This window comes from Erythrolamprus reginae, chromosome 1 (assembly GCF_031021105.1).
Source record: "Erythrolamprus reginae isolate rEryReg1 chromosome 1, rEryReg1.hap1, whole genome shotgun sequence".
NCBI classification, from domain to species: Eukaryota; Metazoa; Chordata; class Lepidosauria; order Squamata; family Dipsadidae; genus Erythrolamprus; species Erythrolamprus reginae.
Genome location: NC_091950.1, coordinates 106,928,351 through 107,072,529, shown reverse-complemented (window position 1 = coordinate 107,072,529; position 144,179 = coordinate 106,928,351). Strand labels below are relative to the sequence as shown.

The 144,179-nt window shown below is 39.9% G+C and overlaps 4 protein-coding genes across 4 annotated transcripts in view; 1 reads left to right on the top strand and 3 right to left on the bottom strand.

Moving 5' to 3' along the window:
* The first annotated feature begins 34,986 nt into the window (after window positions 1-34,986).
* On the top strand, window positions 34,987-60,407 carry CCND1 (cyclin D1). The gene is made up of 5 exons (XM_070761616.1): window positions 34,987-35,465; window positions 37,112-37,327; window positions 38,164-38,323; window positions 45,447-45,595; window positions 57,029-60,407. Exons 1-5 carry the CDS (start codon window positions 35,268-35,270, stop codon window positions 57,182-57,184), a joined length of 879 nt encoding a protein of 292 aa, XP_070617717.1. The 5' UTR covers window positions 34,987-35,267; the 3' UTR covers window positions 57,185-60,407.
* An 8,334-nt stretch (window positions 60,408-68,741) lies between these two features.
* Window positions 68,742-77,459, bottom strand: LTO1 (LTO1 maturation factor of ABCE1). Its single transcript, XM_070761609.1, has 5 exons — window positions 77,293-77,459; window positions 76,511-76,616; window positions 75,359-75,429; window positions 71,306-71,423; window positions 68,742-71,146 (listed from the first exon to the last, which is right to left on the bottom strand). The coding sequence occupies exons 1-5, from the start codon at window positions 77,394-77,396 to the stop codon at window positions 71,078-71,080; spliced, it is 468 nt and encodes a 155-aa protein (XP_070617710.1). The 5' UTR covers window positions 77,397-77,459; the 3' UTR covers window positions 68,742-71,077.
* Window positions 77,460-89,225: 11,766 nt separating this feature from the next.
* Window positions 89,226-97,603, bottom strand: FGF19 (fibroblast growth factor 19). Its single transcript, XM_070735136.1, has 3 exons — window positions 97,366-97,603; window positions 96,686-96,789; window positions 89,226-89,855 (listed from the first exon to the last, which is right to left on the bottom strand). Exons 1-3 carry the CDS (start codon window positions 97,601-97,603, stop codon window positions 89,526-89,528), a joined length of 672 nt encoding a protein of 223 aa, XP_070591237.1. The 3' UTR covers window positions 89,226-89,525.
* Window positions 97,604-142,549: 44,946 nt separating this feature from the next.
* The window catches only part of FGF4 (fibroblast growth factor 4), a 16,198-nt gene continuing 14,568 nt past the window's right edge, over window positions 142,550-144,179 (bottom strand). The window contains exon 3 of the mRNA XM_070735122.1: window positions 142,550-142,726. Within this exon, the coding sequence (XP_070591223.1) occupies window positions 142,550-142,726 (177 nt within the window). The remainder of the gene's footprint in view (window positions 142,727-144,179) is intronic.

Genomic DNA, 144,179 nt, shown 5'->3' with positions numbered 1-144,179 from the left:
TCTTTACAGATATGTCAATAAGAGAAACCTTGAACAGGTAGTCCTCAACCTCTGTCTATAATTGAGACCAAAATTTATGTTGCTAAGTGAGAATTGTGTTGGCATTTTATTAGTTTTCTTGCCAAATTTGTTAAAGAGAATCACTGCAGTTGTTAGTAACCCGGTTGTTAAGTGAATCTGGCTTCCTGATTGACTTTGCTTGTCAGAAGATCACAAAAGGTGATCACATGACCCCAAGACATAAATGTGAGTCAGTTGCAATGCATTCAAATGTGACCATGGAGATGCTGCAACAATCAAAGGTGTGAAAACAGCACTTTTTTCAGTGCTGTTATAACTTCAAACAGTCACTACTTGAAGACTACCTATATAATATTTCTTTACAAGATATTACCAAAAAAAAATAAATTTTATTTTTACATTTTAGCTTCTGCTCTCTGTTAATGGTGCCCTCAGCAGCAGACATACTGCTGTTTCCTAAACATATTCAGTATTCATGGAATTTTATGAAGTGTGAGATAATAACCTTCTTAAACTTCAAGGATGTTTCCAGATCAAAACCCTCTAGTTTAAAAAATTTTGTGCCCACTCTTAACAAATCTTTTGTTAGGATAACAACAAAAGATGGGGAAATTAACAGGGACTACAGAACAATTATATATAAAAAGCAGCTTCATCTGAACCAATCTTGGCTGATAAGAGCAATTATGTAATAAAACCTCATCTGGAAGCACCTATAAGAATATACTGCCAATGTGGGTACAGGTAAACCTTGATTAACAACAGCTATTTTATTCACTGTAATATCCTGGAAAGGTGGGTTGGGCTGAAAGTGTCCAGTAGGGAAGACCAGGACTACATGTGAAGTTCCAATTAAAGGGATTTATTATCACACTCATGCCTATGCACAGAAATCTACTCAGATAACAGTAGCATTAATTTGGCACCATTAATAAAGATTAATGGAATTCAAGAGGGGTTGGATTAGTCCATTTGTGGCTACATAGAGACTATAAGTATAGGCTGATTCCCCTTTGGACTACGCACCCAAGTTCTGCCACTCTTTCTACTACAGGAAGAATGGGCCAAAGTCACCCAGCTTTATCAGGGGCCCATCAATGGCATTGATATAGGCACTGGTGGTATACATATACACATACATAGAATAGACACAGACAGACAGACAGACAGAGAAAGACAGACAGAGACAGACAGACAGACAGACAGACAGACAGACAGACAGACAGACATGAAGCAGTATGCTTCCTCCTATATTTGGGTATACCAGGATGATTTGAGAGAAAAAAACATATATAACTCTTCCCTGGTACAAGCTGATACAGGAGGAGAGTCTGGCTTAGAGGTTAAAGCTACAGCCTTATAGGCAGGCCACCCAGTTCAAATCCCGGTAAGGGTATGGCTAGCTGATGAGAGCTAAATAGTTTTAAATACTGTAGATCTATACTAGTCTCCTTTCATTATCAGCAAAAATATGTTTTATTTATATAATCTCAATCTACCCAAGATAAGAACAGAGGTAGATTTCAGCAAATTCTGACCAGTTCTGGAATAGGATAGGAGAGGAGAGGAGAAGAGAAGAGAAGAGAAGAGAAGAGAAGAGAAATTTTATTGGCCAAGTATGACTGAACACACAGGAATTTGGGTGCATATGCTCTCAGAATACAAAAAGAACACTAGAGAACTGATACTGGAAATTTTGAGTAGTTCAGAGAACTGGTACTGGAAATTTTGAGTAGTTTGGAGAACCAGTAAACACCACCTCTGACTGGCCTGGAAGAAATTGAGATTTTACAGTATCCTTCCCCTGCCACGCGCACCAAGCTATGCCCCAAGAACCAATAGCAAAAATGATTTGAATCCCACCACTGAGTAAGAAGGTTATCTTGTTTGTTTGTTTATTTGTTTGTTTGTTTGTTTGTTGGTTGGTTGGTTGGTTGGTTGGTTGGTTGGTTGGCTGGCTGGTTGGTTGGTTGACTTCCATCTTCCTCAAATGACAGCTTTAGGAGACCTAAAATTTGCATACAATATATATGTTAAAAGTGAGTACACAAGCACAATTAAAGAAGCCCAAATCAAAATCATAAGGATGAAATAAGTCCCTGGAAGGTGCTACTGTTGACAGGCATACCAGCAGCAGCGTGATTATTTTAAATAAGCAAATTGTGAAGAATTCAAGCTTCGATAGTATGGGAAGAACACAGTATGTACAAAAAAACCCCAAAACCCAACAACAACCTAATGTTCACCTGTCAGAAAAAGAGATGAGTTACAGTACTGTCAATACAAATTGATTTATGAGCAGAATACTGAAGAAACAATTACCGTAGCTAATTGCTATGTTCTCTATCAGTCACTGCTCAACTCACTTTGTTGCTTTGGGTTCTCTGACAGGTTAACCATCCATCAAAGTGTATGATAATCTATGTTTCATGGTTTTTGTCCAAACTTGTGCCCTCACCCACAAAACATATACCCTTTAGAAAATGTCCAGAGATACTTTATTAGAACAGGTGAAGACTATATATCCAACTATTATAGTAAACAAGCTCATTCCAAATGAAAATTACTCAACAAAACCAATTCAATTAAGCTAAGCAGGAGGCCATTATCATACTTTACATTCCCCGCTGTCATGGCCAAATCACCAGCAAAACTCCCCAGATTGGGAAACCAAACATATCCAAGGACTACATTGCTTGCACAACAAAAGGAGATGAAACATATAGCAACACAAAATGCACTCTGTGTGACGTGATGCATTTCTGCAGAAATTCTGGTAGCTGTAGATTGATTTCAAGAAGAACAGTATGGAAATAGATTGTACGGACCGGACTTTCTGCTTTTTTGTGATGAATGCTAAGTTCTTTCAAATTACTTGTTCATTTATATGCCAGAGTTTCTTTTTTCTTTTTTTTTAAGGAACAATGACATCGTTTCCAGGCACTAAACTGAACCAGGTTTGATGCATCCTGTACTTTCAGGCACTGAATAGGCAACCTTCTAGAAGATATTTGGGACATCTCCATAATTCCTACTTTATAACTGGCCATGTTGATTGAGATTTTATGAGATTTGTGGCTTTATTGCTTTTTATTGTTTGGGTTTATTGGGTTTTATTTTATTTATTGGGTTTTTAAAAAACCTTTGTAAGCTGTCCAGAGTCACTGAGTGACCTGGGTGGCCAAATAAATGTTCTTAAATGAATAAATAAATATTTCCTGTGCTTTTCAGAGGCTTGGGACTTTACAGTAACTTCTTCATGGCCAACATATCTGAATTTTATCAATGGGAAAGCCTGACTTACCCATTTTTTATCCACCCTTTCACGCTTCCATCCATAGATCTAACCATGGTTATTGACAGAATAGATCTTCAATGCCCAGCAAACCATTTTTAAAAGGCTTTCTTTTGCAAAAACATTTTTTTTCCATGCACTACTATTGATACCAAAGTATCAAAACTTTCCAACTGAACAACTGAAAACTCTTCTTTAATGACTTGGTTCTCTTTGTAGACTTTGGTTCAGCATTCAATTGCAGAAGTGCAAACTATTGTACCCTGACATTACAGTTCTCTTCAGCGCTAAACATTATAATCATACAATATTGAGGAAGATAGTAAATTATGATTCAGAAAGGTGGGAATACCACCAAATTCTCACTCTTGGAATAAACGAAGTCTATGTTGGCAGATAGAACAAGGCAAACTGTCAGATTTTTCACAGATCCTGTGCACATCATCTCTGACAACAATGCCTGAAATCTGAACAATTATGATCAATAGAAGCTAAGAGAAATGACTGGAACAAAGATAACAGCTTTTTGTTTTATCAGAGCAAGACCTTTTCCTCTAAAGTGTTTTCAGCTATTAAAACATTTTATAGACTAAAAATAACTATCCTGAAAAGTATAAGCAGCTATGTCATTTAACCCCAATACATTTTGTAAGCAACATTTCCAACTAAATAAACTTAACAGGTCTTGATTGCATACAAGTAAATTTTATAATGCCCTCTTGGACCCCAATTCAGTTACTTCAAGAGCTGTATCATCAGTCGAGGCTGCTATTGATTATTAGTATATTAGATGTTTATCAGACACTTTTCAAAAGATATCTAAATAGACTTTATGAATTTTTAAGCAAAGTTAATCCTTATAATGATGATGATGATGATGATGATGATGATGATAATAATAATAACAACAATAATAACAATGATAATAATAATAATAATTTATAATAATAATAATAATAATAATAATAATAATAATAATAATAATTTATTAGACTTATATGCCACCCCTCTCCAAAGACTCGGGGCAGCTTACAACAACAATAAACGATGCAATACAAATCTAATGATTTAAAGCTATAGCTAAAAACCCACTATCATTAAAACAATCAAAATTATACAATCATCATCATTCATAAATCTTACTAGTTAGAGAGGGGATATATTAATTATCCCCTAGGATAATTAAGACATAAATAGGTCTTCAGAGTCTTGCGGAAGGCGAGGAGGGTGGGGGCGGTTCGAATCTCTGGAGGGAGTTGATTCCAGAGGGCCGGGGCTGCCACAGAGAAGGCTCTTCCCCTGGGTCCCACCATGGGGAAGAGCTTATAGGTCCATTTTAAGAGCAAGTTAGGGAATGACTCAGGGTAATAGAGAAGATCTCGTTGCTGAGTGGAAATAGAACTTATATACAGATTATTAGAGTTGGAAGGTATCTTGTAAGTCATTTAGTCCAGCCCCCCATTCAACCAGGAGTTCCTATACCAGTGTGCGCGCGCTATTATGCATGTGTGATCCCACACCCATAATTCGGTGCCTGGGGAGGGTGAAAACAGCTTCCCCCGCCCCCCGGAAGCCCTCTGGAGGGCAGAAATGGCCTGCTTACCAACTTCTGATGGGCCCAGTAGGCTCGTGTTTCACCTTCCCCAGACTCCAAAGGCTTCCCTGGAGCCAGGGAAGGGTAAAAACACCCTCCCTCATCCCTCTGGAGGCTCTCTGGAAACCAAAAACGCCCTTCCAGAGCCTCTGTGCAAGCAAAAAATCAGCTGGAGGGCACACATATGCACGTTGGAGCTGAGTTAAGGCAACGGCTCACGTGCCAGCAGATATGTCTCCGTGTGCCACTTGTGGCACCTAGGCCATAGGTTCACCATCACTGCCCTACACCATTTCGGACAAATAGCAGTCCAGGTTTCAAGTTCTCACAACCTCCGTAGGCAAACAGTTCTGCTGGCTGATCACTCTCACCATCGGAAAGTTTCTCCTTATTTCCAGGTTGGATAATTATTATTCCTCTTCCCTATGGCAGCCCCTCAAATATTGGAACACTGCTATAATGTCTCCATTGGTCTTTCTCTTTGCAAGCCATGCCCAGTTCCTGCAATCTCCCTTCGTATGTTTTACACTTTCTCTAGAGCAGTGTTTTTCAACCAGTGTGCCGCGGCACACTAGTGTGCCATGAGACATAGTCAGGTGTGCCGTGGGGAAATTAAACATGGGTCCCCAAACTACCATTCTTGCCAGGATACCCATTTTGTGTTCATTGAAACAGGCCCAGGTTTCACACTGAGTATAAATACATTTAGAAACTATATTAATAACTATATGTATAATATGTATATGTATAATGAAAAAAAGGCTGCCTATAGGAGATATAAAGAGTCTGGAAGTATAGCTGATAGAGAGGTGTATAAAATGAGACAGAAGGAGGCGAAACAGATAATACATGCTGCTAAAGCCTCAAAAGAGGAAGAAATTGCAAAATCTGTAAAGAAGGGGGATAAAACCTTCTTCAGATATATTAGTGATAGGAAGAAGAAAAACTGCAGCATCACAAAGCTTAGTACCAGGAATAATACATGCATTGATGGGAATAAGGAGATCGCTGACCATTTCAATAGCTACTTCTGTTCAGTTTTCTCAAAAGACACCTTACAAAATAATACTATAGGGGGATATAGCATTGCTTCCAGCTGTACGGATTCAGCTCCAGTGATCTTAGTAGCCGATGTCTTAGAAGAACTTGAACGATTAAAGATAAATAAGGCAATGGGTCCAGATGGCATCCACCCCAGAGTTCTTAAAGAACTCAGATCTGTCATTGCTACCCCCCCCCTGACTGATTTGTTTAACCAATCCCTGATAACAGGAGATGTTCCTGAGGATTGGAGAATGGCCAGTGTTGTGCCTATCCACAAGAAGGGCAGTAGAGAAGAAGCTGGTAACTACAGGCCAGTTAGCTTGACATCAGTTGTAGTTAAAATGATGGAGACTCTACTCAAAAAGAGGATAAATCAGCACCTAAAAAACTATAACTTATTGGACCCAAATCAGCATGGCTTTACTGAAGGCAAATCATGTCAGACTAATCTCATTGATTTCTTTGACTATGTCACAAAGGTGTTGGATCAAGGTGGTGCCGTGGATATTGCCTATCTGGACTTCAGCAAAGCCTTTATTTATTTATTTATTTATTTATTTATTTATTTATTTATTATTTAGATTTGTATGCCGCCCCTCTCCGCGAACTCGGGGCGGCTCACAACAAAAAATATAAACAATCGTACAAATCCAAATAAATTCAATAAATTTAAGTATTTAAAATAGTTTTAAAAAGAACCCCACTATATTAACAAGCACACACACAAACATACCATACATAAATTGTACGTGGCCGGGGGAGGTGTTTCAGTTCCCCCATGCCTGACGACAAAGGTGGGTTTTAAGAGCTTTACGGAAGGCAGGGAGAGTAGGGGCAGTTCTAATCTCTGGGGGGAGTTGGTTCCAGAGGGCCGGGGCCGCCACAGAGAAGGCTCTTCCCCTGGGGCCCGCCAACCGACATTGTTTAGTTGACGGGACCCGGAGAAGGCCCACTCTGTGGGACCTAATCGGTCGCTGGGATTCGTGCGGCAGAAGGCGGTCTCGGAGATATTCTGGTCCGATGCCATGAAGGGCTTTAAAGGTCATAATACGGTTCCACATAAAGAGCTGATAGATAAATTAGTGAAGATTGGACTTAATCCCTGGATAGTTCAGTGGATTTCAAGCTGGCTGAAGCATAGACATCAGAGAGTTATTGTTAATGGCGAGTATTCTGGGCAGAGACAGGTTACAAGCGGTGTGCCACAAAGGTCTGTTCTGGGTCCTATTCTTTTTAATATGTTTGTGAGTGACATAGGGGAAGGTCTGGTAGGGAAGGTTTGCCTATTTGCCGATGACTCTAAAGTGTGCAATAGGGTTGATATTCCTGGAGGGGTCTGTAATATGGTAAATGATTTAGCTTTACTAGATAAATGGTCAAAGCAATGGAAACTGCAGTTTAATGTTTCCAAATGTAAAATAATGCACTTGGGGAAAAGGAATCCTCAATCTGAGTATTGCATTGGCAGTTCTGTGTTAGCAAAAACTTCAGAAGAGAAGGATTTAGGGGTAGTGATTTCTGACAGTCTCACAATGGGTGAGCAGTGTGGTCAGGCGGTAGAAAAGGCAAGTAGGATGCTTGGCTGCATAGCTAGAGGTATAACAAGCAGGAAGAGGGAGATTGTGATCCCCTTATATAGAGTGCTGGTGAGACCACATTTGGAGTACTGTGTTCAGTTCTGGAGACCTCACCTACAAAAAGATATTGACAAAATTGAATGGGTCCAAAGACGGGCTACAAGAATGGTGGAAGGTCTTAAGTATAAAACGTATCAGGAAAGACTTAATGAACTCAATCTGTATAGTCTGGAAGACAGAAGGAAAAGGGGGGACATGATCGAAACATTTAAATATGTTAAAGGGTTAAATAGGGTTCAGGAGGGAAGTGTTTTTAATAGGAAAGTGAACACAAGAACAAGGGGACACAATCTGAAGTTAGTTGGGGGAAAGATCAAAGGCAACATGAGAAAATATTATTTTACTGAAAGAGTAGTAGATCCTTGGAACAAACTTCCAGCAGACGTGGTTGGTAAATCCACAGTAACTGAATTTAAACATGCCTGGGATAAACATATATCCATTGTAAGATAAAATACAGGAAATAGTATAAGGGCAGACTAGATGGACCATGAGGTCGTTTTCTGCCGTCAGTCTTCTATGTTTCTATGTTTCTATATGTACTGCATTAGAGTGTCATTTTGTGTCATTTTGGTTGGTGGTGTGCCCCAGGATTTTGTAAATGTAAAAAATGTGCCGTGGCTCAAAAAAGGGTGAAAATCACTGCTCTAGAGTTTTAATGTCTTTTTTGTAGTATGGTGACCAAAACTGGATGCAGCACTCCAAGTGTGGTTTAAGTACAGTAAGTCTTTATATAGTATTCTAGATGTGTTTTAACTAAATCCTTATATATTAGGGAGGTGTTAGTATCTCCCTAGTCCCATATTGTATCCCTTTATTAATGCAATTTAGGATTGCATTGGCTTTTTTGGCTGCCGCTGCATATTGCTGGCTCATATTTAGTTGGCTCTCTACCAAGACTCCAAGATCTCTCTCTCAGTTACTTCTATTGAGTGTGGTTTCACCCAGTTTATATGTATATCTTTGGTGTTTCTTACCTAGGCTTAGGATTTTACTTTTCTCTGCATTGAATTTAATTTTATTTAATTTTATTTATTTATTTATTTTTATTAGATTGGGCCCTTGACCTAGTCAAGCACTTTAAGCAATTTTCAAACCTAGAGGCTAGATTCAGATAAAACAGGATGCCAGACCTAGAAAACCACATTGTGATTTTAGAACATGTGTGAACCAGATCAAAGAGACGCAGGAAAAAAATTATCTGTATTAAGTAGCACATTTCAAACTCTGATTGGATTAAGGAAGGGTGTTGTTCCTGTTATCTATGACATTCCATCATATTCACATGTTAATATTCATTTCATTCTTTAGGGCAAAAAATGATTCCTCCTATCACTTGTAAGCAGCTTATAGTCTAAATAAGACCTTTATCAATGCAGATGAAGACAAAACTTTGTTTTGTTCATTCAAATAAATGTGAGCTTGAAGTATTCTTCAGAAGATAACAAAACCCAAGGCATTTTTCCACTGTGAGGGAGTCCCTTTAACTATTAACATCCTGGCCCACATTTGTTGTTATTTACATTTGGGAGTCACAATGCAATTAATGACTCTGCAATGATGTCCAAATGCCTCCTCCTATAAAAGGCATGTCTGTCTTTTGATGCATTCATATGCTAAAGGGCTTAGCAGAAAGTGACTATTGTTCTTTTTTTGGCCTGCCTTCATCTACACTCACTCTAGTCTATTTAAATGACAACATTCAAAAGGTTAACCAAACCACACAAGTGCCTTTCAAAAAAAAAGAGAGAGGAGGAGGCGAAAAGGAAAAAAAGAAGAGGAAATACAAGTCTAGTAAAAGTAATTTTTTTAAAAAAGCAAAGTAAATTGTAGCTGGATAAATGCCAGATGAAAATTAAAAGAGAAAGTTAAAGAATTATGTGCAGCAAACTATTGGTTTTTTATTTATTACTCACAAAACAAACGGATATAACTAAAGTTTGAAGAGATGTTTGGGCTTAGATCTAGAACTGTTCAAAATCTTTTTCCAGAAAATAATACATTTCTATCAGTTCTTTACAAATAAATAAATATAGAACATCATGCATCATGCTTGTTGTGCTATTACTGGGAAGGATTAAAAATATATATTCTGGGGACAAACACAAAGCTAAGCCCCAGGCTTATTATAATTTATGTTTGGTATGTATGTGCTGTTTGGTTTTTAATTATGATAGGGTTTTTAGGGTTTTTTTTTAATATTAGATTTGTGCCAGTATAATATTGTTTTTATCGTTGTTGTGAGCCGCCCCGAGTCTTCAGAAAGGGGCGGCATACAAATCTAATAAATTATTATTATTATTATTATTATTATTATTATTATTATTATTATTATGCCATTAAAAAATTGAATGGAATTTGGAAAAAGAAGCAGAATTTACAGAGATAATTAAATTAAAATGCAGCCCATTATAATTTGCAGCATTCTGCTACATTTGCTACAATAACCCATTTTTAAGGGAAAACTCACAAAGAATCAAATTATGTTCTATGTTATATGTCCTCAAGTTGAAAGAATTCAATCCTACATACTTGTTTTGATATTAGGAATTTTTAAAAAAACATTATTTACTACACCTACACACAAAAAAACCCCTACATCAAGCACATGGAAAAATATATTTTGTTACAATTCGGGGTTTTTTCTTTAATTAAAAGGATGCTATTTATTATTTTTTAGCTTATCCAAAAGAGCCCAGGGTCAGAATTAAATTAAGCAACTTCATATGTATTGAAATCTGACTTCTCAAAAGTTTTTCCTTCTGTGAAATGCCCAGCCGGCAGTTTGTAAAGCTGCCGGCTGAAATTCCCTACAGGGTGGGGGGCGACGCTGAGCTAGCTCTTTTCAGAGCTCAGCACTTCCGGGTTCATTCGGAACCCAGAAGTTCGGCTTCTGGCAGCGCGCCAATGAGAGCGTGCTGCCGGCTTGCCCTGCCGGGTCCCAGATGGCCCTATTTAAAGGGCGATCTGGAAGGGACCCCCCATTGCCTTGCCAGCGAACAGAGGAGCGACCAGACGTTGGCTGCTCGCTCGTCAGGATCACGTGGCGGGGCCTAACGAGGCCTCATCTCAGGCTTGTCGGGTCAGGGGCTTACGGGCCTCTGACTCTTTAATTTTCTTTCATTCATTTAGTTTAGGAGTGAGAGGGTTGGGTGGCCTACTCTCGGGACGGGTGTGGGGGTGTAGAGGATAGCGAGGCCTAAGGGGCCTCACCCGGTAGGCAATTTTTCTTTAATTTACTATCTTAGTTAAATTAATTTCATTTTGTAAAAAATAGAGAAAATAAAAATAAATTCATTTTGGAATTAATTGATTAATTATTGAATTAATATTGAATTAATAATTAATATTAATATTAATTTGGGACATTTGGTGGAGTTAATTCTCGATTAATTAATTATTTAATTAATATTTAATTAATAATCAATATTTAATTGGGTCTTTAATTGTTTAGCTCAGCTAAATTAATTTAATTTTGTAAAAATAGAAAATAAAAATAAATGTCATTTTAGGAACGGGATTTTGTTTGCGTTGGGGGTTAGCGGGCAGGCCTCTCTCCCCCCCTTAAGGGGAGTTTAACCCCCCCTCACACGCACACACATACCACTCCCCCCCCGCTGCCGCCTCCCCAATTCTCCACGGGGGGGGTGTTTTACTAAGGTGGGCTGGTAAGGGCTAAAGGAAGATAAGCCTCTTGTTTTGGGACAAGGGGATTTGGGCACTTCAAGGCAAGGGTGGCCTTAGTGCAGGGTAGTGGGATCAAGTACTGCACCTAGTGGTGCGATCTGGTCCCAGCCCCCCCCCCTTCGGGTGTCTTGGCCTGGGTTGTGGGGGCATCCAGGTTTTTTCCCTGTTAACAGTGTCCCAGGGTTTCCTGAACCCCAAGACCTCCCTTCCGGGTGGCTGGGGGTGAGCAGGCCTGGTTTGGGCCTACGATCTTAACTTTACCCCTGGGATTTTAGAGGGATTATCTACATGGCTCCCAAGAGGCGTGCCCCTATCCAGGGCCCCCTGGGTCCTCGCCCTCAGAGGGTGAGGGTCCCTTCATTACAGGCTAGGGAGGCGGGGGAGATAGTTCCAACCCTTGTGCGCAACCCTCTCCTGTCAGCCAAGCCATCCCAGGCCCCGAACCCATTATCTCGGCTCAATCTTTTTCCGCTTTACTAGATCGCCTGGACAGGATGGACGCCCGCTGGGAAGCCGCCTTCGGGGCACACAGCGGATCCAGGCCCTCGGCAGCATTGGGAGCCCCTCCTGTCAGCAGGGATGCGCAAGATCCAGCTCCGGACCAGAGCGACCCGAGGGTACAGGATGCCAGTTCGGCGGCCGGGGCCCTCGGGGCCCCATTGGATGGCAGGGGTGAGTCAGTATCCATTGCACCCACACCGGTTGTACGCGGGTTATCCATTGTAACCCCCCCGGCAGGGCCGGGCCGCATGGCTCCCCCTTTGGGGTCCAGCACGCCTACGGTATGCTCCCAAGTTTGGGGTGCGACCGTGCAACCGGCTTTGGTCCCGGCCGGGGCGCCAATGGTGAACACGGGGTCCACCGCGGGGGGGAGCCAGGGTAGTATTTCTAATACACAGTGGCTCCAACCATTGCCCAGATCTTCGGGGCTAACCGGGTCATCGCTCAACATGACTGGCAGTGGAGGGCCCCAGCTAGCTCCGGTTGGGGTAGCTGGGTCGGTGACAGTGCCGGGTTTTTCTTCCCTTGCGGCGGCCTTTTCTGTGGCAGGGATGGCCAGTAACAGTGTGGCCACCTCGACCGACCCCATGGCTGCTGCCATGGGGGCGGTGCCTGTAGGCCTTCCATCAACCCCCTTGGGATATCATTTGCACCCCTCGATTAGGGATAAGATTTGGAGGGGAGAATATATCAACCTCTATACCCTGTTAAATAGGGAGGTTCCCAAGAAGGAGAGGGATGAGGAAGCTCGGACCGATCGGGCCAAAAAGGTCAAGGTCCCCAGAAGTTTCAGGTCTTGGCTGTACGCCTTTTTGACCTATGCCACCGTTATAATACAAAAGGAACCGGGTAGGGCTACGGCGCTACTTAAATACATCGACCTCATTGCCATGGCATACTTCGAGGTCAAGGGGGATGCCTGGCAGAACTATGATGAGGCATTCCGGATGAGGGTGGCTTTTGACCCTTCTCTCCCCTGGGATCGGGAAGTGCCTGACCTATGGTTTCAGGCGACCCATAAGAGCGGGTCAGGTCAGCGGACCGATAGCGGTCATCTAATGGAGGAGGAGCCGGCTGCACCCCGCGCTGCTGTGGGGCAGGGTGTTCGAACCACCCAGCTTTGTTTTGAGTACAGTGCCAAGGGCTCTTGTGCACGCTCCTCTTGTAAGTTCCGGCATGCTTGCGGTAAGTGTGGGGGTTCCCATGCCACCCACATGTGCACACGTCCCGGTGGAAACAGGGACAAAAGTAAGCCAGCCGTTCCTGCGACGCAAGGGCCCCAGTCCGGTCAAGCTTGAGCGCTTGGCCAAACTCCTGCAAGGGTACCACCCGCCAGAGAGGGCGGCTGCTATTCTTTGGGGCTTTTGTGAAGGCTTTAGTATCCCTTATCGGGGTCCACGTAAGGCCTTATGTCAAAGAATTTGAAGTCAGTTTTGGGTAATGACGATTTAGTTAGAGCTAAGATTAAGAAAGAGGTAGACGAAGGGAGGGTCCTGGGCCCCTTCCCCCCCGTGCCTAATAGGAGGGTCCCCCCCGGGTGGTGCCCAAGAAAGCCCTAGGGGAATATCGGCCTATTCACCCCGTAAAAAGGTAACCCTCAAACAGCTTCAGGAGCTCACAGGGCTGCTTAACTTCGCATGCTGGGTAATTGCTCCCGGTAGGGCGTTTTTACGCAGACTGTATTCCTCCATGCAGGGATTAAGCTCACCCCATCATCGTGTGCAGCTCAATGCAGGGGCCAGAGAAGACTTGCGGGTATGGCAGACATTCCTGTCCCCGATTTAACGGGATTTCCTTCTGGCAGCAAGATTTGCTTCTCCAAGCAGACTTGCCATTGCACTCCGATGCCTCGGGTTTCCTTGTCTTTGGAGTGATGCTAGGAGGAAGGTGGCGCCATTCACCGTGGCCAGCCGAATGGGAGGCAGCAGGAATTTGTAGGGATCTTAGGGGGCCTGGCGGGGCTACAGAACCAGGGAGGCAGGATGCAGATCGGGCCATTGGGCTGTCAATAGCTCCAAGCACCGGGGCTGCATACCGCAGGACAGGTAAGGAATTTTGGAGTTCAGGGCTAGCAAGGGTTACAGGCAGGCTTGGCCATACCAGTCGTAGGCTTCCCCGATAGGGACCCGGGTATTGGCCGTTTTAATTGTTTGGTTTGTTGTTTCAGCCGTTGCTGTTTTCCGGCCCGTGGTTTAGCTTTTGGGCCGGCTGTTTTGCTGCGAGGTCTCCTGTCGGATCGCAGCTTTCCCTGGGCGCCAGGAGGGACGTCGTCTGGATGGGCCACAGGGGAATGCGCTGGGAGGGGCTCTGCCCCCTGTTTTTTGAGCAGTGTCGGTCCGGGAGAGCCCCCGAGTTGCTGGTGATCCACCTCGGGCGCAATGACCTCGGTGTTTTGAGTGGCTTGGCGGTGAGCATCCAGGCTCGTGAAGATCTGCAGGCCATCACCACTGCATATCCAGGCACACGCATAGTGTGGTCGGAGATTCTCCCCAGACTGGTCTGGCGGAATGCTATCTCACCTAAAGCTGTGTACAAGGCCAGGTTAAGGGTCAACCAGGCCATTGGAAGGGTGGTGGGGGAGTTGGGGGGGTGTAGTGAAGCATCCCCTGATAAAATTTGGAACCCCCTGGCTCTACCGGGCCGACGGCGTTCACATCTCAGATGAGGGGAAAGCCATTTTCCTGTCGGACCTGCAGAGGCGCCTCCAGGAACTAGTTTAGGAGGCTGGGTGGGGGTCGGGGGGGGGGCAAAATTGAGATCTGACCCCCCCCCTCCGTGGCAGGTTGGGGGCGGAAATGGGCAATTAGAAGCAACTGCGCATGCTCCTTTCGGGCATTTTTTAAGGGTGATGGACCGCCTCTCTCCAGGAACTAGAGGTTTGAGCAACGTCGGGGATTGGAGAGAGGATGCCCATTGGAATCATCGGATCCAATCTCCCCCGGGGATTGGAGGGTGAATTCCTCCCACACGACGAAGGGGCGTGGTTTGATCCAGGTGAAGGTGGTACCTCCACCTGGTTCAGCAAGGAGTTCTTGCCCAATGTTGCCAAGGAATGTTATGGTAGGAATTTCCGCCCCGTTAGTTTGGCTCTGCAGGTCCTTAGTCTGTTTTGAATTAAATATTCAAAGTTACGTATTTAAATTTATTTAAAGTCATTTAAATTTATGATAATTAATAAATGACCCTTAATCCACAATATATGTCTCAGCGTCTTTACTCCGCCTCTGGGGGGCAAACAGGCTTTCTGTTTGAGATTTTATTTTGAATTGATAAGGATGGTGGTGGTAGATGGTGGTGGTGGTGATTGTGTCTTTGAGCCAACGTTCCGGTCTGGACTAATTTATGCAGTTTTCTTGGTGAGATTTTTTTTGGAAGTACAGTGGAACCTCTACTTATAAACTTAATTCATTGCGTGACCAGGTTCTTAAGTAGAAAAGTTTGTAAGAAGAAGCAATTTTTCCCGTAGGAATCAGTGTAAAAGGAAATAATGTGTGTGATTGGGGAAACCACAGAGAGGGTGGAGGCCCTGTTTCCTCCCAGGAGATTCCTAGAGAGGCCCCACGGAGGCTTCTCCCCACCTTTTCTGTCCCTGTTGCCTCCCAGGAGATTCCTAGAGAGGCCCCACGGAGGCTTCTCCCCACCTTTTCCGACCCTTTTTCCTCCCAGGAAATTCCAAGAGAGGCCCCAGGGAGGCTTCTCTCCGCCTTTTCCGGCCCTGTTTCCTCCCAGGAGATTCCTAGAGAGAACCCACGGAAGGTTTCCCCTGCCTTTTCTGGTTACAGTTCTGGAGGCTTGGGTTTGTAAGTGGAAAATGGTTCTTGAGAAGAGGCAAAAAAATCTTGAACACCCAGTTCTTATCTAGAAAAGTTCATAAGTAGAGGCATTTGCAGGTAGAGGTACCACTGTAGTTTGAGAACTTACAGTCTAGTACTAGCCTGATGTCTTAACCACTACACCACACTGCTCTCAATGAAGTCTTTGATCTAACTTAAATATTAAGTATTTATTGGAAGTAGCAGGACCATTTGAAAATGTTTCCAAACTGAACAAGATTAACTAAAGGCATTTTTACTCATATTCTCTTCCATTGCAATTTGAGGGAAGCATGAGAAGCCAGTGAAGTTTCTTACCTTTGGAAAAGTGACTACACAATGAAAGTCTGCACATTAACACACACCCCTTGGGCACATCTCCCGTAAGACAAGCCATAAGTGCACCAGCATGCCTCCTGTCCCTGTCCTAATGTTTCCCTCTTATTAGTACCCCTATCATGTATACAGCATTATATCTATGCATACTACCAATACTTATTTGACAAAATAAAACTTCCTATTGACCATGTGCAGAACTTCCCCAGCGATTGAGCTCTTTCGCAATTAGTCTTGATTTCAGTTGCACTGAGGCAGATTGTATGTCTTTTAGGACAGGGGCCTCCAACCTTTTGGACTCCAGGGACCACCAAATTTCATAATTTTAAATCCCATAGAACACTGGTGGGGAGCCTCAGCTGCCCTTCAGACCTACCTGTCTGTTTCTGCAAGGCCTCCAGATGGGAGGCCTGAGAGAAAGTGCTTGGTCCAGGCACACAGCCTAGAAACCTCTTGAGTGTTCCTTCTCTCAGGAAGCTTGGTCAATCTGGGTGAAAGAAAATGAAGATGGGAGGACGGGAAGACTAATGGGGGCTTGCTGATGTTGATGGGAAAGTCAGTCCCATATTCTGGAGCTGTAACTGTAGTCCCCCCTCCTCCCTTTCCTTTCTTTCTCCCATTCCTTCTTTCCTTTTCTCCCCTTCCTTTACCTTCTTTTTTTCCCAATAAATTTTATTAATTTTCATAAAATAGACAAAACTGACAAACATACATTTAACATAGAAATGGGGTTGTATCTTCCCCGCTTATTCTAGAAGTAAAATTTCAATACAGAAAAAAGAATACATTAAAAACACTTTAAATCAACTCATTACTTTAAATGAAAAGAAGAAATTTGTTTTACTTTATATAGTAAATCTTCATATATAAACTACTTCTAACATAACTTTTAAGTCATATCCCTACTTATACAATTCTCTTATTCTTTTTACTTTTAGTTTTTCTTCTTATTTATCCATATATACACTTTGTTCCATATCTCATAAAATTCTGTTTCCTCTTGGTCTTTTAACTGTCTTGTCATCATATCCATTTCAGCGCAATCTAATATTTTCTTAATAACCTCCTCTTCTTTGGGAACGTTTTCCCCTTTCAAATTTTGCGCATACACTATCCTGGCCGCTGTCAAAATATGAATGACTAGATGTAGAATTTCTTTCTTATATTTCTGATTAGTTATGCCCAGTAAATAAAATTCCGGGTTTTTTTCTATCTCCTGTCTTACTATTTATTTTATTATTCTTTCTATCATTTTCCAATAAAGCTTAACTTTACTACACTTCCACCACTGATCCCCTCTGCTTCCCTTCCCACCTTTCCTTCTTTCCTTTTCTTTTCCTTTCCCCCCATCCTTCCCTTTCCTTCCCTCCCTTCTCCCTTTCCTTTCCTTTCCCACCCCATTCCTTTCCTCCTTTCTTTTCTTTTCCTTTCCTCCTTCCCCTTTCCTTTCCTTTCCTTCTTTCCTATCCTGCACCTGGGTGCAGGAGGTGTTCTTTGTCTCCTTCCACTTAGGGCTCAGAATGGTAAACAGCATCCAGGAAGCACTACAGCACAAAGGAGCAGCCAACTAGCTTTGCTGTTCTTTCCGGATGCTAGTTTGGCCCCCTGCAAACTCTCGTCTCTCGAGGAGCCCAGCCAAAGCTTCTCACACCGCTTCAGTGAGCGTTCCTTGAGAGATGAGTTTTCAGGGGGCTGAACATGGGTGGGCTGCTGCCCGGATGGGGGGGACGCAGTGGGGCAGCGAAAATGGAGCTCCACCCCAGAGCAACCGATTTGCACTGAAAGATGTTGAAAGAAAATGCAGGGCGTCCTGCATAAGCCATGCCCACAGTGTGGGAGTAAAATTTTTGCTAGCCCTGCCCTGGGGCCGATCTAGTGTCCACAATGGACAGCAAAGCTAAGGTTCACCATGGGTGCTTCTCTCTAGCCAAGCTAACTGCCTGAAGGGCCCCAGTCTGTCACTGGGAGTCAAAGTGCTGAAGTACAAGGGGCATGGAAAACTTCAGCTGCAAAAAAAAAAAAAAATGCGTAGATTTCTCTGTGGACCCCCAAAATTTTATTGCAGACCACCAGTTGGTGACCACTGGTAGTTTTCGCAGACACTATTAACACAGCCCAAGTGGTTTTAGGACAGCAGTAATAATCTGGTCTTCTTCTCTCCAATTCCAAACAATGAAGGCTGAAGGCTGAAACCTGCCTGGTATGCTATAGTTCATGTTTTGCTACTGAATAAATGGCAATTAGCTGGTATTATGCAGCCTGTGAAACTAACTTTGGCTCAAAAGGGACACTGGTTTTGGTTCATATAACATGAAAAGCCAAACTCAAATCAAAGTATATTATAGTTTAGCATAATGCATGATCCAGGACAATTGCTGCTAAATAAATAATCAAACAAGAGCATCTGCAGCAAATATACTCTAAGACAATTCAATTACATATATGCATGTACACACTTAATCTAGAAACTATAAATCTAAATCAGATGCCTTTAAAAATACTGATGTTATCTTCTGGAACAGCTGAGTCACAGCACAATGCTTGGCTGATTGACTTTTCCTAGCTATCCAAACTATTTACAATACGTCATCAAGTTGGTTTTGTTCCTTTTTCTACTAAGTAGGTTCCACTTATTCTTCAACTGATGTGTTTTTACTTCTAGTTTCACTGATGTCTAATTTTTCCATCTTGTGAGTCCAATTTCACTCAGTATTATAATGATACTTTCTGAATATGTTGAGGGATGGAATGGAAAGAAAAGAAGGGAAAAATTGTTGAATATGTGTAAGTTAAACCCAAACTTTAGCTAATCTCCAAAAAATGAAGTTGTATCAGAAGTTAGTACATTAAAGCCTAAGGAAATTCCTGAGCCATAACCAACACAAGAAAATAAGAAAAAATATTCCAGAGGAACATAGTAATAAATAATTTCTGCATAGTTGTTAAGAGTGGGGAGGATTCAAACTCAACTTGAGGAAATATTTATTTTATAGCTAAGAGAATTCTGAAGCTGAAATGTTACGTTCATTTCCTAGAAAGTAAACCCACAGAACATATTGCACTATTAACTTGATGAACCAACTTTAGACAAGAGAATTAATTGGCACATCGTCTTGGAATATCTAAGAAAGGAACATTTTTAAACCAGTGTTTTTCAACCAGTGTGCCGTGGCACACTAGTGTGCCGCGAGACATGGTCAGGTGTGCCGCGAAGCTCAGCAGGAGAAAGAGGGAGAGCGAAAGAAAGCAAGAGAGAGAGAGAAAGAAAGCAAGAGAGAGAGAGAGAAAGAAAAAGAAAGAGAGAGAGAAAGAGGGAGGGAGGGAAGGAGGGAGAGAGAAAGAAAGCAAAAAAGAGAGGAAGGAAGGAAGGAAGAGAAAGGGATGGAGAGAGAGAGGAAGGAAGAGAGAGAAATAGCAATAGAGAGAAAAAGCAATAGAGAGAGAGAAAGAAAGAGAGGAGAGAGAAAGAAAGTAGAGAGAGAAAGAGAGCAAAAAAGAGGAAGGAAGGAAGGAAGAGAGAAAGGGATGGAGAGAGAGGAAGGAAGGAAGAGAGAAAGAGGGATAGAAATAGAGTGAAAGGGAGGAAGAGAGAGAGAGAGAGATAATTTTTTTGTCCAAACTTTTTTTAGTCCCCCCATTTCCCCCCTCGCTCAATGTACCCCATGATTTTGTATATGTAAAAAAGGTGCCGCAGCTCAAAAAAGGTTGAAAATCACTGTTTTAAACCAATGTGCAATTTTTAAAACTACCAATTTGAAAAATGATCTTGTGGGACTATGTAAGTTGTAAGTCAGTGAACCATCAGAACAACAATAACAAAGAAGAAATTATAACCCCCCCAACACAGCTCTACTGGAAATTAGGAATATAAAAATAGAACGTATTGCGTATATACCTTCAATCATAAAGTCGGGGAAATGTCACCCATCCATCCCCATAACTACTTTGCCCTCTTCCAATTAGTTGGCTAACAAGAGTCAATTTACTTCACAACATTTGTTCTCATAGAACTGTGATGGGGAACCTATGGCATGCATGCCACAGGTGGCATGCTAAGCCACATCGGAGGGCATGCCAGGCTTTGCTAGGTTTCAGCTCCAGGGTGCATGTGCACTGACCAGCTGATCTTCAGCCTTGGAAATGGCCATTTTGCCTCCTGGACACTTCAGAGAAGCTTCCCTGTAGCTTCGGAGGCAAAAAAAAAAAATGCCAAATGGATATTGTGCTGTTCTTTGCATTCTGGACATTTCAGGGAAGCTTTCCTGAAGCTCCAGAGGCAAAGAAAATTGCAGAATGGACATTGTCTGCATAGCTAGAGGTATAACAAGCAGGAAAAGGGAGATTGTGATCCCGCTATATAGAGCGCTGGTAAGATTACACTTGGAATACTGTGTTCAGTTCTGGAGACCTCACCTACAAAAAGATATTGACAAAATTGAACGGGTCGAAAGACGGGCTACAAGAATGGTGGAAGGTCTTAAGCATAAAACATATCAGGAAAGACTTAATGAACTCAATCTATATAGTCAATTCCTCCTATGAGGTTCCTGGTCATTGTTTCTTTGACTGGGAGGGAGACCGGACACTTTTAATTGTGCAACCCATTTTTTCCTAATATTGGGGAGGATAGTGAAGAAGGCAATATTGATCTCACGGTATAATAAAATTAAGGTTTTAGAGGACTCATGCGGTAGCTGTCTTCTCAATTATAAGTGCTTATTTTCAATTAAGGCATTTCTATTCTTCAAAAGAATGGAAATCATATACAGGCAGTCTTCATCTAGCGACTGCCTTATTTAGTCACCATTTGGCATTACAACAACAATGAAACTGCAATTCTTGCATTTATGACCTTTGCAGGTCTATAAAGCAAAGAAATGCTGAAATAAGATCATAGGCACAGCCATGGTTTCACTTATAAAGTCACCTGCTTTGTTTAATGACCAAAATGTTGGTTCCAATTGGGGTCACTAAACAAAGACTATCTATATTGGGTTCCCTCCCTCCTTAACTTCCCTCCTACGTCCACTGAGAAATATTCCAATGGCTATAGCTTTTTTGAAATCCAGCCCTAGATAATATGAAGTGGCTATTTCAATAGCAGCAGTTTTCTGCTTGATGATTGGCTTATGGAAGGCAACTCTCCCCCAAACAAAGCTGCTTTTTCCCCACTCAGCCTTTGAAGAGGAGACATGTGGAGAGGCAGGTCATTTCTCCCAATGTGCAACATTCTGTTCAAGAGTCTGAAGGCAAAGAAGGAAAAAATTAAAACCAAATGCTGAATTTACAAGTGGCAGAACAAAAACCAAGAGAGTTTTTAAAAGTAGAGAGAGTGAAAGCTAGACACAGTTTTCCTTTGAACAAATCCTTGGGTAGTTCCTATTAGTCACGATTTCACTTAGAATTCCTCCAGTCTGAACAGTTCCAATGATTCCACCTGGAATCGATGTCTTTGAATTAATACAGCCTACAATCGTATACTCAGGATACCTCCCTTTAGATCTCTTAATAATGAAATTAATCTTCATAACCCTCCCTGAAATGAAATTAATTGTACTATATGCATCACCACTGTTTTCTGGAATGGTATACAAGGGTTATCCGGAAAGTCAGGTTACAAGGCACGTAGCTCTCGCGGGGAATGTTTGAATGCTGGCTGGGGAATTCTGGGAGTTGAAGTCCAGATATCTTCAAGTTGCCAAGGTTGGGAAACGCTGACCTAGATCATCAACTGGCTTTGAGGTGAAGGTTAGAGATGAGGATCCTCATTCCTTTCAATGTCGTTTGGCGGGCCCCAGGGGAAGAGCCTTCTCTGTGGCGGCCCCGGCCCTCTGGAACCAACTCCCCCCAGAAATTAGAATTGCCCCCACCCTCCCTGTCTTTCGTAAACTACTCAAGACTCATTTATACTGCCAGGCATGGGGGAGTTGAGATATTCCTTCCCCCTAGGCCATTACAAGTTATGCATGGTATGTCTGTGTGTATGTTTGGTTTTATAATAAGGGTTTTTAGTTGTTTTATTATTGGATTGTCACATCCTGTTTTTATCATTGTTGTTAGCCGCCCCGAGTCTACGGAGAGGGGAGTCATACAAATCCAATAAATAATAATAATAATAATTATTATTATTATTATTATTTATTATTATTATTATTATTATTATTATTATTCCTTCCAAGTGCGAAGTGAGTGTTCTAATACGCTACCTGAATGCTAAGGTATGAATGCTGCTACGATGGGTACCCGAGATTTGTGTGCGATGGGTGCCCAAGATTTTTCTCCGATTGCTGAGTTTTAAATTTTTTGACTGAAGGAAAATAGGTATGGCGCCACTGTATTGATTGACATTTGTTCTCTGGAATATGGTGATAAGCCCAAATTTCATCTGCTGTCACTATACAGCAACAACAATCAGCTTTATTTGATTAGTCAATCGATCATATCAAAGCAAAAAAAGGGACCACATCGGTCGTCATAAAACTGAGACTAGTTAAAATACAATAAAATTGGATAAAATAAAGGGAATTTTGATAAATAAGTTAAAATGCAGTATAATATGCTAAAATTGAGTAGTAAAACACGAGAATATAACTCATGCAAAGGATTATATTAAACAAATGTAAGGTTCTGATATAAAATATTCTTAAGTGAATTCATCTCCTTTGCATGCCACCCCAATATGTTCTATCTGTCACTATACAGTTGAGAAAAGCCTCGCCTTTAATCTCGAAATGGTCAAGAAATTCTCTGATGGCACTGACTCTGTCGATTTTGTGAGCTTCAATAAGCATCCCGGGCACCCATCTCAGCAGCGTTCATGCCCTTAGCATTCAGGTAGTGTATTATGGCATGCACTCTGCACTTGGGAGGGAAACGGAATGAGGATGCTCATCTCTAACTTTCACTACAATGCCAGTCAATGATCTATTATTATTATTATTATTATTATTTATTAGATTTGTATGCCGCCCCTCTCCGAGGATTCTACTGACCACTGGCACTGCTTGTTCTCTTCTGTTGGCTTCCCGCTACACGATAATACTACCAACTTCCCCCGCAAACATTCCCCACGAGAGCTATGTGCCTTGTAACCTTACTTTCCATATAACCCTTGTAGATACACTACCACAAACACATAAATATATATTCTTTGCCCAGGCCCTAGATTCAATCCTAAAGCAAGCCATCAAGATCTTCCAAATGAAACCCACAGCATAGCTTGAGGCTTTCTTTTATGTTTCTTTTTAAATGAAAATAAAGTTGGAGCCTACAAAGGAGAAAGCCATTTGAAAGCCAAAGGGTTACTCCTAAGAAAGCCTTTGGAAATAATTTGACCAACGTCAGATTTAAATAAATTGCATACATCTCCTTAAGGTGAGTCCTGGTGGTGCAATGGTTAGAAAGCATTACTGTAGGCTACTTCTGTGGACTGCAGCTGTCTGCAATTTGGAAGTCCGAATCTCCCCAGTTTGACTCAGCCTTCCATTCTTTCCTAGGTCAGTAAAATGAGGACCCAGATAGTTGGGGGCAAGATGCCAACCCTGTAAACCACTTAGAGAGGGCTGTAAAGCACTGTGAAGTGGTATATAAGTCTTATTGCTATTGCTATACTGAGTAGGCATGCAGGGACTAAAGTCACTTTTCCTGGTAGTAACCCTAGTATTAGCTTGTGGGTTTAAGCATAGAGCTCCAAAGGACAGCAATCACTGTGCTCCACAATGTGGCTTTGAAACATTTCTGGCTGATAGGACTCGTGATTTCAACTTTTATGGCAGCCATGTTCTCTAACCTCACAACATAGCCCTTTCTCCCTGAACCCCATGCATGATCCCCTCTTTCTGTTGCTGGCTTTCTTGCTCTAAGAAGCTCACCATGAACAATATCTACATCTCTATCTCTATATATCTATATCTATATATCTACATCTACATCTACATAACTATATCTATATCTACATATCTATATTTATATCTATATCTATCTTTATCTCTATATATCTATATCTCTATATCTCCTCTATATCTGTATATCTATATCTACATGTCTATATCTCTAATCTATATCTCTATATCTACATCTATATCTATGTAGATTGCTCTGAGTTCGGGTTTTACTCCGTATAATATTTTGAGTGTCTATGCGGTGTTTGGTGAAATCACATTCACCATCATCAGGCTGAAGTTGTTAGCTTTGTGCTGCTTTGAATATAGTTATAATCTATAATTATAGTTATAATATATAATATATATCTATATATCTACATCTATATCTATATCTACATCTACATAGCTATATCTATATCTATCTTTATATATATCTACAGTATATCTATATCTCTATATCTCTATCTTTATATATATCTCTCTCTATCTCTCTCTATCTCTACATCTACATCTACATCTATATATCTATATCTACATCTATACAGTGGTACCTCGAGATACGAGTTTAATTCGTTCCGGACCTGGGCTCTTAAGTCGAGCAGCTCTTATCTCGAACGACTTTTCCCCATAGGAATTAATGTAAATAATTTTAATTGGTTCCAGCCCTCAAAAAACTCACAAAGTTAGTCTAAATTATGCAGAAAGACATGTTTTTAATGAAGAAATGTACATGTACATATAAATGAATAATGAAGTTTCTTTCACTTAACTTGTAAACTTTCTTAAACTTTTAAATTTACATATGTTCAACTTCTCTGCCACCCAATCCTGTAGGACAGAGGTCCCCAACCCTTTTTGCACCAGGGACCGGCTTTAAGCGATCAAGAGAGGAATGGGTGAATGAATGGACGGAGGGTGGGAAGGAAGGAAAGAGGGAAGGGACAGGAACAGAGGAAGGAAGCAAGGAAACTTATGAAAGGGGAGAGTAAGAGAGGAATGAGTGAAGGGAGGGAGGGAAGAAGGTGGGAAGGAGAAAGAAAAGAAGAAATAGAGGAAGGGAAGGTAAAAGAGAGAAAGAAAAAGAGCAAGAAAGAAAGAAAGAAAGAAAGAAAGAAAGAAAGAAAGAAAGGGGGAAGGGACAGGAACAGAGGAAGGAAGCAAGGAAACTTATGAAAGGGGAGAGTAAGAGAGGAATGAGTGAAGGGAGGGAGGGAGGGAAGAAGGTGGGAAGGAGAAAGAAAAGAAGAAATAGAGGAAGGGAAGGTAAAAGAGAGAAAGAAAAAGAGCAAGAAAGAAAGCTGCAAGCACCCCCCCGAGCCCCCCAGGCCGGCTGCAACCTTTTAAAACACACGCGCCGCTTCGCAGCTGTCTCCTGAAGCCGAACGCGGAAGTTAGCGTTTGGCTTCAGGAGACAGCTCCTTGGCGCTTGTATCTCGAATTTGGGCTTGTAAGTAGAACAAAAATATCTCTCCCCTCCCAGCTCTTATCTCGAGTTGCTCTTAAGTAGAGCAGCTCTTATGTCGGGGTTCCACTGTATATATATATGAGTGATATTTTTTTGTTGAGTCACCCTGGTATATGGAAGGAGCATCACAACTTCCTTTTGCTTCTCGACCTCACCAAGGGTCATATTCCAAGGCAAATAAATATTTTTTAATAGCCAACAACTGTAATCTATAGATGTAACATGCAGGATCAAATCTCAGTAAGGGTATAGCTAATTGATGGGGCCACAACAAGGCCGAAATAGATCTATACTAGTCTCCCCTCATTTTCAAATTTAGCAGAAATTTGTTACATATAAAGAATATACAGTACTTTGCCGTCTATGGGGAAAAAAATTAACCGCCTTGAATATGGCCCTGAGTTGGGCCGAGAGGCAAAAGGAAGCATTAAGCTCATCCCATATTTGGGTATATCGGGGTGGTTCAACAGAAAAAAAACATATTATCATTATCAACAAAACAGATTATTCATTATCAGCAAAAATACACACACATACATACTGCTCAAAATAATAAAGGGAACACTCAAATAACACATCCTAGATCTGAATGAATGAAATATTCTCATGGAATACTTTGTTCTGTACAAAGTTGAATGTGCACAATAGCATGTGAAATTGATTGTCAATCAGTGTTGCTTCCTAAGTAGACAGTTTGATTTCACAGAAGTTTGATTTACTATGTTATTTAAGTGTTCCCTTTATTTTGTTTGAGCAGTGTATATTCATTCATTCACTCTCTCCAAAAAGGACTCAGAGTGGCTAACAACAGTTATCAATACAACAGCAATAAAATACAGCGGTAAAATCAACAGTGCAATAAAATCTATAATGTCCTAAAAACCATACGTACTTACAATCAATTCTAATTCCAGGCCTGCTGGAAAAGCCAGGTCTTAACGGCTTTCCAGAAGACCGGTAGGGTAGAGATAGTACATATCTCTGGAGGCAATTGATTCCAAAGGCTTGGAGCCGCCACAGAGAAGGCTATTCCCTGAGGCCCTGCCAGCCAACATAGTTTGGTGGCTGGACCTGGAGACCCTGTGAGCCCTTACTTGCCACAGTGAGGTAGGAGGCAATCCCATATAGGAGCTGGTGAAAGAAATACAGGTCGTCCTCAATTTACAACAGTTCATTTGGTGACCATTCAAACTTATGACGGCACCAAAAAAAGTGACTTATGCCCATTTTTTCATACTTACGACCATTGCAGCATACCCATGGTCACGTGATCAAAATTCAGATATTTGGCAACTGATCCGTATTTGTGATAGTTGCAGTGTCTTAGAGTCATGTGATCCCCTTTTGCCACTGACAAGCAAAGTTAATAGGAAAACCAGATCCCCTTAATTGTGTTTTATTTATATTTATTTTATTTATTTTTTATTTCATTTCATTTCAATTTATTTTATTTATTTTATTTTATTTTATTTTATTTATTTTAGTTAGTTAGTCCAATACACAATAATACACAATGAAGGTAATAGAGGACACCTTCGAGGAAATAGAATTAGAGAAAGAATAGAAGAGAGAGTATAGGATAAAATAATCAATGAGAGAATAGAAGAAAGATATAGGGATAGAAGAGAAGATATATGGGATATAGGAGAAACAACAGGACAGGGGTCGGAAGGCACTCTAGTGCACTTATGCACTAATGTTACTTAATCCAGGGCTTCTCAATTATTTTCTGTTACGCCTCCCAGGAAGAAGTAAACATTTTGCGTCCCTTCAACTCTCCACTGCAACTGTAAATAGTATCGCGGCCCGCCCTACTCAATCTGTCACCCCCAAATTGCACCCCACTGTGAGACAAGCATCCTATCTGACACTTGTACCCAGACCTCAGTTGCGTTCCTCAGCATTGTGTCCAGGGCAGCCCATCCTAACAGAAAACATCTCGCGAGTTTGAGCAGTTGGCTTGAACTTGAGACTTTTTTCTTTAGAATGGGCTGCCTTGGACACAATGCCGAGGAATGCGATGGAGATACCAGTACAAATGTCAGGTAGGAGATGTGTCCTATTCCCTGCGGCAACTCCCCCACCATTCCCCGGTCACATGCCCACCCCTGCATCGCTCTGCACCCACCCCCCAGGTGGGGCGTGCCCCACTATTTGAGAAACACTGTATTAACCTGACAACTGCAAGTGATTCACTTAACAACCGTGGCAAGAAAGATAGTACAATGGAAAAAAATAACAAATACCTTGCTTAACAACAGAAATTTGTGTTCGTAAGTCGAGACTACCTGTAATGACACCTCAAGCCAACAATACATTCACAGTTAGCTGTTGGTCTACAGAGATTCTCAATCATCCAGGTCATGGTTGTTCCAAAGGTGGCTTTTCCAAACTGGACTTTTTAGCTAAAATGTTTTCAAAGAAAAAAAACCCCCAAGAAAGTCCAGCTGCCTTTTGAAAAAGAACCCTTTGGGACAGTTAGCTATTCAGTTTTCTCACCAGTAGGAAAAAGGGCAGTTCATAATTCACCAGTGTCAATCCTGAAAGCAAATCTTGGTATGTTCTGTGAGGGCAGCGCCATCTCTGCCCATGTATGCATGTATGTATGTATGTATGTATGTGTGTATGTATGCATGTATATATGTGTGTATGCATGTATTTATTTATTCATTCATTTATTTATTTAATTAATAAATAATTGGATTTATACGCTGTCCAACTCCAATATGACTTTTTGCTGGCTGTGGGTGCTGTTTACAAACACAGGAGATGCTGACTCGAAAGAGGATGGACAAGACGTTAATGTGGCTGTAGAGAAAGAGCCCTTAGAAATGAACAAATTGAAACTGGACACCATTTGGTTCAGAGAAGCAGTGCTATCGAGAATGCTTCAGCGGCAAGCCAAGAACTATGATACGAGATTTCTAAACTGTTTGACATTTGCCCTAATTCCTATTTGCATTGTGACCATAATAATAATTCACCCGCTTCCTATTCTGCCACCATTAAACAACTTTGTTACAGAGCAAAGAAGAACAAGCATGAGCATATTTACCGTACTCTAAAGCCAGGCCTGTGTTCAAACAATTCCAGTCCTATTTATATTAAGTAATAGATTGTTTTAAAATAGGGATGACACAAAGCCCAGATACTTAAAAAAAAAAATCAGAACACAAGGGTGTATTTTCTCTTCCATGTCTCTGCATCTGTGATTTCTGTTCCCAGTCCAGTTCCTAAAACAGTATTTTTAAAAATGAAATTTTATTTATTAATAAATATTTTGGGGTTTTTTGTTTTGTCCAATACACAATACAGTAATACAAATGAAGGTTATAGAGCAGAGGTCATCAAACTTGTCAACTTTAAGATTTGTGGACTTCAGCTCCCAGAATTCTCCATCTAGCTCTTGCCAAGTTTGGGCCCCCCTGTTATGGAAGATATATTCAAATAGAATATATTAAAGAAAGAAGAGAAAATATAGGAGTAAAATATAACTGGAGAGAATAGCAGAAAAGATAAAAGAGATAGAAGGGATAGAAAAGATATAAGAGAAGATATAGGAGATATAGGAGAGATTATAGCAGTGTTTCCCAACCTTGGCAACTTGAAGAGATCTGGACTTCAACTCCCAGAATTCTGGGAGTTGAAGTCCAGATCTCTTCAAGTTGCCAAGGTTGGGAAACACTGGACTATAGGACAGGGGACTGAAGGCACTCTGGTGCACTTATGACGCCCCTTACAGACCTCTTAGGAACCTGGTGAGATCAATCATAGATACTAAGGGTAAAGTGTTGGGGGTTAGGGGGTGATACTACAGAGTCTAATAGTGCGTTCCATGACCCTGCCTTTTGTTTTGCCTGGGAAGGGAGCTAGGAAGCAGGAAGTTTCACAAAAAAAAAAAATCCAGATTCAATGATGAAAACAGTAACCACCCGAGGTCCGTCTTTCTCTCTTCTTGTGGGCTCACCTCTTAGAATCATTACAGTTAGGGATGGTGATAAGAGAAACCATGTGGGGCTTGTTAACTTAGGCGCAGGCAAGAATGATAGGAATTCACCGGCACTTGCATTGAACGATCAGGAAGACAATAAGCTTCGATTAAAACGACATCACACTCGATTTCCCCCCCCCCCCCAGTCTCGATTTTAATAGGATCCCTGCTCACCTAGAAGGATTGGCATTTACTTTTAAAGGGCTTAGGATCTCCCCCTCCCCCAGGAATTTGGCGTGGGAAAATAAGGAGAGCAGGAGAATTAAACGAACAGCGCCTTTTCTCATTAAAATACAGATGCCATTCAACCCCCCTTTTTTAAAACACACACACACAAAAGAGGCCAACAAAAGGCTATCATCTCTTAAAAATCTCAAAACGCCTTTAAGAAGTAGGTTAACATTACCCCCCCCTCGCCCTTATCCCCTTTCTAGCGTTTCAAGAGTCTGGGAAATGATCGAAAAGCGCTCAGGTCCCGGGGGGGGGGGGGATCATAATTTGCATGATCCAGTTGGTTTTTTTTTTTATCTCCCTCTTTTATTCGGATACAATGTAGTCAATGGCCCTTACGTAAGGGGGGGGGGAGCCTCCTCGATTTTGTTTTTTAAGTTAAGAAATGCATAATCCCATGACGATTATTGCTTCCTTTTCTCGCGACCGGGGAAGGGGGGGGGGGGCTGGGAGAGAGAGAAAAGATCTAAACTCGGCTTTAGAAACCACACCTCTCCAAAAGCCACAGCCGCAAGATAACTTTCTGACGCCCCCTCCCTATTTCCAAGGGGTTGCATGCATTGCATATATATATACTTTGTAGAGAAAGCGAGGCGCGCGGGGGAAGGGGGCGGGGGCGGGTGGAATGCTGATTACATCATGAGAAACTGCCTGCAAGATTCTTCTTCTTCTTCACAGCAGAAGAACTTCCAACTTCCTGATGCCCCTGTTATCCAATCCACGCAAAGACAGGAGGGAAGCGGATCGAATATCGGATTTCTCACAGGGCGAGAAGGGGAGGGGGAGTGGAAACGGGGAAGCCGCGCGCACACGCTCGCGAAGCGGGAGAGTTGGGGTGGGGGGTGGGTGAAAAGGGAGAGAAAGGAAAGAAGCGAAAAAAATTAAGATTTCACGCGTTAAATACTCGGTCGGAGACAGGGACCGCTAGAAACCGGCTTGGCTAAAGCGCACGGTGCTTTGGAAAGGTTGAAGGCTGGTTTTGACCCGCCCGGGTTTTACCACACCGCGCCACGGTGTGGTAGGCAACCTCAGGAACATACGCCGCCTGTATGGTGTAGCCCGTTCACGGTAACAAGGCGGCCGATGCGCTACATCGGTAGACAAGATCAAACCCAGTCTGACGTGTTTGAGAGAAAGGGGGCAAGGTTGGCCGAGCCCCGCTTTGGGGGATTTGGATTAATAATGCTCCCCCCCCCCGCAGTCTTGGATAAGGAGCCCACCTAAACTCACCTGGGAGCAAACCCCTAAGTAGAGGCGCTTCCCTTCCAGGAAGCTTACGAGGCTGAAGTTTGCAAAAATACACTGCTCAAAAAAAGGGGGGGACGGGACATACTTTAGCAACACAATATAACGCCGAGTAAATCAAACTTCTGGGAAATCTAACTGTCCACTTAGGAAGCCACACTGATAATCAATTTCACATGCTGTTGTGCACATTCAACTTTGTACAGAACAAAGTATTCAATGAGAATATTTCATCCATTCAGATCTAGGATATGTCATTTGAATGTTCCCTTTATTTTTTTGAGCAGTATACTGTATGTATGTATGTATGTATGTATGTATGTATGTATGTATGTATATATGTATATGTATGTGTGTGTATATATGTATGTACAGTATACTGCTCAATATATAAGGGATTATCGCTCCCCCCCCCCAAAAAAAAAATCCTGGCGAATGAGGCAAATGTCCCGAACTCTTCAGTTTGAGCCCTCCCGGGTGGTATCTTTACTCTTTTTCGTAGTTTTAAATCTGAAGTTAATTTTCACACACACACACACCGTCTGGAGCTAATATTTCCTGAGTCGGGTACAGTATTGAGAGAAAGGAAAAGCCTCCCCCGCCCCCAGCAGTTGTCGCTACCACGAGGTAGGCGATGTTGAAAATGTCGCTGATCCGACGGGGAAAATGGGACCTTAAAAATCGCCCTTTATCTCAGGGACCTTAGGTGCGTGTTTTAAACCGGGGGTGGGGGGGGGCGGAGGAAGAACTCTGCGTGCTTTTTAGCCGCCCCAGGTAAAGCCGAGCGAAGCTGCATACTTTTTATGGGAAGATTTTTAACAATGGCAAACATTGAGGCAGAGGCGAGGGTAGGAGGGAAACGTGTTGGGGGGGGGGAGGAGAGAGAACTCTTTCAAAAAAGTTGCCCGTCAGGTATCTAGCTCAAGGTGAGATTCCACCTACACACATGTGGGAAGTAGTTTGTTTAATTTACTCGGTGGCATTCTTACAAACAAAAGAAGGTTGGTTCCCATTGTTGGGGATCGAGGCAAAAGTGCACGCCTTCCAAGTAGTAGAGATTCCCTGGATCACCTTGGGGAAATGGAATTTGCTGGTTATTCTCTCTGTGTGAGAGGGCTGAAAAGCGCTGTGAAGCAGTACATAAGTCTAAGTGCTATGCTTGGGCTATAAGGGAAAAAAAAATCGGGGAGCGGGGAAAGATAGCACAAGTAGAGTCCTATTTCGGAACACTCCCGCGATGATTCTCCACGCAAGAGTTAAGGGACGACACGAATTGGTAACATTTCTAGAATAGAGGCACAAAGATAGGTGGCCGCCGCATTACGCGTGGACTAAGAACCCAAATGTGCCACTTCGGTCCCCGAACGAGCCTTTTAAAACTGCCCCCAGACAGACCTTGCAAAACACTTACAAGCGTGTCTCAGTTAATAATAATAATAATAATAATAATAATAATAATAATAATAATAATAATAATAATAATAATAATAATAATAATAATAATAATAATAATAAAAAACAACCCTGTCTCGACCCATGTTTCTCTTTTGAACTTTTACCAAAAGAGGAAAAGATATTCAGCAGCGCAATGAGAGCTTCAGCGAAGTTTTGTAGCTACGCTTTTTTTTTTACGCTTTTCGGTAATTCCGGCACTTTCGACCAAATCCCTTCTCTTGTCAGAGAGAAATCAAACAAGTTCCTAGTTCAGATCTGCCTGATCCGCCTGGTAACAGATCTATTCCCCTATTGGTTTATGCTAATTCCAGTTTCCTCTTGTATTGGAGCCCAGTTGGGGAGGGGGGGGGAGTTCCCTCCAGGAATTAGAGCCAATTTTGTTTTTTAAGTGGGCGATCTCGCCCCTTGCAATATTGCCACACGCAGCAGAAGGCGATATTTCTGGGCAGGCGTCTCAGCTGGAGGGCGAGGGTATGAGAGGGGGCTCCGGAAAAGCTGGAGCTGATACCACCCCGTCTCATAAAAAAATCCAGGTCTCCTGCCACACCGATGCACATTTTTATGAATGAAGAAACAACACTGCTCTCACCGTGTTCCCTTTCAAAAAAAAAAAAAAGCACTGGAAAGGGAGCCGATTTTACAAAGCAAATATTGTTTGGCAGAGGGAAAGTGCACGTAGCTGGTTATTGACTGACTATTATTTACTAAAAGTAAATTCAGAAATAAAAAGTTGGAGACGCAAACCGCATGGATCGAGAGCAGAGGTAGCTTCCTTTCCCCAACGCGAATGCTTCAATGGGGAGGGACAGAGGTCAGGAATTATGCAGAGAGCTATCCTTTATGTTTATATGTCAAGGCGTCTAGCGTTTGCGGGGCGTTTATTTAACATTTCTAAAGGCGAGGCTGCGCTTTGCCTTAGAATGCTGAAGCAAAAGTGTACGCGCACACACACACACAAATAACGCATATAGACATAGATCTAAAGACATACATGTGCACAGCCAGCTTTAAAGGAAGGTCAGGCTGAGTTCTGTGTTTTGGGGGGAGGGAGAAAGCTCCACCACAAAGTGGAACTTACTGCTGAGCAACATAGGATCCGAATCCGCTTACCCTCTTACAAAGTCATGAAACAGCCCTTTGCCTGAGAATTGCATTTGTGCCCTTTTTGTATTTTGGATTCAACCTCATTTGAGACTTGGCGCAGAAATAGACACGAGGAGGGTAAGGCACCACATGGGCAAAGGTTATAATGTACACAAAGAAAGGAGCAGCACGAACCCAGCCCTCGAAAGTATGAATTACATTTGGAGGTTGAAGATTTGCGATTTCAAAATGAACACTGGGTATCCAGGGTCTTTTCAAGGCGATTTTGCTAACAAAAAATATTAACCCTGGCGTGCTTGGGGCTTTTAATTGATTGCGTAGAATTGCCATCCCCAGGGGTTATTGCACACCTTTTATTCCCTGAAGGTAATAGGCGAGGGAGGATACAGTTTTATTAATTTGCGTTGCTTGAAACCCGGGGACATGAACATTTTTAAATGCAAAGAGCTGGAGCTTGCTCCACCACCGGCTTGCGAACCCAACTTTGCCACGTGCTTTCTAAAAAATGTTTGCGGAATGCATGCGCCTGTATAATTCACGGTCGAAGTAAAACCAAACCGTCCTATTGAAAATGAATGAATGAGAGCTTCTCCCTGGAGATATATATATATATATCTTCCAGTGCGCTAAGTTGGATCGGGGGATATATTGCATGGGACTTCTTCAACCCAGGGGCAAAAATGACTGCACTTCTTCCTCTCTCCCGGTCCAACTTAGCGCCCTGGAAGAAACTGTAGCCACCATCTTGCTTAAATACGGTTGGATTTTTCACTGGGTAATACTTGGGAGGGAGGAGGCTGTATGCCTCAACCTACTGCCTCACCAAGCCAGTGCCCCTTCCTGGGTCCATAATGCTGCTTTTATGGCCACCTCGGACGAATGCCCTCCTGCAAGTGGCACACCGCAGTGACATCCTGTAGCTCGAGCCCAAGCCTCGTGCAAACCCGGTTCCCCGACACCTCGGAGGGTCGCCCTTTAAAAACCGGGGTGGTCTCCTTCCACATGAAAAGATAGCAAGCAGAAAGATAAGGACAAGACACTCTGAGGCGTATCTTTTGGGATCCCTAGGAAGTCCTTAATCCACGGGGGGGGGGGGGCGTTGGACAACTACCCGCCCTTTTCATTCCGAACTCTTCTGAAAATGGCGGGGTTCTCATTAAAAAAAAGTATGAGGGGAAAAAGGAAAAATGAAAAACCCAACACTCGGCGTATCTAACTCCTGGTGTTCTGGCGACACTGGGGGCGGGGGGGCGGTGTGTGCCTTTCCTTGAAGGAGAAAGCAAAGAAAAGCACCCGTCTTCCAGCCCATATTCTGCCCCAACATGCCTGTGTGTGGCCTAGCCTCATTCATCATTCGCCTCGCGGAGCCCTCTCCATTTTTAAGAAATTCTGCCTGATTTGAGGGGGGGGGGAGAAAGACCATTTGGGCTTCCCCCACCACTTCCCTCCTTCCCCCTAAAAAAAGAGAGAGGGAGGGGGGAAGAAAAGAAAGCGAGCCCTTGTCCTCATTTGCATTTGCATTAAAATTTAGCCCTGCGTCTGGTTCGGCTAAAGCAAAGGGGAAGGACTTGAAGCCTATATGGGATGGCTTTACGGCTCGGCCCCCCTGCTTTTGGCTTCGCTCCTTCCTCCCCCCCGCCCCCCTTCTCGTTCGCATTCTCTTGGCGCTTTGATCTCTCTGCTTAACAACAGTAACGTCACACGGGCACTCATACAGGGGAGTTTTGTTGGAAGTTAGAAAGTTTTGCAGCCTCCAGAGGGCTGTAGGAGCAGTAGCAGCAGCAAGCAGCAGAAGCAGCAGCAGCCGCCGCAGCCGCGAGGAGCATCTGAGGGACGCAGGGGGAGCGCCAGAACAGACTGACTCAGCCCTTGGGAGTCCGCAGAAGAAGAGGAAGAAGAAGGAGAAGAAGAAGAAGGGACGGCGGCGTCGGTGGTGGAGGCGGCAGCGGCGGCGGCGGCAGAAGACATGGAACATCAGCTGCTCTGCTGTGAAGTCGAGACCATCCGGAGAGCCTACCAAGATGCCAACCTCCTCAATGACAGGGTCTTGCAGACTATGCTGAAAGCCGAGGAGACTTGCTCGCCCTCAGTCTCCTACTTCAAGTGCGTGCAAAGGGAGATCTTACCATATATGAGGAAAATAGTGGCCACTTGGATGTTGGAGGTAAAAACGCGCTTCGACAAAAAAAAAAGTTGTCGGGCTTTCTTTAGAAATAAAAGTGAGCCTTGGTGTCTTAGGCGTCCTTCCTCCCTTCTCTCTTTTTTTAAACCCCCTGCACCCCAAAAAACATCTTGTTGAGAGGTCCTCCCGTCGCCCCCCCCCCCTCTCGCAGCGGTCCTTGGGCTTGCATGGATTCCGGGCGGAGGAGAGATCGCGGCATGCCGATCGCGCGCCCTGTCAGCCCCGATCCGGAGCTTTGGGGGGAATCCTTGTAAACAGGAATCCGGGCAGGAGCCCCGGTGGCCCGAGTTTTCAAAAGTTTTGGAAGTTTCCGAAAGTCGCCCTCCCCCTACGCACACACCCCTCTTGTTAGGGCTATGGAGTCCCAAGGCGGTCTCGTTAAAACCCGCGAACCCAGAAGGTCGCCCCCGGGGTTCTTCGGCGGCCCCTCGAGCTGCCCGGGCGTTTGAGGGGGATTTTTATTTTAAATTTAATATCCGTGGACACGTATGCAAGTGCTCCTGGTGCCAGTATTATGCGCCATCTTTGTTCTTTTTTATTGCAAAGGCCAAGTGTTTATTAATAATTAGAAGGGGGGAGAAAAAAAGATTCCGGGGAGAAAATGTGGGGTTCCCCGCGAGGCTTGAGGGAATCCAGATCTTGGCTTGCAAATGTCGGGGAGTTTTCTGGTTGAAACTTTCCTTTGTTCAGAGCATGGGGTGGTTTTTAGTCTCTTCCTTTCCCTCCCCCCCCCCTTGGAAGACATGCTTTTGCTACAGAAACTTGTCGGCAAGGTCGCCCGGCAAAAAACAGTATGGGGTTCGAGTTTCCCCATCGGGACGTGTTTCAAAGGGGTCCTGACAGAAGCAGGAGGGACTGGGCTACATTTTCAGCCCTTTCCCGAAGCTCTGGGTGCTTGGGATCTATTTTTTATTAATTTTTGAAACCCTGGACGCAAGCAAATGTCGCACGTTGCTTCTCTAGGAAAGGAAGGGCAGGAGGAATGGGGGGTCTTGGAGTTTGACTTCGGGGTGGTCTTTTGGGAAGCCCCCCTCTTTCGATCACAACGGGGATCGGTAAAGAATCGCCCCGCTGTGGTTTTCAGCCCATTTGCGAGGCGCTGGTGATTTTTTAAATATTTTTAAATATTTTTTGAAAATATGACGTCTGGGGAAAATAAGCTTGCAGCTGCCTCTCGACGCCACCTTTGTGTCTCGAGGAAAGGGGGGGGCAGCCACACTCGAGCCAAATGGAACCAATAGGGGGCACCAAGGCATATGCCCCCCAACATTTTGAACCCCAGATTGCTTTCCTGAGGTTGCCTGTTGGTAAAATCTTGGGGTCTCCCACACCTATTTTAGTCTTTTCCTCCAAATTCTCCCGACCGCATTTTGGAAAAGCACATTTTTCTTCTCTTGCGACTTTCTCTTTCACTTCTTCTACACATTACAGATTTCATAGGGTTTTTTTTAAGACAAAAAAACTAAATAAAGGATGCTGAATTATTTGTGGATTATTTTCTTTTCTTTTGCTTTCTGCTTCCTAAAATATATATGTTATCAAAAAGAAAAAGAGACCAGCTTAATTGAGGGAGTAAAAGCTTTCTAGCATGTCTCTCTTTTTTCCCCCATTTTCCTCCTTCCTTACAGGTTTGTGAGGAACAGAAATGTGAAGAAGAAGTTTTCCCCTTGGCAATGAATTATTTGGACCGATACCTCTCTTTTGAACCCATCAAGAAAAGCCGCTTGCAACTACTCGGAGCTACTTGTATGTTCGTGGCTTCAAAAATGAAGGAAACTATTCCTCTAACAGCAGAAAAACTCTGTATTTACACTGATAACTCCATTAGACCTAATGAATTACTGGTAATTTCCTGTTTTTTATTGCATTGGGGAAGCAACAAATTATAGGAATGAATTAATTAAAAAAAACTAATTCCATTCTCCCAGATACTTTTTGTTTAAGATGATGTGGTTTTCCCATAAAATTATTTCAGGCTTTAAATATGCAAACCATTAGACTTTAAAATAGAATATATAACAACAATCCCCCTATTTTTAAATGGAAGCTAATTGCAATGTTTTAATCACACTATAGAAAGACATTTCCCATTGAATTCAACCACGTTTATTCTCAAGTAAATGTGCATCAGAATCAAACCACTGAACCAGGCATTTTCTTGAGGGAAGGGGGAAGCCAGTAGATGCATTTAGTCTTGGGATATTTGTCAACCCCTGGGCAGCTGCAGCCCACATGGTGCAGTAGATTAATTGAATGAAAATGTCCTAATATGTTAAATCCTTATTATTCACTCTAGGAAAAATACAGTAACAAGATAGCGGAATAAAATGAGTGGCTAGCGCCCTCTTGTGTTATTTCGAACAATTTGCCTAGTTAATGCACATTAGCTCAAAACAGCTGGGCGATGATAGTGCCTGGAAATGGTGGGGGAAGGGAACAGAATTATGTAATTTTCATCTAGAAAGGCACCCGCATGGCTTATTTATGTTCTTCTCCAGTAGCACAATGGTTGCTGCTAAATTTGGCAAGGGTTCATTTTCTGTTAGCCAAAACAGAAGTGATGTAGAACAGGGTGAGGAGACCCCAAAACAACTTGTGTGCCTAACTATTTATAAATAGAGAACTTTGTAACCACCTATTTTTTCTTATTCCTTCTCTTTTTCTGTTCATCCCAACCCAGCAAATGGAACTGCTTCTGGTGAATAAGCTGAAATGGAATCTGGCTGCCACGACTCCTCATGATTTTATTGAACATTTTCTAAATAAAATGCCTGTGGCTGAGGACAGCAAGCAGATCATCCGTAAACACGCCCAGACTTTTGTGGCTCTCTGTGCAACAGGTATGAGCCTTGCACTCTCCGAAGGCGTGTTATGTTTCTTTGTGCCCCAGCAAATGCACCCGCTTCCCTTTTCCACTGTCCAGAATTCTTACAGGGGCACACTATAAAATGGGTAGCAGTAGCTCAGCAAAGCTAATGCCTTGCAAAGAACATGAGCTTGCTCCCAGAACCTGGATTACTTTGCTCAAGGTGAGTTGGCCTCTGCAAAGTGGCATTTCTGGATGGCTTCAAGGCTGAAATTGGTGGTTTGATAATCAATGGTGTCAGAATAAGACATTGCCAGCTCAGCTAGTAGGAATGGGTGAATGGCTGCAAGGTCATTAGGCTCTTAGGACTTTAAAGCTGCTGCACGACTGTTTAAAAAGAATTCAGGAGTTACAAACAGGTCAGGTTTTCCCCTGGAACCTCAGATTTCTTTCCAGATTGCGCCTTTCCCAAATGAATTCTTTATAACTCTGTTTCTCCTTTCCAGGAGAAACAAGAAGAGGGTACTGTAAAAGGTTCCTGGCTAAGGGCTGAGTCTGACCACGTGCTTGGCTGCAGCCATGTGCACTTAAAGCCTCAGGAGGAGCTAGAGACACTGACTAAGCTCCAGGATTTCACAGAGAGGCCTGGTGTTGGATTTCAGGGGCAATCCGAGTGTCTGCGCATGCTTGCATTCTCAAACTCCTTCAAACTTTTGCCTGCTGTTGTTTCATTTCCTTGATTGCTGCTGCCACACCCATTCAAACAAGCAGGAGCATGGGGTCAGAAATGCAGCCCTGCATTCCCCTGGTCCAGGTAGACTAGCTGCTGGCTTTTTTTAAATTTAAAAAAAATGAAAGGTGGGATAGGCTAGAGAGGAGAAAATGCCAAAGCAGAGTACTTGGGAAGAACAATATGGACACATGGGTTTTTTTCCAAATGCTTGTAAGGTTGATTAGCAAGGATATCCTACAACCTATTCCAAACTGAATTGGGGTCTTCTAGATCAGTGTTTCCCAACCATGGCAACTTGAAGATATTTGGACTTCAACTTCCAGAATTCCCCAGCCAGCGAATGCTGGCTGGGGAATTCTGGGAGTTGAAGTCCAGATATCTTTAAGTTGCCAAGGTTGGGAAACACTGTTCTAGATAGGCTGGCTGGGAAGTTGCAGTTACAATATACCTAGAAGATCTAGTTTAATGTTTTTAAGTCACACATTAGACTGATTGATATGTATATGATTCATCTGATCCCAAATGGGCAGAAGAAAAGAAGAATTTACTTACCTAAGATTGAAAACCTGAAAGGCATAAATTCCAAGGGTCAAGTGGGTAACACTTCAGCAATATTTGTAATATCACACCTGAAATGGAATTGGTGGTAATATCCAAGAAAAATAGCAAACCCGTGGGAAAAAAAGAACATGCCATTTTAAATGGTTTCTCCACTGCAATCTGGTTTGGAAAGCTGGCCACAGAAAATAGGTAAATACTAGGTATTTTTTCAAGCTTACCTTTCTCCTAAGCCTAGTGATCAAAGGGAGACGGTAGTTTAGGATTTTCTGGAAAATGGGTTCCTTGCCAAGTTCCTAAAATCCTTGGAACATTTTAGAATAGTTCTAACAAATACAATCATCTATTTTTTTAAAAGTAAAAGCTTTTTTAAAAAAATCAGACTCCTTTGCCGCCACGGTGTTAGTTTAATAGACTCTTTCAAATGCCTGCCCAGCCTTTTCTTTAGGGTATGGGGATGTTTAACCTGGATTGTGGTGCTGGCAGAAAGAGTCCCACAATGATGAAAACAAGAATAGTTCAAAGGTTGGAGGCTTGCAAAGGGCCAAGTACTTTGATCTGCTGTCAGCGTTGTTATGTTTCTCTTTAGAAGGCAGGTCTTGAGGCCTATCTTAAACATTGTTCTAAATGGCCATATGTAGAACCGGAAAATGAATTGATGAATGCAAACCTTGTCTAGAAACGTTTTACACAAGCTTAAAGGAAGTGTGGAGGTCAACAAGGGAGCCCCCAACCCCAAGGAAGTCGGTGTGAATTTTGCCTAAGTCAACATTAGTTAATAGGGGTTTTATCTTAGCAAATTTATCCTTAGCCGTCATTAGATTAATTGGGGATGCCTAGACTTAAGATGTGGCTGTTTGTCTTTCTGTTGCACACTGGTGACTTTCTATGTCGCTGTTGCTCTTTTGCTGAGTTTTCATCTGGATGAATTACAAACTCTTTCATTTGCAACTAATGGAAGTTTCATTCAAAGTAAATTGTAGGAATTGCCTATTTGCCCGACTAGTGGTCCTTTATAAAGCACAGATATGTAAGGTAGAGAGGCCCCCTGGAGAAAGATCCAACACAACATCTCTTAAGTTTAAAGCCGGAACAAAATAGTTTACACAAAGTAGAGGTAGGGCAAGAGATGGAAGATTATGGTGAGCATGGCTTTGTGTTAGATACGGAGATTTTTTTTCCTAAAAGTAAAAATAATAATGAAAATAATTTTGTCTCCTCATTCTATTGTACCCCAGGCCCAAATGGATTATTTTGTTTTGTTATATATGTTTTTATCAAAGATAATATTTTCTACTCATTAAGAGCATTGGGTTGCAAAAAGCAAGGTGGGGGGGAGAGAAATCCTGAGTTGTTTCACTTAAAATGAATAAATATTTGCAGATCAGAACAGGAATATAATAGAGTAAAAGCGATGCTGAGGCCATTGCTAAGGAGAAGCGCTTACACATAAAAGCCAAATGATTAATAGGAATAAATATCAGGCATGACCCTCTTTCATTGTGTTCATCTGGTTGCTTAGGCATAATCAAGATCATTACCATTAATTATTACTATTGCTATTATTGATTTCCCCCGATGGAAGTCATTCTCTTTTGAAACTTGGCTTGCCCTAGTTGTTCCCATTCTCAAGGCTTTTAAAAATTTGAAGTCTCAAGGTATGTGACCAGTTGGAACTTGTTGAATCTTGCAGCCGGTGATTTATGTTCAGAGTTTTGATTTGGCTCAATGAAAAGATTTTCATTCATAGCCCCCGGCTCTCCAGACAGATGGAATTGCTGCTCCATTGAAAAAGGAAAAGGGGGTGACTTGCCTTGTTAGGAATTTTTTTTTTAAAGCGCCACAGTGCCTAGATGCCTGCTTTGTCTTCCCTTCAGGGTGGCTGGCATTCTTCTCCCTCCGCCACCCCTCCTTTTTTCTTTTTTTTTTAACCACACTGAAGTTGTTTATTCTTTTTGGATGAAGTCTCAGATAGGCTGCTGGGGATGTGTGCTTCAATTGAGGGGGCCTCTTCCCCATTGTAGCTATGTCAGGTCTAATTCATCTCACCGAAGCCCCCTTGTTCTGGAGCGTTCAATAGTGCAAGATGAGGCGATGAAGGCTGACAATGATGCCACGCTCTTCACTTGCGGGCATCCAATTACAGCCAAGAGGGGCCCCCTGATTAATATGCTGAAATTAGTGGTCTCTGCCACAAATAATTCCTTGTTGGGTCGCAACAAAAAAAAAAGTCTGTCCATGCGGCTTGTTATGGGAACATGGGGTGGTTATGGGGACAGACGCAAACTGGTCATTTAAACTTCATTAACACTTTTCCCATCTCGGAAAGAAAGAGTGGGACCAGGAATTCGTGTTCTCGTTCATTGCCATCTTGAAAGGGAAGTGTTTTTTTTAATGGATTCCCAAAAGTCTTTGTGGGATCATCTTAATATGATGTATGATAAATTCTGGCTGTGTGTGTGTATAAATCACATGCAAAAACATGTGACACACACACACAAATACATATCATATACATACACATACATATACAGTATATGTGTATATGTATGTGTGTGTGTACACATACAAACATATATATATAGTTCAAAGGGGAATATACTAACAATCCTTCATAAATAAGGAAATGATGTTTGATGAATAAAATGCCTTTTGTAATTTCTCCAATAAGCAGCCATTGTTCAAATGTTTATAATAAATTGGAACTTAAACTCTTACAAAGTCTACACAGTGCACACTAGCAGAAGTTCAGACCTCTCAAAACATTAAACATTATTTAACAACTACCCTGTTTTCCCCAAAATAAGACATCCCCTGATAATAAGTCCAGTCAGGGTTTTGAATGCATGGCAATTAGGCCAAGCACTTATTTCAGGGTTCAAAAAAATATAAGACAGGATCTTATTTTCGGGGAAACATAGTATATGTTGGCTATGTATATTGCCCGTGTGCAGATTCTGGGACTTGTAAAGCATCATAGTGGGAAAATTGCCTGAAGGAATCTGCACATCTTATAGGCCGCTTGTGCTGGAAGCCACAACTGGTTCAGAAAGCCACATTTAATATTCCTAGATGTAATGCCATGTCAATATCACTACTTTGTGAGCTTCCAGATTCAATTCAAGATGTTGGTTACCACAAAAGTCACCCATCAAGGCATACAGCCATGTTGTTTTTGTACCCACCCATCTGATTATCTCTGCCTGTCCTATAAAAATCTTTCAGAATGAATAGGTGTTTCTTTTGATCCCTCTGAAACAGTGTCAACTGATGAGGCGGCTACCTTTGGTGGTGGGCCTAGCCTATGGAACAGCATCAACTCCGCCCCACCCTGCATAATTTGAATGGCCCCACCCCTGTGGAATAAATGGCTTCCTAGGACTAGGATATTAAATGAACCTTTTGGGGGTTTTTTGCAAAGGTTCATCAAATATGGTTGGCCTTTGATGTATTATGTCTATTTTGTTTTGGTCATTTTTGATTGCTTGAATTTGAACAGATATTAAGTACCCAGAGTCAGTGTACCCTCTAATTTTTGGGGGTGGGTGGGCGGAAAAGTATAGTGTCTGAGCGGCAGTGCCTTCGGGACTGGGCGGCACAGAAATATTAAATAAATAAACAAACAAACAAACAAATAAAAAACCCACCCTGTTTTGCCTCAGAGAATTTCAAAATAAAATACTGTACTGTGTGTCTATAACAGTGAGCTCATAATAGGGCAACTCTATCAATATCAAAATGCCACTTAAATAGTTGAGCTAGTTTCAAACTAGATTTTGATTTTCTTTCTCTCTTCCTTACTCCCATTCTTTTTCTTTCTCTTTTCCTTCCTCTCTTTTTTCTATCTGTTTCTCTCTTCCTCTCTCACTCTTTCCCTCTCGGCTTCTGGGCAGGTTTGGAAAACTCTGAGTTGATGATGATTTTTAAGTGAGCGATTGCTCACTGCTCAGCTTAGAGGGAACTATGCCCAGAGTAACAGTTGTAAATTGGACAGACAAACAAATTGATTAAATAAATAAATTTAGCATGTAATTTGACACCTTCAGGATGTGCAATTGCATGTTACGCTTGTAAATATTACTGCATTATGAATTGCCTTCACATTCAGGTAAAAGACCAGTATTAATTGCAGATTGTTCCTCAGTCAAAATGTTAACTTGGAATTGTTGCTTTTGAGTGGCCTAAATTCCTTAATTCCTACCATTGATGGAATAGATCTGAAAGCCAGCTGGGTGACTTTGGACCTTTTTCTTTCTTTCTTTCTTTCTTTCTTTCTTTCTTTCTTTCTTTTTTCCTTCCTTCCTTCCTTCCTTCCTCTCTCTCCCTTTCTCTCTCACACACACACATGTGAATGAATGAAATGTAAAATCCTCAGTTTACCTAATAAGTAAATTGGAGGTGGAATGATAGAAAAAGTCTCATTGTAGATTTGCCATTTTGGATCTGTCCTATTCAAAAGAAAAATTACTGTGATGCAATGTGAATAAAATGCTTATACGTGAAATTCGCTATTTCAAAAGTCATAAAAATTTATCAAAACTATTCCAAGCACAGCCCTCCAGATCATTTGGAGGATTCTCAGCAGCATAGAGCTGCAATTGAAATAATTAAGGAACTGTCCAGATACAGGTTGCTAAGAATATTTCTTAGGCTGATGCTGACAAGATAGCATGTATTAATTAGATATTAAAGCTGGTTCCACTTTTTAGCCCTGGTCGGATGTGTGAATCAAACCCTCCTCCTTAGAAGGAATTTTAGCCTAAAAGTGCAAATGATTACTTTTGTTGTTGTAAGAAGGAATAACATTTTTGATGGCAGTTACAGGCCAATCAATCAGAGGAGTGGTTTTATACCAAGACCTACAGCAATGCAGCTTGGAAATTGGCCCACGTTCTTGTCAGCAGGATGTCCCATCAGAAATTCAGAATGTAACTGATTATCTGCCAATTTGTGGGACCCCCTTCACTTAGCTACACCATCCCTATTGCCAATGCTAGCAAGCAGTTGCTGATAAGAGAAAAGTGTGAAGCAAAGCCTTTGCAAAAGGGAATGTTTAAACATATATATTTACTTACAGATTGGGGGGTATTGTAATTTGATGGGGTGTGTTTTGCCTTTTTCTAAGAGGTGGTTAAGATTATGTGATTAAGGATACCTCATCACCTACCAACAGGATGTTGGACTGCAAGAATAAATTTTATCAAGTGATTTTATTCTGAGTGAATATATAATTGGCCTGGGAGATGATGTGTTGCACAGCACTCACAAAGAAAAGTATGCTGGAATAGAAAATGAGAGAACATTTAGAAACTGGGGACAGCCTTATGATCTGCACACTATCCTGGTTTCATCAGCAAACCCATCAACAAAATACTAAACTGTCAGAGCAGGGTTTTCAATAGAAAATGTTTCATTCAGGTTTCAAAATTCAGATTTGGTACAATAAGGCCTAACCACAATCCCCATTCTATCTTCTTGGAGGCTGTCAAATATAGGCTGCAGAATTCCACACAACCACTGGGTGGCAGCAACAGTTTATTTACTGCCATCTAATGTTCTAGATTTTTTTTGTTACCCATTGGTTAATCCTAACATAGCACCAAATGCTTTGTCATCGATAGAGACAATTAATTTAAGATTTATCTTAACTCTTGGATGATTTACTTGGCAATATTTATAGGAGACCAGATATAATCCAGGGAAGCTTTCTAGGAATAACAATATGCATAAATACCTGTGAATATTGAAATAGGGTTTTCTGGGTTTTATCACAGGCTGCACCTTTAAATTGTCTATACCATTTCAGTGTTACTTTATACACAATGGTTTATACAGTAATAATGTCTTTCTTTCTGTTTTCCAACAGATGTTAAATTTATTTCAAACCCACCTTCCATGATTGCAGCCGGTAGTGTGGTAGCAGCTGTGCAGGGTCTTCACCTTGGAAACACTAATTCTTTTCTCTCTTATCAATGCCTCACACCTTTCTTATCAAAAGTTATCAAATGTGATCCGGTAAGTGATTCTTGATCCTTAAGTGAATCTATTTTACTGTCACTGAATTCTGATTTGTATTTAAGTTGATAACTGTGTACCTCCACTTGGTGTTCTATTTGTGAATTCCATTCCTGAAAACACTGAAAGGTTGCTTTATTTATTTAATCATTCACTCATTTATTCATTCATTCAGTTTGTATGGCGGCTCAACTTAGCAATTGACTCCAGGAGGCAAACAATTTTTTAAAATGAATTTTTTTAAAAAAAAAATCATTATAAATACAAACATGAAAAAAGCAGTCAAGGGGAATGCTTCACAACAAGTCACCTTGTCTTCTGTTGTGTTTTTCAATTACATTCATAACCAATATTACTATATGGTATGGGCTAAAAAAACCACCACTAGTCTAAACTTAAACAAAGGGAACTCTTAGCTCAAGGCTACATTGGTTTGGTTGAAAGGTAATTGCACTGCAGCACTTAAAGCAGCACTTAAAATAGGAGGAACAGAATTATTGCAATGAACAAGCTTAATAGTATTTTTAATTCTGTGTAATTACGGTGAAGATTTTTCTACCACTAAATGGTTAAAAGGGAGAAGAAGGACAGCCTATGAGCATTCTAATTATGTAATTGGTTTACTATTTGAGGCTAGCTACAGAAAATAATGCTGAATTACTTCTTCCTCAGCCTCCCTCTATTAAAATGCCCCAAAATATATGTCCCATAATTTTGTGAAAATCTGAATGGTTCTTTTTCCTGATTCCACCACCCCTGGAGATGTAACTGGTGAGCAATAAACCTTTTACGAATGAGTGGGCAGGAAAGGCGCCTTAAAAGGAGACCTAAAGTCAATGATCCATACTATAATGGTGTGTGAACTTAAGATAGAATTTAGCTTTGTTTTGGAACAATGTGAAAGCCCAGTAAAGTAGATGCTTGAAATAAGTTCTTGTGATGTCACCAAATATCAAAAATGTATCAAATAAAATCAGACTTATGGTTTTGCATCCAAATCTTGAACACCCAGCCAAAACCATCCTATATCCCTAAAATATTGCTAGTATCCAGTTAGCTTGGATAGCGGTTGCCCCAAAGTGTCTTTCTTACCAGCTGTAAGAGCGGTTTTTTAATAAAAATGCAGTATATATTATTGAAGACCAAGTTTTGAAGATGGACAGCTAATAATGGCATTGTGTGGAGAAAAGGACACCAACTAAGAAATGTCTCTTTTCCAGGATCTTTCCGCTCTAAGCAGGTTCTGAGGTGCCCGTTGTGTGTTTCTCCCAACCTCCTCTCAGGGTCTTTCCCCTAGAATTGTGGATAGAGAACAATCAAAATAATCCTCCTAAACATATTAAGGGATCACAAGGAATAATATATTGAAGCATTTTGATGGCCAGTTTGGTTTTATTACATAATTCTCTTTCACATGCATACACTTGATTTTTTGACATGGATTGAGAGCAAATGTTTATCAAGATTATGAACATTTAGTGTAAAAAAAAACCAATAATTCTCCTGAATTCATCCCTTAAGTACAGCAAAAGAGTGGCTAAATAGAGTTTGCCTAGGGCAAGCAGTGTGCACAATTCAAAATGCCATTTTGGGGACAAGCTTCTGCTACCTTGTAGGCCTTCAACATGCTTCCCAACTGGGACAAATAGGTTTCATAAAGATGTGTTTAGTTTAAAAGAAATTGCATTCCACTGAGAGCAAGGCAATACGTTTTGGGGTCAGATATTTAAGATCCTTCAGACCAGGTTTTGTTAATAGTCGTCTTGTTCTGATATACTCATAATTTTCCCTATTTGAAGGTTGACATTGTCCTCCATAGTCTGCATTACAAGAATGAAAAAGAATCAAGCATGGAAAAATATATTTTAGTGCTACTATGGTACAGGTATAGATAATAGTATTAAGAATCAGGATCACTACTAACATACAAGGCGCCTTATGCAGAATTGCACTTAGTACCACCAGAATTGGTTTTTTTAATATTCAAAAAAAATATTAAACGTAGTTATGCCATGGCATAAATTAGGTCTCGGTGGTCAATTAAGTGAGCCTTGTGTTATTGATAATGTTTCTCCCTTCCTCCCCCATTTTGCAACTGGCATCCCACCCCCACGTGGCACTCTTATGCATTGCACAGTTTCCACACTGGATTATGGCACCCCTGCTAAGAATGTTCTGTCTAAAAGCCTACATAGGTTCAAGATATTAGGGTGCAATTTAGCCAAAATTGATGAATGTTTATTCAGTTCCTTTTATCAAAGTCTTTGCAGGACTTATGAATTAAGCAGTTATTTTTGACAATGTGCAGAGATAGTGCTTACTAAGTATATAAAGGTCTTCATCTGCAACTCGGTGAACTATTGTCAAATTTCATATATTATAATGGACTGGGGCTTTTTTGGAAAGGTATCTTAAATACAGTGTTCCCTCGATTTTCATGGGTTCGAACTTTGCGGAAAGTATACCACGGTTTTTCAAAAATATTAATTAAAAAATACTTTGCGGGTTTTTTCCCTATACCATGGTTTTTCCCACCCGATGACGTCGTGTCATCGCCAAACTTTCATCTGCATTTAATAAATATTTTTTAAAATAAACTTTAATAAATAAACATGGTGAGTAATAATCTGAATGGTTGCTAAGGGAATGGAAAATTGCAATTTAGAGGTTTAAAGTGTTAAGGGAAGGCTTGTGATACTGTTCATAGCCAAAAATAGTGTATTTACTTCCGCATCTCTACTTCGCGGAAATTCGACTTTCGCGGGCGGTCTCAGAATGCATCCCCCGCAAAAAGCGAGGTAACACTGTATCTTTAAAATGTTCATTTTTTCAAAAGTGAATTTGCTAGGGAAATCTTGGGCTGAAATGTTCAGATAAGAGAGCAGAATTATTCTAGCAAGCAGTTTACTTTAGTTCTTTGCTTTCCTTTCCTAGAAAATTAAGAGAATTGATTTACAATATTGGTAATAGCACGGTAGGCAATATGGTAACATACTCCTAGAACAGTGCTTGTGAACCTATGGTACACGTGCCACAAGTGGCACACAGCGCCATATTGGAGGGCCCCTATGTTAGTTCCAGCACACAGGCGTGTCCTGGCCAGCTGATTTCAGCCTTGGGAAAGGCTGTTTCGCCCTCTGGAGGCTTCAGGGAAGCTTCCTGGAGCCCCGGAGTGTGAAAAACAACACAACGGGCAAACAGGAAGTCCGTTTTTCCAAACTTCTAGTTTCCTGTTGGGCCGTTTTTTCACCATCCCAAGCTTCACTGACCCCTGTGCGAATGCGCAGGGGGAGGTTATGCATATTCACAGAGGTGTGTATGCATGCATGGGGGGGATGGGTGTGGGCAAGTGTGCGCAAGCCAGCATGCGTGTGCACCCCTTTTAGGCACGCAAACCAAAATTGTTTCTCCATCACTGTCCTAGAGTCTGAAATAATGCCTGCTAAAATCCTTTCCAAGGTGACTTTTAAAAAATGTTTTTCTAGTAAAATATAACGAGAAGCTAGCCTATTGAGAAGTGCTGAGGAGTTACGATGGTGATATTACAAAGTGTCAGTGGGATGGTAGAGAGCATCTTGCAGGGGTCTAACTCATTTTCTGAGTGGTGACTGTCCTGGGTTTGGCCATGCCTACCATGTGGCAGCCATTTTGTGAACAGCTATGTGTTCATTAGAAGCCATTTTGCACCGACGCAGATTTCAGCCTTTTATCTTGAATGCAAAAGAAAATCATATTTAAGCATTCTTGATTCCTAAGTTTGTGTTAGACCCTGTCGCATGGCATGTTTCTGACGAGGTGTAACAGTGCCTCTCCATGTGACGTGATCAAGGGCAAAGCTACCTTTTCAAAGAGGAGCTTTATCGCTGAGAACAAAGGGACTCAGTCTATGGATTTCATTCGTCCTGAGGAAGGTGTTTTCCACTTCACCTGGAAAGGTGTGCTACTCACAGAAGAGCTGTTTTAACTTTAGGCTAGAATGCCATGTTGTTTTTATAAAAAGAGAACAACTAAATCCAGTGATGTTTTACTTCTTCACTAAACTCTTGTGCAGACACGAGAACTGCCTTTGAACAGCATTCTCCAACCTGTTGCATCCAGATGTGTTAGATTTCAAGCCCCACAGTCCCTTCAGTTATCACAATGCTGTGCAAATCTTCTAATCTAGACCCAAGCATGTATAAAAAGCAACAGCAGTTTTCTCAACCTTCAGACATTTTTGGAGCCAGCTCATGATAATTTAGAAGTCATGTGACAAGGACTTTAAAGAAGTTGTGACCCACATCACTTTTTGTATTCACAGTAATTCTATTATTATTATTATTTTCTTTTTACCAAAACAATAACAGGATGTTCTCATTTGTTTCTTGATTTTGTTGCAATTCCTATAGGATGAATTAAGAAAGGTAGAATATGAGTTAATATAGGCTCTAAAACATGTATGTATGTGTGTGGGGAGGAGGGGAGCATTTATTTTCTGGCATAACATTCAGGCAATCTTTATTTTGGTATTTAACCAGTATAATACAATTATAATATAGCTGTGCCATAAAAAGTCTAAGTAAGAACTTTGGAATGTATAACATGCAGCATTCCTCAAGTAATTCCATTTGAACAATTTGAAACATATTTCCAGTTATTATTTAGGACAGATGGCTAAATATTTGAAGGTTTTGTAATTAAACATTTCCTTTTAATTACAAAAATGCACTATGTAATAGCATCTCATTGGAATTCTTTTATGGTTCATATTTATATTGTTAGGACTCCAGTTTCCCCATTTTATCTGAGGTAATTAGAAGACTGACTATAACCATAGTAAGGTCTCTTGAAATGTCTCCCATCAATTTCACTTCTCACCTCATCATTAGACCATTTTCACACCTTCAGATAAATGTCAGGCAAAAGTCAATTTGATCAGGTTTCTGTGTTGTTTATTAATAAATTTGAGTTTGTCAGCCCTCCTCAAACCATAGAACATTTTGTTTGTATTTCAAATAATAAATGTTAAGGTTGCCTCTCTTTTTGATGTTTTATTTTTACCTAAGCATGTTCATCTTTTAAACTTGTGAAAGTAGCAAACTAATTTGATACCAACTCAGAACTGGCTTAAAAACTAAAATGCTTTAAGTTACTGTATGATGCTTGGAATCTCTCCTTTCATGCCACAGTACGGAGGAAGAAGCATGAAAATACAACCACTTTTTCTGTGCCCCATCCTCATGTTCTTTATCAGATATCATGGTCCATGAAGGTTGGAGAGTGAAGTTGAAGTCTATTTTATAGTTATTTTACTAGATTTCTTGAGACTTTGGGCAGCTTAGGTAAATTAAAAGCAAAACTAATTGATAGCACAAACACATAATAAAATTATCATAATCAGGAGGTAGAACTGATAACACAGTACAGCAATAGAAAAACCCTCTAATAAATTATGATATCAAAGCCTAGGGAAAAATAATTATTGTTGCACTACAGCATTTATACAGTTTAGCAGATAAAATATTTCACAGTTAGAAATTCATTAAAATGTGATCTTTCAAAAAACTGTTTTCAGTTGGAATAGTATATTCTCATATATGGCTTTCTTCGTTAGCAGAAGCAGAAATTAATAATTTTAATTATAGCAATAGCATTTAGATTTATAATACTGCTCTGTAGTGCTTTACAGCTTTCTCTTAAGTGGTTTGCAGAGTCAGGATTTTGCCCCAAACTATCTGGTCCTCATTTTTACTGATCTCAGAAGGATGGAAGGCTAAATCAACTTTGAGCTGGTGAGAATTGAACTGCTGAATTGCTGGTACCGGCAGTCAGCAGAATTAGCCTGCAGTACTGCATTCTGACCACTGCGTCACCACGGTGTTTTTGGTGGTGCATTATTATATTATTGCCTTCATACAGCCCTGATTCAACCTAATATACCAAAATATATATAAGAGGATTCCATAGACATGGTTTCTGAAGTTGCCACTGTCAGCCAATAATTTGTATTCATCTGCTTTTATTTTCCCAGATACCCAATATCTTTTCCAGATGTGTGCATTGCATAAAACATTTAGAGTGCTGTACTCAGGTTTAGCCCTCTACCACCCTTGTCTTCCAAGTTTTCTGATACATAGAAAAGTTGAGAGCAATAATGGATTTGATTTAAATCACTAATAAAATGGCTTGATTTAAATCTATTTGATTTAAATCATAATTTTTAAAAAGCAACTCTCATCCTTTTCCTGCAGCAGCAGCTCCTCTGACCCACTGCTGACTTATGGACAGTCCCAATATCGCAGAATGTACAGCCAAGTGCTTCATAACTAAGCTCCATTTCATGCTGAATAAATTAAATTATTAATGTATCTTAAATAGAAAATTATCTTTAGATATTTTACTCCAAAAGAATTTTATTAAAATAAATTAGATTTTTCAAAATACGATTTAAATTTTAAAAATCTGATTTTTTGATTACTATTTTTTTTTTAAAAAAATATCGATTGTTATCCACCCTGATTCAGAAGGCATCTTGTGTTTTACTTTATGATGGCTTGGGAGAAAATAAGTTGCAATGTTAACTTGCTATTTCCAAGATTCCTTATTTGGTTAAATCCAGATTTAAGCCATAAGTAAAAGGATCAAAGTGTGAACTAATGATCTTTTGTCCCCAATTCAAAGGAAGATTGGAATTTATCTACATCACAGTTAGTCCTTGCTTAAAAATGGAAATTGGGACCAGTAGATTAGATTAGATTAGAGATTAGATTTATTGGATTTATATGCCGCCCCTCTCCGCAAACTCGGGGCGGCTCACAACAACAATAAAACAGTACATAATAACAAATCCAATGCCCACCAATCTAATTACAGTTTAAAATTAATAAATTTATAAAACAATCCCAATGTATATAAAAACAGACACAGTCAATCAATCAATGGCAAAACAACATGGGCAAGGGGGAGATGTTTAGTTCCCCCATGCCTGACGGCAGAGGTGGGTCTTAAGGAGTTTACGAAAGGCAGGGAGGGTGGGGGCAATCCTAATCTCAGGGGGGAGCTGGTTCCAGAGGGTCGGGGCCCCCACAGAGAAGGCTCTTCCCCTGGGTCCCGCCAGACGGCATTGTTTGGTCGACGGGACCCGGAGAAGGCCGACTCTGTGGGACCTAACCGGTCGCTGGGATTCGTGCGGCAGGAGGCGGTCCCGAAGATATTCTGGTCCGGTGCCATGAAGGGCTTTATAGGTCATAACCAACACTTTGAATTGTGACCGGAAACTGATCGGCAACCAATGCAGACTGCGGAGTGTTGGAGTGATATGGGCATACTTAGAGACGCCCATAATTGCTCTCGCAGCTGCATTCTGCACGATCTGAAGTTTCCGAACACTTTTCAAAGGTAGCCCCTAGTAGATAAGCAAAATGGCTATAAACTGTAATGACTGAATCGTTTAGCAAGTTATCCCTAGTTACTCTTTTAAGTGAGACCCACACTACTTATTAAGCAAGAACCTCACGTCATTGCAGTTTTCAACTTCTTCCCAGCTTCTGATAGATTGCTTGTGGGAAATTTGCATGGAACCTGACAAAAGGATGCTATGACATCATAATCATGAGACAGATGCTGAGCACCTAGGTTGTAATCATGGCATTTCAACAGCCAGAAATTGCTTATTCACCTCCCCCACTCCCTTGCAAGTTCAGATGGTCCTGAAAAGGGTTATTAAATGAGGGCCACCTCTATAGACTGCTATTTTCTTCTTTCCTAGCTCAAGGAGAAGTAGGAGTGCTTCCTGAAATGTAGTGGGATAGGAATGAATTTCAATTGAATTACTGAGAGCAGAACCAAAAAGGGACAGTTTACTACTTGATAGTGTATTAAACTCTGAAACACACCATGAAAATGATAAGGTCTTGGACATCCTATTATTTTATGTATAGTTAGCAGCTGGATTTTAGGTTTGGGATTTTTTTCTTCATTGTCAATCATATGAATATGTATTCATCTTAGTGTACTGAATTCCAGCAGAGGAAGATAACATTTCACACTTGATTAGTCAGGAATAGAACCATGAGAAAAATATGTATCCTGTCCTGTCCGTCCCCCCCCAATCCCCTGAATGGAATTGCTGAATATGGCGTATAGTTACGGTTGAGGCAACCTCGGAATTTTCCCAGACTTTGTGAAAGCAAAAGGAAGTGTGGAGAGGGGGAAGGGAGGAGAGAAGAAAAAGTATGGTGGGAGTCTTCCCTTTACACTCTCTTTCGGAGATGAAATGTATGGGTATTTAAAGGAGGATATGTGTGTTCAAAAGCATTTCATATAATGGACATCCCATCTACATGTCTTTATTGGGAAAAGCCAAGAGCAAAGAAGTAATAATAGCAACAACAACAACAGAGTTGGAAGGGACCTTGGAGGTCTTCTAGTCCAATCCCCTGCTTAGGCTGGAATAATGTATGGCGTAATGACTTAAAGATATGGGGTTTTGGGGGGAGTGTGGCTAGTTAAAATACTGAGTCTTCATCGAGAGGAAATATTACACTAGAGTTTAAATCAGTAAAGGTCAAGGGTTATTTGTTTTCAGTGAGCTGTAACTGATGGTCTGATCTGCTTAGAGGTAGGATTAACCTCCCTCTCTCTCAGAACAGCCTTGCAGGGAATTGTAAGCTTGGGTTTTTAATCTTATTTTATCCCAATGCTATGTGGTAGAGAAAGTTCTTGTGGCAGTAGAATCAGTGAAAAGCTGGTAGATCACCCAAGAAGCCTCTGAAGGCAGAATTGAAACAGAAAAGAAAGAAAACAGCAGGCAGGTCACCATCTCAGGAAAGCAACATTCATTTTCAGTCATGCACATCCTAACACTTTTGACGGCAATTTATCATGGAAGACTGGGTTCGCCACAAGGGCTAATGCATGTCATAGGTTAAATCAGAAAAGGCAATCCCAAAAGAAAACTTCAAAGTTCTTAATGCACAGTGTTATACATGTTGAGACAATGTTTGTTAGAGGCAGGAGTAAACAGGGAGCTAGGGAAGTTGAGCAAACTACTGTGGGATTGTTTATTTTCTGCATTTTAAGGTAACTGTTATCACAGTGGTTGTAACTGAGAAAGGTGTTACACCTGCAGATAAGTATACCTGTTGGTGACTGCTATGTTTAATTTCTAATTGATAATGCATATTTCAATCAGGGAAATTCCAGATCTACTATAGAAACAAGGAATCAACTTATGTCATCAAATGTATTACACTGAAATACATAGATGATTCTTTGAGGAAGACACTTAGTGGTCTTGTTTATTTTGTCCTTTCAGGATTTTCAGGAACCTTAATATACCTTACAGAAACCCACCTGATCACCTCCAATTTCATTTTTCTATAATGGGTATCATCTTGTTATTTAAATCTATTTGAAATCTTGAGGGTAGGTTGTAGGCAGCCTCATGAAATGGCTGCCAGAACGGGTTTACTGCCCAAGGTGACAGAATAACTTGTCACTGTTTCTCTATTATTCCTTTTATGTTTCTTCTATTTTCTAGGCAGTCAAGCATTTGAAGCCTAGAGACTGTTTTTAATGATTTTTTTAAAAAATGTTGAGAATCAGATAGATTGAAGGACCTCAATGGAGATGTTCTATAGGCCCATTGATGCTGCTGAATCCCCAGGTCTGTAGCATCCATGATCTTCAATAGTTGTAATTGTTCCCCATGCTTTTAGGGGATATCAGACATTATAATCCAATATACCTAAAATATATTGGAGACAGCTTTGAAGTCCCAATGCAAATAGTAGTCATTCAGCAACTATGGTCACATGGCAACTTGATTGCTAAGCAAAATGTTTGCTAAGTTAAATCATGGCTGTGCTTATAATCTTATTTAAATATTCCTTTGCTTTACAGACCTATGAACATTGTGGATGTGAAGATTGGTTGCAAAATTACTTTACATCAGTGTTGTAATTGTGGTCACTGAATAAAGCAGTCACTAAATGAGGACTGCCTATATCTATAAAATGCAATGGGGCACCAGACAGTATCTTCAGAATTGAGAAATCTATTTTTAGAATAAAATAACAACTTGGCGCTCTATTATAAATGCCCTTACTTGCATAATAGCTTGATCTGATAGTTTTGAACTTTCAGATTCTTGGACACTACAGTGGAAAATTAATTGTGAAGCAACAACCATTAAAAAACAAACACCATTTAATTTGTAACACATAGAAACATACCTAGCCATTGTTGTCCAAATGAACTTTATTTTTGGTTGGAAACTGGAACTAAATGCCTGGAAATGACCAAAAAAAGTCACAAATCGTGCAGTCACATGAATCTTGGATGCTGCAAATGGCTGCAAAGATGAGCTGGTGGCCAAGTACCAAAATCTATTCATGTGAGCAAAAGGGAGTGTAGCTGTAGTAACTTCAAAAACAGGTTGCAGGGAGCTTTGCGGAGGTCAATTGTAACTTTGATTGGTCACCAAGTGATTGGTTGTAAGTCAAGGACTACCTCTACCTGCTGGCATCTTCACAATTGCTATTGTCCCGTTAATTTTGATTCCAATATTTTATTCACTCACACTTGGAATAATTTACTTATTGCTTCTAGTTTTGCTATATTAAAACAGGCAGCAGAATGAATTTGGATCTGCAGGAGGCTAGAGTACGATGAGGAATAAATTTCTGAAAGCTTCTGACTCTTATCAATTGCAGGAAAAAATCCTTTTTCTTCTTTTGAAATTACATTACTGTATTAGTATGTTTGATTTAAAATACTTTATACATTTTTACTTTGAGATAGAATGGCTTAGATCCATATAGATAAGTATCTTGGTATTTTACATTGGTTCCTCCTGTGCCCCATCCCAACCTGTCCATGCTGCTCTCTAATATTTTTTTATTTACACCAGAAAAAAATACTACTGATATAGCTCTTTTTCAAGGATAGGAAGTAACCATTTTGCAATAAAGGCAAGCATTGTTCCTTTATTTAGAGTTGTTTGCAAGGTCTGCTGATTAAATAGATTTCTTAATTTTTCTTTGGCCTTGAGTCAGTGTCTCCAAATCTTATATATGGCCAAACTCTTCCTATGATCAAAGATCACAGACAGGCATACAGGATACTTATACATGTACTTTTACATACCATCTTCAATCAATAGGTCCAAAGCTTTTTTGGGGGGAAAGATAATATCAATAGCTATTGAAAACAGTCTCCAGTGAAATTCATCTTTGAGTTAGGAGAATGGGGATTGTTTGATGCCAGAATGAGATTTGCCAATGGAATGAATTCCTCTTTCTTCATTAACAGAAGTAAGAGCAAGGAAAAAATCTCATTGTGAGATGGAAGCCATGGTATTTAATCCTTTGTTTGGAAGAAGATGATAGTTCCCCATATTTATAAAAAAAATGTTATTGTCTTCCCCTGCCCCTTTGTCTTAAACATCTACAGGATTGTTTACGAGCCTGCCAAGAACAGATTGAATCTCTCCTTGAATCTAGTCTTCGCCAGGCACAACAACACAACGTATCTTCAGAAACAAAGACTGTTGAAGAGGAAGCTGATCTTTCCTGCACACCCACTGATGTTAGAGATGTGAATATTTAAGGACGACTTCAGTGATTGGATTTACTTGGCTGTTCCAGCAAATGACAAAAGGGCATCTGAGAAGGAATTGGTATCAAGATCTCCCCAGAAAACCTTTTCTCCAGAACTTTTTATACCAGAAGGGAAAATGTTATTCATTATTTTTTCCTTGCTATTCCTTCCTTCCCTTTATCAGTTTAGCAGGCAACCCACCCTCCTTATTTCCCCAACTGTCTTTAAAAAAAAAGAAAAATAAGTAGTACCTGCATGATCTCTCTAGGAACTTGTGCTGCATACATATGTGTATGTATGCGTGCATATATGTTACAGACTAGGCATTACAAGCAACACATGTCGCCAGGGGAGTATTAGATTTGTTTCTTGCATATTAAAAAGCCAACCATTTTTAAAGTAGAAGAGGGTGTTTTTAGGTAGATTTTATGTGTGTTGGGTTTGTGTGTGCGTTTTCCCTTTTAAAAAGCATAGCTTTAATGCAGTTCTAGGCTTTTCTCTATCTTGCTTGCTTATGCATTTAGTCACTTTATAAGTCATCTGCAAATGTTTATTTTATTCTCTTAGGTTTAGCCTCTTCACCTTATAAATGGTTAATGTAATCTTTACATTAGTATATGTTAGCATACACCATTATTATATGTTAATCTTTTCTGTGGATTGCCTGTGCATAAGCCTTCTAGAGTTCCACCTTAGCATGGCCGGAGAAGGGCGTTAACATATGTTCCAATAATAAAGAGAAATTGCAATAGTGACATAATATATTTTTGTAACCTTCCTATTTTTTATAGTTACCTGTGTATACATAAAACATACTAGTTTTAACCCAAAAGATACACAGCCTACTTATGTCCAGGTTGAATCCACAGCTTATCTCTTAAAAAAAAGTTGTTAAAACCATTCCATTTCAAAGCACTTTCAGTTCATTAGGTATAGGAAATACTTCCTTTTTTTGTGTGTGGGAATTTTTTCTTCAAATGGAATGGTTTGGAAATTATATATATAAATATATATATATAAATATATATATATATATAAAGTGCTTGTGTGCAAACTTGGAATTGCAAAGCAAGTGCATTTAACTATGGTGTTGAGGAAAGGTGTGTTTTTTGGTCTTTTTTTTTTTCACCTGAAGGTTGTATTCCAGACAGAGAAATTGCATTCACAAAATTGCCAGGATATCTTCCTAACCTTTTTGATAGAAAAGATATTTAGATGAATTTTTTGTGCCAATTCATTTTGTTAATATAAATTTAGGGGCCTAAAAGGTTTACCTATAGAACACATATTTTGAGAGTGGTCTCTAGATGTTGTACAACTGAAGGCTTTTAAACACTAAAATGTATAATTTATAGTTGAGGCTAAAAAGAATATTTATTGCAGAGGATGTTCAGAAAGGCCAGTATAATTTGTAAAATAAATCGCCCCCTTGATTCTAACAAAATAAAAAAATTCTTTTTACCCTCAATATTACAGTTTAAGATCATATTCCTAAGGATTTAAGACATTTTAAGATAGTTACACATTTGGCCTAGATATTTTCAAAATAGCATTAACCACGAGAAAGGACCATAGTTAAAACTGTACAATTGGTGTACTTGAAAAAAAAAAGATCTTAATCCAGTGTATTTCCCCTTCCTTTTTTAAAATTTAGCGACAAATAGAAAATTTGCACATCTTGGCTATGTATCTATTATTGTAGAAGGTAGCTGAAGGGACGTGGACATAGCTGTTGAAGTTGATGCTTGAGGAGAATGTGATGGCAAAATGTATGTGAGAAATTGCCGCTAAGGTGTTGATTGTAAAAAAAAGAAAAAAGGAAAAAAAAAAGAAAAGTTTTTAAAAGGAGAAAAAAAAGGAGCAGATGCTCCCACATTTTCTATTGAGCTGCTATGGATAAATTCCCAGCATGAATTGAAAAAAAAATTAACATTGCTTTTCTGTATCTTCGTCATTGTGTTTTGCTGCTATTTTGTGGTCATTTTTTGTTTATACAATGTCATTATACTGCCATGTTATAGGTTTTAAATTTTCTCATAGAAAATTATATTATTGACATCATTTTTTGTAGATTTTTTTATGTGATCAATTTTACTTAATGTGATTACTGCTCTATTCCAAAAAAGGTTCCTGTTTCACAATACCTCATACTTCAGTTAACCGTGTTTAGATCAGGTTTTAATGTTTGTTCACAAACCTCATAGTTTTACTGCAAACAGAAATGCATTGGACATTATTCTGAATGGGTCTCGGCGATTTGCAACTAATTTGTGCTTATTTTAAAACAGCAAACATTTCAGAAGATTGAGTAATGCCAGGTTCTTTTGTTAATGCGTTTTTATAAAGTGGATTCTTTTTCTGATCTGGGGTTTATTATCATAGTAGTTTTAAGCTGTGTTATTAGCCACATTTGCTATATGAAAGGTGCATTATAATATAACTCTTATATGCCTTTTGATGTTTTCCACCAGAGAGAATTCATCATGCGGTATGATAGGTTATCTTCTGGAAATAAGTATTTTGTGTGTTTAATCTGTTATGATATATTAGGGTTTTTTTGTTGATGTTAATTATAGCATAATGCTAATTTAAAACAAAAACAGAAAGCAACACCTCTAAATCTCAAGTAAGCCAGCTAACCAAGTTGTACGGTGAAGAATAATCTAGTTGCCTGTATGCTGCTAAACCAAAACAGAATTAGAACTTCATTTTGAGGGCAATTGCAGTTAAGATCCTACCTAAAGACAACAGCCGTGTAATGCTACTAGCAGTCGCAGGACCCAGGAGGACTGGATAGATTCTGTCCACATTTCAGGAACATTTCTTACTGCTTACCTCATAGACACTTCTGTTTGTGGCATCTCTGTGTCTCTGAACCAACCAAGAAAATTGATGAGTTAATGGTTGTTAGTTTTATGATGTGTTTTACTGAGAAGTGGCAGCGTGTACTGCAGATTTTGAAAGTATTGTATGTACTAAAAGGCCAAATGCTGACAAGCAGATTCACATGCCAACAGAGATGCTTTATTTGTCACATTGATATAACAATCTATAGAAAGCCAAGCAATTCAGAATTGTACTTTTTATATATATATATATCTTTATATATGTATATTGTACTTATTGTCACCATTGGTCTGAAATGCACAGTCACCAACAGACCTGTAATGTAAGTTTCCAGCAAACAAGAAAAACCTCCCCTAAAAGACTAGAAATAAATTTGTAAAACCCACTCCTGGTTTTCTGTTTTATTTGTTCAGCCGTGTTCCTTAGATTATTATTTATATTTGGTGTTCAGCATACAACGTATACAATCTAGTGTTCCTTTGGGGTGACATTTGGGATATTGAATAAAAGTTACAGAAAGAATTTACAGTTGACTTAAATACAGATCTATTGAGAATACTGAAGCACAGTGCTTCCCAACCAGCACGAAGCTCCTACATTAGCTTTAATTTCATATACAGTAGTAACCAATGTTGCTACTGGATAAATGTTACTATTCCCTATGTCATTTAGAATAGCATAACAGCAAAAAAATATACCCGCATTTCCCTGAAAATAAAACAGGTTTTGATTGAACCCCAACATAAGCACTTGGCCTTATTTTTGGAGAGATTTTTTTTTTATTTGAGGTACAGGGGATGGTGAGCGTGATCACTTCATGGCTGCTGGTCCCCTTAACTGCGGCTGTGGATCAGCTGAGCTTCCTCTCGTTCTATCTCTGGGTGCCTAGAGGTGTTACTTACACACTCTTGCCATCCCTGCCGCGGCACCAGGCAACCTCACAGCCCAGGGCCCCTTGTCAATTCCCAATATGGCACTCGCCGTACCTGGAGGTGGGGGCATAGAGTTATAGCCATCAGAGCTGGCGAGTCCAACGATGAGCAAGGTGGCAGCAGAACAGCACTGGGCAGCTGCCCGTCAGCAGGCCGTGAGTGGCAACAGCAGGCAACGGGATATCTGGTGTGCAGCAGTGTGGCGGGGCCAACTGCATAGGGCAGAGTCCTTGGAAGCATGGCTCAAAGCGCATGCACAGCCACGAGTGAATGGATGACAAGTGGATGTGTTGTGCCAGAAGTCCTGTTGCTGCCATTGCCTCCCTGTTCTTTGTGCTGGCTGTACACCTCGTTGCCTGCCGGGGCCACTCACAACCAGACTGGGCTAGGAGCGTCCTAATGAGCAGTTGGCCAAAGCTGTCCTTGCTCGTCATTGGACTTGCCAGCTCCGATGGTTGCAGCTCCAGGCCACTACCACCACCAGGTATGGTGAGCTCCAGACAGTGAAGGGCTAAAAAAAAATTTACTACCACACTCGACGTGGCTTAAGGAGGACACCTTGCATTTTTTTTTCAACATCTTTCAATGCAAATTGGGTGATCTGGGGTGGAGCTCCATTTTCGCTACCCCACTATATTTCCCCCCTCCCATCCGGGCAGCAGTCCACCCCTGGCCCCAGAACAGGATTCCACAAGGGGCCCTACGAGGTTCCGTGGCAGGGCTGGGCCCTATGTCAGCTCCAACTGATTTTCGGCCTTGGGGAGGGCGATTTCACCATCCTGGTGGTGTTTAGAGTTTATAGGAGTTCTAAACCAATTGAGGTAATTAATTGTAGAAGTTGACTTGATCTTTAAATCCAGAGTTTCAGATAAAAGCAGTAACATATTTCAAAGCAACTTTTAAACATTTTTCTGTTAGACAAAAATATAAGGTTCATTAGCTTTTGGTTCTGCAAATCAAGCCATTTTGCTTTAGATTACGGCTTAACTACTTAATCAAGTGATTAAACAACCTGGTTTAAAACTTAATTCTATTTGACCTATAAACAGCATTAGACTATTATTCCTACTGTCTTAAATTTATCAAACTCATCTTGAACATCTTTTTTCAGAAAACTTTGTGAACAGGGCTGAACTTGGATCAGGTAGAATACCAGTACTCGGATGCAGCACCTTCTCTGTTCAAGTATAACAAGATCTGTTCAGTTTTGAAATCACAAATTACAGCATGAGCCATCAGTGTGCTGCGAAAAAGCCAACAGAGTTTTCGGCAGCATAAACAGAGATAGAATCAAGATCACATGAAGTGTCAATGCCACTTTATGCATTGGAATACTGCATTCAGTTTTGGTCGCCACAATGTAAAAAAGATGTCGAGACTCTAGAAAGTGCAGAGAAAAAGATGATATGGGGGCTGGATGCTAAAACATGTAAAGAATTTGCTGGAATTGGGTATCTAGTTTAAATGGAAAGGATTGGGTTGGCGTGATAGCAGTGTTCCAATATCTCAGGGGCTGCCACAAAGAAGAGGGAGCCAAGCTATTCTCCAAAGCACTTGAGGGCAGGACAAGAAGCAATGAGTGGAAACTAATCCAGGAGAAAAGCAACCTAAGTAGAGCTAAGAAGAAATGTATTGACAAAACAATTGATCAGTGGAACAACTTGCCTTCAGAAGTTGTGAATGCTCCAATGCTGCAAATTTTAAAGAAGAGATTAGATAACCATTTGTCTGAAATGGTATATGCCTGTGTTGGTGAACCTTTTTTCCCTCAGGTTCCAAAAGTGCATGCGCACACACTATCACACCTGTGCGAGTGCCCAAACCATAATTCAATGCCTGGGGAGGGCAAAAATTGCCTTCCCTGCCCTCCCCAAGGCCCTCTGGGGGCCAGAAACAGCCCATTCGCAACTTCTGGTGAGCCCAGTAGGCCCATTTTTCACTCTCCCCAGGTTCCAGAGGCTTCTTTGTAGCCCGGGAAGGGCAAAAATGCCCTTCCCCATCCCCCTGGAGGCCCTCCGGAAGCCAAAAATGCCCTCCTAGAGCCTCAGTGCAAACCAAAAATCAGCTGGCCAGTGCACAGGTGTGCTGGAGCTGAACTAGGGCAACAGCTCGTGTGCCGGCAGATATGGGTCCACGTGCCACCTGTGGCACCCCAGTGCCATAGGTTCACCATCACTGGTAGAGGCCAAGGGTCGGCAAAGTTGGCTCTTCTATGACATGTGGACTTCAACTCCCAGAATTCCTGAGCCAATCATGCTAGTTCAGGAATTTTGGGAGTTGAAATCCGCATGTCATAGAAGAACCAACTTTGCCCACCCCTGATATAGGCCCATGATTTTTGGGGAAAGCCATTCTGGATCTGAATGAATGAACTATTCTCATTGAATACTGTGTTCTGTACAAAGTTGAATGTGCACAACAGCATGTGAAATTGATTGTCAATCAGTATTGCTTCCTAAGTGGACAGTGATTTCACAGATGTTTGATTTACTTGGAGTTATATTGTGTTGTTTAAGCGTTCCATTTATTTATTTTTGAGCAGTGTATGTTCAGCCTTTCCTGCATTCAATTTAAAACATTCCCACATATTCAGAAGGAAGATATGAAGACTTCCAACATGTGTTGTAATCTTGCATCCTTAAGTGCATAAGCCTAACGCTCACTGCAAAACTGACACATGACATGAATTGCAGAGTACAATCAATCTCAAGTTTGGGTAGGTCAGCTTCAACTTCAAAACACCCCTTTGGAACTTGAATTAAAACACACAAAGAATGATTGGAACAGCATCAAAACATTTTTAGTCAAGTCAATACATTCAGACTTGAAACTGCTGTTTCGAATTACACATCTCCCCCTTACTATCAGCAAAACAGCACTATTAACATATTATCATTAGGGATGGGTCATTTTCTATATTTTTTTCCTAGCAGTTTTTATAACTAGGAAAATATTTTGAAACTGTATACAAAACGTATTTATTCCATGTCACAGGAAATCCAAGAAATTCCAACTAGCCCACCCAAGGAAAAAGCTCATCTAAATCAAGCCTTTATTTTATAGGTCCATCCTAATGGGTTGGATTTCAAAGTTTCCAGCCAGCACAACAATGGTCAGTGTAAGAATTATGAATTATAGTTCAACAGTCATTAGTAAAGCTTTACCTATGTTGGACACCTAATGCAAAGACTATAGTCATTAAAGAAGACATTGATGTCTGGGTGGGTGGGGGGGGCAAGATTAATGAGCCCAACAGAAAACAAGATGGATAGGTACTAAAAAACCAATGACACAAACATGTGCTTATAATTCAAAGAGTTACTGATGAAGTGACACTCGTCATGGTTTTGGGAATGACTACTAAACAAGTCTAACAATCACAGGGCAGAAAACTGGGGGAGAAATGCTTTAATAACAATTACATGCAATGAACTTCAACAGAAATCTTCCTAGGTATCATAAAGGCAATTTTCTTCACATTTCCTATGGGCTGTAATAACACCAAACACCAGAGAGGGATTTTAACATTCCCATTCCAGCATTTTTCTTCGCTCCTTTGCTAATCAGACACATGTAAATATTTTGCATTTAAATGCTACATTCTCTTTGCAAGCTGCTTCGGAATCATTGAAATGAAATAAGGTTTTTAAAAATGGCATTATCACATTTAATACATGATTGTATGGATTAATAATCATTCACTATTTCTATTTGGATTTTACTGGGTGGAGTTGCATTTCAGATTGATAGGAAGACAGATATGCGATATAGATATATGCATATAAAATAGCATAATAAGTCTTAATTTTTTTCAGTGCGCCTAAATCTAAATTTGTTGTCCTTTTTTAAAAAAGAAAAAAAAAGAAATAGCTTGTTAGAGAACAATGTGGGCATGTGTTTTTAAGCTACTGTTCATGCAGTCTGGTCAGGACTGTGTGACACAGTATACAGTGTTTTGTCATCCAAGGAATGTCTTTGATCAAGCATTTATGCAAGAAGGGGGAAGAAACCATGAAACCCTAATCCGTTCCCACAGTCCAGTAAACGTGAGCTGGACAAACACTGGACAATAGGAGTAAAGCTTGCTGTTGGAACAATAGCACCAACTAAAAAAATTAAAGACCTGCTGATTCACATTCAAAAAAGATTCTGTGCAATATTGATTAGCCCCCAGCTCCTGACTTATAAACTTCATTTATCCTCCACATATTTCTAAAAAGCATCTGGATTTCAAATGCAAGGAAAAGCCACAATTTTCTCATTTTGCTCAACTATTAAGAGTAAATTCCTAAGCAGCATACATTGCGTTCATTCATAATCTTAAAAACAGGAAGACCCAATGTAACTATCGTCATTTCATTTGGTGTTACTTGACTGAGAATCATGAAATAAAACAAAATTCTCTTTCACTGGAGGAAATATTTGGTCTTATCAGGACGGATTCTAGCTATTGTTTCCCATTAAAACAGGCTTAGATTTAAGGCACATGGAACATGATGAAACAATACTTTTATCCTGCCTATATTATTTTTATAAATAATTCAAGGCAGTAAACATACCTAATACTCTTTCCTCTTTCTATTTTCCCCACAACAATAACTCTGAATTGGGCTGAGAAAGAGAGATTGGCACAAAGTCATCCAATCACTCTCATGCCTAAAACAGAACTAGAACTGTTTCCTGGATTCGTCTGTTGCCTTCATTTTTTAAAAGTTATACCCAAAATTTAAAAAAATCAACAGGAAATTGTGTATTACATATAGTATATGTTGAGCCTCATAAACTCTTCATGAGAATGTCACCAAATAGATCTACAAGATCAATTGTATTGGATTTACAAAGGGCTTTTAACTAAGGTACTCATGAGACTTATGAGTAGACCTAGAAGTCATAGGGTATGAGAAGAAAATTAGTTATTAAGCTAATTTAATTAGAAAGACCAGGTGGGGGAGTAGTCAACTTTTGCAAACTGAAGGATCAAGGCATTGCTGGGATTAATGATTTTGTAAACTTACAGTATTAATAAATTAGCTGCAATTGAGACAATGAGGTGGCTGGGTTTGCTGAAGATCGCTATTTAATGAATGAATTCATTCAACTTTGACACTGGCCAAATATGAACCAACTCTGGGCAGTTCACAATATAAAACAACAACAAAGACATCAAATGCAAAAGACACAAAGAGAAATGAACAAAAGTGCAAATCTGGAACTCTTAATATCGAAATGTACAACAAATGCATCTAAACTAGGAATTCCACCCAACCTATTGCAAAGCCTGGGAGGACATTTAAGACCTTCTAGAATGCCATTAGGATGAGAGTGCCATTTGAATTCAATTGTGTCCCAAAAGAGGATTGATCAAGAAAGTTTGGGATTATAGTTGACGCCAGGAAAACTATCCAGATTATAATTGCTATGAAAAAGGCAAATTCAGGAAGAAAATAATTTTTAAAAGTACATTGCCAGAAGCATCATTATTATTATTTATTAGATTTGTATGCCGCCTTTCTCCGAAGATTCATGCCTATATAGACACAGGATCTGAATCTGACTCCTGCAGGAATGTTATGTATAGTTAAGGCTCCCCAGTTTAAACACTTTAGAAAAGATGTGGAAAAGGACAGCATGAATCATACACAGCAATAGTGAAAATGATTTCTATGCTGGATGGAATAAAAATTGCATAAATAAAATTAGATCTCATCTCTTCCATCTTGTTAGGTGGGATTGGGGCAGAAAAGATGTGACACTATTGTACAGAAAGAAAAGACTGAAAATGCTAAAAAGAACATTGCACAGTATTAACTTGTAATAATCCCTCCACAATGTTCCCTGGGTATCTTATAGCAATGATAATGGGACTTCTGCTTCAATACTTACGGGAACTGCATTTTAACAGATCATAAAGGACATAGGTTAGAAAAAATTAACTGTATCAACAGACTGATTTACCAACAGTTCTACTTTTGAGGCCTAACATCTTGCCATCACTTCTATCAGTAACCTCCTTTGCAGTCTTGGGGCATGTATGAAAATATAATTTGGAAATTTAACTAATTCAAATAAAACTGCACATTTATGAACTAGAATTAAGTGATATGACCACTCTGCCAGTTCTTTGCCAGCAGTCAATCCACTTACAGGTCCATGTTGGTATTGTAGTCCTCCTGACATTAAATCCTTTGGTAGCAAGCTAAAAAATCTTAAGCAAAGCTTCCTCCCTTATCTCCTTACCCCTGTCCTGATGAGGCCTGTTTATGGAACGCTTTCTTTAGGACAATATAGGCTAAATCAAAATATTACTTTTCTACACTTTGAAGAAATCTAAATGCTTATGATTCAATGAAATGTTTTATATTTTTCGCATACTATCTATATATTCGAGCCACTCCGAGTCCTCGGAGAGGGGTGGCATACAAATCTAATAAAGTATTATTATTATTATTATTATTATTATTATTATTATTATTATTATTATTATTATTCATTGAATTTGACTATTTTCAGTCTTTTGTAAATATTTTGATAATCTGTTTCAAAGGTGTTGGACAGAGAAGGAACACAATAAATTCAATGCAAAAAAACAAGATGTGCTACATCAAGTCTAACAAAGCATCACATTTAGGTTTTTAAAAAAGATTTTATTCTAAATCTCAATAAATACTCAAACATTTCCCCCAAATACATTCAAACAACTGTCTGGCTGAATGTACTGCATAGCAGATAGGAAAACAAAAGGCAATAATACACTACTTAGGATCAAAGTAGAAGGGTCATTTTTGTCTGTGTCAAACATCACTGCAAATTCTTAAACAAGGGAGTAATTTCTTATACATGTTAATGATCTGGGTTGTGTTACTCCCTGTACAGTCTTTGATATAATTAACTATTTACCTTAAAAGTGCCGCCTGGAAAAAGACATTATGCACTTGGCATAGTGTATATTTAATTTGGTTGCATGAAGAACAATGGGGTAGATATAAAAGCATTTATGGATCTTAGGTTTCAGAAACCTTTCAAACTGAGATTAATCTCTGTTGTATAAATCAAGTGTCATATAAGGCAACCAACAATGCCTTTTCTAAGCAATTTTTGCAGGTGGATTTGTTACTAATTTTTCTTCTTTCCACCAAAATGAGGTATTTATATTAAACATAACAATTTTAAAAACTTTTTTTTAAGTTTTAGCTTTAAAAAAAATAATAATTAGGTTTTGGTATTTAATAGTGGGTAATTTAATGTAAAAACCTAAATCAGTAACTTTGGAAACCCACATCGATTATGTGTTATAATTTGACTAATAACAGTGTTTATGTATAAAAAATCATATTCTAATAATGAGCAAATCTCAAAAACGGCATTTGTTTTAGTGTCACAAATTTTTCTTGCCCTAGTATTTAAACAAAATTTGCATACGATAGTATTTGAACAAAGAATCATTTGTACAGAATACTCTATTTTTTCTTCCTCCTTGTATTATCCAAAATGTTTCTTGAAAATTAAAAAGAACTGTTTAAAAGCAATAATTTGATTGCATAGCAACCATATTATCAACTGCTTTTCCAGATTTCACTCACACAGATATAAGGGTTTTCACTGGATTCGGTTTTTTTCATGCTTCCATATTAGTGTTTTAATTAACTTTTTCCCTGAAGTAAAAACACTACCAATAAACAATAAATTTAAAATAAATTAAATAAATTAAATAAATAATAAACAAGTTAAAACAGAGCGCTTTCACAGATGGCCATTAAATTGACTAAACAGACTAAATTACAATAAGATTAACTTTGAAAAAAATAATATTTTAGTAAAAAATCAGAATATAACACGTAACAGGCAGTGAATTTGGCCAATCTTATGATCAATACAACAGATAATACAGTACAATTGTGAATATAACTTGTTATGGGTAAAGTGTCCAATGAATATAAATGAAGAACATTCAGCTGTTTCAATAAATACTACCTCAGTTATTGCATTTCCATTTTTTTAAACAAAAACTTTCTTCTTAAAGCCAATTTAGTTAAAACAGTTTAGCATTCCTAATGAAAAAAATGGAATTTTAAATTTAAAAGTGGATATAATTATTTTTCCCACTAGGTGGCTCTAATCAGTGGTTTCTAAGATCTCAATAAGTAAATCGTATTCATAAAGATACAGCATGAAGGAATCTAGTAGGATTTTAACACAATTCAGTTTTCTCCTGATCTTTCTCAGTCTAAAGCAGCAAATACAGCCAGCACAGCAATGCAGTGCAAGGAATGTGAAATCTTGTATCCTCCATGATTAATTACTATTATGTTGTTCACAAGCAAAAATAAATACATTAAGGTTTTTTATTTAAAAACTTAAGTACAGCATATTTGTGGCTTAGATCTTTGGACTTTAAAGCAAGAAGATAAATGCTGCCACTTCAAAACAAAATTTTAACCCTGCTCCCCTTCAGCTGCCTTTGTTTTCAGTGCCAGGCTAAAGAGCTTTTAGCTTTAGGGTTTGGTAAATATATGCTGCATTGGAAGTAATTCTACTACATTGATTGTATTATTGTATTTTAATTATTATTCGCATATGGTGTCTCTAGGCACTGTAAACCATCCCAGGAAATCCTAGGCCTGAGATGTGGCATGCATGTTTTAAAAATGAATAAATATATTAAATACGCTATTCCTTGTGCAATTTCCAATGGTAGCATAAAAGGAAAGAACTCATACAATGGCCTTATTTGGACTGGCAGAGTTAAGTTTGCCATTTATTTCCTCTAAGTTGCCAAAGGATAGGATAATAATAAGAGGGGAACAGGGCATAATAGAACATGCCCACAAACCAAATTAATTTCACCTTGTCTATTAAAATTATTTATAAAATGTTCAGCAAGAGAATGCCAGATTGGCCTCTGAAGGCACTTTCCGCAAAGCTACAAAAATATCCACTGGTCCTCGTTTGTGTTTCTTCTGTATAATGTTTATTTTCAGAAAATACCTTAGCATTTTCATGATAGTGATTATTACTGTTCCCAAAAAGAAAGCTACTGACAGAAAAATCAGTTTATCTGGGAGTTCCAAAATTAATTTACAAATAAAGCACACATCCCATCTGAAATACACTTGTAAAGCTACAAATATACATGTTTCAAATTTGTGGTTTTTGCACTAATATAGTGAAATGTTTACTCACTTCCTACAGAATGCCATTTTTAGGAAGGCACTCTTCCTTATTTACAAAATCTACCTAAAATCCTTAAAATGGATTACAGGTAATTTTCTTACAACCATTCATTTGGTTAGTCTATAGTTACAACAATACTGAAAAAGGTCATATACAACCACTGTAGTAGCACCCGTCACATGATCCAAATTACTGTAGTTGGCAACAGCATATACTCACGTATATGCTGGTTGCCAAGGTCATGATTGTCCTTTGCCATCTTTCCAATTGACTTCCCATAAGCAAAGTCAATGGGGAAAGATGGATTCATTTAACTACTGATTTACTTATTGACTGCAGGGAAAACCCCCCCAATAAAATCAGGTATCATTTAAAAAACACATCTTTTAGGGACAGAAATTCCAGTCCCAATTAAACCTAAGTCAGACTACTTGCAGTCACCTTTTCAATATAAATGGTGGCAATAGGTTATTAATAAGTCAAGACTGACCCAGTATAATTGTGAAGGCTTCAGGTTAAAAACCAAAAGACCATGTGATCTAGTCCCATCTTGGGCACGAAACCAGCTGAATGACCTTGAGCCGGCCATTTTTCTCAGAGACAGGCAAGGCCAAATCACTTCTGAAAAATTCTTGCCAAGGAAACTACAGGGACTTTTCCAGCCTGTCTCCAAGAATCGGACACAATTGAAGAAAAAATTAACACTATTTAGCTGATGTTCCATAGACCATTTTTCTGGAATAGTATGTTAAAAATAGGCTGAAGCCACCATTGAGCTTGAATGTGCAAACTGAAACAATGATACAGGGATACAATTTATGTACAATAAAATCAAGTTATTAGCTTTATCTTTGTAGTTTTCTGCTCAGTGGATAGGGAAATAAAGATGATCACTCAGCTTGAGATGTAACCATTTTTTATATCCAACAGCAATTTTCTTTTTATGTTGTTTTCAAAATGAAACTGAACTTGTCTCAGAACCAAGTCTTAAATCAGATGGAATGTGCAATAATGAGCAAATCTAAAAAGAAAAGAAATTTGGAAATGTTAATGTTTTTATTAAATATTATTAAATATTAAATACCACCCTCCTCTGTTCCTGTAATGTTCCATTCCAATAATGTTATTCATTTTTAATACAATTACAGTTTATGTTCCAACAATGAAATTGGTCACGTACTTGTTTAAACCGTCCCCTAATTTTCTCCAAGTCATCTTGAAGTTTCTCATAAACTGGATCTTCCAAAGGAAAGTTTTGAATCATCTCAATTAACTGCTCCAGGACGTTTATCTTTTTACTGCAATAAAATTGATTTAATGTTACACATTGTCATTTTCAAAGTCCATCTACATACCACCCTGTTTTAATATATTTTACTACTGTTCGTGCTAACATTACTCTCACAAGATGGGCAAAACTCAGGAAACCAAGCCTATTGTTCACTATCATTAATAAAATAATTATTTATTATAATAGAGGCTCAAATAGTGTACTGACATTACAGCATTTAGAATCAATGGTGTATATGAAGACAAATTATACAGCTTGGTATAAAAACATTCAGACTAAATAGTCTGAATGTTTTTATACCAAGCTGTATAATGGATCAATTCCTACTAGAGCAGGAGGCGGTATGTATTTATAATTCAGAACATTTGCTTTTTGTCAACACTATCAAATCTATCATTTTAATTTGTCTCCAAATCCACATCTAGGCAGCATTGTCATCAGGTAATGGAAGTCATTGTAGAAAATGTCCCTTTTTTATTTTGTAGTATTTCATCATATGTGAATTAATGATTTTGGAACAATCTGCCTATGAATGGAGTTTCATTCTCTTCTTTTAAGATGGTAACTTTATACAGCAGTAAGACTTTGAGAAAAATGAGGTAAAACGTAAACCACCCTCCCCATACAGAAAACTGAAAATGACAAATTCCAAATAATAAAGCATATTCTTCAACATCTGATCCCCTCTCTCAGATCTTTAGTAGATCATTGCCAATTAAACATCACCTCTTTAACAGAAAAAAGAAGTGGAAACTGCATTTGCTCAATCTAAGCAATTCACCAGTTCTAAAGCCCTTCCAGGGTGTTACAAGGGTGTTACAATAATACAGCACAGGCTGCAGTGACTGGGCTGCAATCTAATGGTATGATCTAAGATGAACTTGAGATGATAAATCCTGAGAAAACAAACAGGCCTCTCTCTGCTATCAACTCAGCCACTTATTTCCTGCACCCAGGTTCCTCCTAGGTTATGAAAGCAGCAAGGAAAGTGATTCACATTTGGCTCTATGCAGTAGTGTCAATTTTCTTGATGAAAGGGAGGGTGCTTGTCCGTACCCTTGAAAGAGGAAGCAGTGTACCCCTTTCTCAAGAGGCCATCCATGGACCAATGGTTTTCAATACCTACTGACCAGCCTCCAACGTTCCCTCCTTGGGGAAGATTGCTCAAAAGATAGACAGTCTGCAGCTAAGGAATGGATTATCTAGAGGGAATGGATTATATAAACACATTCCAGTCAAGTTTCAAGCTGGGATTTAGTACTGAGACAGCTCTGGTCACCCTTATGGTCCTTGATCTCTTGATGGCTTTTAATACCATCAACCACAGTATCCTTCTGAGCCAGCTTCATAAGTTGGGGGATGGGAGCATTGGGGGCATCATTTTACAATGAATCTCTCTCTTTCTCCAGGGCTAGTCCAGTCGGGTTACTTGGTGGTGAGAGATTGTTCCCTAGGCATATCATTCGTGGAGTGTCTCAGGTGCTATTTTCTCTCCCCTCTTTTTCAACATCTACATGAGACCTCTGGTTGAAGTCACCAGCCAATTTGGGTTCTATATCAATGCTTTGATGATATCTGTTATATATTTTGATTCTGAGGCAGCCAAGTTGGGGTTCTGTTCCAGTTTCTGGAGGCAGTAGGTGTTTTTACTTCCCAGATCTGAGGATATTCACTTTGATCTTGGATGAGATTGCTCTTCCCCATTCAAGGATTGTGCACAATTTGAGAGGGTCCCTGGACTCAACAGTTCAACTCAGTGAAATATGGCAGCTGAGTCATTCCATGTGAAATGGACCAATTTTAAAGATCATCCCCACCTTACCATCTCAGACTTTGATGAAATTTGGCACAGTTTCTTTATGATATAAAACTATGCTGTGCAAAATTTTAGTTTAAAAGACTAAAAATTGGGAGTTCTAGGAGACCTCAAATAAAGTTTGTAAAATGCTGAGTCAGCAAAAATGACATTTTGGGCCAACTTCTAGAAGCTGTAAACACGGCAGTTTCAGTAGTATGTTGGAGATATTTGGAGAACCTGCACACCTTTTAAGGCTTTATAAACTGGCAAAACCCCATGTACCGAGTCCTCTTACTTTTTCCATGGTTCAGGCTCAAACTTTGCAAAATAAATCCTGAAAAATGAATTTACAGCAATCTTCAGGCTGCTGTAGTTTCAAAACTACTTGGGCTTTCAGGTTGATTTTTGGCAGATGTACTAAGTACACAGCTGCAATGAGGACTTCCAATTTGCAGCACTTTCCTTCAAGTTGTTGAAAAGATCTAAGAGTTCAAAGTTGGTACTTAACGGGTTTTTGCCAAATTTTGGCTATCTTTGATGCCCTGTTTGATCCTGTTTTCAGCTTCTAGAAGTTGGTCCAAAATATCATTTTTGCCGACTCAGCATTTTGCAAACTTTATTTGAGGTCTCCTAGAACTCCCAATTTTTAGTCTTTTGAACTAAAATTTTGCACAGCATAGTTTTATATCATAAAGAAACTATGTGCCAAATTTCATCAAAATCTGATGGTAAGGTAGGGACCACTGGTCCACTTGACACGGAATGACCCAGCTGTAACCAAAAGGGCTTTTACCCAGGTTCATCTACTGTACCAATTACACCCTTTCCTAGCACATGGGGCCAGAGAGCCAGTCATGCACTGTCACCTCACAGGTTGATGAATGAGACACATTTTAAGTAAGGCTACCCTGAAAAACCACCTGGTCCACAATGCAGTAGCACAAATAGTGGTAGGCATGCCTCAGTATGTCCCTGTAACACAACTTCACAAGCTGCACTGGTTGCCAGTTTGCTTCCAAGTGTGAGTCAAGGTACCTATAAAATGCTAGGATCAGGTTACTTGAGGGATCTCCTGCCTCCTATAGTATTTAACTGGTTCAACCTGGTAAGTTGCATGCTACAGCTTCAATGAATTAAACAGTGCTAGTTATCAGGACTTTGCTCTTTGCTATGTTTGTATTTTTTTCACTGTTCCATTTTTAAATGTTTTAACAAATGTAAACCACCCAGAGTCACTAGAGTTGGGCATATATATTTAATAAATTTGTGTGTTATTTTTACACAGCTAAATCAAAATGAAAAATGTAGTAACTTAAACAGCTACATCCACTAAAACTGACAACATCAGTTCCAGCAAACACCATAGGTTGTTGTACTTAAAAACATCTGAAAACTAAAAGCTATTACATTTCTGCTTAAGTTTGCTGATACACCGCTGCAGTCATATCCAATTAATTTCATCTTGGTACAATTGCTGATATACTCTTTCAACACTCTTTCAATGAATGTAATTCCATCACCACATATACAATCTAATTTCACCAAGTACTCTGATGTATATTTTAGGCTGTCACCAATTTTCTCTTCATTTGCACTTACAATATTTTCTTCCTTATCATACTCAGCTAGCAGTTCTTTTTCTGGAAATTAATTAAATCCATGAGAAAAGCATTTGAATATAAAATGTCCTTCTAGCAACAATCATATTTATTATTTATTATTTCGATTTCTAGGCTGCCCTTCTCTGGAGACACGATAGGTTGAACAGAGATCTGTTGAGAATGCTGCCACTGATAGAAAGAGAAAAGGGGTGGAAGAGTATTTTACTGATTTTCTCCTTTCTCTGTTGCTACAAATTCTACATGCTGTATTTTACAATGGCAACAACTGCTCAATGCTCCAGAACAAATGTCCAGCAGAGCAGGAGATATAACAAAAATCTTTCTCCCAAATCAGCATTCGGAGTCTTCGGAGAGGGGCGGCATACAAATCTAAATAATAAATAAATAAATAAAGTGCTCCCATTGAGAATTCCTCACTGGATCAAATAACTTCCTTGACAATAAGAAACTGTTCCATATTCGGGATGCAAAATTTGATCCAACTCAGTGGGTAACAACAGTACCCCTTCCCCCAAAATTTACCTGTATTTTTCATCTGATGTTTTCTGAAGCAACTGTTGCCACGTCAGTGCAAAACCAAGGTACGACCCTATCTGTAAATTTGAGAAGTGATTATTTTATTTTGTTTTAAAATAACTAACATTATTTCTCATATACAGTGGAACCTCGACTAGCGACCACAATCCGTTCTGGAATGTTGGTCGTTAGCTGAAATGTTCAGTATCCGAAACAATTTTCCCCATAAGAAATAAAGGAAATGGATTTAATTGGTTCCCAGCCTTTATTTCTTATGGGGAAAATTGATCCCTCGTTTATCGCGGGTGTTCAGTTCCAGGACCACCTGTGATAAATGATCACACACACACACACCCATTCTCCCTCACTCCCCCCCTCCCCTCTCCTTACCTCTTGTCTCTCTCTGCCTTTGTCTCCTCGGCAGGCAGGCACTGAGTTTGCTGGTCCCGGCAGCGACTTCTCTTTGAGGACAGCGGCAGCAGCTCCGGCGGCTTCTCTTTGAGGACAGTGGGGGCAGCAGTGGGTGTCTGGGCATGGAGGTGACGTTCCCGGTGCTCCTGCTCCTCGAAGAGAAACGGCTGATGGCACCTCAGCAATTGCTGCTGCTGCTGGCGCCGCCAGGACCAGTTGGTGGCGACGGCAACTGCTGAGGCGGCGATGGCCATTTCCCTTCAAGGAGCAGCAGCGCCGGGAACGTCACCTCCATGCCCAGACACCCACTGCTGCTGCTGTCCTCAAAGAGAAGCCACCGCCAGGACCAACAAAATCAGCGCCTGCCTCGTCATAGCCAAAACGACGCTTTGCTGCTCCCCTGGTGAGGAGACGAAGGCAGAGACAGTGGCAAGAGGTAAAGAAGTAAGGAGACGGGGTGGAGTGATGGACAATGGGTGTAACATTTCAAATAACTACCAAAATTTTTTGTTGGGTATCCGAATTTTTGTTCGGTATCCGGTGCAAAGTTTTAACAAACTTTTTCGTTGTTATTTGAAATGTTCGCTAGCCAATGTGTTCGTTAACCGAGGTTCTACTGTATTTAGTTACAGAGCTATAAAAACTACTAAAGTTCACTTAGAATTTAAGGTACATTTCAACATATACATATTGAAGAGAATACTGCTTTTTAAATAAGAAAAACTAATTTTAGTTTTTAAAACATACTTCTGAGCCAATTTTGGCACCCTGCTGTATTCCACATTGCCTTCCTTCAACACCACCAGTATGAATTCCATCAGCATATCCATCTTGATAGCCTTCACTATGAAATCTGTTAAAAGATTTTGAAAGAGCAAGCCATATAAATGCATATAAACGTATCCTTTCATTTAATTGTCTTGCATGTTTATTCCACATAATTGAGTGCATTCCAATTAATTTCAAAAGGATTTAAGCAATTGTTATATAATATGCTGCTTGAATGTAAATTCATTTAGCTTGTATTCCCATATAACTTATGGCATACATACTTGCTTGGATGCAAATCTTACTGAATTCTGAGGTATATCTCTGATTAATCATTTTTATATGTACTGTATTCTGTCTTTATTATTATTTTTACAAAAAAGTCAATGCAGCAATTATCCAACATCCTTCCTCCTATTTTTGATGACATGTGGACTTCAATTGGCTCAGGAATTCTGGGAGTTGAAGTCCACGAGTCATAGAAGGGCCAACTTTGCCTACCCCTGATCTAGAGCGACCCTTTTCACCAAACGGAATCGTACTGGAGGAACCATTTGGCAGGCAGAACCTCCGCGCAGCCCTCAGCGACGGATTTCTCCCGCTTTCTGCAGGAGAGGCATTAAAGCAGAGGAAGGCGCTAAAAGAAGGGTGCCGCTCCTCGGCCATGTTTGGCCTTCCTCGCGGTTAGAAACTCTCCCATCCCGCTCAGCGCCAAAATCAAAAAGGAAAGCGGCGGCGGCAACGTGATAAACGAGCCCTACCTCGTGTCTGCCATGACGATCGCATCGAAGGCGTCGCTTTCCCCCTCAGCGGCGGCCATGGCTTCCACCGACTCCCCAACGGCCGCACCGCTCGTCTCAGCCATGACGGCAAGCCGCAAGGACCAAACCACCGCGACCTCCCTTGCTCGTGCGCCGACTTATACGTCACAAGCCGAAGGCTCTTTTCGGGGAGGTTGGGCAGATCCTCTCGGCGCGTCTGCGTTCTTCCCACGTTAGCCGCTAGAGGGCGCAGGTCTCCTTTGGAAAAGAGACGGGAGGTTTGTTTTGAAAAGCGCGTCTGTTTGTTTTGGAAAGTGCAGACTTCCTCGGGCTCTTTCCCAGGTGGAGCTTACTTATTGCCGCAGGGATTTGATTGCTGAATGCATTTTTTTTCCCGAATTCTGTTTGACAAGAGGTGATATGATCAGGTGCAGGCAAAGTTGGCTCTTCTATGACATATGGACTTCAATTCCCAGAATTCCTGGGCCAATCATGCTAGCTCGAGAATTCTGGGAGTTGAAGTCTACATGTCATAGAAGAGCCAACTTTGCCTATCCTTGGCCATGATCATAGGTGACTCGGTTTGTGAATGCCTTTGTCTTTAAATTATTCTTACTACACCCGAATTAGAGGATCGGTAACTATAATATATAACAAGAGGTGGGAAAATGTCTTCCGTGGTTTTCTTTCCTTTCCTTTTTTACTGTTTGAGCAAATGTATTATTGTAAAAGCAGTTCCGATAATTAAATAAGACAGCTGTTTTTTTTAAAAAAAATTCAACAGGATTAAAGTGCAATTTACAAGAATTGAAATAATGCAATAAACTTTAAAGTGATATTTCATGTATGTGCCATCAAATCATATAGCTTTTTTCCTCAGTGATCTGGATTCCTGCATAAGTAGATAGCTGTATTTATTTGTTTGTTGTTTGTTAGTTCGTTCATTCGATTTTTATGCCACCCAGGGACTCTGGGTGACCTGTGCTCCTATCAAACAGGCAACAAGTACTCAAAATAGCAAACACCTTATCAAAACCTGCACCTGTTAACAGTGGTGTCCCCCAAGGTAGTGTTTTAGGGCCAACACTCTCTATACTTCACATAAATGACCTTTGCAATCATATTATAAGCAACAGCGTTCTCTTTGCTGATGATGTAAAATATTTAACACAACAGTAGTCACCTACTGCGGCTTCACTTCATCGCGGGTTTCTGAGGAAGTCAATCGGCAGATTTAAACAGCCCGCCGAACTCGATCGGCAGGTTTTTTAAAATATATATATATATCTAAAATTGTAAATACTGTATTTAAATACTGTATCTAAAATAAATACTGTGTGGGAAGGGTTTATAAACACTTAAAACAATGAAAACTTACCAAACAATTACAATATAAATACTTAAATAAGTACTATCAGTCGATAAATTCCCCATCGCGGATTTCACCTATCGCGGCCAGGTCTGGAACGTAACACCAGCGATAGGTGAGGGACTACTGTATTGACAATGCTACTTACCCTACAAAAAGACCTTGACCCTACAAAAAGACCGTGTCTGAATGGCCAAACTCCAGATCCCAACCCACAAATGCTCTGTTTACACAGAAAAAAAATCAGAACACAAAATATAAATTGGGTGGATACGAACTGGTAGATGATCCTCACTCTGTCAAACGTTTTTGGAGTTCTCATCTCAAATGGCAGCCGCTTCCAATGCACCGTCCCCTACCGCACCGGTAGCAATCCACTACTGCCCTTGATTCTGGGATACAGCAACAGTTATAAAGTATGAACCAGTTGCCAAGGAACTGAATTTTGATCACATGATCACATGCGGGATGCTGCAAATGTCATAAGCAAAAAAATGGTCATAAGTCACATTTTTCAGTGCCATTGTAACTTTGAACGGTCACGTAATGAACTGTTGTAAGTCGAGGACGCTCTGTATAAGCCTAATAAACAGAGACAGTGGGAATCTATGCCACAGCCATTTTTACAATCCTCTAACTTTCAAAAATTCTGATATTCATATTTGTTCCCCAAGGACTTATATTGGTTTACAAATAACAATACAGTGATCCCTCGATTTTCGCGATCTCGATCTTTGTGAAACGCTATATCGCGAGTTTTCAACTCGGAAGTAAACTCCACCATCTGCGCATGCGTGCCCTTCCACGCATGCGTAGATGGTGGAGTTTCCCCGCCGGGCAGAGGCTTCCCTGGGTCTTCCCCCTCTTGCCCCGGTAAGACCCCAGCGGCAGCGCAAGCAACGGCGTGGGCGGGCGGCACGCGCGCAGGGAAACCCCAGCTCCGCTTCCCAGCTGGGAAGCGGCCCCAGCAACGGCGTGGGCGGGCGGGCGACGCGCGCGCGCTTGGGGACACCCCAGCTCCGTTTCCCAGCTGGGAAGTGGAGGTGGGGTGTCCTCAAGCGCGCGCGCGTTGCTGGGGCTGCTTCCCAGCTGGGAAGCGGAGCTGGCAACAGCGTGGGCGGGCGGGCGACGCGCGTGCGCTTGGGGACACCCCAGCTTCGTTTCCCAGCTGGGAAGCGGAGCTGGGGTGTCCCCAAGCGCACGCGCACCCCAAGCGCGAGCAACGGGGTGGGCGGGCGAAGGGCGGGCGGCGGTGGAAGTAAAAACACCATCTGCGCATGCGCAGATGGTGTTTTTACTTCCGCACCGCTACTTCGCGAAAAATCGATCATCGCGAGGGGTCCTGGAACGGAACCCTCGCGATGATCGAGGGATCACTGTATATCCATCCATTATGAATGACACAAAAAACCTATAAGTTAGGTCAAGGGGAGAAATTTTATTATTTTTGGATTGCTTAATGAATTCCATGTCTAAATTGAAACTTGAATCTGAGTCTCTGCATCCACCCCCTCATTATTACATCATCCTGAATTCAGCTTTCCTTCCTTCCCTCCCTCCCACCCTCTTTCTTTCTTTCTTTTTTCTGTTTTTCTTTCTTTCCTTCTTGTTATTCAAATTGGTAAAGAATCTGTTTTACTGCAATCACTATTAACTGCACAACTATTAATAGTAAATAATACTTTGCCACTGGTTCAGAAACAGAAGAGTAAAGGTATAACACAGTGGCACTCATTGTTGCCAAGAATTTGATCCAATATTCTTTTTCTTTCTTCTCCCAGATTCTCTGAACACCCAAAACCTAGCCATTAAAGTGCCTTGGTCAGATACACAGATAATCTTATCTCTTGAAACAAGAAAGAGTAATCTTTTTAATGTTATCAGTCAGGCCTTCCTTCTGTAAACACCCACTTCAACTACTTGTAATTGTTTATAGGAAAACTGAAAGACCGCATAACTTTCACCTGAAAATCTAAGCAAATACACTGTATTGCTTTTTCTCCTTGAATACAAACACTAATGTTCAATGTAGTAATCTATAATAAAAAATAAAATAAAAAAACAACTTGACAGCACATTTTCAGACTAGCAAATATTATTAAAAGGCATAAATCTTTGTGAGCTACAGATAAATCGATCTGTTACGTGAAGCTTACTGCAGATCCTGAAAGTTTAATATACATTAAAATGTGCAATAAGCACTGTTTGGCATTCAAATTGGAGAAAATGTTAGTTAACATTTTCATATCTGAACTTACAAATTGCATTAAAGTTTGCTTCTGAAAGTTGTTCTACTGGTTTTTATTTTTTATATGCTTGATCTTTTGTGATCTATGATTATTCCTGGTGTACAGTTCTGATGTGTTTAACATTTGTGTGGAGAAAGATCACGTGTTAGGTGAAATTATGCAGAAATATTGAACATTCAAAAGGGTTCAAAACTTTTAAATACCAATGTATGTTGTAATAGATATGGGGTAGGTTTTCTTTTTTGGGTTAATGTGGGGTTTTTTGTTTTTTGCTGTTCTAGGATCTGCTTAGGATCTCAAAAATAAAGACCAATTTTAAATAATTGAAAAAGTGCCCTGTACCATTCAAGTTTTTTAAAAAATTGAGCAACTCTAAAGGTAAAGTCCTTCGGGACTGGGCAGCATAGAAGTCGAATTAAACAAACAAACAAACAAATAAAGGTAAAGGTTCCCCTTGCACATATGTGCTAGTTGTTCCCAACACTAGGGGGCAGTGCTTATCTCAGTTTCAAAGCCATGAGCCAGCGTTGTCCGAAGACATCTCCGTAGTCATGTGGCCAGCATGACTAAACGCCAAAGGCGCACGGAATGCTATTACCCTCCCACTAAAGGTGGTCCCTATTTTTCTACTTGCATTTTTATTGTGCTTTCACAGTTTTGATGTGCTTTCACAGAAGCTGCCACAAGTAACTGGAACTCACTTCATTACACAGCACTGGGGATTCAAACCACTGAACTGCTGACCTTTCGATCAATAAGCTCAGCATCTTAGTCACTGAGCCACTGCTTCTATAATTCTATAACAATGAGCCGGGGTGGCGCAGCAGGTAGAGTGCTATACTGCAGGCCACTGAAACTGACTGTAGATCTGAAGGTCAGCGGTTCAAATGTCATCACCGGCTCAAGGTTGACTCAGCTTTCCATCCTTCCAAGGTGGGTAAAATGAGGACCCAGATTGTGGGGGCAATATTCTGGCTCTGTTAAAAAGAGCTATTGCTAATATGTTGTAAGCCGCCCTGAGTCTAAGGAGAAGGGCAGCATAAAAATCGAATAAATAAATAAATAAAATAAATAGATTTATATTCAGTGTCTGGGAACTTTGGGGGAGAGGAGCATCAGTGAACATCTCCCCAAACAACTTAGCATGAAACAAAAAGGACTTGGTGGCACAATTCACATTTTAAAAGCCCTAGCAATCCGTTATTGGCACCTGCAAAATTTGAGATAATGAATTGAATGTTTATTCTTACTTGTACAGTGGTACCTCTACTTATGAACTTAATTTGTTCTGTGACCAGGTTCTTAATTAGAAAAGTTTGTAAGAAGAAACAATTTTTCTCATAGGAATCAACGTAAAAGCAAATAATGTGTGTGATTGGGGAAACCACAGGAAGGGTGGAGGCCCTGTTTCCTCCCAGGAGATTCCTAGAGAGGCCCCATGGAGGCTTCTCTCCTTCTTTTCCACCCGTTTCCTCCCAGGAGATTCCTAGAGAGGCCCCACAGAGGCTTCTCCCTGCCTTTTCCGGTTACAGTTTCTGAGGCTCAGATTTGTAAGTAGAAAATGGTTCTTGAGGCAAAATGGTTCTTGAGAAGAGGCAAAAAAATCTTGAACACCGGGTTCTTATCTAGAAAAGTTCTTAAGTAGAGGCATTCTTAGGTAGAGGTACCACTGTATTGTGGATTGCATAAGATTATCACCATGCTCTGGGAGGTTGAATTTTTAGCTGCAGAAACGTGGCCTGCCTCTTCTTTTACGGTTTGTATGTTCAGCTTGGCCTTGCCTGAAGTTAATCCCTACACAGTGAACTTTCTGTTGAACAAACATCCTTAAGAATTGTGCCTTAAGCACTTAACATTCATTCTTGTAGTAAAGTCAGAGGGTGACTGTCAACAGAATCGAACCCAAATTCTCTGTAGTGCCTTCCTCTGTTTAGAATATCATTCTCTTGGAAATAAGGTCCGCTTTTGTTCCTGCTTTTTCTGGAAAAACCCAAAGACATGATTCTGTCAACAAGTCTGGGGACCCTGGGTTGGTACAGAGGTGATCATGCAGCTTGTGCGATTGGGTGGGTGGCTTGGTAGTTTTGACAAGGTGGCAAGGTGGGTGGGTGGCTTGATAGTGTTGATTTTTAATCTTGTAAGCCTTCTCGAAACACCATGAGTGAGTACTGTTAAAAAAAATTATTGATATGTTTATTGAAAAATGGGGGGGGGAAGCTTATTGATTCTGGGCTTGTACCAATGTTGGTTTTTCAGCTATGGATATCAGACCCTTAATTTTGGGATCTCTCATAGCTGCTCTCAGAAAAAGGGGATCTGGATCTGGAGTCCATGGCCTGCTGCCCAGCTCTGTCCAGTGCACAATTTATGGCCACCTTTCCAGGGACAATGATTGCCCATATGCCTGGATTACTGTAATTTGCTTTACATAAAGATGCTTTTGATAACTACCCAGACACTCCAGCTGGGGTAAAATAGCATGGCCCTAGTTCTTACCAGACAGCTTTATTATTGCCATGTAACACCACTTCTCTGGGAATCGCATTGGCTAGCGTTCTGGATGCAATTCAAGAATCTGGTTATCACCTATAAAGCCCTTTATGGCTCAGGGATTTGAAATCTATAAGGCCATTCTGGGTAAACAGAACGTCTGTGGAGATTCCCCATCTAATGAGAGGTAGGACGGGAGAAGGGGGAGGCATATTTTGTGGGAACTGTTCTGGAATGGCTTGTGCTCCGAAGCACGATTGCTCCCTATGTTTTTGCAACCTTCCTGCAAGTTGTAAAAAGGTGGCTCAGAAACAACATTGTTCTGCACCTACTAGAGAAACATACAAGATTATTATAAAGGTGTTATGTGTTTGACAGTTTTGTGTTTTATTTTGTATCAGTTAGGTCACTGTTTTCTTGAAAACGCATTTGAGTGGTTCAGAGATTGGGGCAGTGATGAAATCCATTTTTTTTTTTTTTACTATCGGTTCTGTGGGCATGGCTTGGTGGGCATGATGTGGCTTGGTGGGTGTGGCGGGGAAGGATTCTGCAAAAGCCCAATTCCCACCCCACTCCAGGGGAAGGATACAGTGTTCCCTCGATTTTCGCGGGGGATGCGTTCCGAGACCATCCGCGAAAGTCGAATTTCCGCGAAGTAGAGATGCGGAAGTAAATACACCATTTTTGGCTATGAACAGTATCACAAGCCTTTGCTTAACACTTTAAACCCTTAAATTACCCTATCCCATTCCCTTAACAACCATTTACTCACCATTATTACTGGTACTCACCATTGAGTAAGACACTTAGTGATCCTGATATTTATAAACATAATTATTTATTAACAATAAAAAATTTTTGTTATTTATTTGCAAAAATTATTAGTTTGGCGATGACATATGACGTCATCGGGCAGGAAAAACCGTGGTATAGAAAAAAACCCGCAAAGTATTTTTTAATTAATATTTTTTGAAAAACCATGGTATAGGCTATTCGCGAAGTTCGAACCCGTGAAAATCGAGGGAACATTGTATTATAAAATCACCATTACCATCCCACTCTGGGGCCAGCTAGAGGTGGTATTTGCCAGTTCTCCGAACTACTCAAAATTTCCACTACTGTTTCTCTGAACTACTTGAAATTTCCACTACAGTACTACTTCTCCAGAGCCTGCTGAATTTCAACTGTGAATTGAGGGCTTCATAAATGTGATAAATAAATGTGAAGCATGAGAGCGAGGGAGGGATGGGGGGAGGAGGGAAAGGGAGAGAGAGAGGAAGGAAATGCTCAGTTGTTGTCTCATGTTTAATAGTTTCAATTTGTACCCCTCCATCCATTGTGACCACTAGAAAAAAAATATGAATCACAAAGCTACTTCTAATAGGCAACAATAATTAAAACAAGCATTATTATTGTTGTTGTTATTGTTGTTATTATTATTAATTTTATTTGTATGCCGTCCCTCTCCGAGTCCTCGGAGTGGCTCACAAGAAAACAGTACAAATCCAATATTTAAACTGTTTAAAACCCTTAACATAAAAACAATCATACATCTCATACAGACCATACATAAAATGGAAACGGCCCAGGGGAATCAATTTCCCCATGCCTGACGGCATTAATAGACTTAAAGGGCTGAGCTGAAGAGAGCTTTTAACAAAATTAAGACCAAGTATAAAAAGTCTGAATGTAGTTGAACTGTGGAGTCTTGGTGTTCTTTGAACTTGGTTGTTCGCCAACAGACATTTCATTACCCAATTAGGTAATATTATCAGTGGCTTTGCTTACAGACATTGCACTGATGATGTTACTTACTTGGGTAATGACATATCCGCAGGCCAACAATCAAGCGCAGAGAGCACCAAGGTAAGCAAAAAGGGAAAGAATTAAATTTATTGCTTGGGAACATCTCAGAAAGTTAGGGAAAAGCGATTAAAAAAACTAAATTATAGCCGAGGGCATAGAACAGTGAGGACAAACCTTTTTTCCCTTGGGTGCTGAAAGCATACATGTGCCTATCATGTGTGCATGCCGCCACCCATAATTCGATGCCCGTGCGCCTCTTCCCCATGCAAACGTGTGCACCCCACCCCTGCTCTTTCCTCCCCTTGTGCATGCATGCATGACCCCCCCCTCCCCATTTCCCAACATTCAGAGGCCTTCCCAGGCTCTGAAAACACTCTCCCAGAGTCTCCACGCGAGCCAAAAATTGGCAGGCCGGCACACACATGCATGCTGGAGCTGAGCTAGGACAACGGCTTGCGTGCCAACAGATATGGCTCTGCCAGTTTCGCCAACATGGGCATAGGATGATAGCACCCTTAGCTTAACTTGCTAGGGGAATATATTCAGCACTACAGTACTTGGTTTTCCCACTGACTTTGCTTGCCGGGAGGTTGCATGACTCTGAGACATTGCAATTGTTATAAATATGAATCAATTGCCAAGCATCTGATTTTTGATCATAGGACCACAGGAATGCCGCAAAGGTGGTAAGTGGATCAGGGCCAGACTATCTTAGAGACCACTTTCTGCTACATAGCTCCCAGCAACCAATAAGGGCCCAGAGTCCGTCTTCCCATCGGCTGGCAGGCCCACAACGGAGGGCCTTCCCTGTGGCTGCTCTGACTCTTTGAAACCAGCTGCCTCCTGAGATCTGGAGTACCTCCACCCTACTCGCCTTCCAGAAAGCTGTAAAGACCTCGCTTTTCCAGCAGGCTTGGGGCCATTGATCCGATGGTACACCATCAGGATCCAACCATTAATGATATGCATGGTTTTAAACTATTTTAACCATTTTTAATTCTTGTTTTCAAATTGTTTCAGATTGTTTTAAAGGGTTTTTAATATTGTATTTGTATTTGGAGCCCAGAGTCCCTCCAGTGTTGGGCGGCATACAAATTCAAATAACAAACATGTGGGAAAAATGTAATTTTTCTTAGGGACATAACTTTGAACGGTCGCTAATTAAATTGTTGCAAGTCGAGGACTTTCTATATATTGCAAGTTTCATTTTTAAACTATCTACTAAAAACTGTAAATCTGATTCTTTTCGATAAGCCAAGAAAGTGTAATATCTATCTATCTATCTATCTATCTATCTATCTATCTATCTATCTATCTATCTATCTATCTATCATCATCTATCTATCTATCTATCTATCATCTATCTATCTATCTATCTATCTATCTATCTATCTATCTATCTATCTATCTATCTATCTATCTATCTATCTAAACTTATATGGCTTCCCCACACACTCAGTGACTCTGGGTAACTCTTTCCAAAAATAGTTAGGCTCTTCTGTGTCCGGTAATCTTATGTATAATGGAAAAGGGGGGAATGCTTTTTTTCGGGGGGGGGGGGGGGGCATATTGGCAATTGAATTTCATTCAATTTTCTCTTACTATACAGCATTTAAAAACTAGCATTTAAAACAATTAATCTATATATGAAAGCAATATATTCCATGCCTAAGGGAAAGAAATAACCTAGGACTTGGTGTTTATGAAGGTAGGAATGGATGTTGCAATGCAGAAAAGTCTCTTCAGCTTTATCTTGTAGTCTTTACAGAATACATCAAAGGAAATTGAGTGTTACCTCATGGGCATTGCTGGAGGATAGGAAAACCTTCTTTCTAGAACAGAATTTTTAAGACATTTCCCATGTTACTCAATTGCATCACTCACTGACTAATCCATTGTGGATATTCCAGGTTTCCTTTGAATTGTGGTCAAATTGCAATTGCAATACCTTTTAGACTTAAGATACCATCTCATTTATTTTACAGCATTCTCTACCTCCAATAATCTGGGTCCTCGTTTTACCGACCTCAGGATGGAGGACTGAGTCAATCTTGAGCCCTGTCAGGATCGAAATGCAGGCTGTGGGAAGCCTTTGCCTGCAATGTCACACTTTAACCCCTGCTTTGGAAAGGTAGGTTAAAAAGGCTAGAAGAGTCATTGGTTTGATGGATGGACAACTATATAAATTGGAAAATAAATAATGCCATGTTATCTGCCCTAGAAAGAAATCTTAATGAAATCATTTCCTTTCAAATTCTAAAAAAAATAGTTATTGTAAAGAGGCAAATATATGAACATTGCAACAATTGTGCTTGAAGTTATTCAGAAAACATCTGAGACCCCAGAGAGAGAAGGTACAACCGTTACATTATAGGTACATCATTTGCAGACAAGATCTCAATGTGCTGAATAGTTCTTCAAAACCTGACCTACAAGATCATAAATCCAAATAAATATAAAATTATAAGCATGTTTGATTAATTTGCAAAATAAGTTCAAATCACAAAATACAACTTTTACAGGTGACATGCTTTAAAAGGGTTAAATCAGTTAAAGGAAGTCAGAGGACACATTTTATATTTTATTTCTACTAAAATGTAACAAACTACAGCTAAAGTTTTTACATGTAATTCCTAAAAGTTTGGGGTTGTTGGGTTTTTTACCATTTTATATTACAAAATCTACTACGTATTTATCCAGTATTTAAAAGAGGCAAAATTGGAATACATAAATATACATTTAAGTATAAATACAGTAAGAAAATAAACGGGTGTATGTGTTTAATAAATTAATCATAAATAGAGAATTGACAATGAAGTGCTAATTGAAGAAAATGTTTTCTTCTGATTTCTGTACAACCGTATTATATACAATAACTTTTTAAAAAGAATAATGTCCCAAACTTTATTTAAAATTTCCAAAACGTAAATATTGAAATCTTAACTTGTAAAATGTCATAGAGGAAAAGAAAAGTATATGAAGTTGTGCTAAATGTCTATGGAGATTCCCAGTTATCCATGGCCATGGTTGTCCAAAAGTCTTGTTCAACTGTCACCATTTGAAAGGCAACTAGACTTATCTTGTTTTTATTCCTTGAAAACATTTTGCTTCTCATTGAAGCTTCTCCAGTTCTGAAGAAGCTTCTGTGATGAGAATTTTAAAAAAAATCAAAGGGAAAAAAAAAGCAAGAGAGTCCAGTTGCTGTTTGAACACCACCTTTGGAAACTGCTGCTAACTTTAACGTGGATTATATTGCATCACTTTTAGTAGGAATTTAAAACAGTCTGGACTACATCCAAAGCATCTCCTATATAAAATGGCAGCATTTATCTGTTTGGCCTGGTTTTTTTCCCACCTGATGATACTGAGATGACTCAGGCAATGTCTGGGAAATTCAGTCACAGCACATCAGGAAAGTAACTTGTTGGGAGAAAATGTACTCATCCATATTTGTTGAGAATTAAGGTTACTTTCATTGGGGAAAAAAATAGTTATTATGCAGTCGAAAATGTGGACAAAGTTATCCAATCTGTAAGTGAATAATAAAAACTGAAGATAGATTTTTAGATTTTTGGCATGTCTAAATAAGCACACATTTTAGTTTTACAGCATTGTTCAGTAAGCAAAATAGACATTTGTTGTCAATCTACAGAGAAATCAGAAGGATTTAACTGCATCACTTTTTCATTGCTTTCTCTGATAGCAGCCTAATCAATTTTGTTTTTTTCCAGAAAAGTTAGTTCTTCACACAGTTGCAATTGTTCCTGAGCAAACTTATATGACCTGAAAGTCTTTATACCATTTAGCAACATTGTCTTGCTAATAAAACAAGTAATTACCTCCCAATAGCCAATTTCCTTAAAAACACAGCAGAAGTCTAAAAAATATAGGGAGATCTAGCATGTATCAAAATGTATAATTCCCTTTTGTTTACCTAATTGTGGCTAATTTAATTCTAACACTATTCTGTTTAAATACAGTGAACAGAAATTACTCATTCTTTAAATGAACAGCAGGGACTCAGAAGTAATTGGAAGCAATGAAGCAGTAAAGTTTTTATGGGTTTATCTTTCTAAAGATCTTTCTGCAGGCTTTGAATGTTTCTCATCCCTAAATAAAACATTTAGAAGGATCCTTTTTAACTATTTCACAAGATAGAAAGAGGGTGAATGAATATAGCTTTCTTGGAATTAGTATTGCTTTATGAAAGTGGTAATCATATGCACACATTTGTCATGCTTTAAGTTATCACTTCAACAAATACAATCCTAACATCTTGATAACATCTCTATAAAATGGAATTGACAAAACAGAAGTTACTATCCAAAACTAGGACTTTGTACTAAGGATACTTCAGAAGTGATACCAAAGGGATCCATGCTGTCAGTTTCAACTGGTTGATGAAAAATACCAGATTCCAAATTTTGCCTGGTATCGCTATATTCTCCAAAATCTGTAGTTTCCACTGGCACAGTGTTCATCATAGGTAGGAAATGAGACAATGGAAGAAAGTCTTTTCCTTTGTATTGTTGTCTTTGTCTGGCATTACTTAAAGATACCAAGATTCCATATTTCTTTGACTTGTAGATATTGTAGCCATCTGGACGTATCTCCTCTTCAAACGAGCAATTCTCTGTGGAATATAAAATCTGAAAAGGAAAAAAAAGTAAACATTACTGCATACTGCATGGGTTTATAAGTCTCTTAAATGGCAAATGAAGCAACATTGTTTGCCCAAATAATTTATGGAAGTATCTATTTGGCTACAAAATAATTAAATATGATATTTCTGAGAGATTAAATTGGATTTCTTATTTCACAGAGCTGAAATAATCTTTCAAGAAAGCATTTATAAGTTAAGTTATAAAAAGCATTTATAACTAAGTATAGTTTGTAATGAGTTACTAAGGAATGATGATCAGTTTTACAAGCTTCATTTTGATTTCCCCAATTTTATTTGACTGGGAGGAAGGAAATTTTTTAAATTCCTGATTGCTGATCAAACTATTTATTGCTCATGTCTTGTTTCTACCATGCATAAAAAATAAAGGAATTATCATAGTTCAAATTGAATGCTTTTGTGGGTTCTAATAATATATGCTGTGGAAAACAACAAAGGAAGTTTCATAGTAAATGAGACTTGGGCATGATAAAAATGTTGTCATGCAAGACTTAATTATGGGTTAATGTACTGAATGGGTTTCTTTTTTTAACCACCTAATGGGGCAAATAAGCAGTGTGAACCTGACTTACTTATGTATTTTCAGTATCTCACTTTGACATCTGCTTAGATCAGGTAACTTTGAGATATTTTCAGCTTCAGATCTCAATAGTTTTAGCAGCATGGCTAATGGTAAACAATTGTTAGAATTGTTAGAATTGTTTGACTATCCTTGCCCTAAATTATAAGGAGGATTTTTATATTATATAAAAACACAGATGCTAAATTTTGAATTTATTGATTTGATTTGATTTGTATGCCACCCCTCTCCAAAGACTCGGAGCAGCTCACAACAAGAAACAGTTCAAATCCAATACTTAATAACAAATTAAAACCCTTAATATAAAAACAATCATACATTTCACACAGACCATACATAAAGCGGAAACGGCCCAGGGGAATCAATTTCCCCATGCCTGATGACAGAGATAGGTTTTGAGGAGTTTGCGAAAGGTAAAGAGGGTGGGGGCAGTCTTAATCTCTGAGGGGAGTTGATTCCAGAGGGTCGGGGCCGCCACAGAGAAGGCTCTTCCCCTGGGTCCCACCAGATGACATTGTTTCTTCGACGGGACCCAGAGAAGGCCAACTCTGTGGGACCTAACCGGTCCCACATGGATTGAAGATTGTTATAAAGTCTATTCCAGGGATATAACAGAATGCTCTAGTGTGGAATTAAACCTGGAAATGTTAGGTGCAGCCTTCAAAGTCAACAAAGTCATTACCAAAGTTAATTTGTAATGTAACAGGAATAGAAACCTATTAAATGCAATGATTGGAATTGGTTGTATCAATTGCATTTCATTTATTATCTATGAATGAAATAACAGAAATACTTTTGGCAAAATAGCCCCAGCATACTCAGATTAGCTGCAAACCTTGGTCCATAAAAATTGCAAATTGTATTCGATGATGTCAAAGCAACCTTTGCACAATAGTTGCTTAAGGACAGTGCCATCCAGCCATTTTTACATTGGTAATGATAGTCTATTTCTCAATACATATTCCAGGACAACTTAACAGAGATACAAGTAGTCCTTAATTTACAACAGTTTGTTTAGTGTCAGCTCAAAGTTACAATGGCACAGAAAAAGTGATATGCCCATTTTTCACACTTATGACTTTTGCTGCATCCCCCAGTCATGTGATCAAAATTCAAATGCTTGGGAACTCACTCATATTTATGACGGTTGCAGTGTCACAGGATCATGATTTGTGACCTTCTGACAGGCAAAGTTAAAGGGGAAGCCAGATTCACTTAACAACCATGTTTTAACCCCTGCATAAAACGGGGCCAAGCCTAATTACTGTCTCACAACAAAAAACTTAGGTTTAATTGTGACAGTCAAGCGCTACCTGTATAAGTTTTTCGGGGAGAGGATTTGCCTTTTAAGAAATACTGTATTTTTCTGAGCATAAGACACATCTCCCCCCATAAAAGAAGCTGAAAATTTGGATGCATCTTATACTCTGAATGTAGCTTTTTTGAAGCTTCCCCTCCCCCCGGGCTCTTACCGGTTTGCTGGCTTTTTCATTGCTACTCTCTTGGAAGAATGTTTTTTCCAGCCCTAAGGCTTTTTCTCATTGCTACTCGCTCCAAAGAATGTTTTTTCCAGCCCTAAGGCTTTTTTTCATTGCTACTCACTCCGAATAATGTTTTTTCCAGCCTTAAGGCTTTTTCTCATTGCTACTCACTCCGAATAATCTTTTTTCCAGCCCTAAAGCTTTTTCATTGCTACTCGCTCCAAAGAATGTTTTTTAAGCTCTAACCGGGGGATAAAATGTGTTGAAGCTGACCAGACTAAGAATGCTAGCCAGATGAATACTTGGTAGACAGATTGTTTCCCCTGTTTTTCACCCCAAAAACTAAGATGTGTCTTATACTCCGGTGTGTCTTCTATTCTTAAAAATACGGTTTATGTTTTCATTTGGTGGGAACCACAATACCTTCCTACAAGGAAATTCCCACATACTTCATTACATAACAGATTTCAAAAAACTAGACAATCAATAAAAAGTTGGAAAGATCTTTAGAAAACTCTCTTTCCTGCCATTACATGCTCATCCATGCTTTTCCAACCCACATCTGATAGCCCTAATTGAACTTCAGTTCTCCAAATTACGGGACATTCTGCTGGAAACTGAAACTCAGGATATCTGGAGAGCACCAAACTGGGGAAAGCTGGAATAAAACTTGTTTGGTGATGTAAATGGAACAAATATATTGTACATTCAGAGCAACAGAAACAAAAGTGTTCCTTCTTAACAAGTCCTATGGGATTGGGAGGCACAGAAGTCAAATAAATTAAATTAAATTAAATTAATTCAGAAGGGTTAACACTATGAAGAATGTGGCCATCATTTCAGAAGGCTTTAGTCCCTTTGTGCCACTGTTGTTTTTCTTTAAACTCTGGTGTTACTCTGGTTCAGTTATTAGAGGTAACTGAACTCTTGGTCAATAAAAAAAAAGGTATTGCTGATTACGTAGAATGCTTCAGTGATAAGAGAAATGGTGTTCTTGCACAAGCTTTTTCTCAGTCAAGCATCTGAACCATATGCTTATCTGGCATACAAAACAGACTGAAAATCCCATCACCCATCACTTATTGCTGAGTATTTTATAGCAGAATTCCTTCAGAGAGGCACATAGGCTTCTTGCTTCTTCGCCAACAGATTGGGCGGTCAGTCATTTGTAAAACATGTTTTTACTCTTTTGTCAGGATTAGCAATGGCTTGAAATGTGAAGATGCCGTCATAACAATCACTTAATAGCACAACTTTGAAAACCAGTACCGTGCTTTGCCACCATTGTGATTAGGGTAGGAATTGAGTATGAAATATGCAAAAATAATAGTGCATGCTCTACAATAGGCTCAAAGATTTAAAAGAGAGAAAGAAGTGCATCCAAAATTCCTCCCACCAACACACCATAAACCCAGGGAAAGAAAGAAAATCATGCTACAAAATGTTAGGCAAAGACTGGGAAAACTCTGATTTCAAATCCTGCTTCAGCTATGGAAGATCACTTAGTATTTGGGGGCCGTTTATTATCTTTCAGGCAAAACTACATTGCAGGCTTATAAAGAAAACTGGACAAGTGGGTGCTGTGCACACTGCTTCTAAGCACTTGGAAGAAAGGAGCAATATCAGCAACAAGTAAATTGTCCCAATTATTTTTCCTCTACGCTATATAGGGCTATAGCCTGTTTTATTAAGTTGATTAATTGACTAATTAAAATAAAAACAAGCTCACAATTCAGAGTTTAATTGAGTGTATTTAGTGGTATGCTTAGCAAGTTCTAAACAGATATTTATTTGGTTCTGAATAGATATAATTGCACAAAATTACTTTACATAGCAATACATTGGAAGGATACATGCTAATCCTTATTTTAATGAAGAGAAAGCTTTAAACAATATTATTGTTGTTTACAAGGAGAAAATATGTCTGCTTTGAAGCCCACTGTTTAAATCTCTAGTTATTATGGAAAAATTAACTTTTAGTGCACTACGTATTTTCATTTTTGAAAGTAAGCGAATTTTAATGTAACAGGCTGAGCATTATGAATGGAAGCAGTGATAGTAATTATCTAGAGTTATAATTTTAAAAGCACATATGAATCATTATATGTATAATATAAGAATGCCCCTCCCAGCCAAAAATTAGCAAAAATATTGCTGTGTCATGAACTACGTATTCAGTCCCTGGAAAGTCAATGGATTAAAAAATAATTGAAGATAAGGGGTTTTCTTGCTGTATTCAGGTTAAGTTGGTGGAGGGCTCCAGTTTAACGTACTGCAACTTACTGCATACTTATCTTCTAATTTGAAATTGCATTAGGAATATTGATTTCAATAGGACATAATAATATTATGTTTGGAGGGACCCTGAGCTCTATGTTGAGAAGTTACATTTGGATAATTGAGGGAGCCGTGTAACGCTGATGACCATTGCTACCTATCACTATTACCTAGGGCAGTGATTCTCAACCTTCGTAATGCCGCAACCCTTTAAACAGTTCATCATGTTGTAGGGACCCCCAACTATAAAATAATAAAATTATTAGGAAACTCAGAGGTGGGTAATAACTTACCTTGCTGCTGATTCGCTTCCTCCTGCGCTGCATGGCCATGCCTTGTGGGCAGGCACGCTCAGTGCTGAATTTTTTTTTTTTAAATGCAACCCTCCCCCCAAAATAAGATGGCAATGCATGTGCAGTGCCGGAAGTTCAGCTTCTGTTCATACTCAGAAATTCCCATGATGTTTGTGTATATATGATGTATATGTATGTATGCATGTGTAAATGTGTGTGTGTGTGTGTGTTTGTGTGTGTGTATGCAGTCTGTTTGCATGTGGGTAGACCTGCCTGGAGACAGATAAAGGAGCGATTTCTTGGTTCCTAAAACCATCTGAAATACGTGCTTACCAATAATCTTAGGTGACCCCTGTGAAAGGGTTGTTTGACCCCACCAAAGGGAGCCAACCCATAGGTTGAGAACCGCTGTCCTAGGGTATTTCTATTTCAATTTATTATTAAATCTTATATGCTACCTTTGGGCAGAGAAAACAGTAAAAAAGACCCAAAGTATTTAATATTTGAGTGCTTCATTAATTAGTAGTTATAAAAGATTTTTTTAAAATGTATAATACTGGCCATTTGGACTTTTAAAAATGTAATTAAAAGGAATTCCACACATCTAGTCTATTGTTCTGTTACTCAAGCCACTATATAGCACATTACTGGTGCTCAAAGGTTGCGATAGCCAGAGACAACAAGCATTGTGGAAAATTCACAAACACCCTGCCAGCTTCTGTTCCTTCCTCTGTGTTTGTTCTTACTTATCCTGCTTGCTAGACTGCAATGCTTCCTTTTCTGCAGGTTTTTTTTTATTTATTTAAAAATGGTTTTCAGAGTACCACACCTTGCTGCAAAGATCCAGATGACCAGCAGATGGGAGTCAAGAGTTAGATTTCTGCATTTTGGATTCTGCTGTAATACCCTTATCTAGCTCCTATACAACTACCTATGCAAAAGGTACACTTTTTAAAGAATAGAATAGAATTCTTTACTGACCAATTGTGATTGGACACACAAAGAATTTGTCTTTGGCGCATATGCTCTCAGTGAACATAAAAGAAATATACATTTGTCAGGAATCATTAGGTACAGCACTTAATGATTGTCATAGGGGGTCAAATAAGCAATCACTTTGCAAAAGGTCTCATTAATGGATCAGAAATAGCACCTAACATTATTTTCCACCTACAAGGAAATAATCCCCTCCCTTACTCCCTTTTCCAGCGTGTTACAGGATAACTAACAGAAAGCTTTGTGAAACCTATGCCTTCTGAAATAGAAAAGAAGCTAAATTTATTCAATGAAGAACCTGAGGTCCAGATAATTTTCTCCATGCCAGGGATGGAGAGCTGTATTTGGATGGGGAAGGAGGAGAAAGAGAGGGACCCAGATAGAAATCGCTAGCAGCCCAGCAAACTTAGTGGGTGGCCCTCTCAAAGAGATTTACGCCCTTTATTTCTCCTCCCCCTCCCCTCCCTCAAAGGTTACCATGAGGACAGGGCGCGATAAGCATCTATCTTCTGCCTGGAGCCCCGAAAACAGGTCCCCAAAGAAAACGTAAACAAATAGTAACTTGCAGCCTTTTTGCAAGTTCTGGAATGCGGCTGAGCCCGCCTCTTAGGCTGCAAAAAGCAGCGCCCCAGTACCGTTGCTCTCTTTCATCCTGCTTCTCTTTCTTCTGCTTCCAAAACCCGGCGTAAATTATCAGTGGCCTGCAACACTTGGCGACCCTGTGTGAAGCCCCCACCCCCTTCCTCCGCCTCCTCCTTTTCTTCTTCTCGTCTGGCGAGCCTAAAAGAAACTCCTCCTTTCGCGCGCTACTGCAACATTTAAAGCAGTGTTTCCCAACCTTGGTCACTTGAAGGTATCTGGACTTCAACTCCCAGAATTCCCCAGCCACATTCGCTGGCTGGGGAATTCTGGGAGTTGAAGTCCAGATCTCTTCAAGTGGCCAAGGTTGGGAAACACTGTTTTAAAGAGCCAGAAAAGCGCGCGCCCTTCCCGCCCCGCGTTTTTAAAAGGACCTTGGCGCAATTCGTCCCCGTGTGGGGCGCGTCTCGCCTTGCTTGCGAGGACGCTGAGGCGAGACAAAAGCCGCTTCCCGACGACAAGGAAAGAGTGCTTCTTCTTTTTTTGGTCGGTGGTTGTTATTGGGTTTTTTTTTCAGAGTTCAATCACTCACCAGCCCGTGCAGCCTGCCTTCCTCTTCCATACATAAGTAGCGAGAGCTGTGCACGCCTTTGAGGGCCACCGTGCGGAGCGCCACGGCTCGAATCTCCAGCAAACCTGCGCGGCGGGACAAACAAAAAAAAACCCGTTGCACGATTTACACCGTGGGCGGCGGCGGCGCGCGGGGTGGTGGTGGTGGTGTTGGTGTAAATTCCCCTCATGGAAAGGAAAATGTCTCTCTTTTTCTCCCCCACAGATCCTCAGGAAGAAATAGAGCCCATGACTAAAAGCGGAGATCTTTGGAAAGAGTGGGGGGAGCCATTGGGAGGGGGTTCCAAAGTTACCCCCCTCCAAGTATTTTGTGAGGGAAGCTTTGGAGGGGGAGCAGAAAAATCCCCAAGGCTTTATGTTGCACGCCGCCGGGAAGGACTTGGCGGTTTATAAGTACGGTCTTAATAAATAAAATGAATACGATGAAGGCTCTGGGGTTATTTCAGGATCTGGATTTTCCTCGCGCGTCGGGGAGCGCGGATTCAAAGGGGGGGAGGGGCACGGGGGGGAAAGGAAGAGGGGGAAATAGGGTCGGGTTCAAAAGAGTTGAAGGGAGCCCTCCCCGAGCCGAAGCGCGAGGGACGAACCCGCAGGAAAGCGGGAGGAAAGAACCCCCACGTCGGAGCCGTCGACGCTACTTACTGTGTCGGCTCTGAGTAGCGACGCCGTCCACTCGGCCGTCGCCGTGGATCCTGAGGAAATAGCTGAAGAGCCCGTGCCGGCTGGCCGTGTAGAGGTGCCTGAACCGGATAGGGTCCCCCCAGCCGTAGTAGACGTGCGGTCCAGCATCGGCCAGAGGCGCCGACTTGACGGCCGTGGCGAAGCAAAGGCCCAGCAGAGCCAGGGGCGCGGCGTGGGTTTTGCGGACCTCCATCCCCATCCTAGCAGAGTGGGGTGGGGGCGTAAAGGGGGGGCTTCCCTCCGAGCAGAAAGTCCGTAATAAGCACCGCGAGGTTCCTGCACTGGGGCTGAAGGGGGGGGGGGATCCCAGCCAAGAGGGATGAATGGATGGAGGGGCTTTCGGGAGCGAATGGTGGGAAGCGGCGGGCGAGCCCCTTCCTTTTATAGCTCCGGCTTGATCGGCCCAATCGATAAGGGAGAATACCGATTCCAATACTAAGACCCCGCTCCCGAGCGAGCGGCTCCGGCCAATTCCCGCCCCGTCGTATTGATCTGGATGACATCACTAGCCCGGGGGGACACCCTTCGGGCTTCGGCTTCTCTGACCTGCTGTAGGATCGGGAGCTCTCGCATTACAAGGGTGCCGGGGGTGGCTTTCCAAATCTTCCAGCGCCCCCCCCCTTTTAACTCGCCTTGCCTCCCTAGCTAAGCGAATTAAAAGGGGGGGCGCTGGAAGATCTGGAAAGCCGCCCCCGGCACCCTTGTAATGCGAGAGCTCCTGATCGCAGAGCAGGTCAGATCTTCGGTTGCCCTGTAGATCGGTCGCGGAGAGAAAAAAACCCACCTTCAGCGGTGGGATTCTCTTTCCCAAACCGCTCGGGGGGGGGTGTCTCTTTCTTCCCCTACCCGGCTATCCTCCCCGATCCGTTGAAGTCTCGAGAGGTAAAGAACAGCCACAGCCGCCAGATCGGCGAGCAAAGCAAAAAAGCGAGAACCTGACAGTCCCCAAAACCTAGCAACTTTTAAGACTTGTGGACTTTCATTCCCAGGATTCTGGGACTGGAAATCCACAAGTCTTAAAAGTTGCCAAGTTTGAAGACCTCTGCTCTCTCTCTCGAGAGAGAAAGAGAGCAAAGAAAGCGTACGAAAAGAGGGAATTTTTACCCAATCGCACCCCTCCCCACAAAGACTTCACTCTTCTTCCTCCAAAAAAAAAGGAGAGCGAAGCACACCTATACACACTGTTGGCGTTCAACTCACACAAAAAACTAGCGCTTTCTTTCCCACGTGGGCATCAGTTCGAAAGTATACTGCTCAAAAAAATAAAGGGAACACTCAGATAACACACCCTAGATCTGAATGAATGAAATATTCCCATTGAATACTTCGTTCTGTACAAAGTTGAATGTGCTGACAATAAAATGAAATTTATTGTCAATTAGTGTTGCTTCCTAAGTGGACAGCTTAATTTCACACTAGTTTGATTTACTTGGAGTTATATTGTGTTGTTTTAAGTGTTCCCTTTGTTGTTGTTTTTGAGCAGTGTATATAGGAGCGAGACCAGGCAAGGGCGGGTTACGCGTTAAGAGACCACACAGTTCGGGGGAGCGGGAGGAGGGAGAGAAGAACTGCGGGGCGATTAAAGGAAGTTTAAATCTGAATGCAATTGCCAAATGACCCGGAAAATCGCCTCCTTCCTCCCCCCGCCCCCCACCCCCAGCCGTCTTTGTTCCCCCAAGGTGCCCGAGCGCCTCGGCTGATGCAACAGCGCTTGGAATTGAGGAAGGCTGCAAAACTCAGAGCAACATCTGCAGGCAGCCCGGGAAGAGGGAAAGGGGCTGCCTTTGGGCTGCTTTTTGAATTCTAGGAAACAGTCGATATAAAGGCACTTTTTAAAAACCCCTACCTAAATCGTGTGTGTGTGTGTGTGTGTTTGTATGTAATGTTTGTATGTAATGTTTGTATGTACAGTGGTACCTCTACTTAAGAACTTAATTCCTTCGGTAACCAGGTTCTTAAGTAGAAAAGTTTGTAAGTAGAAGCAATTTTTCCCATAGGAATCAATGTAAAAGCAAATAATGCGTGCAAACCCATTAGGAAAGAAATAAAAGCTCAGAATTTGGGTGGGAGGAGGAGGAGGAAGAAGAGGAGGAGGACAGTTGATGCCGAAGGAAGAAGGTGAGCTGAGGGGAAAAAAATCCAAGACTTTAAGGCTTAAAAAAAAAAGAGGGACTCTGAGGTGGCAAGGAGGAGCACACGCCTCCCATACACCCGGCGTGAGGCTGCCTCCTATACATTGTGCCAGAGAGAGAAACCCAGGCGGGTGAGAGGGGGGAAACTCCAGGCGGATGCTACTGCTGCTATCTGCTTCCTCTTCCTTCCCATGCTGAAGGGCTCCCCTCTTCTCTCACTTGCTCGCTTTGTAGCCAGCGCTGGTCCTTCACTATGGTGACTCCTCGGTTTGGCTGAACCCGAGTTGATTCGGCCAGGGTGAAGCGCCCCCTTTTGCGCCCAGACACTCCAGGAGGCAACCTGATGCTGGGTGTGTGGGAGGCAGCGTGAGGGAGTCACCACAGAAAAATGGTTTATTTCCTCTCCAAGTGCCCAGAGAAAGGAAAACGCTCTGTTCGCTCTGGGCTGCCCAGAGCGAAGGGAGTGTTTCTTTTCTCTGGGCACTGGCAGAGGTTTATTCCGTACCAAAGCGCCCAGAGAAAGGAAAATGCTTTGTTCGTTCTGGGCTGCCAAAGCTTCCTTGAGCGCCACAGAAAGGCTCCTCTGGCAGCCCAGAAAAGCCCAAGATGGCCAGGATTAAAGGGGGAATGGCAAGAAACTGGTCAGGCCTTTGTGCCGCTCTCAAATTTCCTGGGAAATTTTTCTGGGCTCAGGTTCTTAAGTAGAAAATGGTTCTTAAGAATAGGCAAAAAAATCTTGAACACCCGGTTCTTATCTAGAAAAGTTCTTAAGTAGAGCCATTCTTAAGTAGATGTATCACTGTATTATGTATGTATGTATGTATGTATGTATGTATGTATGTATGTATGTACACAAAAGAAAGCTCAGGACCATAACTGCTTGGAAATGTGGAACAGGATGGACAAACCTGTAGTTGATGGACAGTGAAAATGGACAATGGCTAAAATGGTGATAGATAGATAGATAGATAGATAGATAGATAGATAGATAGATGATAGATAGATAGATAGATAATGCCTCACACATCCCAGCGACTGATTAGAACCCACAGGGTCAACCTTCTCCAAGCAGTGTTGATTGGCGAGGCCACAGGGAAGGGCCTTCTCTGTGGTGGCTCCGGTCCTCTGGGACCAACTCCCCCCAGAGATTCACACAGTCCCACAGGCTTTAAAAATATGGCTTTGCCGGCAGGCCTGGAACTGCTGAGTGACACACTCTTCTCCAGCCAGTAGTAATGAATGAGAGAGATATGAATGTTTTTAATATTGGGGTTTTAAATTTTGTACTGTTTAAATTGTTGTATGCCACCCTGAATCTGTCATAAGATAGATAGATAGATAGATAGATAGATAGATAGATAGATAGATAGATAGATAGATAGATAGATAGATAGATAGATAGATAGACAGACAGACAGACAGACAGACAGATAGATAGGGAGGGGGGAGGAAGGGGGAGGGAGGGAGGGAGGGAGGAAGGAATATATGAGAACTGGTATATATGTATACCATTTTGGAGCTGATAGAGCCCAGTATGTATAAATATGTCTATTTCATCATCATCATTCTAGCCATTGTCTATTACACTGCAGGATGAAGGCTTCTTCCTCATGTTTCCAACCAATATGGCCCTGAGCTTTCTTTTGCCACCTGGGCCTGCAATACCTCCTGATGTCCTCGATCCATCTTGTTTTTAGGTCTCTTTCATGTACACTTTTCATCAAGTGGAATCTATTCTAAGATTACCTTGATCCATCGACCATCAGTTCCTCTTGCTATGTGACCAGCCCATTTCCATTCTTTTGCTCACCTGGTGATATCGTATATTTTTGTTTATTCTCTAATTCATGTGCCGATCTTTTTATTTTGTCTTGTAATGCCAAGCGTGTATCTTTCCATGGCTCTTTGCGCCTCTCATAGTGTGTGTGTGTGTGTGTGTGTGTGTGTGTATATACAGGCATCTACAACTCTCTTAATACAAGCTTGCCCATCACCTGAGGACAGAAATTACATCCTGAACCTCTGGGTGGCACTCCAGGGCAAATAGGACTGCTTATTCTTCTTAATCCTGCAGGGTAACCAAATTTAGCTTGCAAAACAATGTGGGAAAATGAAGATTGGTTTAATTAGCAAAGCCAAGTATTATGATGATGCAAATTCCAGCCCAAAATTCCAAATGGCTCGGAAGGAAGAAGAATGCCTGGTGTTGATTCAGAATGCAAGAAGTTGTTCTGTTAGAGTGAGAGGGGGCCAGTCTCAGGAAAGCTGCTACACCCTAGAAGACAGAGGAGGACTCCTTTGAACTTTCTCCAGATCCTGTCAACCAAACAATACCAACTGATGGGGTCGCGGGGAAGGGCCTTCTTCGTGGCGCCTCCGGCTCTCGGGAACCAGCTGCCCCTGGAAATCCATACCCTCCCCATTCTACTGGCCTGCCGCAAAGCTGTAAAGACCTGGCTTTTCCAGAAGGCCTGGGGCCTTTGACCAAATGAGATACCATCTAGATCTGGCCATGAGAGATACTGAGAGATATGTATGGCTTTTACTAGGTTTTTGTAATTACAAATTGTTCTTTTAAATATTGTTTTTATTTGTTGTAAGCTGCCCAGAATGCTTGAGGAGTTGGGCGGCATATAAATTAGGTAGGTAGGTAGGTAGATAGATAGGTAGATAGACAGACAGACAGACAGACAGACAGACAGACAGACAGACAGACAGACAGACAGACAGACAGACAGACAGACAGACAGACAGACAGACTTTGTCTGACTTGCAGTGCTATATGAAAATCGTCAGTGTGGTTTAATGTTACTCTAGATGAAAACCTGATCATTAAGGTTTGGTCAGCAAACTTTGATTTTGAAAGTATCATTGCACTTAGTATGTGCAAAGAAAGTCAATGTTAAATCAGTTTGACTAAAATTCTACCAGTGTTAATGTTACTTGTTCCTGGATTAGTATTAATTTATTTATTTATTTATTTATTGGATTTGTATGCTGCCCCTCTCCAAGGACTCGGGGCAGCTCATAACATAATAAAAAACAGTATACAATATCAAAATCTAAAATTCAATTAATATAATTAACTACTCTAAAAACCCTGGAACATTAAAAGTCATTCATTCACATTCAACAACAAGCATACATTGCACTCAGCCAGTAGCTAGGGTCTAGTGACCCCAAGGCTGGTGGCATAGGTGGCATAGTTCTTACAGATGGCAAGGAGAGTGAGGGCAGTACGAATCTCTGGGGGGAGCTGATTCCAGAGGGTCGGGCCCCCCACAGAGAAGGCTCTTCCCCTAGGACCCACCAAGCGACATTGTCTAGTTGATGGGACTCTCTGGGACCTGACTGATCGCTGGGACCTGACCGATCGCTGGGACTCATGCAGCAGAAGGCAGTCCCATAAGTAATCTGGTCCAATGCCATGTTATAATATATTAGCAAAATTAACATAATACAGTAATACTGCAACTTGAGAATGGAATACATCGTTTTGATTCAGTTTTTGGTAATCTTTTGTTAAATTTCAAAATCTAAGTTTAGTGAATGGTTAGTAAAATCTGAATACTAGCAATATATTATCAAAACTGCAGATTTATCCATATTTATTTGAAAGTAAATTTTCTATCTATCCATCTATCTATCTATGTATCTATCTATGTATCTATCTATCTATCTATCTATCTATCTATCTATCTATCTATCTATCTATCTATCTCATTATAACATATCATAAAAGTTAAAGATACCCAACTAATAGATTGAATAATTTTCTTATATGCAAAAAAATAGTTCATATGCAGTATACAGAATGCTTATTTCCAGTTGTAAATATTGAAATAGCAAAATTAGCAAATTTTTTGCAAGATAAAAGTTGAACTTTAAAATTGGGTGTGCTCCTGTTTTTACATTGACATGCTGAGTATTTCCTTATATTGATCAAATTAAATGTGCATAGATTCTTTGTGATAAATACTTTCAACACATCTATGAAAGAAAGTTCATTTTGTATCAAGATGAAGAATAATATTCAGGAATTTTTCCAGAATAGTAATCAAATTCTTCAGCTTGCTAATCCTTTGTTTGACCACTAGATAGAGCTTTAAACCTTAAATCTCTCCAAGAAGCTCTACTTCTGCAGAATACAGTGACAATTCGAAAGTTCTGCCAGGTTGTTTCGATTCCCTAAAATGAACCTGTTCCGGTATCTTCAAACTTTCAGATATAGCGTATCTAATCTGCATGATTGAAGAAAAATAAATTCTATTTGCTAATCATCTTATAGCTAATTTATTCAAAACCTTCTGCTGTAGGAATTTATTTCACTGCAAAATGTAATCAATAATATTTCATTAAAAGAAAGGAGTAAGAAAGAGAAACAAACTTGGTGAATCCTAAGAAACAGGATGACAAAGTGAACTGTATTTGTTTAAGGAAAGCTACAGAAGGAAGAATCAGCATGCTAGAGGGGAATCAATAAATAGATGTTATTTATTTATTTGTTTAATAACATTTTGAGGCCATCCAACTCCACAATAACTCCGGATAACTTATTCCACCACTCTGCTAAAGAAATAATTCGCTCACTACTGTCAAACTATTCAGTAAGGCTTTACTGTATTACTATTAGCCTTCTCATCATTCCTATCACCCATCTCCTCCCACTTATGATTGTATGATGACTGTAACTCGTTATAATTGTATCCTTATAATTTATATTAATATTGATTGTTTCTTGATTGCTTATTTGTACTTTTGACAATTATATTTTGCCAATAATTTTTTTTATTTTTTTCACTCCCAGCACATATATAATATCGCATACCATCAATCCTGAGTTACATTACAATAATTTGATGGATTATGAGTGCCGAATGTAAAAAAGATGAATTATTGTAATGTAACTTGTGACAATTATTAAATGTTGTACCAAATGATTCTTGACAAATGTATCTTTTCTCTTATGTACACTGAGAGCGTAGGCACCAAAAACAAATTCCTTGTGTGTCCAATCACACTTGGCCAATAAAGAATTCTATTCTATTCTATTCTATCTCATTCATAAAAAAAAGTAATGGGACAAAACCCACAGATGACTGGGAAACAGGACATCAACAGCATACCCATAACAGAAGGGGATACCAAAATCACATATTTTTTTTATAGAAGGAATATTCTTTCTTCTTTCATGAAGAATAGAATGGATGGAGAGGAGTGGCATACAAATCTAATACATTATTATTATTATTATTATTATTATTATTATTATTATTATTATTATCATCCTCATCATAATCACCATCATTATTATTATTATTATTATTATTATTATTATTATTATTATTGATGAATAGAAAAAGACAGGTAGGAAAACACAAACAGATTGAAATAAGCACATCTGTGATCAATGAAATTCAAACAAAACTTTTTGTAGGATTGAAGGCAGCCATCATAACTGCTTTTATATGCTTGTAATGAGAAATTTAAGTATATGACCAATAGCATCTTTTAAAATCAAAGGAATAAATGATTTGGCATGGATCATGCTGTTGTTGTCGTCCTCATTAAATCAAGTTCCTTAAGTGAAGCTTTACACTTATTGGTTTCTGAGATGCATACATATAAATTTCTGTAAAGTACTATTGAAGTCATTTGGTACAGACTACGTATGTTTAGGGCTGTGATGGTATAGCCATGTGGCATGCGAAGCCATATCAGAGGGCACGCAAATTCAGGTTTGGCACGCATGCTGATTTTCAGACATTCTGGGCCCACTGGAAAACAGCCTGTTTTCAGCCTCTGGAGGGGTTGGGGAAGACCATTTTCACCCTCCTCCGGCTCCTAGAAAGGCTCTGAAGATTGGGCAGAGCAAAAAAACCAGGCCTTCCTGTTCAACCGGAACTTGGCAAATGGGCCGTTTTCTGCATTCAGAGGGCCTCCAGGGGGATGAGGAAGGCTGTTTTCACCCTCCCCTGCTCCTAGAAAGTCTCTAAAGCCTGGAGAAAGTGAAAAACAGGCATCAATCCTGTTTTAGGAGTGGGGGAGTCAGATGTGCATGGATGGGGTGGCTGCATGGAATTATGGGTGTGGGCACGCACCTCTCCCCTTTTGGCACGCGAATCAAAAAAGTTTCGCCACCACTGGTCTAGGATATTTTTCAAGTTTCATCTTCTAGTCTATAGCCCAGCAGCAGTTTACACAGAAGTTCCTTTTAATTAAAAATATCAATTTTTTTTCAGGCATTCCTAAGGCAATTTGAGTGATGAGCTGTAAGCATCATTAAAATGCAAATACCTCTGGAACCGCCTTCTACCGCATGAATCCCACAGAGTTGGCCTTCTCTGGGTCCTGTCGACCAAACAATGTTGTTTGGCGAGCCCCAGGGGAAGAGCCTTCTCTGTGGCGGCCCTGGCCCTCTGGAATCAACTCCCCCCAGAGATTAGAATGGCCCCCACCCTCCTTGTCTTTCGCAAATTACTCAAGACCTACCTATATCGCCAGGCATGAGGGAACTGAGACATCCTCCCCCAGGCTTTTATATTTTATGTTTGGTATGTATGTGTTGTATGGTTTTAATTGCTGGGGTTTTATATATGTTTTTATTTTTAATATTAGATTTGTTTCACTGTTATATTGTTTCTATTATTGTTGTGAGCCGCCCCGAGTCTTCGGAGAGGGGCGGCATACAAATCTAATAAATAATAATAATAAAAATAAAATTAAAATATTTTCCTGTCCTGCTTTTGCCTAGAAAGAAGTAGAGACAGGAAAGCCAATGGTTTGAGTGCAAAAGGCCCTACCTATATTCAGTTCTTCATCTCTTCAGATAGACTAACTTCATGTGGAGACAAAGCTAGTGCACAATTTATATTCTTCCCCTTCCTGATATTAAGTGTGCATAGACATGGTATTAAAGTATTTTCATATATGAGTCTATAAGTGCTTTATCTCAATGCCAGCAGGAACCTCTAGTAATTCTTTCATCTTAGCAAAGAGCCCATTGGAAAGAGAAACATTTTAAAACTGAATGGGAAAGGACAAACCACCACCACCGCCGAACAAACAAAAACCCAATAGTGGGAATTGACCCCTGATAGAAAATGCAGCCACTGAACAAAGGATTGCTTGGTTGAATAGCCTGCTCATATAGTTTCTCAGTGATTAATGAGAGTTTCAGTTAGAGTCCCATTGAGAGAAAGGGACATTAAAGAGAAGTTCTGCATATGCTCTAATAAGGCAGCTTTAGCTGAATGATGTGAAGCTATGCGAACAACAAAAGCTTCTTCAACAGCAGTTTTAACAGAATATGAAGCTTATATTCAAGAACTTTTGTTATTTAATAGTGTTGGCTTTTTTACTCTCATCACTCAATAGACTGCCAATCTTCTTTCACTGATCAATCTTGATTCCTCACTCATAATATGGACCTGTCACGTTTATTTCTTTCCTTATTTATTTATTTAGGGAGCTAATAGGGCAGTGATGGCGAATCTTTTTCGGTTTGTATGCCAAAAGGGGGGGGGCACCTGTATCCCACACCCATCTGTATCCCACACCTGTATCCCACACCCATCTGTATCCCACACCTGTATCCCACACCCATCTGTATCCCACACCTGTATCCCACACCCATATTTCCATGCAGCCCCCCCCCACACGCCCGCCCGTGTGCCGCTATGAGACCTCGGAGAGGGGCGGCATACAAATCTAATAAATAAATAAATAAAATAAATAAATGTGACCCCGTCTCCAGTCCTGGCACACCATACATGCCTGTTTTTTGCTTTCCTCAGGCTTCCTCATCCCCCTGGAAGCCTTCTGGAGGCGGAAAATAGCCAATTTGCCAAGTTCCGGTTGAACAGGAAGGGCCATTTTTTTGCTCTACTCAGGCTCCAGAGCCTTTCTAGGAGCCTGGGGAGGGCGAAAACAGCCTTCCCCACTCCCTACGGATACTAAAATCAGGCTGTTTCTTGACCCCCAGTGGGCCTAGAATGCCTGAAAATCAGCATGCATGTCAGACCTGAGTTCACGTGCCCACTGATATGGCTCTGCGTTCCACTTGTGGTAATAAGATTTCTCTTCCACCTTTTCTTCAAGAACTCAAGGCAGTGCACATAGCATTTCCTCTCTTCTTCTGTTTTTCCTACAGCTATAATTGTTAGTTGGGTTGGGTTGGGTTGGGAATGGGTGATGGCTGAGGAATCTAATGAAGATTCTTTTAAATCCTAGTAGCACTAAAACCAGTGTAACTATAGATTGGGTTTGAATTTCTGTGTCTAATTGCAAATTTCTTTGTAAATAAATTTAAACCATCAGTGTGATAAAACCACACTGACAAATCACTTAAATAATAGATTCTTAGTTATTTCAAGCAGTGCAAAGATTTCCAAAGGACTTATTCTTGGATCAGATAGAAGTTCCTGTGGTTTAGTAACAACGTTGGCTTTAATAACTATTTATTTCTGTTTTATCTTATCTTACCTGTTCTTTTGCATGGTTTTATGGTGAAGAAATTTCATTTCTAATTACTACTGTTAATATAATACATATTAAAGAACAGGTTATGCAGCTAGATAAATACAATATTGAAAAACTGCACAAAATAATAAAATTTGCAATAAATACAATTAAAAATAATTTAAATAGTTTTTACATTTTTTCTAATTATTTTAAATTTCATTTTCACTTAAATAAGATATAAATACATAAAATGAATATATTTTAAGCATACTATTTTACTGTGAAAATCCACTTCTTATGTTGAAGTAAAAAGACAACAATAGGTATTGTTATATATTCTCTGCCATTTCTTTGTGCTTTTAAAAATGATCATAACTTAATCATAATCTATATTGAGAATTTGCAACAATACAAAACCACTCATATTTAAACTTCAATGAATACATTACTACGCAACTAAAGAATTCATTTAGCAATTATACTTCTTTCACTTGCACAAATAGCCTTACCTTTTCATTATTATTTTTGAAATGGAACATTTTTTTCCTTTAAAAGACATTCCCATAAATTCTGCTGCTTGATGGATTAAAACAATTCCTTGCATAAATCCAAAGAACTCCTTTAATTTATTGATTTATTTTTCTTTTCTTCTGTTACTGGTATTCATTGATCTGGTGTATGTGTGTGTGTATGTGCTCTGTTCTAGAGGGATTACTGTACATTGTGAATTTGTTTGGCAAGGACTTGCAAACACAAAAGTTGAATGAGCCAAGATGTTACCATACTTCCTTACCATTATTTACAATAGTGATCACTGATTAGTTGCTAATGATAGCTCTGATTCTTATTAATTGGTTTTGAAGCTCTCAACTTATTCTAACTATGTTTGAAAACCCAGCATTCGCATATCAAGTGTGCCCTATATTTTAAATGTCTTCTTTATAAGATGCTACACCTTTTTCTCAGATTTATCCTATGCATTCTTAATGATCAAGATCATTAAGAATGACTCCAGGTCGTATGGAACTTGACCTCTAGTTCTAAGAGAAATAGCTGTTCTGTTCTTGTTGTATCCTGAAATGGCTACCTTGTAACGCTGTAAATAGTTTGTTCCTCTTTTCCAGCGCTGTCTGAGCCCAAGCAGGAAGTCGCTCCTGATTGGCTCAGACGCGGCCGGCTCTCGCTTTGGCGGGAACCGCAAAAGTATAAAAGAAGCGGCTTCTCCCTGCAGAGCCAGTCGGTACTCGCTGAATCGTCACTTTACCTTGCTGAGCTGTCACTTATTCTCTGAGCTGAATAAAAGTACCGATTGCTCAAACCCTGTCTCTGGGTCTACTTCACTGGCGACGAACGAACGGAAGAACTTCGCGTGCAACATGGACAAAATCCAGATCGGCCAGGCTCCAGAACTTTTCGATGCCGAGAAAATGACTTGGGACGAGTACATGGCCACCTTCGAGATATTCCTCGAGGCGGCGGGAATGCAGGACGCCGGAGCCGATCGCAGACGGGCTATTTTTCTAAACTACTGCGGCGCAGAGATCCGTAGACTTGCCCAAACTCTCACCGAACCAGAACAAGCAAGAGCCACAGCGTGGGACGTCCTTCAACAGAAACTAGCGAGCCATTTTAAACCAACCAGACCAGCCGTGGTTTACCGGCATCAATTTCACATGATGGCTCAGAGAGAAACCGAGTCGATAAGCCAATTCACAACGCGGCTTCGAACGGTACTCGCTCAATGCAAGTTTCAAGATCCGGAAGCTCGCCTCACCGACGCCTTGATTTTCGGCATGAAGAACCACACAGTGAGAAGTAAACTCCTCACCGAAGATGAGCCGACTCTACAAACCGTAATCAAATTAGCGCAAACCGCGGAAGCAGCCGACGCAGCGGCAAGAGAATTAAAAGAGCACGGAAGGCGAGAAACCATTGCCAAAATCGACGCCGAGTCTCCCAGCGCCATGGGAACAGACGTCCGCGGCCAGCTAACTAGCAACGGGGACGACTGCCTCCTCCTGCAAGACCAACCGAGACACCCTAGAGCTACTCATCCAGCCCCCTGCGCGGGCTGCCGGGGAAATCACCAGCGCCATCGATGCCCGTTCCGCGACACCACTTGCCGCCGTTGCAACCGGAGAGGCCACATCGCCATCGCATGCAGGGCAACGGCACCAGAAGAAACTTTTGCCACACAACAATACCAGCGACCCCAAAACCACCACCCCCAATCGCGAGAAAGGAGACCGTTCCGCAACTCGGGTCAAAGGAATTACCCCACCGCTAACCGAGACTACAATAGAGGTAACTCTCAATATTCCGTGAATAACACGGCAACCAAAAAGGGGGCTAAAATTGTTATCTCGTTGTTGCTAAATAACCAGCCTTGCTCAATGGAGCTAGATACGGGTTCGAGATATACCATCATGCCCTGGGAAAAATTTAAGCTATATATGCCTAATGTGTCTGAGGCTGACCTAATTCAAACCTCTTTGGTGATCAGAGACTTCCAAGGGGGGGTAATCTCGGTCCTGGGAACTGCAAATGTACCTATTGTATTTAAGAATGTCAAATGTACCCTTCCCATGCTTATTGTGACGGGGGCCAAACACTCCCTGCTAGGGCTAGCATGGATGGAACCGTTGGGGATTGAAATTTCGGGTGTGTGTAATGTAAACTGTGATATTATGCCTAACTTTGTGAAAGAATTCCCTGAAGTGTTCAGCCCCACCTTAGGATTGTATAAGGGAACCCCCATATCTTTCTCTATTGACCCCAAGGTCCCACCAGTTAGACTGAAACCTCGCAGGGTTCCCCTCCCGCTTCTCCCCAAGCTAGACTTACAGCTGGACAAACTCATTAGTCAAGGTATCTTGGTCCCTGTGGAACAGGGGCCATGGGAAACTCCCATAGTGACACCCCTGAAGCCAGATGGCTCCTTAAGAGTTTGCGCTGATTACAAATCAACCCTGAATAAGGCACTCCAACACCACCCCTACCCCATTCCGGTTGTGCAACAACTCTTACACTCCCTGGGGGAGGGGAAAAGGTTCGCAAAGATCGACCTGGCGCAGGCTTACCAGCAACTTCCGGTCGATGAACAAACAGCAAACGCTCAAACAATTGTAACGCACAGGGGGGCTTTCAAATGCACGAGGTTACAGTTTGGGGTGAGCATAGCCCCAGGGATATTCCAGAGCATCATGGAACGCCTATTGTCAGGGGTAAATGGGGCCATCCCATATTTTGATGACATCTTAATTGCAGGGGAAAACCAGGAACAAGTGAACAAAAGAATAAGGGAAGTACTTAAGAGGCTACAGGACAAAGGGTTACGAATCAAGCCTGATAAATGTGTCTGGGGAACTAACAGTATTGAATTCCTAGGATATAAAATAGATAAGGAAGGTATCCACCCCACAACTGAGAAGCTGAGAGCAATTAGAGAAGCCCCAGAGCCACGAGATAAGAGTGAGTTGCAAGCATTTTTGGGCCTCCTTAATTTTTATTCCGTTTTTTTAAAGCAGAAGGCAACAGTAGCAGAGCCTCTCCATCGTTTACTCCAGAAGGAAGCCCGCTGGACATGGGGGAAAATTGAACGTGAAGCCTTTGCTCAAATAAAAAATTTACTAACTTCTAAAAGTGTAGTAGTCCAATATAGTGCCTCACTACCCATTAGGCTCACGTGCGACGCTTCGCCGTACGGCATAGGAGGAGTCCTAGCTCACGTTCTACCTAATCAGACAGAGGCCCCAATAGCATTTTTTTCAAGAACCATGACCAGCACGGAGAGAAATTATAGCCAGTTAGACAAGGAGGCTCTGGCATTAGTGGCAGGGGTAAAGAAGTTTCACAATTACATTTTTGGAAGAAATTTTGAGCTAGTCACTGACCACAAACCCCTACTAGGCCTGCTAGCCCCCAACAAGCCCACTCCACCTTTTATGTCTCCAAGACTAATCAGATGGGCCCTTTTCCTCTCTGGGTATCAGTATGAGCTCACCCACAAGGGGGGGAAGGAAATCAATCATGCAGACGGCCTCAGCAGATGCCCCATAGCAGACTTGGTAGAAGACCCTGTTCCAACCACAGACGTGCTAATGATAGAACTCGAGGAAAACCCACTAACCACAGCAAAAGAGGTAGCTGCACACACGCAGCAAGACCAAATCCTGAAACAAGTAGTGAACTGTGTTCTAAAGGGATGGCAAAATGATATTGTTAAACCTGAATTGTGTGATTTTAAGAACAAAAGGCTTGAATTGTCATATGTAAAAGGTTGTTTGCTGTGGGGGGATAGAGTGATCATCCCCAAACGCCTAAGGGAAAAGGTACTCAGAATGTTACACGTGGGCCATCCTGGGATTGTCAGGATGAAGAGCCTAGCAAGGGGGCATTTATGGTGGCCAGGGCTTGACGCTGATATTGAAAGTTGGGTTTCAAAGTGTGACCCGTGCCAAGAGTCTAGGCCCAATCCCCCCAAAACAACTCCGGCTGAGTGGGAACAGCCTGCTGGCCCTTGGTCTAGGATCCACATTGATTTTGCTGGCCCAGTGGGGTCTCAGTATTTCCTAATAGTGGTTGATGCTTTCTCCAAATGGTTGGAAATAATAGCAATGAACAACATAACCACAAGTGCCACTATCAAGGTATTGAGCAGACTGTTTGCATCCCATGGTTGCCCTGATCTATTGGTGTCTGACAATGGACCACAACTAACAGCCAGGCAATTCGAATTATTCCTAGATGGCCTGGGGGTCAGACATGCCCTCATCTCGCCTTACTCGCCCTGGGCTAACGGGTTGGCAGAACGTTACGTAAGGGTGGCAAAAGAGGCATTGCACAGGTCAGGCCCTGGAGATGTGCAACAGAACTTGGACCAATTCTTATTAACCCAGCACATTACCCCTAACTCGCACACACATGTAAGCCCTGCAGAGTTATTGATGGGGAGAAAGTTGAGGTCACCACTAGACAGGTTAAACCCAAGGTTCTGTTTGAATAATAACCAAATGTGCATAAAACCAGAGAGAGAAATGTATTTGGGTCAAAATGTATATGTAAAATGCTTTGATGGAAATGTAAACTGGATGAAGGGAATTATTGTTAAGCAAAATGCACCCAAGACTTATATTGTTAAACTGGAGGATGGTCGTTTGTGGAAACGACACATAGACCACATTCGGAAACGAACTGAAAACCAATTACAACAACCCGCTGACTCGGACTCTCCCCCCTCAACAGACTTTTATACATTGCCCGAACTAAGAAACACGCAGAGAGACTTATCGGGCCAGGGGGAACCATCCAGCGACGCCGAGCCATCCTCGTCCTCCGAGGCCTTCGTTGGGCCCGCCAGGCCTAGTCCGCCGCACCGGGAGAACAGCGGCGAGCCATCCTCCACAGTCAGTGGCGAAGGAGAAAATGGACTGCGCAGGTCAGCGCGAGAGTCTCGAAGGCCTCACCGATTGGACGACTTCGTCACGTGGCTTTCTTGATGGATGGGTCCAACTATGAGGGGAGGGGTGTTGTATCCTGAAATGGCTACCTTGTAACGCTGTAAATAGTTTGTTCCTCTTTTCCAGCGCTGTCTGAGCCCAAGCAGGAAGTCGCTCCTGATTGGCTCAGACGCGGCCGGCTCTCGCTTTGGCGGGAACCGCAAAAGTATAAAAGAAGCGGCTTCTCCCTGCAGAGCCAGTCGGTACTCGCTGAATCGTCACTTTACCTTGCTGAGCTGTCACTTATTCTCTGAGCTGAATAAAAGTACCGATTGCTCAAACCCTGTCTCTGGGTCTACTTCAGTTCTCTTCTGTGTTCTATTCACCCCAGATTGTTTGTTCTAGAAGTCTGAAAATTGATTTCTGTTTGTAAGTTTACTTGGCTGTAAGCTTTGGCTTATATGTGCTGTTTTAGGTTGAACTAGAGACTAGTGACCCCAGATTGAGTTTACATAACATGATTCTGGTCAGGGGAAGGAAAAAAAAGAGCAAGTGACTTATTTTAGCTTTCCTGAAAGGTTAATCTCGGTTATTACTTTCTAGGTCAAAGGCACTCACACTGTGTGATGGAACAAAAGGCACGAATTCAGGTACAACGGAATATTTGGAAACAGTGGTAAAAGATCCACTCTTACTATGTTTACTTATTTATTTTGAGTGTTTATTACTGCCCAAAATGTGATTCTTATTTTACTGTACAATAAAAATAAACATTAGGAGAAATCAAACATCCATCTTTCAAAAGCAGTTCAATAGTATGAGGAAGTGAACAAAATAATTTGATACAACAAAACCAGGACTTGGCTCACCATTTGGCAAATGCCTGGTGGAAAAGCAGAGGTCAACAGAATTAGGGTTCATTATACAGTAGTCCCTCACTATACTGCGCTTCACCTACTGCGGTTTTACTTCATTGCGGGTTTTCAAGAAATATTAATGAGAAAAATCATTCGCGAATCTTCGCTGGTTCGCGGGTTTCTGAGGAAGTCGATCAGCAGATTTAAACAGCCCGCTGAACTCGATCGGCAGGTTTTAAAAAAAATATATATCTAAAATTGTAAATACTGTATTTAAATACTGTATCTAAAATAAATACTGTGCGGGAAGGGTTTATAAACACTTAAAACAATGAAAACCTACCAAACAATTACAATATAAATACTTAAATAAGTACTATCAGTCGATAAATTCCACATCACGGATTTCACCTATTGTGGCCAGGTCTGGAACGTAACACCAGCGATAGGTGAGGGACTACTGTACAGGTAGTCCTCGACTTATCACAGTTCATTTGGTTACTATGAAAAATGTGACTTGTGGCCGTTTTTCACAGTTACGACATTTGCGGCATCTCCATGGTCACATGATCAAACTTCTAATGCTTGGCCACTGGTTCATATTTGGGATAGTTGTTGTGCCCCATGGTGCTTATCAACTGCAGTGATTCACTTCACAACTGTGGGCAAGAAAGAGCATAAAATGGGGCAAAACTCACTTAATAAAAGTCTTAGCAACAGAAACTTTGGGTTCAATTGTGATCATACGGACCACAAGGACTACCTGTATATTGGTATTTATTTATTAATTGGATTTCAGATGTTGTGGTCGGATTTGATCTCTCTTCTGTTTTTCTTTTTCTCATTGCCAAGGGTTCTTTGACCGCTTTAACAAGACTGTTTACTGGGAATCTAGTAAAAAAGGTATTATTCAGGTTATTCTCTTGGTTTATCATTTGTACTTCCACGTTAATTTTCAAAATGTTAATCAACAACCAATTTTCAATAGAAAGTGCTTATTTGAGTCATTCTCTTGGCTTGTCATTTGTTTTCCATTTTATTTCCCTTCTCTTCTAATCCACAGTTTGTTTGGTTTTTTTATTATCCAGGATTTTTTGTTTCTAATATTTCCACATCCAGGCAAAATTTGTTTTACATCTATCATTCCTTCATTAATATTTTTGGACATAATCTGCCCATAGAAGCAGGCATCATTGGTGACATTGCTAACATTGTAACTACTAATTTCTAACTCCTTCCTTTGAAAAACTCCTGGGGTATTTCAAATATTTATAATGTTTGTTTCATTTTGTAAACCACCATACTAACCAAAACCAAAGTTTACCATTTGTTTGATAACATTGATAACATTAAATGATTCTTTAATTTCACAAAAGTATTGAACTCTGTATATTAACTCTTACTACTAACATTTATGATACTTGATTAGGTGCAAAATTAAAGGTCCAAAAAATCTCATTACAGTGTTGTGGTTAGCTCTGGCCCAGCTCCTGCCCCAAGGAATGTGCAGGTGGATGTGGGGGAAACATCCACATGCCGCAGGCGTGTTTTGTTCCCGATGGAATCTGCCGACAAAGCCTCCTCTGACCAAGGAAGCGTGAGTGACAGGGAAGAGGGGAGTTTGGCAGACAGCCCAGGAGGAGATCAATCATCTGATTCATCCTTGGATTCTGAACAAGAATTAATGACACATCCACGCATGCGTAGAGTGATGCACAGGAAACAACAACTGAAGGATTATTACAAGAGAAAATGAGGCCACCTGTGGTTGGGTGGGGCTGCTGTAATTAGTGCTACAGATAAAAGTGCAACCTGGTGTTTTAGCCTCATGGCAGTTTATCTGATTCATTGTTTCATCAAGATCGTGGTTTTTGTGCTGTTCAAGATTGTGTGTGGACTCTCTGGACTTTAGAATTGGACTCAATTTCCCAGTTATTGGGTGAGCAATTGGATTGCATTTAACCTGTGCCTTGTGTGTACCAGAAAATCCCTTTGAGATTGAAAAAGGGAGCTGTTTCTGTTTTTCTGTTTATAAAAACTTTTGGGTTTTCCTTTTATCGTGTGGTGTGTGTCTTCCTGGAGTAATTACCCTGTAATTACGGGCAGCTGAAACACGCCGGCAGAACATACAGAATTTGTGAAATTATTGTTATCTAAAAGTGCTTCATCTTTACTGATGAATAATAAAATGTTTTTCCATAGATTTGATAAGGAATTGGCTATGATGACTTTAGTCCCCACTCATCCCCTTACAGTTTCTTAACTAATCTTGTTGCAGTATTTGTCACCATGAGTCATGGCTTAGAGACAGTCGAGGTCAAGAATTGAAAGCCGAAGGTCATCTGAAGCATCCTGCCAATGGCAGCTAGAATTGACCTTTATTTGACAAAGCAGAACTAACCAGGGATCTGAAAGAATAGTATTCAAATAGTCATCTGAACCCTGCATCTGAGCATTGCATTTGGATTGATCCTAATCAGCCTTAATTTTCTAACCAAAAAATGGTTAATTAGAAAACTATTTGAAAATAAGATGAGCAGAAGTAATAACAAGAAAAGCCATGGAAACTCATGAATCAAATGCTTCAAAGGTTAATCTGTTTGCTCGGATTGCACACTTGAAAGAAAATGAACCCGGCAGATTCATGTTTTGTTCAATAGACCAGGTTAAATAAACAGGCAGTGGTGTATTTGGAACCAAGGGTTGAACATTCTGCTGAGCTAATATGTCTTCACATTTCATGGTGTGCAAGCTTAATGATCATGCCCATGTGTTTCTGTTCTTTATGGGCTTTCATTTTTAGACACTTGTCATTTCTTTACATTAAAGGCTGGCTTGCTGGTCTTACCATGGTCTTTAAAAAGTTTATAATTAGGAAACGAGAGGTTTGGCATTAATGAGACAAACGTCTATGCATTTCTGATTGTATCCCTTTGTCACTCATACCATAGGAATGTATCCAGACACTTAATTGATGTTGTTTAAATATGTCTGTGAAAACAAGCTGCATATTTTCAAAGGGCACCACCAAATAATGCTTGCACTTTGCTTTTGTAAGAAAACCCTAATAAAATTCAATGGAGTGATGTTATGGAACAAATGGTGGCCATAAATATTTGAAGGAGGACCTCTTCCCTTTTTAAGCCAAATTTTTCAGTAATGGGACAGTTTCCCTCTTTCTCATTTCATGCTGAAGATGAATCTTAAATAATTTAAATCACTTGGATTCCCCTTTTCTTCTGTAATAAGTTGCCTATATGAAGCTCTTTGATAAAGCCCCCTATTGTCTTTTATCAATGATCCCATGTGTTACCAACAGCACTGGCTGGGAGAGATCTCTTGCATTTACTAAAATGAAATGAAAGGGAAGCACACTTCATGATTCTACTCATCTGTCATTCCTTTGTCATTCACCCACTGGCACTAAAGAGAAAAAAAATATATCAGCACATGAACTCTTGAAGCCTTCCAAGTCTCCAGCTGTCATTAGCTTTCAGCTCATTGGGCTGATCTTATCTGCTGCAGAGTGATTGAAAGTAATTTGTTTTGGTTGGAAGTAATTTGTTTTGGAGAGTAATTAGATTATCGCTTTGGTAGTTCCTACCTGGGGATCCAGAGCTTCTCTGTTACTTGTTGCTCATTAACATCAATACCACAGAGACCTCCATCAAAGCAAGGCTTTGCAGGGCTTTCCAGTTGCAGGAGATCCATAAGGAATGCCTTATTTCTCTAGGGAGATCATAAATCTTCTGGTGTCAAATAGTCATTTTAAGGCTAGGTTTATAAGAGAACCAACTGGGTGTAAGCTCTCCTTTTTAGGAAGAAAGTCTTAGAAAGAGAGCCTCAAAACTAGGCACTCCTAATCCAAAACCCTCCAGATCAATGGTAGGTTCTACTTCCCTTCCCTGCTGATTCGTATAGAATAAAATAGAATAGAATTCTTTATTGGCCAAGTGTGATTGGACACACAAGGAATTTGTCTTAGTGCATATGCTCTCGGTGTACATAAAAGAAAATATAGATTTGTCAAGAAACACGTGGTACAACACTTAATGATTGTCATAGGGGTCAAATAAGCAATGAAGAAATAATCAATATTAATAAAAATCTTAGGATACAAGCAATGAGTTACAGTCATACAATCATAAGTGGGAGGAAATGGGTGATAGGAGTGATGAGAAAAAACTAATTGAAATAGAAGTGCAGACTTAGTAAAAAGTTTGACAGTGTTGAGGGAATTATTTGTTTAATAGAATGATGGCATTCTGGAAAAAACTGTTCTTGTGTCTAGTTGTTTTGGTGTGTACTGCTCTGTAGCGACGTTTTGAGGGTAGCAGTTGAAACAGTTTGTGTCCAGGATGCAAGGGGTCAGTAAATATTTTAACTGCCCTCTTTTTGACTCGTGCAGTATACAGGTCCTCAATGGAAGGCAGATTAGAATTGAAATGGAAGTGCGCGTCCCTTTCCAGAAATTACCCTCTGCACATGCCCAGAAGATTTTTTGGCAATTCACAATGACCGAAAGACCAATTCAGGGGCATGGACCGCCAGTCATCGCTGCCAGTTCAACAAGCAGTGGGAAATTTCCATTATTGGTTCTATAGAACCGGTTTCAACCAGCAGTAACTCACCACTGCTCCAGATATGTTGTACCACAACTCCAATAGTTACCACCCTAGAGTTTCTGGGAGTTACAATGCACATCTGGAGAGTGCCAAGCTAGAAGAAGCTATAACGGTTCTCATTATGAAAGATCCAAATTCATGAATTGGGATACATAATGACTTGAAAAGAACAGACTAAATTAGAAATCGTAATTCTGGTATGGCTAAAAAGATGCATTATAAGTTCCAAGGTAACGAAACAACTTTGTTCTACCATACATCGCTTATTTGATTCAGTAATATTTATGTATGGAAGTATAATATTAAGAAAACCTGCAGAGATATTACCGGAAGTCTTTTTCAATATCTGAGATCACAATCACTTAATAAGGAGCAAAAATGTGCATGTGTGTGTGTTTAATGTTCTTCTATTACATTTTTAATGAATTGTTGGCTTAAAATAGCCTTTTCTGACCTAGTGCTTTTGCAATGCATTGAGACAACAATTGTCTAAATATTGAGTTATTTCCATCCTGGAGATGATGAAAGCTGTAGCTTTAGTACAGCTGGAATCCACCAGAGAAGGGAAAAAAAATATTGGAGTTGGGAGGCTAATACTGCAAATTCAAATAAATAGAATAGAATTCTTTATTCTTTATTGGCCAAGTGTGATTCCACAGACAAGGAATTTGTCTTTGGTGCATATGCTCTCAGTGTACATAAAAGAAAAAGATACATTTGTCAAGAATCATGAGGTACGACACTTAATGATTGTCATAGGGGTCAAACAAGCAATCAGGAAACAATCAATATTAATAAAAATCTTAAGGATACAAGCAACAAGTTACTGTCATACAGTCATAAGTGGGGGGAAATGGGTGATAGGAATGATGGGGAAAAAACAAGCAGTAATAGTAGTGCAGACTTAGTAAATAGTTTGACAGTGTTGAGGGAATTATTTGTTTAGCAGAGTGATGGCATTCGGGGGAAAACTGTATATAGTTGTCTTGGTGTGTATTGCTCTGTAGCGACATTTTGAGGGTAGGAGTTGAAACAGTTTATGTCAATGATGTGAGGGGTCAGTAAATATTTTCATTGCCCTCTTTTTTGACTCGTGCAGTATACAGTAATTAATTAATTAATCAATCAATCAATCAATCAATTAAACAAACAAACAAACAAACAAGTAAGTAAGTAAGTAAGTAAGTAAATAAATAAATACATACATACGTAAGTAAGTAAGTAAGTAAGTAAGTAAGTAAGTAAGTAAGTAAGTAAGTAAGTAAGTAAGTAAGTAAGTAACTAAGTAACTAAGTAACTAAGTAACTAAAGTAAATAAAAGACTGGCCGTTACTTTAGGTTATATTATCATTCACCTATAATATTTTAGAACTTTTCAAAGACTGCTTGGGGGATCTGATGGTTAGGGGTCTCTTTGTTTCTCTTGTAATTTCCAAGAAGGTTCTCCAACAGTGCTGAGACTATTATTTTCATAACTCCCCAGTATGGTGATAATAGGATATTTGGCAGTTTTGGCCCAATACTTTGGGAAAGCAAATACTGTACTTGTGAATCACAATCCTGTCTATACAGGGAATCATGGGTTCTATGCACCCATTCCTTCCATTATGTACAACCTAGTTGTGACAAGTAGTTTAAGCCCATATCTTTACATCACATAGATGCTGGCTATCTTTCCACTTTGGTTTGTTTGTTTTAAAAGAAGACATGCACTGCAGTTTTAGGCATGTAATAGCCCACATTATGTTACAGAGTTAACAGATTAAGAGTTGGAAAGGACCTTGCAGGTCATCTAGTCCAACCCTCTGCCCAAGCAGGAGACCCTATACCTACCTCTATCTAGGACTGAACTCACAACCTCCTAATTGTGAGGCAAGAGCTCCACCTCTAGGCCACAGCAGTTGGGTATTGGCAGGAATCACAGATAAGATAATAAAACCATTATTCAAGAATGTTATAGAACAATTCATGGTTCTAGTGGTTCCAGACATATGATAATTTTTGGATCTCAGAAAGACACAGAGAGAGTGAAAGAGAGAGAGATGTCATACATGTTCAGTGTGGTGGCTAAGATGCCACAATAGAAATCTGGGACAATGATTTGTAGTCCTACTTGGGCACAAAGTCAGTCAGTCACTTTCTCTCAGACCTAGGAAAGAGGCAGTGGCAAACTACTGTACTTCCGAAAAGATTCACAAGAACACTTCAAGAAATATCCAGGCAGTTGCCAGGAATCAACACTAGTTCAAAGTGATATCTATACAAAATTCTATGTAATTAAATTCTATTTATCTTTGATTACCTGTTATCTAATTGCTGGTACTGGTATAATTCGGCTCTCCCCAATAAGCTATTTGGAAGATGCTCCACATTCCTTACCAAAACCTATTTAATCAGTTTCAACTTAAAAGATTTACTCCTTTTGTCAAAGCGGGAGAGGGCTGTTTTGAATCCTCCAGTACCTTTGCAAGTATTCTCACGTGCTCCCAAGATATCTGTTTTTAAAAGACTACAGCTAGATGTACTTCTTAGGAAGTGATGTCATGTCTTTATCAATAATATTGATTGATTGATTGATTGATTGATCTGATCTGATCTGATCTGATCTGATCTGATCAGATCAGATCAGATCAGATCAGATTAGATTAGATTAGATTAGATTTGTATGCTGCCCCTCTCCGGAGACTCGGCTGGCATGATGGCTCAAAAAGGGGGGGTTGATCTCAGACTAACTTAATAATGTTTATATCATCTTCTACAGAAAGGGTGTTTGCTTCAATCACTCAGGGACAATGCCAAATTCCCTCTCTTCTTTTTTCAAATGACTATTAGAATAGAATAGAACCAAACAGAATAGAATAGAATTTCATTGGCCAAATGTGATTGGACACACAAGGAATTTGTCTGGGTACATAAAAGAAAATATAAGTTCATAAGAATCATAAGGTACAACACTTAATGATTGTCTCGGTACAAATAAGCAATCAAATCATATCAATATAAGTTGTAAGGATACAAGCAACAAAGTTACAGTCATACAGTCATTTGTGAGAGGACATGGGCAATGGGAACGATAAGAAGATTAATAGTAGTGCAGACTTAATAAATAGTTTGACAGTGTTGGGGGAATGATTTGTTTAGCAGAGTGATGGCTTTCAGGAAAAACTGTTCTTGCATCTACCGTAGTTGTTATGGTGTGCAGTGCTCTATAGCAGTGTTTCCCAACATTGGCAACTTGAAGATATCTGGACTTCAACTGCTGGCTGGGGAATTCTGGGAGTTGAAGTCCAGATATCATCAAGTTGCCAACGTTGGGAAACACTGCTCTATAGCATCATTTTGAGGGTAGGAGTTGAAGCAGTTTACATCCAGGATGTGAGGTGTCTGTAAATATTTTCACAGTCCTCTTTTTGACTCGTGCAGTATTTTCTCAGTTTATGTGTCAATACTCTGCAGTTTTCATCTCTCTGCTCTCTCTGTTTTCCCCCTTTCTTCTGAATGGTTATTTTATTGTCTGTGCAAGCGATTGTTTCATGAGTGCCAAAACAAGAATAATAAAGACCTTTGAGGCATACAATTAGCGGGGGTATCATTGGGGTGAAGGAATGTAATGGCAAAATGAATAAATGACCTTTTTGAAATATTCTCCTTCAGTGACCATGTGTTTGCCTCTATAAAGCTAGTGAACACACTTTATTTTCTTTTGTTTTACTTTTCTCACTGGTATTCTTAGAATGACTCCCTAAATGTTTGCTGTTATGATAAAATGAATTTTGCCAACTTTGTTTGCTGCTTGTTCCTTGAAAAGCTAAAAGCGGTTAGTATGGAATACATTGGGTGCCTCTGAACAACAACAAACTTACACATCTCAACTTCTGATATTTTCTCAGCTAGCAGAGTTGGTCTTGACTTTACCAAGAACTCAAGCCTTTATGAATTTGGTAGAACATCACTTCTTCTTATAAGAGCTGTTGAAATGAGGGAAATCCTTCCTAGGCCTTTTTTCAGATCAGGAAACAGAAGCATCAAAGAAAGCTGCAGAAGGATGAGAGGTGTATAACTGAAGCAGAAATATCCTCCATCAAGAGAAGACAATGAATTGTCCTCTGTAAGTGTTCTGGTCTTGTCTAAAATATAGATATCCTTCTCAATACAGTGCCTGGTAAAGAGCTCTGTGATAAACTTTAATTGAATGAAAGCAAATGCTAGTGATTTTGAAGAGATGCCTGTACTCATTGTCTTTGCACAATTATCAAAGAAGACTGAAGCTTTTTTTCAAACTCCGCCTCCTGAGAATCTAGAAATGGTGCATTGTTTTCTAGATGTTGATACCCGTCTTATGCAACATATTCCTAATTATGGAAAAATTTCAGAACTATTGCACCTGCTCCCTAGAAAAAGAATCTGATGGCACAGATCTGTGGCAGGTGAGCCACAGATGGGCTATATTATCCCCAAAGGACTGTATCTGGTTTATTATAATCTGAAGTAACAAAGGACTGTATATGATTTACTATAATCTGAAGTAACAAAGGACTGTATCTGACTTATTATAAGTATATGTACCAATTTCTGTGGTGTCTTTTAGTTTTATTTATTTATTTAAAACATTCATGCCACTCTTATAGGAAAGAATGTCATTTTGCCACAGACTGAGAAACATGGATTAAGAGAGTTTGTTGCATATGCCAGTCATTCATTTTCTTCTGTCTGTAAGAGTTGTTTATACCTTAAATATGAAATTTTAGGATTGGTTAGTCTATAGAACTTTTTAATCAATCTGTCCTGTGAATGGATGACCCACATTTATGTTTCAACTAAATTAAGCCACATTTTACCACCTTACATTCAGTATCTTAGTAGAAGATTACATCTATTTCTCTTATTTAGTGCATTTCCTTTTTACATCTTCTGTGACCTGAGTCAGAATCAAAATAATTGGTAGAACAATATCTTCACCAGGCTGTTGATTTTTTTAAATTTTGGATTCTGAAGTTTTATCATCAAAATAATTCTGATTTGTTTTCAATGAACCATTTTGCTCACAAGATAGACTTGGATATATGGACTGATCAAATAGTGACAAATAATTCCTGTTCCATTACAACCATTTAAGCAAGGTGCTGCTAAACTTTCTGTCTCCAATAATATCTTAGTGTGGAATTAACATCTAAAAGTAAAGCATGCAGATTGTTAAAGCTAACTTATAAGACGCCATGATACTTTACAAGCCGAATGTACAGTATTTTACATGTTTAGTTTCACTGTCCTAATGTAGACTCAAGATGTGGAACACTTTGTCAAGAACTGAGATGTTCATGTGAATTATCATTGTTTTGCATGAAGATCAGTTGCTTGGGCTTTTTCTGCTACTATCTCATCTTTGGATCTAATTGAGTATTGCTATTGTTTAATATGCATTGATTCTTTTTTTGTCCCACAAGGAGGAAATTTTGTAGCTATGCATTTCAGCTGTTGGCATTGTCATTTTACTGCAGGAATTTCTGCTTGCTTTGGATATACAGTATTTGTAAAGTGGAACCAAGGCAAATATACCTTGCTGAACTCCATGGTGCTGAATACATCTTTTCAATGTGTGTCCATCCTCAAGCTGTGAAATACAGTAGAATCTCTGGTCACGAATGCTTCTGACCATGATTAAATTGTGTTCCAACCAAAAAATTCACAAAATTTTTGAAATTAATCATGAACACTAGGGTGGCGATCCAACATGGCCACATATTTCCCCTTCCGCTCCATTGGCTGCACAAGTCTTTTACTCCCGCTGCTAGGAAATATCTTCCCAACAATAATCAGAAATTAGGTTTGGGTCATGACCAAATCGGGTTGCATCCAAAGTTGTGGAATAAATTATGGTCATGACCAAAGGTTCTACTGTACTTTCCTTTCCATTAGCAGTGGAAACTGATATAAACTATACCTTATTTATTCATTGCATAATAAAATGGCTTTGAAGGACTCATTTTATTTTTATTATTTTTTAAACATTTTATTTATTTATTTATTTATTTATTTATCTATCTATCTATCTATCTATCTATCTATCTATCTATCTATCTATCTATCTATCTATCTATTTATTTGGACCGATTTTGTTTGTTTACTGGTTTATTGCCAGTTTGGTCTAGTGGTGAAAGTGTTTGACCTAGGACAGGGGTAGGCAAAGTTGGCTCTTCTATGACATGTGGACTTCAACTCCCAGAATTCCTAAGCTAACATGATTGGCTCAGGGATTCTGGGAGTTGAAGTCCGCGAGTCATAGAAGAGCCATCATTGCCTACCCATGGCCTAGGAACCAGGAAACTGTGAATTCTAGTCCTGCTTTAGTCATAAAACATCAGCCAAATGACTTTGGGCCAATCCTGCTGTCCCAGTCTAACCCACCTCATTTTTTTTGTGAGGAAAATAGGAAAAGCGAAGGCATGCTTGCCACTTTGAGAAAGGTGGGATTTAAAAACTAAATAAATACCACATAGCTGACATTTAATAGGCAACTTTGGCAACTTTCACCTGAAAATGCAATAATTTTTCTTCCACACCGTTATTGATACAGGCCGTGATATTAACCCCTGGTGTGTGGTAGAATGACCCTAATGACATGACAAGGATATTAACCTTTGTGCTCCCAACCCAAGTCTTGTGGCAGAGGCCACCGCTGCTATGGGTTATTTCTTCACCACATGAAACTGCAAACAAATGTCACCCTTTGGGAGGCAAAAAACAAATGTGAAAAGAGTTTTCTAGCTTTGGGGTGGGGAAAAGAAAGGCTTGCGTTACACTATTCTCTATCGTGGTAACTTTGCATCCAGTCAATGTGATTTCTACCAAAAGTGTAAAGCGTGCCCCAAAATGTAGGATACAAAGCTGGGGAGGGGAATACAGGGCATTCCCAAAGAGGGAATCAATGGAAGCATTTGGTATTTCAGAAATGGTAAAGTGCTACTATACAAAATAACAAGGAGAGCACTTAGATAATTTAAGGTTTGCTGGCACCATTTTTGAAAAAGGTCTATTAAAAAGGTTTTTTTCATCAGAATTTTTAAAAGTGGGGGGAGGAGTTAAATGGCAAAAACTGTAAATGGTGAACATGCTACTTTGAATCGCTATCCTTTTTTCTATTAGAAGGTTTATAATTCATATATTTCTAGTTTTGAACATCAGAGCTCTTATTGCTCAGCTACTCATCAGGTGTAATCGAGAAAGAATATATTTAAAAGTTTCATCCTAAAAGTGCAGAGCCAAATGCAATACATTTTCCATTACTTTTACCAGCGTAACAGTCCTATTTGGTAAGCAGGAATGAGAAATAACAACTGGGCAAACTCTGAATTGAATGAAATTTTTGATCCCTGATATTTCTTCATTTGAGCCTTCGGCAATTGGAGAGGAAGGATTGTAGCCATGGCCAAATGTTCTTGATAAGTACCGCATTGGAGAAAACTAATCAATTTTATTTTGATAGTGTTGTACTCAGTTTTCATTCATATTCATTCTTATTATAAGATTAAAGTAAAGAACGTTTAACAAATTTTCTTTTTTGTAGTAGCTAAGCACATGTCGTACAACTAAGGTGACCATGACTTTAAATTTAAAACTTCTTCATTGTCCTTAACGTCTTATTGTAATTATCTCAACTATTAGGCACCTTGAATCAATTCAATTTATTTTTAAATTCTGCCCTGGTTATATTAGTTCAACTAACTTGCTCTTGAGCAGTCAAAAAAACCCCTTCGGTTTCTTTTTTCTTTTTAATGTTCCTATTGTAAGCCATTGTCAGATTTTAACATTATACGCTTGCCGCCTCTCAATCTTTTGTAGAAATTGATCATGTACAGGTAGTCCTCAACTTCCAACCACAATTGAGCCCAACATTTCTGTTATTAAGTGTGAGTTTATCCCATTTTATAATGTTTCTTGCCACCGTTGTTAAGGGAATCACTATAGTTGTTAAATTAATCAAATTGTTGTTAAGTGAATCTGGCTTTCTCATTGACTTTGCGTGTCAGAAGGTCACAAAAAAGGATAAAGTGACCAAGGGGCCCTGCAACATTAAAAATAAGAGTCAGTTGCCAAATGTCTGGACCATGGTGCTGTTACAATAGTTGTAAGCATGAAAACTGATCATAAGTCATTTTTTTCAGTACCGTTCTAATTCTGAATGGTCAGTAAATGAACTGTTATAAGTTGAGAACTACCCATAGTACTCTTTTCCTGTCATCATTCTTTTCTTTTTTTTCCTCCCCTAATACAGTGGTACCTCTACTTAAGAACTTATTTGTTCTATGACCAGGTTCTTAAGTAGAAACGTTCCCATAGAAATCAATGTAAAAGCAGATAATGCATGCAAACCCATTAGGAAAAAAATAAAAGCTCGGAATTTGGGTGGGAGGAGGAGGTGGAAGGAGGAGGACAGTTGTTGCCGAAGAAAGAAGGTGAGGTGAGGGGAATAAAAAAAAAAATCCAAAACTTTAAGGCTGAAAAAAAAAAAGAGGGACTCTGAGGCAGCGAGGAGGAGCACGCGCCTCCAATACACCGGGTGCGAGGCTGCTTCCCATACACTATCTCCAATACATTGGCTGCTGCTGCTACCTGCTTCCTCTTCCTTCCCATGCTGAAGGGCTCCCCTCTCGCTCGCTCGCTTTGTTGACGTGCCTTTTCTTCGCTGTGGTGACTCCTTGGCTGTCCAGAGAGAAGGGAGTGTTTCTTTTCTTTGGCCGCTGGCAGAGCTTTATTCCCTCTCCAAGCGCCCAGAGAAAGGAAAATTCTTTGTTCGCTCTGGACTGCCAAAGCCTCCTTAAGCGCCACCGAAAGGCTCCTCTGGCAGCCCAGAAAAGCCCGAGATGGCCAGGATTAAAGGGGGAATGGCAGGAAACTGGCCGGGGCTTTGTGCCGCTCTCAAATTTTCTGGGAAATTTTTCCGGGCTCAGGTTCTTAAGTAGAAAATGGTTCTTGAGAAGAGGCAAAAAATCTTGAACACCTGGTTCTTATCTAGAAAAGTTCTTAAGTAGAGGCGTTCTTAAGTAAAGGTACCACTGTATTATTATTTTTTCCCCTTGCACATCCAGTTCAGTTTCAACTTGCACCAATGCTTATTCTTAGCTATCTTTTACATTACCGGCCAATGACTGTTTGATTTGAAGTAAACCACTTTTGTGGATCAGGCATATTCTAACCATATGGGTATATAATGCATAGTGAACAGTAATTAATTTACTTGTTTTATGGTCCAAACTGCCTGGTTCAGTTTGTTTACAGTGAATAATATCATATCACAAATATAGTTCAGGTATTAATAGCTTTGATGGTATTTTCATTATTCAATTTTGTTCTTTATTATTTTTCTTATCATTTATTTTATGCATGCTTGCTTGCTTGCTTGCATGACTCCTGGAAAAATGTGTGTAGAATTCCTATCAATTTTTGAATATATTATTTTAAAAAATAAAAAAGATGTGTCTCTCCTGATCCTTCTATTGTTAATGGAAGCTAAGGAATGTTTGCAATGGTAAGAAAAATGGAGCATTTAATTGCCACTTACTATCAGTATGTCAAGACATGACTAAAGTGTTAAGAAAGGAACGATGTGAGAAACTTAGCATCTCTCTCTGATGTTTTACATGTTTGTATATGCAACTGATGTATGTAATTCAATTATCAAGGATATGCACTGTTAGAAGAATACATTCAGAGGGATCCTTTATGTAAACAATAGATTCTAGATTGTGTTATAGTTAAGTGTTCCTTGCATTTCATATTGTGCATTTTCTTTTGAATCCTTGTTTTCATTGGGAAAAAAGACAAGCAAAATTCGTGGATTTACTTTCAGGTGAGTACACTTTACAAAGACTGACAGCTTTTCCTGACTACTAATTCTCTACAATAAACAATCTGACTATTATTGTGGTTTCACAAGCACAGTGAAATTCTGCAAATGGATATGTCATATTTTTTTAAAATAAAAATAGATATTACCATTACATGACTCACAAAAATTGTACTGAAATTTGGATTGTTCAATTTATTTAAGTGTCGCATTGACAGACGCATGATGTAGTGATACATTTATTATGCCTTGCTTTTCTACTAGTATTACCTAAACTAAGTGATGTAACAGAGCATCTAATTTAAAGTAGGTCTCTCTCTTTTATTGTTTATATTGCTTTCTTGCAATATTTTCTTTTTAAACCACTTTCAGCCTTATTATTTTTGACATTTTTAAATGCCTTTGAGCTAAATCTCTCTTCCCCATCTCTCTTCCTTTCTGTCACACCATTGCAGGAAGGAGGTTTCTTCATTTCCAGTCTAGGACTGAGAAACAGTGCTATAAAAATGAGCATCCCATAATATTCAAGCTATCAGTGACAAGAACAATTGAGAATAATCAAAAGCTTAACACCATGTTTCATATCCAGCAAATTTGAATGGAAAAGTGGCACTTCATTGTAAGAAATGTATAGAATCACCTTTGATGAGATGGGTGGCTTCATAAATTTGATAGATAGATAGATAGATAGATAGATAGATAGATAGATGGATGGATGGATGGATGGATGGATGGATGGATAGATAGATAGATAGATAGATAGATAGATAGATAGATAGATAGATAGATAGATAGATAGATAGATAGATAGATAGATAGATAGATAGAAGTAAATAAATGAAATACTTAATGAAAATTAGTGAATGGAAAAAAATGGAAACTATCTTGTAGATTTATTAGCCCATAGTAATTTCTTTTAAAAGTGAGGAAATCCAAATTTATTTTGAATTCTCTTGTTCCATTTGGAATATCTCTGGTTGTTGATATATCCCTTTTTTCCCTTGACAGTAAAAATAATATCCAATTCAATTTGGATAAATAATATCCAATTCAATTTGGATAATATTATATGTTTGAATAGCATTATATTATAAAAATAATAACTGAATTATGTTATTCTGTTATACTTTTGAAGTATAAATAGGAATGTGGTGTCTTATGTGAAGAAGCCCAAGGAATGGAAGCCCTTTGCTGTAGGACTTCATGCATTGGACAAGGTCCCTTCCCAACCTTACTTCTTCGATGCTATATGTGCAGACAGTGGAATTGCAATTGTAGCAAATGGAATTTACAAACCACTACTGCTGAGAAACTATGAATTTTAGATGTCCTTAGGCATACATATTGGTTTGATAATGTTGGTAACTCTTTCTCTCAGCCCAGGTAACCTTACATGACTGTTGTTATGGGAAAAATAGGAAGCTGGACTATGTTCGGTATATTTCAGTTGACCAGAAATAAAAGTATGCCAAAAAGCTAAAAATGACATTGTTAAAAATAAATGAAACAATCTGTTTCATTCATGGCAATAACATTAACTACAGTATTTTAAGGTTTTCATTGTGGAAAAAGTCCTTCCATATGAGCAAAAATCTCCATTTAACCTTTTCTTAATATTTATGCTTGATGTGACGTTTGGAAATATCTCTTAAACCATTGTCACATGTCCAAATAAAGTTTAAAAGATGTCAGAAAGTATTCTAAAAAGCTTACTTTCTGTGACTATTAGTCATACTATAGTAACTTCTCATACATTGCCTATTGCTATAGTCTTTACTTATTGACTATTCTTGTTTTGAACCCTTAGCTTCACTTGACTGCCATGTTTGCTCATTCACACTGTTTCAAAGATGTTAAAGAGTGTGATTTGAGGTTGTTTGTATCCATTAGCATTCTCCAGTTCCAACTGTCTTCTAATCAGGCTACCTCTGAAGTACAAATCAATCCTCCAGCAGCTTAAAGGAGTCTGTTAAATGTCAAAGTCACTTAGGAAAACACTCTGATTCCTAGTGAATTACTGTTTGCTATTCTCTCCTCCTCCTCCTCCTCCTCCTCCTCCTCCTCCTCCTCCTCCTCCTCCTCCTCCTCTTCTTCTTCTTCTTCTTCTTCTTCTTCTTCCTCCCTTTTCTACAGCTACATGTGTTTGTTTCCAGTGGTTTCAAAAAATGTATTTGGAAGGTTAGCTGATGATCAACACAGCTGCCTAATGTCAAATGATGCACAGCGGGTTACCCTGAAAGAGCACGAGGTTTAACCCACCTGGGGAAATACTTCTAAACCAGTCCCTGGGGTGGTGATAGACCCTTTGAGAATGTTTAGATTCCAACATTTAAAGAAAAAAAAATCTGGAAAGAGATTATTAGGAGAAACATATTATAAGCAGCCTTGAATGATGGCCATTCCATATGTGAGTTGGAAAAGCTGGTAAACATGCTTCCAAGACTACCATAATTGCATTATATTCAATAAATGTGTGTCAAACATTTTGTGAAGTTGATACTGTGGATGACATCTTTCTAGCTGAAAGATGTAGTTCTAGAAATCTGTTTTTGCTTTTTATAAGACAAATTTATAAAGGTTCCTCTTGACTGGATTTGTTTAAAACTCAAGCTAATTAAGGACCTGAGCATTTTAGTAACTAACTTCTGAAGGTCAGGAAGCATTTAATTAATACTTTAGAAATCATAGGATAATCCTTGACTTTTCAAACCATTTTCCCATAAATAAAATTCCATAAAGTACATTTACCTATATCTGGTTCATGAATCATCTTTTTCCCCACTCTGCACCAATCACTAATGCAGAGAATTGTCATTAGCTTTACTTACACTTACAAGGCAAAAGATGTAAAGAAATTATAAAGTATATTTTAACATAGAAGTAGATTGCCAATAATATGATGGTATCTGGATGGCATCTTTCTTTATTTTGACTTAAGGGAGAAATATTATGTTGTACTTTTGTTATCAAAAGAAGACATATAAGTTCAACAAAATACTAGTGGAAGGCATATTTGGGCTCCACTCATATTTTCATGGACCACTTAAAATATCTGTTCAAAATCTGTTCTTTTTGGGCAAAATCTGTTTCTGGATTTTGCTGATGGCCAAAGATGGGAAGAATACAACTGAGTTCATATTTGCTTAAGTACAGAGCATGGGTGGGCTGCATATGACATAAAACCCTCAATCAGGTAGGTCACTTGCACAATTCAGTAGAAACAAAATGCTTGTCGGCACCTGATATTTACAACAGGCCAGTGCAGCTGTTTTGCACATCCAACCTATTAGCACCACACTACACTGGACATAATCAGTTTGCATCTGCTTAATGTCAATCATGATGACAATATGGGAGAGATGAAATACCTTTTCTCCTTTCTTTTCCCACTACTGTATTAAAATTACAACATTTAAGGGGAAATTATTCAAAGTGTGTATATGATTGGGCTATCTCCTAGTCTATAGCATAAAAGGAGAGTTTTAGTGAGAAGTCTAACTCTATGTATCCTAAGTTGCACAGTTCAAAACTTTGCTGCCCCCCCCCCCGTATGGAATTTTAAAATAATGTTGTCCTTGCTGTGATATCCTCAACCTCGCCTTGATTTGTGTGAATATATAAATCCAACTTTCCAATAATCTGTTGTTTCTATTATTTCTATTGTAGGTAGAAGTCCCAGTATGGCTACCAAGAGTGATTTACCCCCTCCTCCTCCAAATTAAGAAGCCTTTGTTGCTTGTTCATTTTTTAAAGCTAGGCTCATCTTATTGTTTATCTTCTCATTTGTTATTATTGTTAATGTTATTGTTTTCATGTTTTGCATCTGCTTTTTTGGCAGGATTCTTTCCTAGGAAGGGAAGTAGCTATATATAAACACATAAATGGCAAGGCCTGCATAATAGCTGCCATTTCAGGATACAATGCTCATGAAGAAGAGGGGGGGGGGAAACCTTAATAATTTGACAAGTGACCACACTGAGCATTGGTAAATGTCCACACACATCAAAAACAGCAATGCAAGAGAAATATCAAACTTTATTCCAATTATGGCAATGTCCTTTTCCAGAAAGTTTCAAGGGTCTTATAGTCTTTGACGGAAGTATTCCATTTCCTCAAGGTACAGTGGTACTTACGAACTTAATTCATTCCGTGACCAGGTTCTTAAGTAGAAAAGTTTGTAAGAAGAAAGTTTTTCCCATAAGAATCAATGTAAAAGCAAATAATGTGTGCGATTGGGGAAACCAAAGGGAGGGTAGAGGCCCTGTTTCCTCCCAGGAGATTCCTAGAGAGGCCCCATGGAGGCTTCTCCCTGCCTTTTCCAGCCCTGTTTCCTCCCAGGAGATTCCTAGAGAGGCCCCACGGAGGCTTCTCCCTGCCTTTTCCAGTTACAGTTTTGGAGGCTCAGGTTTGTAAGTGGAAAATGGCTCTTGAGAAGAGGTAAAAAAATCTTGAACACCCGGTTCTTATCTAGAAAAGTTCATAAGTAGAAGTACCACTGTAGTAAATAATTGTCCTGCTGAATCAGCCCAACATTTCCTTTGACCTAACTTCTTATTCCTATAGTGGTCAACCAGATGCCTATCAGAAACTCGGAGCACATGAGAAACATCATCCTGTGCTTGTATTTTCTGAAAACTGGCATTGCCAGGCAATATGTGACAGTGGACAGCAATAGTATCTGGAACAAATGACAGTGATGCCAAAATATCATGCCTATGATGACATTAACCCACAAATGTCACAATTTCATACATGATTCTTATTCAACTGTGTTGCTGTACTTGTATGGTTATATTATATTCTGTATTGTCCTTTCTTACCCAACTCAAATGGAAACTGACTATAATACCATGCTGTCATGGCCAGGAATAATGGATAGTTGTATCCTCTATGATTATTTGATTAAAGTTATGCAAGTCATTATATCTTGTGGAAGCAAATTCTATAGTTTAATGACATGCCTGAAGAAAAAAATCCTTTTATATGTTCCAACTCCCCCTTCAGCTATGGAATGCATTCAGGTTCCAGTATTAAGGCAGGAGAAAAACTCATAGCACTATGTGTTAGTTGATCACAATTTAGGAAAGTTTGGAAGTGGAGCTTCCTAAATGGTGAAATACCAATGTGTTTTCTTTAATGGTGAATTCCAAATGTGTTTCTTTTAATTGTGGAGCACAGCAGCCATAAAAGAAATTTTGGAGGGAAAATGACTTTTGTTCATGTGCAGAATCCCATTTCTGAGTTAGTTTAACAACAGAAATACTTGATTAACTGATTTGGCCTCTGTTCTCATTTATGTGAAATGAGTCAACTATGTAATGTGAAATAACTGACAAGTTATCTTGCAACGTCCTACACATTTTACTGTTCTCTTCTAGTCTTAATTAATCTTAATTAAATTCCTCTGGTTTTCTGTAGAATTTTTAACAATTTAACAACTATAATTATATATAATAAGAACTAGTTTAGTGCAGTGGTTAAAAGCTAGAAACAGGACACCATAGGCATAGATGACTTTGTGCTAGCCATTCGCTAAGAAGAAAGTAACAGCAAATAATTCAAAATATTGTCAACCAAGAAAGTTGGGCCTTATTGATATAATTATCAGGAGGAAAGATTGACTTGAGGGCAGAAAAAGACTAAATATATGCTAGACTAGATACATGCTACTATTTCATTTCAATCACAAAGACAATTGGGTATGTCTTTAACAATCATTTTGTTAAAACCGCTACATTCAAGACATATCTGAGATACAAAGAATGGGTCTTATCATTCAATATATCATTAGTCAGTTTGTCAGACCAATGATACTTTGAAGATGTTATTAGCACATCTAAAGTCTTATACATTATTGGCTTTATCTCAGGGGTGAATTTCAGCAGGTTTTGACAAGTAGCAGAAATTCTGAGTAGTTCAGAGAACTGGCAAATACCACCTCTGGCTGGCCCTAGAGTGGGGTGGGAATGGAGATTTTGTAATATCCTTCCCCTGCAACCACTATCAAGCCATGCCCACAGAACCGGTTGGGAAAGATTTTGGATTTATCAATTGATCAATTTATGCTTTATCTCCTTTAAAATTTCCTTTAAAATCTCCTATAATTTCTAATGGTATGAACTCTTCAAGCTGTCATGATCTCTAAAAATTATATGTCTTACAGCCCCAGGTCATCCATCCCTGGTATAAGATTATTTATTACAGTTATTTCATTTAAAATTTGGTTTCATCTAAATATCTGGCACAGATTTCCTGCAAGCAATGCTAGAATTGATAGTTTATAGAATTGTTTTCCTGGGATTAAGTCCCCAGGTTGAGCTGTAATGTTCTAAAACCTGGGTGTCAAACTTGATCGCATAAAGTGATATATTGTAATGGGGGGGGGGTTGCCTTTGGGTTGCGTGTGGCCTGCATGTGACACACCCAGCCCTCTGAGTCGCCACTTTGACAGACCTGTTCTGAAGCATAACACTACTGAAATTAGGTATCCTATAATCCTGTGCTTTGCTTTGGCTCCAACTGATGCTTAATAAATTCAATAATTACTTAAATGAACTACTACTCTATGCTATTCAGAGAGGGGTTTTTAACTTTTTTCTTCTAAAAGGTACTTAGATTCTAAGTAATTTCATATTTAGCATTTCTTTCTATCTTTATAAGTTTTCACCCAATTTATTTAGGGCAGGGGTGGGACGATTGCTTTCATTTCCAGGCTTACATGCAGGTGTAAATCTTGTTAAAATAAGATGGCATAGCTCCGGAGTTGATTTGTTACTATCTCTTTATAATTTTAACGATATAATATTTGTATGGCATATTTTGAGATAAAAACTACTCTTAAGCCATATTTCCTACACTTACGATATTGTTCAATGTCAATCATGTAAAGTGCCTTAAAGTACAGACTCTACCTCTAAGTTTAAACCACTTAAGGAAATAGCTAAGCAGAAAAAGTGAGAGACTATTAGAGTACTCCTTATAGCAGTGCAAAGCTTTGTGTTATAAATTGTAGGTAAAGGCAAAGGTAAAGGTTTCCCCTGTCCAGTCATGTCCAGCTCATCTCTGTTTCTTAGTAAAGAGAATCAGCATAGTCTAAAAACACTTCTATGATTATGTGGCCAACATAACTATATGCAGAGGCACATGAAATGCTGTATTGTATCTACCTTTCTTCATTAAACAAAAGGACCTAATGAATAAGTATGTGTAGGCTAATTATGGGAATCGTTTTAGAAACCAACAGTGCAGGCATGTCTACTTACAATAAGAGATAAATGTGTTTACAATTACAATTAATTACATCAATTCCATTCAAACCGGCTTTTGAATGAGCACACATTGGATTCTATACGAAGTAAAGCAACCACATGAGAGTACTAAATATTTTTGAAGTGCAAAATAATCTTATTTTTTTCTCCAGCTGTTGATGAAAGAATGTCAACCCAATGCACAAGGTCCATTGTAAACAGGTATCTATTTATTATGCATTTAAATGTGCACAGCACATACACCACAATATTGAACAACACCTGTATAAAACTACAGACAGATTTGGTAAATGGTGAAATCTCATAACATTGATATAAAAGCTTTACAATATTATCTGAACATTACAATATAAACCACCTCTGACTACATTAAGGATGGCTTCGTCATTTGGCAACTGAAAGGATAACAAATGTGATTAAAAATGCACCCATGAGCTGTATCAATTATTTCAGAAACCTAGAAATATTTGGGGTATTCAGATGTATGCATTGTGCAGATCCATACATTAAAAAAGGGAGAGAAAGAATGAGAGAAAATCAAAGAAAAGATACAGAGATATCCCACACTGCATAGAAATGTTTTAGCATCCCATTGTTTTAAGTTCATTTACTTGATTGCATGACCTTTTTTTTTACTCTACGTATTGCTGCATGAACAACAGCTAATCAGGCCCTGCTGTTCTCTCATCTCATCCTATGAGGGATGATTGTGCTTAAACTTGGAATTGGTTAGCCTTCATTTTCTCCCAAGCTTTCTTTGAATATTCGAAAACTCAAAAGAAAAAAAAAGGAGAAATGGAATGGGAAAAAGTTCTTTTCTTACCTAGTCTCTCCATTTTTCAAGTAAAATATTACATGAGGGACTCAATAAAGACAGGAAAAGCCAGTTGTAGGCATCATGTTAACTCAAAATAATGCATTGAAACATGGTCACGAGATTCATTTCTGTCCTTTTTGTCTCTGCTGTGGATTGCTCATATTCAAAGAGAGCAAGGCCTTTGCCTGCAAGGTGATAAGATATTGGGGAAAGTATTGTAGAAATATGCAAACAATCTTGAGTTCAGTTTTTTTAAAACTTAAAACAATCAGAATCAAACTTGAAGCATCTTGTTCCAACTTCATCAGAAGTATTCTAGCCTCAAATTGACCCTTTTTTTCAAGTTTCATGTAGCCATTTTTTGAACACTTCTACTGAAGAGTCCATATCAGGCTCCACACTTCTCTATTGAACTCAATATTGGGTGTTCCTAGCATACTTCTACCGGCTAACAGCAGAAATGGGACAATTCCCATTTGTATCAGATACAAACTCAAAAAGGTTTGTAATGGTTCTTCCCAAAAGGGGGAATTCATATTCCTAAATTCTAGTCTCACTCCCATTAGCACTACTGAGTAGCTTTATTCTCCCAGGTCATCAATTAATACAGTACATAAATATATGCAAGTCATTCATAAAGTAATATGTAGCATTTTTTTTCAAATACAGGAATGTAAAAAAAAAAAAGAAACCTGAATTCATTTTTGCTATGCCTTGGAATTTTGATGATGACCTAATTTATCGAGTATGTAAACATTCTTTAAGATTATAGCCCTTCAATACTGAATTCTTCAGAGAAGGTCACAATCTACTATGGCTTCTTTCACTACTGTAAAAAAAAGATACATTTACATAAAAAGTTACCTTAACTCAGTGTTTCTCAATTATTTTCTGTTGCGCCCTCCCCCCCCAGGAAGAAGTAAACATTTTGCGCGCCACCGACTCTCCGCTGGGATGATTGTTTGCAATATTCAGCACGTTTTTGCTGAAAAATCTCAAGCAATTTATTAGCATGATTGGGGTGTAATGTGTTTAAGTGATGCATTAATTAATTTGGCTTCATGCTGTCCGCTGCCAACATTTTTAGACACAGTAAGCATACCGGTCTTTCTTTGTCTCCCACCGTAGTCACAGTGAAGCCAAGCGCTACATACGCTTCACTTCATCATATTTCTTCATCTTATCTTTCAGGCAGACTTACATTTGTCACATCTCCATCTCTCTCTCCTGCTTTCTTTTCATCCCTGTTAAATATTTTTCTACACTGTCTCTTAAAGGTCTGATATATGCACTTCATAATTCTTATTCTGTGATGTGTATTATTGTTTGGTGCAAAAAAACCCCCCTACTTCCTGTGACAAAAAAAGCATGTTCCCTAGGGTCACGTGCTCCCTCCGGCATCACTCCATGCCCCCCCGGGGGGGCACCCCACTATTTAAGAAACACTGCCTTAATGTAATAATAGGGAGATTTCCTCATAGCAGAGGTAGGAATCTCTTAAAGTCTGATTCCACCATATAATAATTGCAGACTTCACCAAATGGCTCCTAAGGAGTCATACATACACATCCAATTTGTAAAGAGGTGGTAAAATGTGGGGACATATTTTAGCTGAGCATTAAAAGTTGGATCGAAGTACGTTTAATGATTGAGCACCTGCTTATTTAAGCAGAATGCCCTAGCTTCATGTTCTGCTCTGCTTAATAGGATTATATCTAGCTCATGACAGGAAAGATCTCTGTTCCAGGAGATCCACTGGGTTAGCCAAGATAGCCAATAGGCTGGATAGAACAAGAGTTGATCTTGATGTAAGTCAGCTTTCTATTGTGCTGTCATGCCATGGAAAGAGATACACTGTAACCAGGCGCCTGATCTATAAATGCTCTAAATGAGTTTGGTAGATAAGGTGGGAAGGGGGAATGTGCTAAAATAAATCCTATTGAAATAAATAGAAGTAGGTGAAGGATTGTGGTTTAAAATGGTGCTACCCAAATGAAATCATTGAGTACATTTTTAAATCTACATGGCAGATAATCTGCCAATATAGCAGCAAAATAATAAGTTGGTGGATCTGATCTCCAGATAGCTGAGTAGCTATCCTAATACAGTGTTCCCTCGCTTTTCGTGGGGGATGCGTTCCGAGACCGCCCGCGAAAGTCAAATTTCCGCGAAGTAGAGATGTGGAAGTAAATACACTATTTTTGGCTATGAACAGTATCACAAGCCTTCCCTTAACACTTTAAACCCCTAAATTGCAATTTTCCATTCCCTTAGCAACCATTCAGATTATTACTCACCATGTTTATTTATTAAAGTTTATTAAAAAAATATTTATTAAAGGCAGACAAAAGCTTGGCGATGACATATGATGTCATCGGGTGGGAAAAACCACGGTATAGGGAAAAAAACCCGTGAAGTATTTTTTAATTAATATTTTTGAAAAACCGTGGTATAGACTTTTCGCGAAGTTTGAACCCGCGAAAATCGAGGGAACACTGTAACTCCAGTGCCTCATTTTGGGGTAAGCCCTTACCAATATCTGCCTTCAGCTCCCATTATGATTTTGAGAGCTATCTTCTACAACATGACAAAGGCAATGTTTCCAAGATATTTCTTAGATGAAGCTAGTGATTAGCTCTCAATGCTGTACTTCCATTAAAGGAAACCATTAACCATTGCCTAAGAGTTATCCTCCTTTTTTTTGCTCACCCTTTCCATCCCACTCCAATCATCCTTCTTAAACCTGCGGGTTCATTCTTTGCTTTAAAGACATGGTTTACATTCACAAAATATATAAAGTAAAATATAAGGTTACTGGATGAGCATATAGTGCTGCAGCCTGACAGCTGTCTGCAAATATTTTCACCATGATTATCCTTACTAAAAGTAAATCACTGGGTAAAGATAGCACAAACGTGACAAGGCTCAAATTGGATGTAACCAACACTATCTGGAATTCTTCTGGCTACATATGGAAAAAAAGGGAGGGGGGAATTGGGATGCCCCCCTCCCTCCCATACTGGAATTATAAGAAGGGTAGGGAGAAAAAAAACGAATGCCCCTTCCCTGCTTATCTTGTAAGGAAACTGGTTTACAGAATAATTGAGTGAGGTAGATATTATAGCAACATTATTTCAGGGAATGAAATGAGAAAACTACAACCTATAAACCAGGGGTGGGTTCCTCCCAGTTCGGACCGGATCACCCAAAACAGTAGCGATCCACTGATGACATCATGGTTGGTGCCAGTCCGTGGGTGCTGCCATATTTTTTTGTGAAAATTTTACCGAATTTTTCCCTGTTTGGATGGCTTCTCCTCTTCCACTTGAAATTGGGCCCTTCTGCCTGCCCCCGGGTTAATATTGACCTTTATTTCGAAGGACAGCTGATCAGCTCCTCAGATGTGTGTCGGGCTGAATGCTGCTACTGAGCATGTGCAGAAGCAAAATTGCACGAGGGGACATAACGTCGTGATGTGAACTGGCGGTGAAAGTCAGTGGAACCCACTCCTGCCATAAACCATTTACAGTATAAATGTTTAATTAAAGTAAATATGATTACTTCAGAGTGAAGTGCTATTGGGACGTGCTCAGCAGGAACCCTTAGGATAGAGGCATGTGGAAATACTACCTCATGCCTCTATCCTATGAGGCAATACTACCATAGACAAGCATCTATTTTACAGTCCATGGTTGAAACCACTGAATTACAATGGTGGCTTTACCCACTTTAAAAAAACAACCACCATTATCTTTAAGGCTAAATAGTTTATTCCTCTGCAAACCTCAGTAGCCTCACACGTGTTTCATCTGCTCCCAACCCCAGTTGGAAAAATATGACCTTCAACTTGGTGAAATGATTCTGTACTGCAGAATTACATCATAAGCTGGTTTTCGATATTTTGTAGCATTTATGGAAACCGTTTTTAAAGGACTAGTTAACCCATTTTTAAAAGGTTAACAACATCAGAATACCATCGTCCACGGTTCCTTCACCGCAATGCATGAAGCAGGATCTTTGGCTTGTTACTATGTAAGAAAAACTCACACGAACATGAGAGTTCCTGATTCAAGGATGTACTGTTTTGTAAAAAAAAAAAAAAAGGGGGGGGGGGGGGACATAGATGAAACCACCTAGTTTGTTAGCTCATTGAAAGGAAGAGCCAAATATGGTAATCTGAACAGCACTTCTGAAAAAAACCCAGTGGCTTACAACTATGTGGAAATCTGGCCCAAAAGAGAGAAATTTTCAAGTGTTACTAAGATCACACATTTGGTAATTTTTGACTTACGACTAGCAACCATTCAAAGTTCTAACCACACTGAAAAAGTGACTTACAAGTAGTTCTTGCCTTTTTGAACACTGCAGTGTCCCTACAGTCTTTTCTACAGTGGTAGAAAACAGTCATAATTCAGGTACTTGATAAGTAACATGCATTTAGAGCAGTTGAACCATCCTGGGGTCATGTGATTGCCAGTTGCGACTTTTCCAGCTGCCTTCCGTCAAGCAAAATCTGTGAGAGAAACTGGGTTCTGTGGTTTACTTAATAACTGCAGCAAAAAAACGTTGTACAATATGATGGGTCACTTAATGATTGGAAGTCCTAACAACGGACATTCCAGTGCCAACTGTGGTTATCAGTCCAGACTACCTGTAATATCATTCCATTTTTAAAATTGTGTGTGGTCTTTAACACAAAGGTTCTTCATTGTAACCTATTGCAAAATACCAGTGGCTGAAAGAAGAAAATGACCACACTATGCCTAAGATGAATAATGAGTAAAAACGTCCAAATGTTGCTTTGTACTACTAACATGGGAATCCTCATTCTCACAATGCTGAAAATTTAAGTCTAGTACTTAAAAAAGGGTCTGTCAAGAGTACAATTCACTATGAACTCCTGCCATGCAGCCTCCAGAGATTGTCAATGGAGTTTATTCCTACTTTGCCTGGTGGATTCTACTCTACAGGCCCCAGAAGGACTGATGCAAGAAAGTTCAGAGTTCAACTGTTGCAGAGCTAAAAAGAGCATCGCAGGGCATACATCAATGCTGCAGTTTCTGTAGCAGAAGAAAGTTGACACCATTTCTATGAAATAACAATGCTGTACAAAAGGAGGTAAGAGATTCTGTACGTTCCTATAAGCTGGCATCAGAACTGAGGAAGATTTGTCTAGCCTCTTTTGTAAGGGCTAAAACATTTGCTGGCAGTCATAACTGGTTAAAAACAATGGTTTTTAAAAAAAAAAACAATTTAATGTCCACTAATAAACATTGTATAATGCACAGAACAGTGCAAAGCATATAGGAATCAGATTTCACATTTAAAAAGTCATAATAGCAGCACACCTGTGATAACCTACCCCAAAACAAAGATGAGATTAAATAAACCACAATGCAAGAGTTTCCTACTGTTACACTGGGTAATGAATGGCTTAGGTCGGAGGTTTGGCTTTGTAGAAAGTTGTTCTTTCTTTCATTTCTTTTCTTTTAGGAATTTTTTTTTTTTAAAAATGATCAGAACTATAAATAACTTTCTGGCAATATATACAGACATCAATAATTTAAATATGTTACAATCTTCTCTTGCATAAAACTCTCACAGAAAAGTGCACCATAGATTTCACCCCCACCCTCCTCCATTCTCCCAGTTGGGCCTTGCCTTTTCCTTCTGCCCTGAGGTAGCTCTGAAGGGATAGTTCTCAAATCCTGGGAAGAAAATGTGTCACTGTCATGGTGGGAGAGACTTTGTTGCCTTTCTTGGTTCTTCCATTTTTGCTCAGGGCTATGTACATCCCAGGATAGGTCTGGGACTCATAGGCGTTGTAGTTGTTGGGCAGAAGAATCTCTTTGAACTTACACTCGTCACCAAAATGGATCTGAAATGAGAGTGGGGAAGGAAGGGAAGAGGATAGTGAGGGTAAGGGAGAAGTTAAATTATTAAAAATGTCTTTGTGCACATATACAAGGAAAATACACACGAGCACTTGCCTTCTTTTCTGTTCTCCTTCCACCTTTATCATACAGCTCTGTGCTTTACAAAGTCTTTCAGATGATCTTATTCTTATCCCATCCTAGTTCCTTCCAGTTTACAGTCTAAAATTTTCATTTTCCCAGGAAATGTAATTCAACACTTATGGAAGATATGGCTAGCTGATGAGGCCAAAATAAGGCCGAAATAGATCTATCCTAGTCTCCCTTAATTTTCAAATTCAGCTTAAACATGTGACACATACAGATAGAATTGTCGGCTATCAATAAAATTAACTGCCTTGGAAATTGCCCTGGGTTGGGCCGAGAGGCAAAACAGGAGCTGTGATGTTCCTTCAATATACCAGGGTGATTCGACACAAAATGTAACCCTTCCCTGGTACAGAGCTGAAGGGATTGGATACTGTAGCCTAGAGGATAATTCTCTGCCTTACAAGGCAAAGGTTGCAGGTTCAAGTCCCAGTGGGTATGGCTAGCTGATGAGGCCAAAATAAGGCCGAAATAGATCTATCCTAGTCTCCCTTAATTTTCAAATTCAGCTTAAACATGTGACACATACAGATAGAATTGTCGGCTATCAATAAAATTAACTGCCTTGGAAATTGCCCTGGGTTGGGCCGAGAGGCAAAACAGGAGCTGTGATGTTCCTTCAATATACCAGGGTGATTTGACACAAAATGTAACCCTTCCCTGGTACACAGCTGAAGGGATTGGATACTGTAGCCTAGAGGATAATTCTCTGCCTTACAAGGCAAAGGTTGCAGGTTCAAGTCCCAGTGGGTATGGCTAGCTGATGAGGCCAAAATAAGGCCGAAATAGATCTATCCTAGTCTCCCTTAATTTTCAAATTCAGCTTAAACATGTGACACATACAGATAGAATTGACGGCTATCAATAAAATTAACTGCCTTGGAAATTGCCCTGGGTTGGGCCGAGAGGCAAAACAGGAGCTGTGATGTTCCTTCAATATACCAGGGTGATTCGACACAAAATGTAACCCTTCCCTGGTACAGAGCTGAAGGGATTGGATACTGTAGCCTAGAGGATAATTCTCTGCCTTACAAGGCAAAGGTTGCAGGTTCAAGTCCCAGTGGGTATGGCTAGCTGATGAGGCCAAAATAAGGCCGAAATAGATCTATCCTAGTCTCCCTTAATTTTCAAATTCAGCTTAAACATGTGACACACACACACACACACACATATATATATATTGTGTTAGTGTGTAACATATTTTTGCTGATAATGAAAAGGAAGGGAGACTATTATAGATTTATTTCAAACTGTTTTGCTCTCATCAGTTAGCCATAACCTTTGTATGCCGCCCCGAGTCTGCGGAGAGGG

Coding starts and splice junctions, on each gene's coding strand:
- LTO1 (XM_070761609.1), bottom strand. CDS start 77,396: ATGGCTGAGACGAGCGGTGCGGCCGTTGGGGAGTCGGTGGAAGCCATG. Junction 76,617..77,292: donor ATCGTCATGGCAGACACGAG/GTAGGGCTCGTT, acceptor ATCTTTTAACAG/ATTTCATAGTGAAGGCTATC. Junction 75,430..76,510: donor GTGCCAAAATTGGCTCAGAA/GTATGTTTTAAA, acceptor TCAAATTTACAG/ATAGGGTCGTACCTTGGTTT.
- FGF19 (XM_070735136.1), bottom strand. CDS start 97,603: ATGGGGATGGAGGTCCGCAAAACCCACGCCGCGCCCCTGGCTCTGCTG. Junction 96,790..97,365: donor CGCTACTCAGAGCCGACACA/GTAAGTAGCGTC, acceptor CCCGCCGCGCAG/GTTTGCTGGAGATTCGAGCC. Junction 89,856..96,685: donor AAGGCAGGCTGCACGGGCTG/GTGAGTGATTGA, acceptor TTTCCTTTTCAG/ATTTTATATTCCACAGAGAA.
- CCND1 (XM_070761616.1), top strand. CDS start 35,268: ATGGAACATCAGCTGCTCTGCTGTGAAGTCGAGACCATCCGGAGAGCC. Junction 35,466..37,111: donor TGGCCACTTGGATGTTGGAG/GTAAAAACGCGC, acceptor CCTTCCTTACAG/GTTTGTGAGGAACAGAAATG. Junction 37,328..38,163: donor TTAGACCTAATGAATTACTG/GTAATTTCCTGT, acceptor ATCCCAACCCAG/CAAATGGAACTGCTTCTGGT.